Source organism: Oryctolagus cuniculus, chromosome 12, assembly GCF_964237555.1.
Source record: "Oryctolagus cuniculus chromosome 12, mOryCun1.1, whole genome shotgun sequence".
Taxonomy (NCBI): Eukaryota; Metazoa; Chordata; class Mammalia; order Lagomorpha; family Leporidae; genus Oryctolagus; species Oryctolagus cuniculus.
The window spans coordinates 117,537,391-117,681,569 of NC_091443.1; the positions used below are offsets into that span (position 1 = coordinate 117,537,391).

At 43.0% G+C, this 144,179-nt stretch overlaps 1 protein-coding gene and 1 pseudogene across 4 annotated transcripts; one reads left to right on the top strand and one right to left on the bottom strand.

Annotated features, from left to right (window-relative positions):
* Positions 1–1,596: 1,596 nt before the first annotated feature.
* LOC127486861 (zinc finger protein 568-like) lies at positions 1,597–58,696 on the bottom strand. Of its 4 annotated transcripts, none has more exons than XM_070054820.1 (4): positions 58,164–58,696; positions 14,847–14,973; positions 14,510–14,602; positions 1,597–11,084 (listed from the first exon to the last, which is right to left on the bottom strand). In XM_070054820.1, the coding sequence occupies exons 2-4, from the start codon at positions 14,968–14,970 to the stop codon at positions 9,076–9,078; spliced, it is 2,226 nt and encodes a 741-aa protein (XP_069910921.1). In that variant the 5' UTR covers positions 14,971–14,973; positions 58,164–58,696; the 3' UTR covers positions 1,597–9,075. The 4 variants fall into 4 exon arrangements, with proteins under 4 accessions (XP_069910921.1, XP_069910920.1, XP_069910922.1 ...); XM_070054819.1 differs by having other exon boundaries at positions 58,160–58,696; XM_070054821.1 differs by lacking the exon at positions 58,164–58,696 and adding an exon at positions 30,959–31,741.
* Positions 37,390–40,395, top strand: LOC127489478 (vacuolar protein sorting-associated protein VTA1 homolog; annotated as a pseudogene).
* Positions 58,697–144,179: the final 85,483 nt, after the last annotated feature.

Genomic DNA, 144,179 nt, shown 5'->3' on the forward strand with positions numbered 1-144,179 from the left:
CACCCTCTCAGGGAGGCCTGGAAAAGTGATGCTCACAGTCAAGCATGTAGATGTAATGGCTACAACACTCCACAGAAAAAGAAAACCTTGGATTTGATCCCAAGTCCAGCTCTAGACAACTCTTCAAACCACAAAAGAGAAAACGCATTTTGCATTTTTCCCCATCAGAGTAGCAGCAAAATATGCAGTCATGGGAGCAGGGAGGAAGGGGAGGACTGAGAAACAGTGTGCAAACCTAAATCGGTTTGTGATTTAATGGTGCTGTGACTTTGCACGTGTTCTCAAAACTGCCCATTTTAAAACAACTTTATCTTTGTATCTTCTTGTGGTGCATTGGCTTTGGGAAGTGGGTTGGCATGGGGACACAGGAAGTCACCTGGACCATTGGTCACCTTGTGGGCTGCCTTAGATGCTGGAACTGAAGGCACCAAGATCAGCAATGGGGTCCAGCTCTGAGATTAGACCCGAGGACTCTGGGGCTGGCCAAGGTATCTCAGCTTCCCAGCAGGTCCTGGAGGCTGGGGGTGCCTCATCTTGCCAGGCTCTGCCAGATTTCCCCAGGTGCCAAAGTCTATGCTGCAGGACAGGGTGCTGATGCCTCCCTGCCCCCACTCCTGGCCTGCTCCCACCACTTGCCTCATAGCAAGCAGTGCTGGTTCCTTGAATGGATTCGCTATTGTGTACATGGCAGCTTAATTTTCTGACTTTGTGTTGACTCTGAAACCAGATGCTATGGAATTATAGAGATTTACTGTATTTACCCAGAGTAACTGAAATGCTGTTTGTAAAAATTCACCTGAGTATTTATTTTAAATACATAATTCAAGGTTTAGATGGTTTCATTTTTAGATGCTTAATTTTGGTAGCAAGCACAATATTTTGACAAAAATATTTGTAGGAATTTCTTTCCACCATAAATTCATATAATATAAAATGTGTGTTGTGACTGATGTTATCATTTGTTTGCTGCTGATACTGTAAGTTCATGGAAACTGAGGAACTCAGTAGCAAAACCTGCCCAATTCAGTAAGAGGTGGAGCTCACTTGTGCTTTTCATTCCTTTTCAACAGATGTCTCCCAGATTAGTTTCCATTACAGGAAAGATTCCTTTTTTGCAACATTTTATGTTTTCAGGTAGGAATTGGGAATGCTGCTTTCATTTTATAACCACAATGCTCTTCACAAGTGCCAGTAATGGGAGGAATGAATAATAGCTGAGATCCCTTGCCATGCCAGCTCAGCAAAGTAGAATAAACAGGAAATCAGATGTCATTAAGGAATTTTTTTCCCAAATGTACAAGGTTATATATATATATATATGTAATATATTTTATCATATTTATACGATTTTATGTTATTAAATATTCATTATATTAATATGTAATATTTATTTTATTATATACATATATAATAAAAGAACAAGCACTTGCTAAAAACAAATACAGTGCCAATCTTAAATGATTTGGAGTGCTAGTTTGTTGTGTTTTGTATCTCAGCATATTGATTATATTCTTTTGTATGCATCAAATATTACATAAGAATGTAAAATGGTCTTTATAAAAGAAGTAAATATAAGAAAAGTAAATATTACTAATATGCAGCAGTACATATTTATTATTTGCAAATGGTTCAAAGCTTACAAGGCCCATTATTAATAGGATAACAACACATGTGAACTATGAGTTAGCAACATAGAGTGTAAAGGAAGTTACATATTTATATTAAAATACACAAGCAAATGCATACCAGTCTCTCTCAAGTGCTCAGCATACACTGCTTCAGAAGCAGGAGGCATGAAGCTGTAGCAGTTTGAATATACACAACATACTGAAATCTCTCAAGCATAAAAACTGTGCCTAATTTGCCATAATAGTTTCTTTCTTCAAGTTTTGGATCTGAACTCAAGCAAAGAAAATAATGAACACCAATGATTTTCATATTATGAAAATTTAACAGCCAGGGCCGTGGCTCACTAGGCTAATCCCTTACAATTGTTTTGAATAATTTAAGAATGGGGATCAGTTCTTCCTTCAAAGTTTGGTAAAATTCAGTTGCTTCTGGGCTGGCTCTGGGGCATAGAATGTCAAGCTTCCACCTGTAGTTTCTGCATCCCATATGGGTGCTGGTTCAAGCCTCAGCTGCTCCATTTCCAATCCACCTTTGTCCTAATGCACCTTGGGTCCCTGCACCCATGTGAGAGACCCAGAAGGAGTTCTGTGCTCTTGAATTTGACCTGGCCCAGCCCTGATCATTGCAGCAATTTGGGGAGAGAACCAGCAGACTGTAAAACTCTTTCTCTGTCTCTCTTCCTCTCCCCCCCTACCAGTATCTCTGTCTTGTAAATCAATCAATAAATAAATATTTTAGAAATGAATTCTGTCTCTTCTATAAATGATGTTTGGAAAGTTGGATTTCCACTGCTGTAGTTCAAAATCAAGCCTATATCTTACTCCCTATACAAGAATCAACTCACAATGGATCAAGGATCTAAACCTAATACCTGAAACCATCACATTACTGATGAACAACATAGGGGAAAGGCTATTGGCCTAAGGAATGAATTTTTGAATAAGATAGCAGAAGCAAGAGTAATAAAACAAATACCAATAGACTAATGTGGTTACATCAATCTAAGAAATTGTTTCACAAAAAAAGAAAATAATTAACAAAGTGAAGAGGTAATGAAAACAATGAGAGAAAATATTTGAAAACTATGCATCCAATAAAGGATTAATATCAAGAATATATAAGGAGTTCCAGAAACTCAATAACAACAAAATAATCCAGTTAAAAATGTGCAAGGGCAGGAACAAGCATTTTTCAAAGGATGAAATAAAAAGGGCCAACATGGGGCCAGCACTGTGGCATAGCAGGTAAAGCCACCGCCTGCAATTCCAGTATTCCATATGGGTGCTGGTTCAAGTCCCAGCTGCTCCACTTCTGATCTGGCTCTCTGCTATGGCCCAGGAAAGCAGTAGAAGATGGCCCAAGTCCTTGGGCCCCTGCACCCACGTGGGAGACCCAGAAGCTCCTGGCTCCTGGCTCCGGACTGGCTCAGCTCTGGCCATTGCAGCCATTTGGGGAGTGAACCATTGGGTAGAAGCCCCCCCCCCTCTGTGTGTAACTCTGACTTTGAAATAAATAAATAAATCTTAAAAAAAAAAGGCCAACAGACAGATGAAAAAACTCCAGGATGACTGCCATCAGGGAAATGCAAATACAAATTACAGTGTGGTGTCACCTTACCCCAGCTAGAATGCTATCATTCAAAAATCAAAAATGGAAAATGCTGGTCATATCACTCATAAATATTCTGAAATAAGCATTAAAACTATCACTCACCTAGTTTTCCTATTGCTTTTCTAGTGTATCCATAATAGCCTGTTTCTTTTGATTTTTTCTCATCTCCTTTAAAACAGAAGTGCTGTAGAGCTCAATCTTTGATATTCTTTCTAATGACTTTTACATCCTTGTTTGCACTAATGGTTTCCAAATTTGTATTTCCAGCCCAGGAACCCCTCCTTAATTTCAGATTGGTATATCACACTGCCTACTTGAGATTTCTCTTTGATTATCCATTGTGTATTTAAATCCCAAAAGGTCCAAAATATTACTAATGTTATTCTTTCTCATACCTGTCCTTTAGGTAGCCTTCCCTACTTGAGTTAATGGCAGCTTCTGCAGTTGCTGTGCTGAGATCCACAGTGCAATTATTTACTTATTTATTTTTTTGCCAGGCAGAGTAGACAGTGAGAGAGACAGTTATTGACAGTGAGAGAGAGAGAGACAAAGATAAAGGTCTTCCTTCCATTAGTTCACCCCCCCAAATGGCCTATGGCTGGTGCGCTGCACTGATCTGAAGCCAGGAGCCAGGTGCTTCCTCCTGGTCTCCCATGCAGATGCAGGGCCCAAGCACTTGGGCCATCCTCCACTGCACTCCCTGGCCATAGCAGAGAGCTGGACTGGAAGAGGAGCAACCAGGACAGAATCCAGTACCCCAACTGGGACTAGAATCTGGGGTGCCAGTGCTGCAGGTGGAGGATTAGCCTAGTGAGCCACAGCACTGGCCCACAGTGCAATTCTTGATTAATCTCTTTCACAACTCCTCTCTTGTCTGTAAACAAATCCTATCAAGCGTACCTCAAAAATGTGTCCAGAGGCGCAAAATATCTACCTTTAGTTCACCAACAGATGCAGTCTATATTAGTAGGCTAATTGCTTTTCTCCATTGTTTTTAAATGAAATACTCAGTTAATTGATTTTAATGCAGGGGTCTGCTACAAATGAATGATGAAAATTGTTTATGTGATCAGGATAAAAAAAAGTAAACTAAATCCTTCATTTTCTTTTGCAAAAATGTTAGCAGTGATAACTTTTTCTGGAAATAAAAACAGGATTGTATCTTCCCTGGGTCATAGCAAGAAAATATTTCACTATATCAATGACCTTGAATGATTTACAGGTGGCTGATAATTGAATTTGTTAAGGAACCATTTCAATAGATGGTTGCTATAGAATTTTGAGTGATATGGATAAGTTCAGAGAACTTAAAACATTTTTACTAAGAAAAGCAATAGAAAAGTTGGTGATAATTGAGGAATGTGGAATTCTAAGAAGTTTTCTTTTAAAAATTAATCAATTACAATATGTTTTTACAGTGCTTTAAGTGATCTGGTAGAGAAGGCTGTGTTTATTCTATATACCTTTGTTTGCATGTGGAGGCAGTATAAATCTTGAAACATATTTTATAAATTTACTGTGACAAAATATACGTATGTTAGCAAAATTGATACTTTAAAATGTGAATATGGTGGGAGGTGGCAAGATGGCGGAATAGGAAGGGAGCACACTGATAGTCTGGGGAGAGACAGTTTAATAAAAGTGGAGATACTGCAGGTTCAAGGAAGAGTAGGGGAAGAAACAGCAGAAGAAACTTTTCCGGAATGCATGATTCACAGTGGACCTGTGTGGAGAGCATGGGAGCCCACAGTTCGGGACACCAGCAGCAGACTCAACACACCAGTGCTGAAACGTGAGGTGAGCCGAACCTCAATAGCCTGAGACACCGGCAGGCAAGCGGAAAAAGGAGACTAGAGGGAATGACCCCCCAGGGGGAAAAGTTCACCAGGCTAACTAGAAGAGAGAGAGAGAGAAAAGAAGTGACTGGTACGGACACGGGTTTCTCTCTCTCCGCTCACCTCTCAAAGGTGAGCAAGACAAAGAGCAGGCGCCATCTTGGACATACGTCATAAGCAGAGTGACCTCAGATCTGCACCGGCCCTGAGCCTAGCAGAAAAACCTGACTCTGGGCGGGGGGAATTAACAGGAGATTAGGACCTAGTAAATTTGTGGTACTACTGAACTGAGACTGTGAAAAAAGAGATGGTGGGGGAGAGAACTCAAAGAATTCATGTGAGTACTCTCCAGAGACGCTACAGTTCCGTAACTTTGGCAACCCAATGGGAGACTGAAGGAGACTTTGAGCCCACTCTGAGGGCAGAACAGATTCCCTGTGTGGTCCTTGGGAAAGAGCTTCCAATCTCTGGCTCCTGTGGGTATATCATTTGCCTGCTAACTACCTCTGTAATTAATACACAGTATTAAGTGTTGAAATTTAACTGAAATGTGATCACTGTTAAATATAAGAGTGGGAATAAGAGAGGGAAGAGATGTATAATTTGGGACAGGCTCAAGCTGACTTGCCCCAAATGGTAGAGTTAAAAACATACCAGGGGATTCCAATTCAATCCCATCAAGGTGGCATGTACCAATGCCATCTCACTAGTCCAAGTGATCAATTTCAGTTCACAATTGATCATAATGAAAGGACAAAGAGTCAAAGGGAGCACATAAATAAGTCTAGTACCTGCTAACACTAACCGATGGAATAAATAAAGGAGAGAGTGATCCAACATGGGAAGTGAGATACTCAGCAGACTCATAGAATGGCAGATGTCCTAAATAGCACTCTGGCCTCAGAATCAGCCCTAAAGGCATTCCGATCTGGCTGAAAAGCCCATGAGAGTATTTCAGGCATGGAAAGCCAAGACACTCTGGCAAAAGATCTCTGCGAGTGAGATCCCAGTGGAAAGAACAGGTCTTCAAAGAAGGAGGTACCTTTCTCTGAAGGGAGGAGAGAACCTCCACTTTGACTATGACCTTGTCTAAACAAGATAAGAATCAGAGAACTCAGAGGGCTTCCATAGCCTTGGAAACTCATGGCCGGAGCATAGGGAGACTACTGATGCCATAGACAGGAGTGTCAATTGGTAAAGTCAACAACAGGAGTCACTGTGCACTTACTCCTCATGTAGGATCTCTGTCCTTGATGTGCTGTGTATTGAGATTTAATGCTATAACGAGTACTCAAACAATATATTTCACTTTGTGTTTCTATGGGGGTGCAAACTGTTGAAATCTTTACTTAATGCATACTAAACTGATCCTCTGGGAAAAAAAAAAAAGAAAGAAAGAAATTATCAACTCCCAATTTGACTCTCACTGGGATTAAACATGACAATAGGTCTGATCTGATTTCATCATCATTTAAAAAAAATCATCTATTATTTCTCACTTTATGTTTCTGTGTGAGATCAAACTGTTGAAATCCTTACTTAATGTATACTAAGCTGATCTTCTGTATATTAAGATAATCGAAAATGAATCTTGATGTGAATGGAAGGGGAGAGGGAGTGGGAAAGGGGAGGGTAGTGGGTGGGAGGGACGGTATGTGGGGGAAGCCACTGTAATCCATAAATCGTACTTTGGAAATTTATATTCATCAAATAAAAGTAAAAAAAAATAAAAAAATAAAAAAAAGAATTCACACTTTTTTGTGTGCTGTCAGTGATCACCCAAGGCTCTTGACATGAGCTGTCTAGGCTATGGAAGCCTTCTGAATCCACAAGCTCCATCAATATTTAGAGAAGGCTGTAAGCAAAGTGAAAGTTCTCCCTTTGAAGAGAGTACATCCTTCTTTGATGACCACTTCTTTCCACAGGACTCTCACCCAGGGACACTCTCCATGTAGGCACACCTTTTTGCATAAGTGTCCTAACTTTCCATGCCTGAAATGCTCTTGTGGGCTTTTTAGCCAGACCAGAATGCCTTTAGGGAGGACTCTGAGGTCATTGAGTGTTACTTAGAGCAATTGCCATTCTATGAGTCTGCTGTATGGACTGCTTCCCATGTTGAAGCATTTACTTCTCTTTAATTCTGTTAATTCTATCGATATGATCACTTTAACAATTGGTGCCTTCTATATGACCAACTTAAAACTTAATGCAATCAAATACAGTCACTTTTAACCTTAATCATATATATATATATATATATATATATATATATATATATATATATATATATATGTTAAAACTTAAGATGTCACTTTCACCATCTAGCCCAAGGGGATGAGAGACATTTCTGGAGAATCTGAACTTATACTGAGGACTACACAGATCCTTTGTGTGGTTCTTTGGACAGAGCAGACAAATATTATACCCACTGGGGCTAGTACTCAGGCACTGGTCTCCATTGAGGAGAAGAGCCCAACTGAGCAGAAGATGCTTCCCTTCTGATCAAAAAAAAAGAGAAATAAGACATGCCAAAATTGGGTGTGTCACCTGAGGCACACCCTTAACCCTGGAGACTGAACAGAGCTCTCTGGCCACATCCACTACTAGCCTCCAGAGATTCAGAGAAAGCAGAAAGTCCACTTATCTACAGTCATAGTACAAAGATAAAATCTGCCACAGTGGAAAAAAAATAAAAAAGAAGAAATCTTGCTGGTCTGGACAAGTGGTGGCAAATTCTTTCAATTTCTGTTTGTTATGAAAGGTCTTTATTTCACCTTCATTCACAAATGAGAGCTTTGCAGCGTATAATAATCTGGGATGACAGCTTTATTCTCTTCAGACTTGGACTAGATTTTGCCATTTTCTCTTAGTCTGCAGGGTTTCTGATGAGAAGTCTGCTGTGAGTCTAATTGGAGATCCTCTGAGAGTAATCTGATGTTTCTCTCTTAAGCGTTTTAGAATCTTGTCTTTTTGTTTCACTGTGGCAGTTTGATTACAATGTGTCATGGCAAGGATGTTTTCTGACCATGTCTATTCAAAGTTCTGTGTGCTTCCTGTACTTGGATGTCTCTTTCTTTTTCCAAACCCAGGAAGTTTTCTGCTAGTATTTCACTAAAAATGCCTTCTAATCCTTTCTCTCTCACCATGCCTGCAGGAACTCCTAGAACCAGAATGTTGGTCTTATTTTTTTTTTTATAGTATCCTGTAGATTCCCAACAGTCTTTTTTAGATTTCTAATCTCCTGGTCTTGTGTTTGGTTTGACTGTATACTTTCCTGTATAACATATGATTCCCATATAACATATGATTTATAAAGGCTTTTCCACACTCATTAGATTCATAAGGTTTCTGCCCTGTGTGAATTGTTTTGATATGAGGTATAACTTATAGAAAAAGGCTTTTCCACAGTCATTACATTTATAAGGTTATTTCCCTGTGTGAATCCTCTGATGCATTTGGAGTTGGAACTTAAAATCAAGTTTTTCCGCAGTCATTACACTCATGAAGTTTCAACACTGTGTGTATCCTCTGGTGCATTATGAGGTTTGACTTTTGTCCAAAGGCTTTTCCAGTCATTACATTCATAAGGTTTCTGCCCTGTGTGAATTCTCTGATGCATGATGAAGGTTGACTTATGGCTAAATGCTTTTCACAGTTATTACGATCATGAGTTTTCTACCCTGTGTGAATTCTCTGCTGTGATATGAGGTTTGTCTTTTGTCCAAAGGCTTTTCCAAAATCATTGCATTCATGAGGCTTCTTCCCTGTGGGAATTCTCTGATGTTTCCAAAGGATTGACTTTTATCCAGAGGCTTTCCCTTGGTCATTACATTCATGGGGTTTCTCCCCTGTGTGAATTCTCCAGTGTGATATGAGGTGTGATTTCCATACAAAGGCTTTTCCGCAGTCATTACATTCATGAGGCTTCTGCCCTATGTGATTTCGCTGATGTATCATGAGGCCTACCTTATGGCCAAAGGCTTTTCCACAATCATTACATTTATGAGGTTTCTCCCCTGTGTGAATTCTCTGGTGTACGATGAGCTGTGACTTTCGTCCAAAGGCTTTTCCAGTTATTACATTCATGAGGTTTCTCCCCTGTGTGAATTCGCTGGTGTACGATGAGGTTTGACTTTCGTCCAAAGGCTTTTCCACAGTCATTACATTTATGAGGTTTCTGCCCTGTGTGAATTTGCTGATGTTTCCTGAGGTCTGACTTTCGTCCAAAGGCTTTTCCACAGTCATTACATTTATGAGGTTTCTGCCCTGTGTGAATTTGCTGATGTTTCCTGAGGTCTGACTTTCGTCCAAAGGCTTTTCCACAGTCATTACATTTATGAGGTTTCTCCCCTGTGTGAATTCTCTGGTGCACTATGAGGCTTGACTTTTGTCCAAAGGCTTTTCCACAGTCATTACATTCATGAGGTTTCTCCCCTGTGTGAATTCGCTGGTGTATTTTGAGCTCTGACTTTTGTCCAAAGGCTTTTCCACAGTCATTACATTTATGAGGTTTCTCCCCTGTGTGAATCCGTTGGTGCACAATGAGGTGTGACTTTTGTCCAAAGGCTTTTCCACAGTCATTACATTCATGAGGTTTCTGCCCTGTGTGAATTCGCTGGTGTATTTTGAGGCATAACTTTCGTCCAAAGGCTTTTCCACAGTCATTACATTTATGAGGTTTCTCCCCTGTGTGATTTTGCTGGTGCACGATGAGGTCTGACTTTTGTCCAAAGGCTTTTCCACAGTCATTACATTTATAAGGTTTCTCCCCTGTGTGAATTCGCTGGTGTAGGATGAGGACTGACTTTTGTCCAAAGGCTTTTCCACAGTCATTACATTTATAAGGTTTCTCCCCTGTGTGAATTCGCTGGTGTATGATGAGGTCTGCCTTTCGTCCAAAGGCTTTTCCACAGTCATTACATTCATGAGGTTTCTCCCCTGTGTGAATTCGCTGGTGTATTTTGAGGCATGACTTTCGTCCAAAGGCTTTTCCACAGTCATTACATTTATGAGGTTTCTCCCCTGTGTGAATCTGTTGGTGCACAATGAGGTGTGACTTTCGTCCAAAGGCTTTTCCACAGTCATTACATTCATGAGGTTTCTCCCCTGTGTGCATTCTCTGGTGTTTGATGAGGTCTGACTTCCATAGAAAGCCTTTTCCACAATGAAGGCATTTATAAAGTTTCTCTCCTGTGTGAATTCGCTGATGGTTTATGAGGCTTGACTTTCGTCCAAAGGCTTTTCCACAATCACTACATTCATGAGGTTTCTCCCCTGTGTGAATTTGTTGGCGTTTCCTGAGGACTGACTTTTGTCCAAAGGCTTTTTCACAGTCATTACATTCAGAAGGTGAATTAAAACTGAGTGATTTTCCACAAGGTTTACATGTGTAAAGTTTTTCCCTTGTATTTAGTCTCTGGTTTATTGTAAGATGTGACTGGTGAATGACAGGTTCAACATACATGATGTACTTATAAAATTTCTTTCTTGTGTGAGTTTGTTGATGCATATTGAGGCTAGAATTTCCATAGATAGCCTTTTCTATTTGAGTTGCTTTTCCAAAAGTGACAGTTGATTTATTACAGTTTTCTGCCATATGAACCCTCTCAGATTTACAGAACATCTTTCTTGTGAAGACTTTTGCTTGTCCAGTGGGTCCAAATGGCTGCTTCATGATGTGAATCTTGTCATGCTGACCAAGAGGCTCACAGAACTGGAGAGGTTTTCCAGGTATCTTAGTGTTATCAAATTTCTCTCCAGCCTGTGGTTGATCAGGCCCACTGGGGGGATACACAGTGTGACATTTATTGCATTCCTCAGGCTTCAATCCTGAATAGCTTCCCTTTTGAATAATCAGTGTTGGAATATGGCTTGAATTTAAACTAAGTGTTTTTCTTAATTCAACTCTCTTGAGAGCTGATGTCTTCTTATTTTTCATAAAATCCTGATTCAGATTGTTGTCCTGACTTTCCTGGTTGATCCTAATCAGGTCATCCCTTTTCATGCCCACTGAAATGAGAAAAAAGCAATCATGTCACTGAATCACATGTAACTGTTTCTCCTGGCATACTCATGTAAAGGCAATGAAGTTACTTGTTATCCAAGTGGCATAAGATGTTCACAAAATCAGTATGAGGTACTTATCTGTGACCATTATATGGTGTTTCTCCTTAATACATTAATATACCATGAGGTTTCCCAATGTTCAAACATGATCCTTTTTACTATGGGAATTTGTCAAGGATGGTAGAATGACATTTGTGCTATGATGTGTGGGATGCCTGCATCTCAAAACAGTGTCAGTTTGAGCCCTGGCTACTCTGCTTTCAGTACAGCTCTCTGCCTATGTAAACTGGAAGGAAGCAGATAATGGTTCATGTGCCTGGGAACCTGTGAGAAACCAGGGAAGACTAGAGGGATTCTAGAGTTTTGGCTTCAGACTTGTTAGACCTAAGTGTTGCAGGCATCTGGGAAGTGAGCTAATAGAGGACCTCTTTCTCTCTCTTCTCTCACTATCACTCTGCCTTTCACAAAGATGAAATATCTATAAAATATTTTAAAGAATGGAAAAGTATTTAATAAAAATATTCACCCACTACCTAGCAACCATTTTTTTCCCTGTCCTTTTTCTCCAGTTTATTTTTATAAAAATTGTGTGCTTTTTGCTTCTCTGATATCTCCACCATAAACATGAAAAAGTTTTACTGATCATTTACTTGCAGGTGGAGAAGAGTGAAATGTGCCTGTACTTTAAGCAGGACAACATTTAAGGAGTAGGATTTGAATCTATGAGTGTCTCATGCTCAGTCTTCCTAGGTAAACATCATTTGTGGGATTTTTCAAATGAAAAACTACTTTGTCTCTACTCTATGACAGCTTCCCTAAATTCCTAAGGACACCCAACACCTTCAGCTTCTCAGAAGTACAACAGGTACAGAAAATTCCCAATATACCACTTTAGCTAAACACTCCCAATCAGTTTGAAGAATTTGTTTCTGCAAACTGGGATGTGCTCATCTTCTTTGAAAAGTGTTTTCTAGCTCATTCTGAAATCATCAGTGCTGGTTACCTCCTCTCAATTCTTTCTAGAAGCATTCCTGTGTGATAATTTGAATTTCTGGAGGCTTTTGATCAGTTGCCTCCTATTTTCACTGAAAGCTCCATTTCCTATGCTTTTCTTATCTTTTTATTTGCTTATTTTTCAATGATACTGAAAAATAAGAGAGAAATCATACTTCAAACTCCACCCTTAAAGAAATCTGAGCCACCCAACATAAACCCACAAGGCTACTTGACCTTGGGTCTCAAAATCTCATTACTTTCTTGGTGAGTCTAGGATCACTTCTTTTCATGTTTTTTATAAGTTCATGCTTAGTTTAGGATTTCTTTTTTTCAAAGAATTATTTTATTTATTTGAAAGCTAAAATTATATAGAGAGATAGAAACAGAGAGAAGTCTTCCATCTGCTGGTTCACTCCCCATATGGGCACAACCAGTGCTGGGCCAAGATGAAGTTAGGAGCCAGGAGTGTCTTTCTTGTCTCCCACATGGGTACAGGGGGCCAAAGACTTGGGCCAACCTCTGCTCTTTTCTCAGGTGCATTAGCAGAGAGCTGGATTAGAAGAGGACTAGCTGGGACTTGAACTGGCACCCATATGCAATGCTAGTGTTGCAGGCTGGAGCTTTAACACACTGCATCATAGTATCATTCCTAGCTTCATAATTTCTGATGTCACAGCACAGAGGCTTACTCATGACCATCTTTTATTTTTAAAGATTTATTTGAAATTCAGAGTTACACAGAGAGGAGAGGCAAAGAGAGAGTAAGGTCTTGATCCAATGGTTCACTCCCCAATTGGCCACAACGGCCAGAACTGTGCTGATCTGAAGCCAGGAGCCAAGAACTTCTTCTGGGTCTCCCTCGGGTGCAGGGGTCCAAGGACTTGGAACATCTTCTACTGCTTTCCCAGGCCATAGCTGAGAGCTGGATCAGAAGTGGAACAACTGGTGCCCATATGGGATGCTGGTGCTTCAGGCTAGGGTGTTAATTCACTATGCCACAGCACCAGAAACATGATCATCTTTTAGCATTTACTTATTTACTTACTTGAGAGTCAGAGAGACAGAATGAGAGATAAAGACAGACTGAAACAGAGGTTTGCCAACTGTAGGCTCACTTCTCAAATGTTTCCAACAGACTATAATTTTCTTATTAATTTGAGAGGCACAGAGGAAAAAAAAGAAAAAGACTAAGAGAGAGCTCACATTTATTGATGCAGTCCTGAGCAAGTTCTATGCCTGGGCAAAATCATGAGTGGGAACTCAATCTGAGCAATGAATTAGAAATAAGTTTCCAGGGGCTGGCATTGTGGTATAGCAGGTAAAGCCACCACCTGCAGTGCCAACACCACTTATGGGCACCAGTTTAAGTCCTAGCTGCTCCACTTCTGATCCAGCACTCTGCTATGGCCTGAGAAAGCAGTAGAAGATGGCCCAAGTCCTTGGACCCCTGTATCCATGTGGGAGACCTGGAAGAAGCTCCTGGCTCCTAGCTTCAGATCAGTACAGCTCCAGCCATGGCAGCCAATTGGGAAGTGAACCAGTGGATGGAAGATGGGAAGACCTCTCTCTCTTTCTCTCTCTGCCTCTCCTCCTTCTCGTGCTCTGACTTTCAAATAAATAAATCTTAAAAAAAAAACAAAAAAAAAAACAGAAACAGGCCAGCGTGGCAGCTCAATAGGCTAATCCTCTGTCTGTGGCACCAGCACACCAGGTTCTAGTCCTGGTCGTGGTGCCGGATTTTGTCCAGGTTGCCCCTCTTCCAGGCCAGCTCTCTGCTGTGGCCAGGGAGTGCAGTGGAGGATGGCCCAGGTCCTTGGGCCCTGCACCTGCATGGCAGACCAGGAGAAGCACCTGGCTCCTGGCTTTGGATCAGCGCAGTGTGCCAGCCACAGCACACTGGCCATGGTGGCCATTGGAGGGTGAACCAATGGCAAAAGGAAGACGTTTCTCTCTGTCTCTCTCTCTCACTGTCCACTCTGCCTGTCAAAAAAAAAAAAAAAACCAGAAAAATTAATCTTAAAAAAATAAGTTTCTTTATGTTGCCTAATTAACAAGCATAGAAGGAACTAATAAGTGCATGAAGGAAAAGGTATGAAAGTATAGAGAAGGACAAGTTAGAATTTGGGGAATGTATCAAACCTAAATAAAAGCCTTAGTAACATCAGAAAATGACTGGATTTTTTTTTTAATCAAAGAACATCTTCACTAAGAACAAAAGTTAGAAAGATATTGGTATCTCTAAATGCCTGTGTCTGATGCACAAAACCAGCTGTCATCAGGAGTAAGGCTTGAGAAAAATTCATGGAAAGAACACCAGTCAACACCTGCACACTTTCTGCCTTGGCCTCCCTGTATCTTATGTGCAGACTGACCTGGAAGGCTCTCATTCAAGCATTCGTCCACCATCCATGGCTCTGCTCCTTGCTCCAACTTGAAGATTAAGTCAGGTTTGGTAATGCAGTGCCCTATTAATGGAAACAAAGTAAGACTTTGTGAAATCACTATCTTGGGTTATTTAAAGGACTACAGTTTGGTTCAGGAGCTATGCAACAAATGTTCCAATTTGAATCTTTTGTTAGATGGTAGATGTTCAGATTATTCATGGACTCAAATTCTAATCCTGCCCAATATTAAACATTATAAACTGTTCCCTTATTTATCAAATAGCAAGAAAATGTTATCACTGGGCATGTGAAGGGTGTCACTCACCCAAGGAGAACAGGCTGCTGTAGGTCTCCAGCATCACATCTCTGTACAGAATTTTCTGAGCATTGTTCATTTTCTGCCATTCCTCCCACGTAAAGTACACAGCCACATCTTCAAATGCTGTCATCACCTATAATATTACACTTCCAGTCAACATATTAACTCTGTCACAAAATAAACACTGACAGTTGTGTATGGTTATGAAGGAAAAAAGGAAGGATATGGTGTCACATTAGACTTATTGAGTGTTTAGAAAGCCACACAGAGCATTCAACAGAGTCAAACCCATTATCTACTGGCTGTGAGAAATGCCCAAGCTAGAGGGAAACAGGAGGTTCAAATCACAAAGGCCACATCTGTCAAGGGGAATTGCACAGCAGGCTAGAAGAGGGGCAATACTGACTCTTGAATGGGCAATGTTAAGGAGAAGTATGTAGAAGCATCGAGAAAAAAAGGCAAGAAACCATCAGTGAAATTACGATGGGAATGAACAGAAAACAATTTCCAGGAAAACACCATGCATATCATTTCCAATATGTCAGAGAAAAAATATATTAAAAGACAGGGCAGACATTTAGCTTAGTGTTGTTTATGATGCCACCTCAGAGTGTCTATGATTTCCAATGCCAGCTCTAGTTTCTAGCTCCCAGATAATGCAAACCTGGGGAAGCAATGGTGATGCCACCAATGAAGGAGGCCTAGATTCCATTCCTCAATCCTGGCTTCAGTCCTACCCCACCTATTTGGTATGGTTATCTAGGAAGTGAATTAATGTGTCAAAGCTCTCTCTCAGTCCATCAACTTTTTTCTCTATCAAGCTAATAAATAATTTTAAGAAAATACAGGTAAGACAAAGAATACAAATTAGCTTTTGCCCTTGTCTATGATTATTCTACTGATAAACAATTGAAATAACATTATACCGGCCGGCGCCACAGCTCAATAGGCTAATCCTCCACCTAGTGGTGCGGCACACCGGGTTCTAGTCCCGGTTGGAGCACCAGATTCTGTCCTGGTTGCCCCTCTTCCAGTCCAGCTCTCTGCTATGGCCCGGGAGTGCAGTGGAGGATGGCCCAAGTGCTTGGGCCCTGCACCCCCTGGGAGACCAAGAGAAGCACCTGGCTCCTGGCTTCAGATCAGCACGGTGCACCAGTTGCAGCGCGCCAGCCATGGCGGCCATTGGAGGGTGAACCAATGGCAAAAAAAAAAAAAAAAAAAAAAAAAGGAAAACCTTTCTCTCTGTCTCTCTCACTGTCCACTCTGCCTGTAAAAAAAAAAAAGAAAGAAATAAAGAAATAACATTATATCTAATTAAAGTGAAAGCAATGGAAATACTTGTCCAAAATATTCAAATGATAAACATTTGAAATAACATTATACATAATTAAAGTGAAAGCAATAGAATTATTTGCCCAAAAAGAGAACCTGGGAATGTCTGCAGTACAATCTGCATTTGTGACTCACTGAGAAAAATGCTTAGAGATTTATTTCAGAACCTGCAATAGTCACCAGAATGGTGATCCAGCAGGCTAAGCCTCCACCATCAATGCTGGCATCCCATGTAAACAGAGGACTTGAGTCCTTGCTGCTCCACTTCCAATCTAGTTCCCTGCTAATCTGATTGAAAGAGCAGTGAAAATGGCTTGAGTATTTGGATCCTTCCACCAGTGTGGGAGACCCATGGAGTCCCAGGCTCCTGGCTTTGGCCTGGCCCAGACCCAGCCATTGTGGGCATTTGGGGAATGAAACAGTAGATAGAAGATATCTCCTTTTGTCTCCCTGTCTCTCCCAATCTCTGCAAGTCCACCTTTCAAATAAATAAATAAAGATTTATTTATTTATTTGAAAGTCAGAGTTACACAGAGAGAGGAGAGGCAGAGAGAGAGAGGTCTTCCATCTGCTGGTTCAGTCCCCAATTGGCTGCAATGGCTGGAACTGCACCAATCTGAAGCCAGGAACCAGGAGCTTCTTCTGGGTCTCCCACATGGGTTCAGGGGCCCAAGGACCTGGGCCATCTTCCACTGCTTTCCCAGGCCATAGTAGAGAGCTGGAGCAGAAGTGGAGCAGCTGGGCCTCAAACTGGTGCCCATATGGAATGTCAATGCTTTAGACCACGGCATTAACCCACTGAGCCACAGAGCTGACCCCATATTTTCCATTTTAATTAACTAGTATACTGGGACTGGCACTGTGGCATAGCAGGTAAAGCCACTGCCTTCAGTGCTGGCATGCCATATTGGTGCCAGTTCAAGTCCCAGTGGCTTCACTTCCAATCCAGCTCTCTGCTATGGCCTGGGAATTCAGTAGAAGATGGCCTAAGTCCTTGGGCCCCTGAACCCATGTGGGAGACCCAGAAGAAGCTCTTCACTTCTAGCTTTGGATTAGTGTAACTCCGGCCATTGTGGCCAACTGGGGAGTGAACCAGCAGATGGAAGACTCTCTCTCTCCCTCTGCCTCTCTGAAACTCTTTCAAATAAATAAAAAAAATCTAAAAAAATAAATAAATAAACTAGCATTAAACACCTAAAATGAGTACTGACAAGCTGGGGAATAATTAAAAAAAAAAAAAACACTTACAGATGATATATTAATTTTCTTTCCTCTTAGAAACATGTGGAGGACCCAGAATCATACCTGGGAGAGAAGGTGAATGGCAGGAGTTCAAAGAAAACTCTGGAGGCCAACGCTGTGGCATAATGGGTAAAGCTGCTGCCTGCAGTGCCAACATTCCATATGGGTTCTGGTTCGAGTCCTGCCTGCTCAACTTACAATCTAGCTTTCTGCTATGTCCTGAGAAAGCAGTGAAACATGGTCCAAGTCCTTGGGCCACTGCACCTGCATGGGAGACCCAGAAGCTCTTGGGTCTTGGCTTTGGATCGGCTGAGCTCCAGCCTTTGCAATAATTTGGAGGGTGAGCCAGCAGATAGAAGACTTTCTCTCTCTGCAACTCTTTCAATAAATAAATGAAATCTTAAAAAAAAAAAAAAAACACCCTCTGGTTTCCTTCTGCACTGAACAGTGCGAAAAAAAGGATACAATAGAATGAATAAAGAATAATAAATACATTAACCAAGAAAACATCAGCTTCACTGTGGAGGAATAAACCTGTAAAAATAGAAATACATAGGAAAATGCACCCACCTATATTAAGTGGCAGAGATTAAACAGAAGTTATCATTGGTTTAACGAAAGCATTATCTACAAATTTTGTAAAATAATAATGTAAAAGTAAAAAGAAATGTTGAGTGTTCAAATGAATGATGCTATCAGAGGTAAACATTATGTTGTTATTAAAGTTCATACTAAAGAAAGTTAACAAATGCACATAATGTATATTTAATGCAGTGCACTTTACCAGTAATGATTCCAAGTAGCACCTTTCCCTGTATTCATCCCTTCACAAAACCCTGGATTGGGGCTGGCACTGTGGCCTAGCGGGTAAAACTGCCACCTGCAGACTGGCATCCCATATAGGCACTGGTTTGATTCCCAGCTGCTCCACTCTGATCCAACTGTCTGCTATGGCCTGGGAAAGCAGTAGAAGATGGCCTAAGTCCTCGGGCCCCTGTACCCATGTGGGAAACCCAGAAGAAGCTCCTGGATCCTGGCTTTGGATTGGCACAGCTCTGGCCATTGCAGCCAACTGGGGAGTGAACCAGCAGATGGAAGAGCTCTCTCTCTCTCTCTGCCTCTCCCTCTCTCTGTGTGTGTAACTCTTTCAAATAAATAAATAAATCTTTTAAAAAAAAAGACCCTGAATTTCACCATTTCACTTGATTTACCCAATGAGATACCAGTAAATGTGATAGAAAGAGACAATTTGTTAAAATATTTATTTGTATGAAAGAGTTACATAGAGAAGGAGAGGCAGAGAAGAGAGAGAGGGGGATGGAGAGAGGGAGGGAGGGAGGGAGGGAGGGAGGGAGGAAGGGAGAGAAGGAGGAGAAAGAGAGGTCTTTGAACTGCAGGTTCACTCTCCAGATGGCTGCAATGGCTGGAGCTGTGTAGATCCAAAGATATGAACCAGGAGCTTCTTTCAGGTCTCCCACAAGGGAGCAGGGGCCAAAGGACTTGGGCCATCTTCTACTGTTTTCCCAGGCTGTAGCAAAGAGCTGGATCAGAAGTGGAGCAGCCGAGTCACAAACTGACACCCATATGGGATGCTGGCACAACAGGTGGTGTCACAGAACCAGCCCCAGAAATAGACAATTTGTAAAGTATTTGCCTTCTCAGATTTCTTTTTCTGACAGTTATCTTCTGAAAAACCCTGGGGCCTGCCTGTTGAAGAGATAGTATGTAGGCTGGCGCTGTGGCTCACTAGGCTAATCCTCTGCCCACGGCACTGGTACTCCAGGTGCTAGTCCCAGTTTGGGTGCCGGTTCTGACCCAGTTGCTCCTATTCCAGTCTATCTCTCGGCTGTGGCCTGGGAAGGCAGTGGAGGATTGCCCAAGTTCTGGGGCCCTGCACCCACATGGGAGATCAGGAGGAAGTGCCTGTCTCCTAGCTTTGGATCAGCACAACATGCTGGCCATAGTGGCCATTTGGGGGGTGAACCAATGGAAGGAAAACATTTGTCTCTGTCTCTCTCTCTCACTAACTCTGCCTGTCAAAAAAAGAAAAAAAGAGATAATATGTAGCCAAGATTCACCACAAACCCCAGACACTTAAGTGAAGCCTCAATCAGTTCCCCAAATGCCTAAACTCTCATTTCTGCTCCTGGACTGATCATAGGAACTGCCCAGCTGACTACAGCCCATAACACAGAGTCAGAACTGCAAATCAAATGGCTATTTGTTAAGCCATTGTGTTTTCTGATTTGTCCTACATCAAATGCTGATATATATCAGTAAGTATGGAAGAAAGTTGAATTACATGCAAACTACAATGCATACAACTTCAAAATTTCATTTAGCAGTTCCTATAAAGCAGGGCCAGCATTGTAAACAAGTAAACCTGCCGTCTGCAATACAAGCATCCCATATGAGCACTGGTTCATGTTCTGGCTGTTCTGCTTTTGACCCAGCTTCCTGCTGATGGCCTGAGAAAAGCAATGGAAGATGATCCAAATACTTGGGCAAATGCTACCAATGTGGGAGACCCAGATGAAGATCTTGGTTCCTGGCCTCATTCTTTCCTGGCCCTGCTCAAGGCAGCCATCTGTGATGTGAACAAGCAGAAGGAAGATCTCTCTGGGTCTCTCCTCTATATACAATATTTTCAAATAATTTTTTTAAAAAACTTAGAAAAAAGCTCCTATAAACAAAGTCTTTGCCTATCAATTAGACCTTAGAAAAGCTGCTGATACTAAAAAAAAAAAAAAAAAAAAAAAAAAAGAGTCCCGGGATTCATAAAAATAAATTATCTGGAGACCATAAGGTTGTTCTTCACATTTCGGCTTATATATACTCATTGTGTTCTTTTGGTTTATATTTTAAGAAGCTTATTATCATATGAAATCTAATTTAATATAATTTTACTATCTCAGAAGGCAGGATAAAGGTTCACAGTAATTTTCTGTAGCTGCATGTATATTGCATATTGTTCAAGAAGAAATTACTGAAATGGGAAAATTTTTATGATATGCTTTTTGTTTTTTTTTAAAGATGTATTTATTTATGTGAAAGTGAAATTTATGCAGAGAGAGAGAGAGAGAGAGAGAGAGATCGATCTTCCATCTGATGGCTCACTCTGCAAATGGCTGCAATGGCCGGAGCAGCACCAACCAAAGCCAGGACCCAGGAGCTTCTTCCTGATCTCCCACAGGGGTGCAGGGACCCAAGGACTTGAGCCATCTTCTACTGCTTTCCCAGGCCATAGCAGAGAGCTGGATCAGAAGTGGAGCAGCTGAGTCTTGAACCCATGCCAATATCAAATGTGGGCACTTCAGGCCAGGGCATTAACCCACTGTGCCACAGCACCAGCCTCATGATATGTTTTTTGAAGTCATACACTCAAAACATAGCATTAGTAGCAAAAGGGAAGACATGCTCATGAAAGTTTTCTAAAGCAGTACTATTTGAACTGGTGACAATTTCTGAAATGGATCTGAAAAATAAATGTTTTTTAATTAAGTGTGGCAAGATAGAGAACATTAGACAGAAGTTAAGGTGCTGGGTATTTACAAATCATGTGAAACTACACAAAGCACTTTTCTCCTGAAATACAATTTGTTTCATCTTTTTTACAGAGATCCTGGCAAAACTTCCTTGAGCTACCAGGAAGGACTATTAGAATACAGGGGGCAGGAGTCCTCCAAGATGGTGGAATAGGGACACTGATAGTCCAGGAAAAAATAGTTTAATAAAAGTGGAGATACTATAGTTTCAGGGAAGTTAGGGGAAAAAACTGCAGAAGAAACTCTTCCAGAACTAGTGGGACATGGTGGACCTACGTGGAGGGCATGGGTGCCCATGGCTCGGGACCCCAGCTGCCTAGTCTACACACCAGCACTGGAAAGGGAGGTGAGGCAAAACCTCAGTAGCCCAAGACATTTGCAGGGAAGTCACAGGAAGAGCCTAGAGGGAATGAGGCTTGAAACCCTGTGGGGGAAAGTCTACCAGGCTAACTAAAAGAGAGAAATAAAATAAATAAAATAAAATAGAATAAAATAAAAGGGACCAGTATGGACATGATTCTCTGTCTCCACTCACCTTACAAAGGTGAGCAAGACAAAGAGCAGGCACCATTTTGGACATACGTAAAAGCTGTGCTGACTCTGGTGGGGAGAAATAAAAGGAGGTTAGGACCTAGTGAATGTGTGGGAGCTTATGAACTGTGACTGTGAAAAAAAAAAAACTGAGGGTGTGTGAGAGAACTCATGGAGTTTCTGAGATGTGAGTACTCTTGGGAGACGCCGAAAACTTGGTAACCTTGGCAACCCGGGGGAAGACTGCAGGGGAATCTGAGCTTACACTGAGGACTGAACAGATCCTTTGTGTGGTCCTTGGGACAGAGCACATGAATATTATACCCACAGGGGCCAGAGCTCAGACATTGACTGCCTTCAATTCCACTCAGCCGTGTGGAATTACTTCCCTTCTTAATAAAAAAAAAAAAGAGAGAGAGAGAGAGAATGAGAGAGAAAGAGAAAAAATTTAATATGCCTCACCTGGGTATGTCACCCTTAACCCTGAAGAATCAGAGCTCTCTGGCCACACCCATCACAAGCCTCTAAGGATCCATCAAAAGCACACAGTCCACTTAATCAAGTCATAGTATAACAAGAAAAACCACAACAGCAAAAAAAAAAAAAAAAAAAAGAAGCAACCAAAGAATATCTCCATAATGCCAAGCAACAAATGCAGAAACTGAGGAAACCAGAACAAGGAAGACATTATGATGCCCCAAAATGAACAAGACACCCCAAGTCAAGATTGTAAAGGTGATGAGATAGAAGAAATGCAATAGACGGATTTCCAAAAATATATGATAAGAACACTTAGAAGTTCTCAAAAACAAATTCTTGAACTACAGAAATCCTTACTGGACAGGGTAGAAAATCTCTCTCATGAAAATGAAATCTTAAGGAAAAATCAAAATGAAATGAAGCAATTAGTAGAACATGAAATTGAGATAGTGAAGAGAAATCAAACTGAAATGAAGAATTCAATAGATCAAATGAAAAATGCATTAGAGAGCCTTAAAAACAGAATCTGTGAAGCAGAAGAGAGAATATCGGACTTAGAATACAGAGAACAGGAAAGCATACAGTGAAACCAAAGAAAAGAAGAGGAAATTAGAAATCTAAAAAATATTGTGGGGAATCCTCAGAATACTATTAAAAAACACATCATTCAGGTTCTAGGAGTTCCTGAAGGCATGGAGATAGAGAAAGGCCTTTTTAGTGAGATACTAGCAGAAAACTTCCTGGGTTTGGAGAAGGACAGAAACATCCTAGTACAGGAAGCTCATAGAACCCCTAATAAACATGACCAAAAGAGATTCTCGACTTGACACGTTGTAATCAAACTCACTACAGTGAAACATAAACAAAAGATTCTAAAGTGTGCAAGAGAGAAATGTCAGATTACTCTCAGAGGATCTCCAATTAGACTCACAGCAGCCTTCTCATCAGAAACCCTACAGGATAGGAGGGAATGGCGAGATATAGCCCAGGTACTAAGAAAAAATGCCAGCCCAGAATATTATCTCCTGCAAAGCTCTCATTTGTGAATGAAGGTGAAATAAAGACCTTTCATAGCAAACAGACATTGGAAGAATTTGTCACCACTCACCCAGCCCTGCAAAAGATGCTTCAAGATGTGTTACACACAGAAACACAGCCATAAATATGAAAAAAGGTAAAGGAAGAAAATCTCCCAGTAAAAGATCACAGGAAGTTCAAAGCATATATTAGAAATATCTTTGGGAAAATGGCAGGGCAAAGTTACTACTTATCAATAGTCACATTGAATGTTAATGGACTCAACTGTCCAGTTAAAAGACACAGACTGGCCGAATGGATTAAGGAAAAAGACCCATCTATTTGCTGCCTACAAGAAACACATCTTTCCAACAAAGATGCATGCTGACTGAAAGTGAAAGGTTGGAAGAAGATATTCCATGCCAACAGAAACCAAAAAAATAGCAGGTGTAGCCATGTTAATATCAGACAAAATAAACTTTAACACAAAAACTATTAAGAGAGACAAAGAGGGGCACTATATAATGATTAAGGGAACAATTCAACAGGAAGACATAACAATTATAAATCTATATGCACATAATTACAGGACACTAGTTTATTTAGAAGATATGTTAAGGGACTTAAAAGGGAGACATAGACTCCAATACATTAGTACTTGGGGACTTCAATATTCCACTCTCAGAAATAGACCAACCCAACAGAAGATCAACAAGGAAACAGCAGATTCAATTGACACTATAGCCCAAATGGATCTAACAGATATATACAGAACTTTCAATCCTACAGCTAAAGATTTTACATTCTTCTCAGCAGTGCATGGAACCTACTCTAGGACTGACCACATACTAGGCCATAAAGCAAGTCTCTGCAAATTTAAAAGAATTAGAATCATACGCTGCAGCTTCTCAGACTATAGAGGAATGCAGTTGGAAATTAGCAACTCAGGAATCCCTAGAGAGTATGCAAAAACATGGAGACTGAACAACATGCTCCTGAATGAACACTGGGTCATTCAAGAAATCAAAAGAGAAATCAAAAACTTTCTGGAAGTAAATGAGGATAACAACACAACATATCAAAATTTATGGGATACAGCAAAAGCAGTGTTATGAGGAAAGGTTATAGCAATAGGTGCCTACACCAAAAAATTGGAAAAACACCAAATAAATGAGCTTTCAATTCATCTCAAGGAATAGAAAAACTACAGCAAATAAGACCCAAATCTAGTAGGAGAAGAAAAATATTTAAAATCAGAGAAGAAATCAACAGGATTGAATAAAAAAAAATTACAAAAGATCAGCTAACCAGCTGTTTTTTTAAAAAAAAATAAACAAAATTGACACCCCATTGGCCCAACTAACTAAAAAAAGAAAAGACCCAAATCAATAAAATCAGAGATGAAAAAGGAAACATAACAACAGACACCAAAGAAATAAAAAGAGTCATCAGAAATTACTACAAGGACTTGTATGCCAGCAAACAGGGAAAACTGTCAGAAATGGATAGATTCCTGGACACATGCAATCTACCTAAATTGAACCATGAAGACATAGAAAACCTACACAGACCCATAACTGAGATAGAAATAAAGGCCCTCCCAAGAAAGAAAAGACCAGGACCAAATGGATTCACTGCTGAATTCTACCAGACATTTAAAGAACTAACTATAATTCTTCTCAGACTATTCAGAACAATTGAAAAAGATGGAATCCTCCCAAATTCTTTCTATGAAGCCAGCATCAACTTAATTCCTAAGCCGGAAAAAGATGCAGCACTGAAAGAAAATTACAGACCAATATCCCTGATGAACATAGATACAAAAAACCTCAACAAAATTCTGGCTAATAGAATACAACAACACATCAGAAAGAACATCCACCCAGACCAAGTGGGATTTATCCCTGGTATGCAGGGACGGTTCAAAGTTCGCAAATCAATCAATGTGATACACCACATTAACAAACTGCAGAAGAAAAACCATATGATTATCTCAATAGATGCAGAGAAAGTATTTGATAAAATACAACACCCTTTCATGATGAAAACTCTAAGCAAATTGGGTATAGAAGGAACATTCCTCAATACAATCAAAGCAATTTATGAAAAACCCAGGGGCAGCATCCTATTGAATGGGGAAAAGTTGGAATCATTTCCACTGAGATCTGGTACCAGACAGGGATGCTCACTTTCACCACTGCTAGTCAACATAGTTCTGGAAGTTTAGCCAGAGCCATCAGGCAAGAAAAAAAATTAAAGGGATACAAATTGGGAAGGAAGAACTCAAACTATCCCTCTTTGCAGATGATACAATTCTTTATCTACGGGATCCAAAGAACTCCACTAACAGACTATTGGAACTCATAGAAGAGTTTGGCAAAGTGGCAGGATCTAAAATCAATGCACAAAAATCAACAGCCTTTGTATACACAGACAATGCCATGGCTGAGAAAGAACTGCTAAGATCAATCCCATTCACAACAGCTACAAAAACAATCAAATACCTTGGGATAAACTTAACCAAGGACGTTAAAGATCTCTACAATGAGATTTACAAAATCTTAAAGAAATAGAAGAGGATACCAAAAAATGGAAAAATCTTCCGGGCTCATGGATTGGAAGAATCAACATCATCAAAATGTCCATTCTCCCAAAAGCAATTTATAGATTCAATGTAATACTAATCAAAATACCAAAGACATTCTTCTCAGATCTAGAAAAAAATGATGCTGAAATTCATATGGAGACACAGGAGACCTTGAATAGCTAAAGCAATTTTGTGCAACAAAAACAGAGCTGGAGGCATCACAATACCAGATTTCAGGACATACTACAGGGCAGTTGTAATCAAAACAGCATGGTACTGGTACAGAAACAGATGGATAGACCAATGGAACAGAATTGAAACACCAGAAATCAACCCAAACATCTACAGCCAACTTATATTTGATCAAGGATCCAAAACCAATTCCTGGAGCAAGGACAGTCTATTCAATAAATGGTGCTGGGAAAATTGGATTTCCAAATGCAAAAGCATGCAGGAAGGCCCCTACTTTACACCTTACACAAAAATCCACTCAACATGGATTAAAGACTTAAATCTACGACCTGACACCATCAAATTATTAGAGAACATTGGAAAAACCCTGCAAGATATAAGCACAGGCAAGGACTTCTTGGAACATACCCCGGAGGCACAGACAGTCAAAGCCAAAATTAACAATTGGGATTGCATCAAATTGAGAAGTTTCTGTACTGCAAAAGAAACAGTCAGGAAAGTGAAGAGGCAACCGACAGAATGGGAAAAAATATTTGCAAACTATGCAACAGATAAAGGGTTAATAACCAGAATCTACAAAGAAATCAAGAAACTCCACAACATCAAAACAAATATCCCACTTAAGAGATGGGCCAAGGACCTCAATAGACATTTTTCCAAAGAGGAAATCCAAATGGCCAACAGGCACATGAAAAAATGTTCAAGATCACTAGCAATCAGGGAAATGCAAATCAAAACCACAATGAGGTTTCACCTCACCTTGGTTAGAATGGCTCACATTCAGAAATCTACCAACAACAGATGCTGGCCAGGATGTGGGGAAAAAGTGACACTAACCCACTGTTGGTGGGAATGCAAATGGGTAAAGCCACTATGGAAGTCAGTCTGGAGATTCCTCAGAAACCTGAATATAACCCTACCATTCAACCCAGCCATCCCACTCCTTGGAATTTACCCAAAGGAAAGTAAATTGGCAAATAATAAAGATGTCCACACCATAATGTTTATTGCAGCTCAATTCACAATAGCTAAGACCTGGAACCAACACAAATGCCCATCAACAGTAGACTGGATAAAGAAATTATGGGACATGTACTCTATAGAATACTATACAACAGTTAATACCAATGAAATCTGGTCATTTGCAACAAAATGGAGGAATCTGGAACACATCATGCTGAGTGAAATAAGCCAGTCCCAAAGGGACAAATACCATAGGTTCTCCCTGATCGGTGACAACTAACCAAGCACCTAAAAGGAAGTCTGTTGAAGTGAAATGGACACTTTGAGAAACAGTGACTTGATCACCCGTTTTCCTGACTATTGATGTACAACTTAGTACTTTATCCCTTTTAGTTTTTTTTTTTTTTTTGGTTGTTCTACTTAATACTTTGGTTGAATTCTGTAATTAACACACAGTTATTCTTAAGTGTTGAACTTTAACTGAAAAGTGGTCCTTGTTAAATATGAGTGGGAATAAGAGAGGGAGGAAATGTACAATTTGGAACATGCTCAATTGGACTTGCCCCAAATGGTAGAGTTAGAAATGTGCCAGGGGATTCCAATTCAATCCCATCAAGGTGGCATGTACCAATGCCATCTCACTAGTCAAACTAATCAGCTTCAGTTCAGAATTGATCATAGTGATAGGATTAAGAGTCAAAGGGATCACATAAGCAAGACTAGTATCTGCTAACATTAACTGATAGAATTAAAAAGGAGAGAATGATCCAACATGGGAAGCTGGATACACAGCAGACTCACAGAATGGCAGATGCCCTAAACAGCACTCTGGCCTCATAATCAGCCCTTAAGGCATTTGGATCTGGCTGAAGAATCCATGAGAGTATTTTAGGCATGGAAAGCTAAGACACACTGGATAAAAAAATAAAAAAATTAAAAAAATAAAAACCTAAATGAAAGGTCCCTGCGAGTGATATCTCAATGGATAGAACAGGCCTTCAAAGAAGGAGCTACCTTTCTCTGAAGGCAGGAGAGAACTTCTACTTTGACTATGACCTTGTCTAAATAAGATCAGAGTCAGTGAACTCAAAAGGCTTCCACAGCCTTGGCAACACATGACAAGAGCCTAGGGTGATTACTGACACCATAAACAAGACTGTCAATAGTTAAATCAACAACAGGAGTCACTGTGCACTTACTCCCCATGTAGGATTTCTGTACTTAATATGTTGTTCAATGTGAATTAATGCTATAACTAGTACTCAAACAGTACTTTACACTTTGTGTTTCTGTGTGGGTGCAAACTGTTTAAATCTTTACTTAATATATGCTAAACTGATCTTCTGTATATAAAGAGAATTGAAAATGAATCTTGATGTGAATGGAATGGGAGAGGGAGCCGGAGGTGGGAGGGTTGCAGGTGGGAGGGAAAAAGCCATTGTAATCCAGAAGCTGTACTTTGGAAATTTATATTTATTAAATAAAAGTTAAAGAGAAAAAGAATACAGGGGGCAGAAGCATAGCCCAGGTACCAAGTATATAACAGACTAGATTTTACAGACCTCCATTTCTAGAGATGCTGATAGTGGAATGATGTAATGGGCATGTGGTAGGAAGCAATGCAAATAGTGACTCTCAGATTGGAGAGGTCATCCCTCCACCCCAGGCTGCACCCTTAAGACCACTGTCTTTCTAATCCACTCACAACTCTCTTTTGAATGCTGGTCTAGAACTTCTGTTACCACCAAGTTTTGAAAACTAATGGATGAGGTAAGGTAATATCAAGTATATCTTGTTCACTCTGGTCAGTATGATCCATAACTGCTTGGACCATGCAACTAGGTTCTTTACTTTTTAATGACTCTTGTCTCTGCTCTGAGCCTGAAGGTGTTATCTCAGAGAGCATTAAGTTGTATTCTGTTAGAAAAGATTCCTATTTATTGAGCTCCCTTCTTCAAATGCCATAAAAACTTCTCACTTCCAAAGGATATGGGACTGTCCCCCAGTACCCAAACTTCCATGTTCCCAGAAACTATGTATTCTATAAGTTCTGTAACCTTGAATGAGTAGCACTGGGCAGGCTATACAGTGCAGGAATTGAGAAACTTCATTTAAAGAAGATACACCAGAAATCCCATAAATGCAATTGCAATACAGTGTAAGTCAGCATGCACACATCTCACAGTAAAGACATTTCACTAGTATTGTTGCTATACTCATCTTAAAGATGAGTAAACAGTGACAGAGGTGCAACCTACATTCAGCTCATATACAATTCGGCTCCAGTGGTCTGAATACCCATCTCCATCCCATGGCCATCTTGTATGAGACTAGTTGTCTACAGAAATTTTAGAACCCCTTTCTGTATTGCTGGAGACCCACTGGTCTTCTGTCAGACACATCATCTTCTTTTAAAAAAAAAAAAAGATTTATTTTTATTTATTTGACAGGCAGAGTTACAGAAAGGGGTAGAGACAGAGAGAGAGGTCTTCCATTTGCTGGTTCACTCCCCAGATGGCCACAACTGAGCTGTGCCAATCCGAAGCCAGGAGCCAGGAGCCAGGAGCTTTTTCTGGGTCTCCCACATGGGTGCAGGGGTCCAAGGACTTGGGCTATCTTCTACTGCTTTCCCAGGCCACAACAGAGAGCTGGATCAGAAGAGGAGCAGCCAGGATTAGAACCAGCACCCATATGGGATGCTGGCACTTCAGCCCAGGGCGCTAACCCACTGAGCCACAGCGCTAGCCCCTCATCTTCTGACCAAAAAAAAAAAAAAAATCCTTGAAAATCCAACATTATTTATTCCTTCCATGGCTTTGGAACTAAGGATCTACCACTGGTATCCCTTCCTGAACCAGCCAAGGTCTATAGGGTGTACCTAAAAGAGATTATAATGCCTCCAATCTACAACTGCACCTATGCCATCAAGAGACAGGAACCTGCCCTGCTCTCCAAAGTTCCTTTTACCCCCACACTAACATTCACAGACATAGAAACCAATCACACAGTCCTTGAGCAATATGAGGACAGCTTCAGGACCAGAAATTCTCTAAAGATGGTGGGAGTGGTCGCAATGGCATATGCTGAGAAGGAAAACAAAGGAGACTTTCCATGATCTTTCCCTGTTGACATCACGGGCTGATGAAGCTACTTTCCCTGTAAAACAGTGCACACCTCCGTTAGGAAGAAATTTGCTGGAAAATCAACCTCTTAGGATACAGCGAGGATACATAAAACTTGTCTAACCACATGAAGTGCTCACATAATATTCCAATTCCTCATTAATTCCTGGCTTGGCAAATACATTTGAAAGAAAAATACTATAAGTTGGCTGGCACCACGGCTCACACAGCTAATCCCCCACCTGCGGCACCAGCACCCTGGGTTCTAGTCCCAGTCGGGGTGCAGGTGTCCCAGTTGCTCCTTTTCCAGGCCAGCTCCCTGCTGTGGCCCAGGAGTGCAGTGGAGGATGGCCCAGGTCCTTGGGCCCTGCACCCGCATGGGAAACCAGGAGAAGCACCTGGCTCCTGGCTTCAGATCAGTGCGATGCACTGCCCGCAGTGGCCATTGGGGGGTGAACCAACAGCAAAAGAAAGACCTTTCTCTCTGTCTCTCTCACTCTCCACTCTGCCTGTCCAAAAAAAAAAAAAAAAGTGGCAAATGTGTTTTTGCTGAAAGCTTTTCCAACAGCTCCTCAGTCTAGTTTGCCTTCACTTTGAAAAGACTCTTTTTCTAGGATATACATGAGCATTCATTGACTTGGCCATCAAACATAATTTTTGCAAAGAATTTAACTGTACCCAGCTTTTATCAGGAGCACAAGAATATATCACATTGATGACTTCTTCCCTTTATGAGACTATTTGACACACTTGTGAAGAACATACAATGCTAATACCTTTTAGTCCTTCCTGGGTTTTGGTGCAATGCATGCCTCATTTAAAAAATTAATTGTCATGGATGCTACAAATCAGCCCAGCTTATATGGCCCCCCCTTCCAATGAAAAGTCAAATTGAATTCTGTAGGCACTATCCTTAGTGCTCTCAGTGACTTCTTCACTTGTGGAGCTCATATGCCTTCTAAATTCTCTGGATCATTTGTGATATCCATTACTTCTCAAGGGCTGTGATGCAAGGAATAACCTCTCTTGGAACCTTGCTATGTGCCAGTAAAATTAAATTAGATTTCTATTAATTGTGCTATATTGGAAAAATAGTCACCTACATACCTTGAGCCTGTGATTCTCCAAACCTTGTTATCTAGTAGGACTTTGGCCATGGATATAGAACAGTAAAACATGAGAATGGCTACTAAGACCTCCTTAATAGATGATGGACCCAAACTTGGCATACTCCATTTGGCAAAGGGGATGGCTTCCAATGTCTGCTGTCTATGTCCAGATGCCAGGGTACAGCAGGAGGTCACTATTCTAATGATAAAAAAGAAAAACCATTTAAGTTCAGCTGGACACCATTTTGCTGACTGTTGATCTCATTACTGTTAATCCGGATGCCTTCACTGATGACAATCCAGAGACCCAAAGTAGTCACAGCCATTATCTGCTAACAAAAGCTTAAACCAAGAGTGAAGAATTAGTATCCATTATATCACAATTCCTCAGAACCCATCTAGTCCAAACCTTGAGAGTTGGAAGCTGTTATACTTGGCCCACCCATAAATAGGACGTTAATTGTCCCAGATTGTGGGGAGCAACCCGGACTGGACTGAGTTACTGGAATTAAGACTTATTCTATGCATCTGCTCTCCCACAATATGATGCTGAGAAGGGAGAAGCAGCTTCTACACAGCTGCCTCCAGTTCAACCAATAAGCAGCAGGACCTGCTCCTGATTGGAGGAGAGCAGCGTACTCGGCGTGTGGGTAGCAGAGTTGGGATTGGCGGAAGAGGACTATAAAGGAGGAGAGAGACGGCATGCACCAGGAACATCTAAGAGGAACATCTATCTGAAGGAACACCTGTGCAGCCCCCGAGAGAGCCGACCGGCGGTGTGCCGCTCCCCCGCGGAAGTGGGGAATGTGGCAGGGGGAGCCGCCCTTCCACGGAGGTGGAAGGGACGGTAGCCAACCCGGGAAGAACCAGCAGCAAACCCAGGGAGGGCCGAGCAGACAAAAGAACAGCGCAGGGTCCTGTGTCAGTCCTCCACGAAGAGGGGGAGCGACATAATGGTGCCGTGACTCGGATATGAAGCCTAGGCAGGGTTTAGTGTCGTTCCTCCACGAAGAGGGGGAGCGACATAATGGTGCCGTGACTCGGATATGAAGCCTAGGCAGGGTTTAGTGTCGTTCCTCCACGAAGAGGGGGAGCGACATAATGGTGCCGTGACTCGGATAGGAAACTTAGGAGGGAAGAAACGGGAAGAAGTGGAAATTACCGGAGAGAGAGACTAGCAAAGAGCCTAGGGAAAAGCCGGACAGAAAAGGTGCCGGAAGAAGCTATCGAAAGCCTAGGCATAGACTCGGATATGGACTGTGGGAAAGAAGTTAGGATTTAAAGTGAAAGCAAGAAGAAACTTAGACTCAGATACGGACTGCAGGTTGAAAGTAAAAGTGAAACCTAGAAGGAACACCACGGACTGTGGGGAGAGGCCAGGAGAAATGAGGGAGGAATATTGTTGGAAGAAAACTTAGGGAAACATACTGGGTAGAGAAAAATGTTAGGGAGGATGAAGCCGCGAGTGCAGGCCGAGACGGAGACGTAAGCCAGCTTGGAATTCAAGTCAGCCCGGGGAGCAAGAGGCGAAGATCTGGAACCAGAGGCAGAGACGTGGGCCTCCAGGTTGGAATTCGCCAGGTTAGTCCAGGGAACTTGGACTGAATGCCGGGGGTGGCAGAAACGTGAGCTGGGGCTGTGTGACTCGCGGAAGCCTCCGCGTGCAGAGAGAGCACGGGGTGTGAATGGATAGGGAACGCGGGGCTGGCGCGAGGCCGTGGTGCGGACGCGAAGGGCGTGGAGACCGCGGAGCACGCGAAGCCAAGCCGCGCAAAGCTGGGAAGCCGCGCAGATGGGAGAAGCGCGGGCTGAAGTGGCTCAGAGCCGGGAAGCCGCCGAGAAGCCGCCGAGAAGCAGCCTCGGGGCAGGCGCCGGGAAGCTGCAGGGATAAGAGAAACAGAAGTTTTAGAAGTAAAATGAGAGAAATAGGAATGCTGGTAGATAGAAGTAAAATAGGAGAAATAGGAATGCCCGGAGATAGAGAAATAGAGAAAAATAAGGCCTCCCCACAACACGGCAATGAGAGAGCTTGGATTCGGTCTGCCTGATTAGGACGATAAGCACCTGCGGGCGGCTAGCAGCTTATGCACCGCAGGTCACCGAAGACAGGCACGAATTAACACCAATAAGTCTCCCCACAATACGGCAATGAGAAGGCTTGGGTTCGGTTTGCCTGATAGGACTTGTAAGCACCTGCAGGCAGTTCTAGCAGAATAGAGCATGCGCTGCAGGGCACCGAACACAGGCACGCATCAGCGCCTAAAAACCCCCTCACAACATGGCGAAGAGAGGACCCAGATTCGGTTTGCCTGATTGATAGGACTTGTAAGCACCTGTGGGCAACTCTAGGAAGCAGAGCAGAGTGTGTGCCGCGGGGCACCGAAGACAGGCGCGTATCAACGCCAAAAATAAAAAGAAAGGGGGATCTGTGGGGAGCAACCCGGACTGGACTGAGTTACTGGAATTAAGACTTATTCTATGCATCTGCTCTCCCACAATATGACGCTGAGAAGGGAGAAGCAGCTTCTACACAGCTGCCTCCAGTTCAACCAATAAGCAGCAGGACCTGCTCCTGATTGGAGGAGAGCAGCGTACTCAGTGTGTGGGTAGCAGAGTTGGGATTGGCGGAAGAGGACTATAAAGGAGGAGAGAGACGGCATGCACCAGGAACATTTAAGAGGAACATCTATCTGAAGGAACACCTGTGCAGCCCCCGAGAGAGCCGGCCGGTGGTGTGCCGCTCCCCCGCGGAAGTGGGGAATGTGGCAGGGGGAACCGCCCTTCCACGGAGGTGGAAGGGACGGTAGCCAACCCGGGAAGAACCAGCAGCAAACCCGGGGAGGGCCGAGCAGACAAAAGAACAGCGCAGGGTCCTGTGTCGTTCCTCCACGAAGACGGGGAGCGACACCAGATGGGCTCTATATCCTTGTACTGCAAGGAGGATGTCACAGATATTGATGCTCCAAACTTATCCAGCTCCCTGCTAATGTGTCTGGGAAAGCAGCAAAGGCTTGCCCAAATGCTTGGGCCCCTGAACCCATGTGATATCTGGAAGAAGCTCCTATCTTACGAGATCAGCCTGGTCTAGCCCCAGTCATTGCAGCCATTTTGGAGAAGAACAAACCAGAAGGAAGATCAGTCTCTCCCTTTCTCACTCTAACACTGCCTTTCAAATATATAAATAAATCTTTTAAAATGTAATCATTTCAATAGATTCCTCAGTGCTCAATCATGATGACTTTTGCCTCCTTAAGAACATTTTCATTTATTTTTTAAAGATCTGTTTATTTGAAAGGTAGAGAGGGGGCTGGTGTTGTGCTGCAGTATGCCAAGCTGCCATCTGTTATACTGGCATCCCATATAGTCACCAGTTCAAGTCCCACTTGTTCCACTTCTGATTTAGCTTCATGCTAATGGTCTGATAAAGAGTGGAAGATGGCCCAAGCACTTGGGCTCCTGCCACCCCCATGGGTGACTCAGAAGAAGCTCCTGGTTTCAACAAGGCCTAACACTGGCCATTGGAGCCACCAGGGGAGTGAACGAGATGATGGAAGATCTCTCTATGTCTCTCTCTCTCTCTCTCTCTCTCTCTCTCTCTGTGTGACTTTCAAATAAAGAATTAAATAACTTAAAATTATTTTAAAAAAGACAGAGAAACACACACAAAGTGGTTGAGGAGAGAGAGGCAGAGAGGTCTTCCATATGTTAGTTCACTTTCTAAATGTCTGCAAAAGCTGTGGCTGAACCAGGCTCTCAAGTCCCCTAATAAGTAGATCTTGCACTTAGGTGAAAGGAACTGAAGAATTTGAACCACTACCCCATGATTCCAAGAGATATTAAGCAGGAAACTGGTTTGGAAGTGGAACACTGAAAACTTAGATTAGCACTGCAATATAGAATGTGGGCATCACATGCAATGGGCAACAAATTAGAAAACCTAGAAGAAATCAAAACACATGCTACATAACAAAATTGAGTCGTGAAGACATATGGAAAACCTAAACAAACAAAAACCAAGACAGATACTGAATCAGTAACAAAAACTCTCCAAAGAAAAGCCCAAGACCAGATAGCTTCAGTGCTAAATTCTACCAGCCTTTCAAAACAGAACCAATTCCAATTCTTCTTAAGCTATTCAAAACAATTGAAAGAGAAGAGTATTCCCAAACTCCTTCTATTTGGCCAGTGTCACCTTATTTTCTAAACCAGAAAATGATACAATAGAGAAAGAGAATTAAAGAACAATATCTCTGAAGCACAGATGCAAAAAATTCTTAGCAAAATACTAGCTAATAAAAATCCAACAACAGATCATAAAGATAATTTACCTGGACCAAGTGGAATGTACCCCTGGTATGCAGGGATCATTCAACATATGCAAATCAATAAATGTGATATGTGACACTAGAAAACTAAAGAATAAAAACCACATGATGATCTCAATAGATGAAGAGAAAGTATTAGTAAAAAACAAGCTTTCACTATAAAAACCTTAAGCAAGTTGGGTATAGAAGGAACATTCCTTAACACATTCAAGGCAATATATGACAAATCTTCAACAACATCATATTGAATGGGAAATCTTGGAAGCATTTCCATTAAGATCTGAAACCACAGTTGCTCTCCATCACTACTAACAGTTTTAGTCATGGCAATAATTCAAGTAAAAGAAATTAAAAAAAAAATTAGAAAGGAGAAAGTCCAGTAATCTGTTTGCAGATGACATGATCCTATATATTGGGAAACCAAAAGACTCCACCAAGTGATTATTGAAACTCGTAAGAGAGTTTGGTAAAGTTGTAAGATATAAAATCAACACACAAAAATCAATAACCATTACATACACAAATATGCCATTGCTGAAAAATAACTTATCAGATCAGTGCCATTCACAATAACCATAAACATTTTTTATTACCTTGTAATAAATTTAGTCAAGGGTGTGAAAGATCTTTACAAGAAAAATCACAAAACGTTAAAGAAATACATGTTCATAAATTGGAAGAACTAATATCAAAATTCCCATACTACCAAAATAAATTGTTTTTAATTTTATTTTTACAATCATTTATTTATTTGAGTGGCAGTTATAGACAAAGAGAGGGAGAGACAGAAAGCGATGTCTTCTAACTGCTGGTTAATTCTCCAAATGGCTGTAATGGCTGTAATGGCTGGTGCTGGGCTGATCTGAACCCAGGAGCTAGAAGCTTCCTCCTCATCTTCTATGTGGATACAGGAGCCCAAGCACTTGGGCCATCTTCCTCTGCCTTGAGCAGAGAGCTGGATCAGAGGAGCAGCTGGGACCCAAACTGGCATCCATGAGATGCCAATGCCACAGAGGCTCAACTTACTATTCCACAGTGCCAGTCCCCCAAAAGCAATTTACAGATTCAATGTGATCTCAATCAAAATATCAACAACATTCTTCTCAGAGTTAGGAAAAAAATGATGTTAAAATTGGGATGAAATACCAAGGCAATCTTAATAAAAGCAAAGAGGGAGGCATCACACTTCCAGAATTCAAGATCTACTACAGGGCAGTTATAATAAAAATAGCTTGTTATTGGCATGCCAAAAGACATGTAGACCTATGAAACAGAATAGAACCTCTGAAAATTAATCTGCACATCTAAAACCAGTTAGTTTGTGACAAACAAATTTAAAGCAATCTCTGGAGAAAGGACGATCTTCAAAAATAGTGCTGGGAAAATTTGTTCTTCACACTGTAGTAGGAAACAAGATCCCCACATTGCAACTTGTACAAAAATTAACTGTAATTGGATCAATCATCTAAATCTAGGGGAAAATATCAGGGAAACTCTGCAAGACATTGTCATAATCAAAGACTTTTGGAAAAAGGCCCCATGAAGCAGACAATAAAAGGAAAAATAGCCAAAGGAGATTATATCAAGCTAAGAAGCTTCTGAACTGCAACTAAGGAAGCAACTGACAGAATGCAAGAAAATCTTCACAAACTATTAGTAAAAATCTCCAAAATCTCTATGAGCTCAACAACAAAACAAAGAATCCAATTCAAGAAATGAGCAACAGGCATTTTTCCTGTTATATTAACAGGCAGTTTTAACAAGCATTTTTCCAAGGAAGAAATTCAAATGGCCAACAGACACATGAAAAATGTTCAGGATCACTAGCCATCAGGGAAATGCTAATAGAAACCACAGTGAGATTTCTCCTCACCCCAGTTAGTATGGCTATCATACAGAAACCAAAAATTGTTTTGGGACAGGCACTGTGGCTTAGTGGGTTAAGCCACTGCCTGCAGTACTGGCATCCCACATGAGTGCTGGTTTGAGTCCTGGCTGCTCCACTTTTGATCCAGTTTTCTGCTAATGAGCCTGAGAAAGCAGTGGATGGTGGCTCATGTGCTTGGATCCCTGTACCCATGTGGCAGACCTGGATGAAGTTCCTGGCTCCTGGCTTCAATCTAGCCCTGCCTTGGCCATTGTAGTCATTTGGGGAGTGAACCAGCAGAGATCTCTCTCTCTCTTTCTCTGTAAATCTGCAATTCAAATAAATAAATAAATCATTTTTTAAAAATCACCAAGTATTTTACTGAACAATTTTAAATGTTGTATGAGCAGACATCTACAACCATTGAATTATTTTTACAATAGTCAGTCTGGTTTAAACTGCTTTTCTGTGAATGTAAGAATATGTACTTGAAAAAAGTATAGGCTTGAGGAAGTGGTGATATGCTCGAGTGCTAGAGTGGAGATGGCCGAGCTTGCTCCACTGCCCCCACTCTCCCCACACATTAAGAACATTCAGCACCACCTGATGTTCAGGAGCATGACAAACAGGACTCTGTGGTGGCCAGTTACTGAATAGTTGCTCAAGAACTGATCTGAGAGGTTGTTGGCAGCCATTGTTCGATCATTATGTATCTCACCAAGGGGGTCATTTTATATGCCATGCAAACTAGAATGAAGATTCATAATAAAACTGAGTGTTGTAAATTTTTATCAAAATTAATGGGTCAGTTAGAAGCTCTTAAGAAACAATTGGGGGGCTGGTACTGTGGTGCAGCACATTAAAGCCCTGGCCTGCAGTGCTGGCATCTCATATGTGCTCCAGTTCAAGTCCCAGCTGCTCCACTTCTGACCCAGCTCTCTGCTCTGCCCTAGAAAAGCAGTAGAAAGATGGCCCAGCTGGTGCTGCAGCTCACTAGGCTAATCCTTTGCTTGCAGTGCCAGCACACAGCGTTCTAGTCCCAGTTGGGGCACTGGATTCTGTCTTGGTTGCTCTTCTTCCAGTCCAGCTCTCTGCTGTGGCCCAGGAGTGCAGTGGGGGACAACCCAAGTGCTTGGGCCCTGCACCCACAAGGGAGACCAGGAGAAGCACCTGGCTTTGGATCAGCGCAGAGTGCCGGCTGTAGTGTGCCGGCCACAGTGGCCATTGCGGGGTGAACCAATGGAAAAGGAAGACCTTTCTCTCTCTCTCTCTCACTGTCTACTCTGCCTGTCAAAAAAAAAAAATAATAATGAAGATGGCCCAAGTCCTTGGGCCCCTGCACCCATGTGGGAGACCTGGAAGAATCTCCTGGCTCCTGGCTTCAGATCAGCACAGTTCCAGCCATTGCAGCCATTTGAGGAGTGAACTAGCAGATGGCAGAGGCTGACTCTCTCTCTGTCTTTCTGCCTTTCTGTGACTCTGCCTTTCAAGTAAATAAATAAATCTCAACAACTGTTAGACTGGACTCGGATGGGACTCAATTATCCCAATGAGAGACTTCAATAATACAAAAGCAAAGAGGTTTATTGTTCTAGCTCGAGCTAGGGTCCACTCCTCCAATCATCACAGCAGTCTTCTGATGAGAATCCATCCCATTTCTTTTGTGGGGTTTATATAGGGTTTTCAGAGACATTCTATACATTATAGCACCATTCAGCAAATCATCTCATTCTGTGGGAAATTTAAAGAACATCTCTTAAAATTGCTTAGTAAATCCAGTGGTGGGAATAGACTAGTAAAGGTGGTTGGATGGCTCTGGGTTGATGCTTTCTAAAATGATTGGCTAAAGTATAGGGTATGAGCCGCTAGGGTGTATGTTCCAAACTGCAGGGTTTGGGGATGCTATCAATCACCCTAACCGCCTGAAAAGATACCTGGAACTTTAGATATTTCCCTGCTATCTGCTGATTGGCTGTTGCTAGGAGAGTTTATCACAAGGGGAGTTTATTTTTCTTCCTCCAGAGCTTTTGGCTTAGGGTTCAGGGCCCGGTCATGCCCAAGTTACAAGATGGAGGCCTGCTGCTCCTCCACACGTGGAGGAGCCGCACCGGACCGGACGCTTGATGTTCCCCTTTTTTACAAGTCCTTTCTATAGTAAAGTAAGAATAAGTAAACAGTGAACTCCCAAAGCAAGAATGAGTAGAGAGAAATGAGAAAGAACGAAGCAACGAACTTCCCCGCGAACTCTCCAACGCACTCTCCAACCAACCCACACCACCATGCCGTCTCTCTCCTCCTATATAGTCCTCTCCACCAATCTGTGCTCTGCTACCCACACACTGAGGGCGCTGCTCTCCTCCAATCAGGAGCAGCTCCTGCAGCTTGTCAAGTTGGTGAGAGGCAGCTGGGTAGAAGCTGTTTGCTCCTCTCCCAGTGCCATATTGTGGGAGAGCAGATGTATAGAATAAGTCTTAATTCCAGTAACAGTATAGTCCGAGTTGCTCCCCACAGAGGCCTAGTCTAAAATAGCTGCACATTGATCCAGGCTCAGGTTCTTCACAACAACAAAAAGAAACAGTTGAGTGATAATGAAGCTATTACCCAAGGAGCAGTTGGTTCTGCCCATTTGGGGATTTATTCTTGGAAAATGTTTATATATGCAGACAAGGAACATGTACTGCAAGTCTTTTAATAGATGTCATAACCGTGTTTGACATAACACTGATGAAAATGTGAAACATAGAAAGTATGCAAGGTGGAAGGCAACATATATCCATAATTGCTTAAAGAATGAGGAGACTCCTCAAGCAGGCCCTATTGCAATTGAGGAAGATACTGATGGTGAAGAAAATGAAGATGCTGTAGTAGCATCTCTGCCCATTCCACACACCTCAGCCATCATCATCTTCAGCAGTTGACCCAGGCAGCATGCCATCAGACAGCTATAGTTGAATACAGATTCCTCTGGGTGCACATGCCCCAGCCAACACACCAGCAAAAGTGCCTCATAGCATGGGTGTAACAAGGAATACCATCCAACCTACTCTATAGACTATGCCAGCCATTGATCCTGCACTTTCCAGTACGGTTTCCCAAGGCGATACCCACCTCACCCCTGAGGAGTTTGTGAGAGCTCAGAGATGCTGCAAATATGCTGGCAGTGCTTTGCAATATGAAGATGTAAGCACTGCCATTCAGAATCTACAGAAAGACCTCAAGTTACTGATGACTGACAGAGAATGAAGACTTTGTACAACAGATCCACGAATCTTTGGCATAAAGAACTTACTCCATTACCCTATCTTCAGCCTATCAAGAGGACAGTTTTAAGAAAGACTTCAGTTGAATTGAATATGATGATAAAATCTGTGAATATCAGATTCCTTTTGAAGCATTCATCAGTAGCCTCAACCAGTTTTTATTGTCCATTTAATGGCTCCAATAATTTATGGGCACATAGGGCTGATGTTGGCAAGATCCTAAAAACACCCTTTGAACCCTGTTTCAGCAAGTGAAAACACAGAAAATATATATTGGAAATAAGCTTTATTAATTTAAATACATGAAGAGAATTTTTTAAAAGCCATAATATTTGGACAAACAGACCATATTACTTTGCAGTAAAATTGTAAATCTAATAAAAGATTCCAGAATTGTCTAGATTAGAGATTACCTTTTTGTTTTCCTTAAGATTTATAAAACAAATACAAATGTCCTAAAGTGTTAGATTAACCTGAAAAAATTATGTTCAAAACACAATTTTTATTCATTAGAGTTTATAGTTGGCAGAAGGAAAAGTCATTCAGTAAAGAGGTAGAAGTGCTTTCAGACTTAATATTAAGAATGTTGGTTTCCCAAATGCTTTCTCTTATCCGTCAAGCTTAAGGTGAATTGGTATTTGCTGCATCAGCAGTCTGACTGCATGTCTTAGAGAATGAAAAATAGAGGTCTGTAGAGATGCCTGAAGAGTTGGTGCTTTTAAGTTAAGATTCTTCTCAGCTGCTGAGGAGTATGTTCCATCGAGTGCATAACTATGAATGATTCAGAAGATTTATAAGACTTAAGATACTCAGTTGTTAAATTTATGAATTTTGTGGGAAATTATGGACTTACGGTGTCACCTGAATTTGCTGTGTTAAAAAAATAAATACAAAGATTCTTTTTAAATAAAACTTAAAAAAAGTATAGGCTTGTATGGAACAAGATGTTTCTAAACTTCATAACATGCTGTTATTTTAATACAAAACATACATAAGCAAATGTTTTAAACATAAATAATTGATTATAAAAGCTTGTGTTTCTAATCAAATACACTTGTGAAAAGAAATTACAATTTACCCCCAAAATAATCTAGAATTTCCTAACAGTATCTAACTTAATAATGAAGTAAAAACATCCTAAAACATCTTTTGTTTGTGTGAATTTAAGTACAGTACTTTAAATTAGCATTTTCCATCCCAAAGGTTATTAAAAGTTTTGAAAGGGAGATAAACTCCATGAGGTTGGTAGATTTTCTGTTCTAAATTCTTCATGTAGGTGGGGCTGGTGCTGCTGGGCAGCAGGTAAATCCTCTGCCTGTGGTGCCAGCATCCAGTATGAGTACCAGTTCTAGTCCCGGATGCCCCTCTTCCAGTCCAGCTCTCTGCTATGGCCTGGGAAAGCAGTGGAAGATGGCCCAAGTGCTTGGGCCCCTGCACCCGCATGGGAGACCAGGAAGAAGCAGCTGGCTCCTGGCTTTAGATCCGTGCAGCTCTGGCCATTGCAGCCATCTGGGGAGTTAATCAACAGAAGGAAGACCTTTCTCTCTGTCTGTAATTTTACCTCTCAACTAAATAAAATCTTAAAAAATATATTCTTTATATACTCATATTAATTACAACCTCCTATTTTAGAAAAATGAGGGTTAATGGTTTATGACTTCTGCTAGTCTGTGATTGTTACAAAGTAAAACTTCTAGTTTTATCTAGAAGATAATTCCTTATCTGCAATCACCGTATTGTAACAAAAATTGTGGTACTAAGTTAATAGTCTTTAAGTAAATTAGGAGAATATTTAGCAACTTAAAAACACCTGGCTAGAAAATTTCTTCACAAGATTCCTCGTGGGGTAAACACATGCTGAATTTCTGGTTTTTTATTTACGTGTCTCATTGTCACAGGCTGAACAGCAACAGAACACAGTATGAGAATGATGAGCACTCCTCTAATGCTAGAGACATATGTGCCCTGTCAGGACTTCATTGGCCTGACTCATCAAAAGACTCAGGAATAAATGTTTCTGTTTTCAAGAGAATTGTGGGGCTGGTGCCATGGTGCAGTAGGTTAATCCTCCACCTGCAGCACCGGCATCCCATATAGGCCCCAGTTCCAGTCCCAGCCACACCTCTTTCAATCCAGCTCTCTGCTATGGCCTGGAAAAGCAGTATAAGATGGCCCAAGTGCTTGGGCCCCTGCACCCATGGGAGACTGGAAAAAAGCACCTGGCTCCTGGCTTTGGATTGAGCAGCTCTGGCTGTTGCAGCCATTTGGGGAGTGAACCAATGGACGGAAAACCTTTCTCTCTGTCCTACCTCTCACTGTCTATAACTCTACCTCTCAAATCAATAAATAAAGTCTTTCAAAAAATCTTTTAAAGTGAATTGCAACCACTATTGCATGTTTTCTTTCACAACTTCAAGTGGACATAGCTCATAAAATAAAATGAATCATGGTTTCATAAACATTAAAGCTTATCATAGACAATTGGTACCAATGAATAGCTTCTTTTACAGTCTCTCTATATAAATAATTAATAAGCCAATTGTTTTCTTCCTACTCTGCAAAGCCAGTCAATGCAATTGATTTCAAATTTAGAATTTTCAAATCACCCAGAAATGCACAATGTAAATGCTTTTGGAGCTTTATAAGAGCACAAAATATCAATTTTTAATTCTTGTACTTTTTAACATTAGAGAGTTCTGAGACATTAAATAGTACTTTTTCTTTCTAATCCATGTAAGACTAACAATGTGCAGAAAAAAATATGAGGATTTTTGTTATGCAGATAAATAATTGTGCTTTGCCTAGAATCATGCTTCAACTTTGGTTATTTTTCCTCTTCACTGAATCCAGGAAGACAAGAATCCTGTGAAACTAATAAAATGCCCCTGGTGTTCTTAAATGATTACTTTTTGGACAGGAACTTCCAAGAAACAACACCACAGTCATAGTGAACATTTTCTGTGGTTGGAATCTTCTCTTTGCTTTCAGGAGACCAAGAGAAGCCACCTGGAGATCTCAGAGAAGGCCACGTGGGAATGGAGGGGCATGCACCTCCTCTGGAAGCAGTTGTGTCTGTGAAATTTTTTGCTCATTGCAAATTTGACAGGTCTCTATCCATTGATAATGAAGAGACTCATCATAAAAATTAGTAATACAGAAAAAAATCATTGAAATTTCATTTTTTTCTGCCACAGGCAAGTGGAACAATATCTCTGACAGTAAAACAAACAGACTGTAAAGAGTCTATCCAATGTCTCTGGCTCTCCTCACATTCTGAGGACAGATCTCAGAGAACTTCTAGCTGCCTCTTCCAGAAAGGTAAATCAGTAAATAAATTATTAATAAAAAGAAAAGGAGGTAACTTTTTTTCTGTATTTCTGGATAGGATTCCTGTCTTCGAATCAATATGTCATGATTTTTATTCATTTTTCCTTCTTTGGAATTGGGGTAGGAGTAGGCAAAAACATGCATGAAAGAAGGGGGAAAAAGCTTAAAGTACTAGATTGTAAAGTAGGAACAAATAGACAGGAAGGCTGGAGGTGAAGGGGTAAAGACTAGGTTAGGGAAAAAAGCCAGCTTATTAAATCCTTAAAAAGAGAAAGGAAGAAAGGAGGAGGAAATAGAGAAGTATGGTTATGTTCTTATGGAATTACATTCTTATGCAATCTGATCTCTTTGTATTAATAAAAATAGAAATTTTTAACAATTGAAAATTTATTCCTTTAGTGAATCACTACTGCCTCATTCCAACACTCTATAAAAACAGAATCCAAAGGCAGGCATAGGTTGCAGGGTGGGGCACAGTGCAAGTGGCAGTGACAGACTTATTTCTCTAATATCAAATTCTACACCACAACTTCTAATCCACCAAAGTTCTACACATCACCCAGAATCAATTGCATAAAATAAACCACTTAGGGCAAAAGCTCAGAGAAAATCAATGTCCCCATTATTCTTTGCCTGTGAAGCACTCATATAAATTAGCATGCTGCTAAAGAAAATGAGATTATGGCCAAGCTATGTATAAAGAACATAGGATGCAAAGTCAGGAGGCAGTTTGGTGTTTTATGAGCACCCAAAGTGAACTGCAGATGAAGAAGGGGATGCATTACAGAATGGGAGCTGAGTAGGCAGCACAGCCAGCAGTGATCACCAAGCCATTAACCTGAGATTGATGAGTATTTGTGAAGTGTACAAGTGAGTTCTACCTATAACAACAGTAATTACTTTTTCTTTAGGACACAAGGCAAAACACATTTTTTTCCCAATTTTTATCTGTTTTTCATTTTATTTGAAAGGCAGGGGGAGATGGAGAGCGAGAGACATTTCTTCCACTTTCTGGTACATCCCCAAATGCTCACAACAGCAGGCAATGTTCAGCCTGAAGCCAGGATCCTGGAACTCCATGCAGGCCTGGGAGAGTTCAGTTAATTCTGAGGATACACAGTCTTCAGTGACACCTGTCTTTATAAAGACACATCTCAATACAAAATAAAACTCTCTACTCAGGACTTTAGAGATCCAAGAGAAAACTTTCAAATATTTTGCAGGTGAATGCAAAACAGAAATCTGGAGACTTCTGTGAGCCAACAAGTTCCCTGCCTACCTGAGAATCAGCCTGGTCACCAGGGAGATCAAGGGAAGAGGACCAAGCAAAGCCATTTGGGACCTGTGCCCAGAGTCTTATCTCTTGAGTGAGCCTAAAGGCAGCCCAGTCATTGGGCACTGGCAGTTTTGGACCACCTTAATCCTGAAGTGGCTACACAAACTAGTCAACTCCAATTTGGGCTGAGTTATCAGACTGGAAGTCTGGTCAAAGACTGCCACCCATTAAGGAATCTGGACACAGGAATGGCCAAAAAAGTACCATTAGGAGGTGCTCACAATAGGAGTCAGAGAACTAAGCGGGTAATAAATGCACAGATCCTAGACCAAGGCAACAGGCAATGAAAACCTTCTCTTTTGTTGCAAAATTTTCTTATTTTATCTTAAAGGCCTTGAGAAACAGATCTGTAGACATCTCATATGTAAGACAAACATGGATCATTCATAATTGGCCTATAAATATTAGCATTCTTGCCCTGAACAATCAGCCTCAGGAGCTAGCTCAGGGAGGGGCAAGTAAAGGGAATTACTTCAATCTCATTTCTAGGGAAATATACATGCTCCATGAACTGCTTCTTACAAAACATTTCTCCAATTTTCCAGGAGAAATACATCAACTCTGAAGAGGCTACTTTTTTTTTTTTTCCATAGAGCCCAACACCTGTCTTGGGAATCACCTGTGATCCAGGTAGATGGATAAGAAAGACAACTGGAATCATCTACTATGAGACAAGATACTTTACCCAAATCACTATATTTCACTCTACAGAAAAATGCAAACTGAATCACAAAGAACTCCAGTGGATTGATCCACTGGTTTCAGCAAAGGGCATATTTGCATTACTCCAGATATGCAGGCCTCTCTTTCTGTGTACCTTCATGTGGACTATCTGCAGATACAGAGTGAAGGGGAGGCTGCAGCAGTAAAAATGGTCAATGTTTCAACTATGAAACTTATTTTTAATTATCTCAAATACAGTCATAAAAATTCTGCTCTAAGCAAGACACACATAAAGCAAAGCTCATCCCTTTCTCAACAAAAATTTAATGCGATGAGAATTACAAAATCTTAAAGAAAGAAATAGAAGACGATACCAAGAAATGGAAAAATCTTCCATGCTCATGGATTGGAAGAATCAACATCATCAAAATGTCCATTCTCCCAAAAGCAATTTATAGATTCAATGCAATACCAATCAAAATACCAAAGACATTCTTCTCAGATCTAGAAAAAAATGATGCTGAAATTCATATGGAGACACAGGAGACCTCGAATAGCTAAAGCAATCTTGTACAACAAAAAACAAAGCCATAGGCATCACAATATCAGATTTCAGGACATACTACAGGGCAGTTGTAATCAAAACAGCATGGTACTGGTACAGAAACAGATGGATAGACCATTGGAACAGAATTGAAACACCTGAAATCAACCCAAACATCTACAGCGAACTTATATTTGGTCAAGGATCTAAAACCAATTCCTGGAGCAAGGACAGTCTATTCAATAAATCGTGCTGGGAAAACTGGATTTCCACCTGCAGAAGCATGAGGCAAGATCCCTACCTTATACCTTACACAAAAATCCATTCAACATGGATTAAAGACTTAAATCTATGACCTGACACCATCAAATTATTAGAGAACATTGGAGAAACCCTGCAAGATATTGCCACTGGCAAAGACTTCTTGGAAAAGACCCTGGAGACACAGGCAGTCAAAGCCAAAATTAACAATTGGGATTACATCAAATTGAGAAGTTTCTGTACTGCAAAATTAACAGTCAGGAAAGTGAAGAGGCAACCGACAGAATGGGAAAAGATATTTGTAAATTATGCAACAGATAAAGGGTTAATAACCAGAATCTACAAAGAAATCAAGAAACTCCACAACAACAAAACAAACAACACACTTAGGAGATGGGCCAAGGACCCCAATAGACATTTTTCAAAAGAGGAAATCCAAATGGCCAACAGGCACATGAAAAAATGTTCAAGATCACTAGCAATCAGGGAAATGCACTTCAAAACCACAATGAGGTTTCACCTCACCCCACTTAGAATGGCTCACATTCAGAAATCTACCAACAACAGATGCTGGCCAGGATGTGGGGAAAAACGGACACTAACCCACTGTTGGTGGGAATGCAAACTGGTCAAGCCACTATGGAAGTCAGTCTGGAGATTCCTCAGAAACCTGAATATATCCCTACCATTCAACCCAGCCATCCCACTCCTGGGAATTTACCCAAAGGAAATTAAATTGGCAAACAAAAAAGCGGTCTGTACCCTAATATTTATCGCAGCACAATTCACAATAGCCAAGACCTGGAGTCAACCTAAATGCCCATCAACAGTAGACTAGATAAAGAAATTATGGGATATGTGCTCTATAGAATACTATACCGCAGTCAAAAACAATGAAATCTGATTATTTGCAACAAAATGGAGGAATCTGGAACACATCATGCTGAGTGATATAAGCCAGTCCCAAAGGGACAAATACCATAGGTTCTCCCTGATCGGTGACAACTAACCGAGCACCAAAAAGGAAACCTGTTGAAGTGAAATGGACACTATGAGAAATGGTGACTTGATCAGCCTTTGCCCTGACTGTTGATGTACAATTTAATACTTTATCCCTTTTAGTATTTTTGTCTGTTCTACTTAATACTTTGGTTGAATTCTGTAATTAACACACAGTTATTCTTAAGTGTTGAAAATTAACTGAAATATGACCCCTGTTAAACATAAGAGTGGGAATAAGAGAGGGAAGAGATGTACAATTTGGGACATGCTCAATTGGACTTGCCCCAAATGGTAGAGTTAGAAACATACCAGGGGATTCCAATTCAATCCCATCAAGGTGGCCTATACCAATGCCATATCACTAGTCCAAGTGATCAATTGCTGTTCAAAATTGATCACACTGATAGGACTACGAGTCAAAGGGATAACATAAACAAGACTAGTGTCTGAAAATACTAACCAATAGAATAAAAAAAAAAAAAGAGAAAGAATGATTCAACATGAGAAGCAGGATACACAGCTGACTCATAGAATGGCAGATGTCCTAAACAGCACTCTGGCCTCAGAATCAGCCCTTAAGGCATTTGGATCTGGCTAAAAAGCCCATGAGAGTATTTCAGGCATGGAAAGCCAAGACACTCTGGCAAAAAAAATAAATAAATAAAAAAGAGGACCTAAACAAAAGATCTCTGAGAGTGAGATCCCAATGGAAAGAACAGGTCATCAAAGAAGTAGCTACCTTTCTCTGAAAGGAGGAGAGAACTTCCACTTTGACTACTATCTTGTCTAAATATGATCAGAGTTGGCGAACTCAAAATGCTTCCATAGCCTTGACAACTCATGAATAGATCCTAGGGTGATTACTGATGCCATAAACAAGAATGTCAATTTGTTAAGGCAATAACAGGAGTCACTGTGCACTTACTCCTCATGTAGGATCTCTGTCTTTAATGTGCTGTACCTTGTGATTTAATGCTATAACTAGTACTCAGTATTTTTCACTTTGTGTTTCTGTGTGGGTGCAAACTGTTGAAATCTTTACTTCATATATACTAAATTGATCTCCTGTATATAAAGAGAATCAAAAATGAATCTTGATGTGAATGGAAGGGGAGAGGGAGCGGGAGAGGGGAGGGTTGCAGTTGGGAGGGAAGTTATGGGGGAGAAGCCATGCAATCCAGAAGCTGTACTTTGGAAATTTATATTCATTAAATAAATGTTAAAAGAAAATTAATGTTAACTGCATAGTTAGGAGTGTACTATTGCATTTAATTACAGTGCTTCTCTATATTTTATTTTTTAAGATTTTATCTATTTATTTGAGAGGTCAAATTATAGACAGTGAGAGGAAGAGACCAGAGATAAAGGTCTTCTATCTGCTGGTTCACTCTGCAAATGGCTATAACAGATGGAGCTGCACTGATCTGAAGCCAAGAGCTTCTTTTCTGTCCCCCCTTGGGTACAAGGGCCTAAGCACTTGAGCCATCTTCTACTGTTTTCCCAGGCCATAGCTGAGAGCCAGATCAGAAGAGGAGCAGCTGAGGCTAGAACTGCGGCCCATATAGGTACCAGCCCCTCTACATCTTATAAGCACATCTTATCTGTAAGAAAAAAACTGAAAAGTTAGTCAAGTATATCACAAACTATGTTAGAAATTATCTCTAATTTAAATAAAAAAGGAAAACCTTAAAATAGAAGTGGTTAATTTTGGCAATCTGCACAAATGACCTGTGTCCTATTATTTTATCCTTTGGAATACTTTTCAAGATTTCTTCTGACCTTCCCATCTTCCTTTGTTCCTCATACCCTTTCAATATCACTGCCTCTCTGTCCCTGCAGCTCTCTCCCTTTGGAAACAGTCTTGCAGGCTGTCAATCATTATTTCAAAATGTTTTGTAGGGAGTGCCTGAATGGCCTTCTAATATCCCATAAATATATATTTCCATAAAACAGACAATAGAGGGGCTGGTACTGTGCCCTAGCAGGAAAAGCTGCTGCCTGCATTGCTGACATCCCTTATGGGTGCTGCTTTGAGTCTCGGCTGCTCCATTTCTGATCCAGCTCTCTTCTACTGGGGAAGCAGTAGAAGATGACCCAAGTCCTTGGGCCCGTGCACACATGTGGGATAACTGGAAGAGGCTCCCAGCTCTTGGCTTCAGTTCAGGGTAGCTCCAGCCATTGCAGCCATCTGGGGAGTAAACCAGAAGATGGAAGACCTTTCTTCCTCTCTCTCTGCTTCTGCATCTCTCTAACTCAAATAAAATAAAATAAATAAAAATTTAAAAAAAGGTGGTATAGCATAGTGGGAAAGCTGTTTCCTGTGATGCTGGTATTCTATATTGTGCATGAGTTCATGTCCCACCTGCTCTACTTCTTCTTTTTATTTATTTATTTTTTTTCACAGGCAGAGTAGACAGTGAGAGAGAGACAGAGAGAAAGGTCTTCCTTTTCAGTTGGTTCACCCCCTAATAGTCACTGCAGCCAGTGCACCATGCTGATCTGAAGCCAGGAGCCAAGTGCTTCTCCTGGTCTCCCATGCGGGTGTAGGGCCTAAGGACTTGGGCCATCCTCCACTGTATTCCCGGGCCACAGCAGCTCTACTTCTGATCCAGCTCCTTCATCTGCCTAGGAAAGCTGCAAAGAATGGTGCTTGTGCTCCTACTCCCACATGGGAAATGTGGAAGAAGATACTGGCTCCTGGGTGCGAGGGACGTTATGGGGGGGAAGCCATTGTAATCCATAAGCTGTACTTTGGAAATTTATATTCATTAAATAAAAGTTAAAAAAAAAAAAAAAGAAGATGATGCTGGCTCCTGACTTTAATCCAGTTCCAACCCCAGCTGCTGTGGCCATTAGGGGTGTGAAACAGTGGATAAATGATTTATATCTCTCTCTCTCTTTGTAACTCTGCCTTTCAAATAAATATTGGCTGGCGCCGTGGCTCAACAGGCTAATCCTCTGCCTGCGGTGCTGGCACCCCAGGTTCTAGCCCTGGTCGGGGCACCAGATTCTGTCCCGGTTGCTCCTCTTCCAGTCCAGCTCTCTGCTGTGGCCCAGGAGTGCAGTGGAGGATGACCCAAGTGCTTGGGCCCTGCACTCGCATGGGAGACCAGGAGAAGCACCTGGCTCCTGGCTTTGGATTAGCACGGTGCTCTGGCTACAGGAGCCATTGTGGTGTGAACCAATGGAAAAAGAAAGACCTTTCTCTCTGTCTCTCTTTCTCACTGTCCACTCTGCCTGTCAAAAAATAAATAAATATATATATTTTTTAATTTAACAAATGGCCCTAAATATTCTGACTCATCTTGACATGTAACAGGAGACAAAAAAGTTGCTGCTGACTTTATGTAGTGCCTCCTCAATCTTTTCTATAAGCAAAATACATTTATTTCTTTTGCTGTCCAAGCACTCAAATCTAAAAGAAATAATACTACCCAGTGCAACTCTGTTCAAGGCTGCTCCTGCACTGAAGAAAAGTAAAGGAGCAAGGGGCCCAAACCCTGTGTGGCCGGCTGGCAGTCCCCTCCTCACTCTGCATCTGAGTTTCTGATTAGAGAGGGAGACAAAGGCAACTCCAGATACTGCAGCAGTACACAAACAGCCTCACAGACACACCTTATGTGTGTGCAACAGAAGGAGAGCACAGAGCACTATGTAAGGGAGGAATACATTGAACAAAAAGGAAAGGATGTGAATGGACATAGCTAAGAATTTCCCCACTCTGCTGATCATGATCTCAAGGATGTCCAGGCCAGAATTCCATTTCACTTTGGAAAACCCACTCCATAAAGTTTTCTCCACCTAGGTGTATTCTTATGTGAGGAATCTGTCTTCCTGTGAGAGAGGGCACCACCACAGACTGAAAACCAGTCAAAAAGCAGAGTGATGGCTTTAATTCTCAGAGGTGAATGGACAACCACATCTATGAATTCTGCCTTGAAAAATAAGCTTCCTTCTGCTCTAGGAATCTGGTATAGTTTAGGGCTAAAATGAGAAACACAGAGACCAGCTGGGTCTGTTACATGAGAAGAAAGGAAGCTTGATGGCAGCACTGTAGGTGGCAGCCTCACCTGCCATGCCACAATGCCAGTCCTCAAAATCAGCCTATTTTAAAAAGCATTTTAAATGAGGGATGGGAGAGAGGGACACTGGATTTCATTTTCCACTTCTATTTGAAGAAATGGAATAGTAGAATCCATGCCAGCCTAACACATGGCAGCTTTAGCCACTGATGACATCACAGCTTGCTACCCAAAAGTGGCAGCCAAAATAAACTCAACAAATGAGAACCAAAATAAAACAGAAGAGTTTAACCTAATACCAACAGTTGTTCAGCAGATATCACCAAGATCTTGACACACAGTCATCAGAAGGATAAAGGGTGGGGCTGGCTTTGTGGCACAGTGGATTAAGCCACCACAAAATAAAATGCTGGGATCCAATATGTGTGTCCACCCTTTAAAAAAGATTGATTTATTTGAAAGTCAGAGTTTTGGGGACCAGTGCTGTGGCACAGCTGATTGAGGCCCTGGGCTGCATTCCATATGGTCCCTGGTTCAGGTCTTGGCTGCTCCACTTCCAATCCAGTTGCCTGCTAATGTGCTTGGGAAAGTGGCACAGTATGGCCCAAGTCCTTGGCCATATATCCACATGGAGATCTGGAAGGAGCTACTGGCTCCTGGCTTCAGATCAGCTCAGATCTGGCCACTGCGGCCATTTGGGGAGTGATCCAGCAGACTGAAGACCTCTCTATCTGTCTCTATCTCTATCAGTAACTCTGTCAAATAAATAAAATAAATCTTAAAAAAAGTCAGAGTTATAGAGAGGAGGGAGAGTCAGATGGGATGGCATTGTGGATTAGCAGGTAAAGCTGCTGCCTACAGTACTGGCATCTGGTATAGGCACCAGTTCATGTCCTGGTTGCTCCACTTCTGATCCAGCTCTCTTCCAATGGCCCTGGAAAAGTAGAAGATGGCCCAATACCTGGGTCCTTGCCACCCAAGTGGGAGACCTGAATGAAGCTCTTGGTGCCTGGCTTGGGCCTGGCCCAGTTCTGGTCATTGTAGCCATCTAGGGAGTAGACGAGCAGATGGAAAATCTCTTTCTCATTCTCTCCCTTTCTCTATCTCTGCCTTGCAAATAAATAAATGCTAAAAAAGAGAGAGATCTGCCATCTGACATGGCTGCAATGGCCAGGGCTGAACCACACAGAAACCAGGAGCCAGGCACTTCATCTGGGTCTCACACATGGGTTACAATGGCCCAAACACTTGAGTCATCCTCTGCTGCTTTTCTCAGGCCATCAGCAGGGAGCTAGTTTAGAAGTGGAGCAACTGAGACATGAACTACTGCTCATCTGGGAAGCTGGCATTGCAGGTGGTGGCTTTCCCCATTGTGCCACAATGCCAGCCCCATGAGTGCCAGTTTGAGTCACAGCTGTTCCACTTCTGATCCAGCTCCCTGCTAACACAACTGGGGAAGCAGAAAAAGATGGCACAAGTACTTGGGTCCTTGCACCAACATGGGACACTGGGTTGGACCTCCAGCCTGGGCCAGCATTATTCATTGCAGTCTCTTGAGTGAACCAGCAGATGCAAGATCCCCATCTTTCTGTCTCTGCCTCTTTCTCTGTAACTCTGCCTTTAAAATAAAAATTTTAAATCTTAATAAAATAAAGAGAAAGGGTGAGAGAGTGTCCACAGTAAAGTAACAGAGCAAAGCTACAGTTGTGCTGTCCCTCAGCAGCCTTCTGCCTTAAGTGGGAAATCTCTGGCTTACAGACACTGACATAAAAGACACATTCAAAACACATTTCAAAACAAGAGATGAGAGGTTTACAAGGCATATTGACTTTATGATGACTTTCATTCATTAGGTACACTGGGTTTAGGTATATGCCTTTTGTGCAGCCAAGTTAACCCAGGGTCTAACTCAAAGAGATGTACTGAGGGAGATGTGCTGCCAGGGGAGAGAGCTACAATGTCCCATTGCTCTTGTAGCATCATAAAGGGAAGGAAAAGGTCTACTCATGTCCATGGTTACAAAGAGGACAGAAGCACAAACATTTCAGAAGGCAGGAGCAAATTTCAAATACAGTTATTTTAAGAAAATAAAAGGAAGCAAATTTCAGAATATAACATGGGGTAGAAACACACCATCAGTTCATCAATTCTCACAGGGATCCAGGAAAACTGCCCTGCCTACCCATAAACCAAATGTTTCAAAACATATTTTCTGATTAAATTCAGAAGATTACAGGACTCGGCACTCTGGATGTTCAAATGCTAAATTAAGTTTTAGTTTCCACTATGGGCATATGTAGCCCAATCACTCAGAACATGAGAAAAACTTTTCCATAAGAAGGAACATGAAATATTCAGTCACACAGAATAACTGTGCTTAGTGCTCAAAGTGAACCAACCTCAGGATAAGCACCCAGAAAACCTGTTAGGTCTTAGGGCCAGCTCCATGGTGAAGCATGTAAAAATTTATTTATTTATTTAAAAGGCAGAGTTACAGAGAGTCAGGGCACAGAGAAAAGTCTTCCATGCACTGATTCACTCTGAAAATGGCTGCAATGGCCAGAGCTGGATTTACTTGAAGCCAGGAGCCAGAAGCTTCTGTCAGGTCTCCCATGCGGGTGCAGAACCCAAGAACTTGGGCCATCTTTCACTGCTTTCCCAGGCCACGGCAGAAAGCTGGATCTCAAACAAGCACCCATATGAGATGGCAGCACTGTAGGTGGCAGCCTCACCTGCCATGCCACAATGCCAGCCCTCAAAATAAACCTATTTTAAAAAGCATTTTAACTGAGGGATGGGAGAGAGCTTGTTTATCCAAAGCAAGGATAACATAACATAACTACTACACAGAAGAAGCTCCTGGCTCCTGGCTTTGGATCGGCACAGCTCCGACCACTGAAGCCAACTGGGGAGTGAACCAGCAGATGAAGACTTCTCTCTCCCTGCCTCTCCTCTCTGTAACTCTGACTTTCAAGTAAAATAAATAAATCTTTTTAAAAAAATAACTACTAGTACTCATTAACTTCAAAAATATAGAAATTTAAGGAAACTCAAAATATAACCAAAATCATCATCTACTACACATTATAATCTTCATTTTGAGAGTGATATTAGAAAAATAATTAACCCCTCCCCCATTGAAAAAATGCACATGGGACTGGTATAGTAAGTTAAGCAGACCCTGGCAGTGCCAGCACCCCACATGGGCACTGGTTCAAGACGTGGCTGCTCCATTTCCAATATAGCTCCCTACTAATTCACCTGGGAAAGCAGAGGATGATGGCCCAAGTGTTTGGGCCCCTGAAATCAAGTGTGAGAACCAGAAGAAGCTCCAAGCTCCTGGGTTCACCTGGCCCAGCCCAAGTCATTGTGGCCATTTGAGGAGTGAACCAACAGATGGAAGACCTCTCTCTCAATCTCTCTGTAAATCTGCCTTTCAAGTAAATAAAATTGATCTAAAAGAAAATACCCTGTATACAATGTAGTATTTTGGTTATTTCCTCATACAAAGAAAGCTCAGATAAACTGTAGATGAATCCTCCTGGCTTGATGCAATTCAGAAGGATGATTGCCTTCTGCCACCCTGTGGTAGACATCAATGAAAGTTATTAATGGGGAGATGAATGGGCTGCAGCCATGGCTCACTAGGCTAATCCTCTGCCTGTGGTGCCGGTACTCCAGGTTCTAGTCCCAGTTGGGGTGCCAGTCCTGTCCCAGTTGCTCCTCTTCCAGTCCAGCTTTCTGCTGTGGCCCAGGAAGGCAGTGGAGGATGCCCAAGTGCTTGGGCCCTGCACTCGCATGGGAAACCAGGAGAAGCACCTGGCTCCTGGCTTTGGATCAGTGCAGCGTGCCAGCCGTAGCAACCATTTGGGGGGTGAACCAATGGAAGGAAGACCTTTCTGTTTGTCTCTCTCTCTCACTGTCTAACTCTGCCTGTCAGAAAAAAAAAATGGGAAAATGAATGGACACCATCAGACTGCTTCCTCATATGCCACCTTTCCTTAAAGACATCACTGCTACATTACCAGATTATGTCTCTTGTGTGAAACATATCTCTCCTAACTTGCCAGAAACTTATAGCAGAGCAGGGAATGATGTGCCAAGGACAGTGAGTTAGCCTGAGTAGTCCAGGAATCCTGTTCTTGGCTGTTTTCAAGTTCATATTTTTTTTTTTTTGACAGGCAGAATGGACAGTGAGAGAGAGAGACAGAGAGAAAGGTCTTCCTTTTGCCATTGGTTCACCCTCCAATGGCTGCTGTGGCCGGCGCACTGTGGCCAACGCACCGCGCTGATCCGATGGCAGGAGCCAGGAGCCAGGTGCTTTTCCTGGTCTCCCATGGGGTACAGGGCCCAAGCACTTGGGCCATCCTCCACTGCACTCCCTGGCCACAGCACAGGGCTGGCCTGGAAGAGGGGCAACTGGGACAGAATCCGGCACCCCGACCGGGACTAGAACCCGGTGTGCCAGCACCGCTAGGTGGAAGATTAGCCTAGTGAGCCGCGGCGCCGGCCCTTTCAAGTTCATATTAATGTACACACAACATAGTTGCTGAGAAAGTGTCTTACAGTTGTTTCCTGGGTGTGAAGCAGCTCTTTTCAGCAGAAACACGTAACTGCCTGTCCACTCGCAAGCACTGTGATAGGGAGTACATGGGAGAAAAGTTCAAAAACACACTGGGTTTCAGAGGAAGATGTTGTTACCCTAACAACCTCTATCCAGGATTCACTTTCTATTTTTACTTCCTAGGCAACCTTACTATGCTAAATGAGTTTCACAGATTAATAATCTGGTGACAACAGGACTCTAACAGAATCTATGAACCACTCAGTTAATCAAGTGATAACTTCATTATGCTGAAAATTAGTCTATAGCAATAGTTTTTAGGGCCACATGTCTCTTTTTTTTTAAAGATGTTTTATTTATTTATTTGAGAGGTAGAAATACAAATATTGAGACAGACAGAAAGGTCTTCCTTCTGCTGGTTCACTCCCCAGTTGGCCAAAATGGCCAGAAGAACTGCATTAATCTAAAGCCAGGAGCCAGGAGCTTCTTCTGGGTCTCCCACATGGAGACCCCCCACATGCCTTCCCAGGACATAGCAGAGAGATGGATCAGAGGAGGAGCAGCTGGGACTCAAACGGGTGCCCATATGGGATGCTGGCACCACAGGCAGAGGATTAACATACTGAGTCACAGTGCCAGCCCAAAGCCACATCTTTTACTATACTGTGTATAGTAAAAGTATAGTATACTATCTCTGTGGGGGGAGGGGAGCATATTTTCTCTTTTCTTCCTTACCCCTCCTCACATTAACACCTTGTATAAAGGCTTCCATAGACCACAGTCATTATGAAAATCTGTCATTAATATCCTCCCATGTTGAAAATGGCATGGGGTTAAACACAGAACTCAGAATAAGAAAAGTAATTTGAAGCTGGTGTGTGGCTGAGCAGGTAAAACCATAAGGGTGCTGGTTCGAGACCTGGCTGCTCCACTCTCTGCTATGGCCTGGGAAAACAGTGGAAGATGGCCCAAATGCTTGGTCCCCTGCATCTGTGTGGGAGACTTGGAAGAATTTCCTGGCTCCTGACTTCCATGCAGTTCTGGCCATTGTGACCATCTGGGGAGTGAACCAGCAGATGGGAGACCTCTCTATCTCTCTGTGCCTTTGCCTCTCTGTAACTCTGCCTTTCAAATAAATAAATAAATAAATTAAAAAGTAACTGACCCTCTTAATTAAAACCATATGGACTGTAAGATAATCAGCTTGGTGGAGCATTGAGTCACTTTAAAGAACTAGAAGAGAAAAATTGCTACTTTTCTGTATTTATGTCTTCATAGCTCTCCATTTTATGAAAATCCATATTAAAGTAGCTCATTATTAACTCACACGGTAGACTTGCATTAATTTCAGTTCACTTCTCACTTTGCAAAGGGATTAGCAGCAGGTAATAATAGTTGACATCCCTAATAACATAAGAAAAAAGGGTTGAAGACAGAAATCGAAAAGCAGGAAAATAAATCAGCTACATTTCCATGGCCTCAAGCTCCAGATTGAAAAAGAGTCTGTTAATTAAACACGGAGGAGACATCAATCTACTAAGCTACTGCACAAGCTTCACATTGCCGCTGGGAAATACAGCCAAACTCATAGCGCCCTGGCTGTCAGATGTGTCCACAGGGTCCAGCCTGGGGGCCACTGGGCCCCACCCAGCTGGAACAACCATGGGGTATTGCTGGAAGCCCAGCCAGAAGGCATTCTCTGACCCACCCTAAATGAGAACTGGGCTAATTTAAATCTAGGGAATGGGACTCCTTCCTTTGCCATGCTCTCAACTGCCCTGCTTGTGCCGTTCCTCGTCCAGTGTACTGTAAGGAGAATTTGAGCGAGGCAGCCCGTGGGACTGGCCGTGCATCGGGAGACTGGGAAGCGGCGGTGGGAGACACAACACCTGGGTTCCAGCCTTGACTCTGCCAGAGGCGCTCCCAGGATCACTGAGAACCAAGTGATCAATGTCTGGGAGCCGCTACCCGCCATCGCACCCACCCCTCTCCCACACACGCATAGATGCCCCTTCCTGTTCTCCATACTTGCTGTGGAAACTCTCGGGAGCACGTCCCCTTTCTTCAGGACACCTGGAGAGCAAAGCGGAAAGTGTGGGACAGGAGAAGTCGCTGGAACTTGGGGCCCACGGTGGCAGATGCAGAGGCACAGAAGCAGCGGGCGGCAGGTCTGGGGTGTGTGCTCCCGAACCGCCTGCAATTGCACTTGCAGAGCAAGACTCCCCAGGGAATGTGGGAGAAGGAGCGGTGTGGCCTCTCAGGGCACACTCTGATCAGTAAATGAACTTCCTCTGTTCTCAACCCCCGGGCCACAGGGAAAGGCACGCGCATGCGTACGTTCTCCCACATGCACACGCACAGGCGCTCAGAGCACGGAAAACGTTAGAGCACCAGGTGACTCTGGGAAATGGAGTCCAGGCCAGGGCATTCCTAGATAGACTTACTGGCCCTCTCCTAGGACTTCAGTACGGGGTGGGTGGAGACAGGCTGGGAACCAGAGGGCGTTTGCTTTTGTTTCCATCCCTCCTTCCCTTCCTTCCCACCCCAGATCTCGAGGGTCAGCTGCTGTTCTTCCTTTCTTGAACAAAATCTTAAGAAGTGACAGCCACTGCTGCTGAGCCCCAAATCCCGGTTCCCTCACACACGCTGTTTCTCAGGAAAATCCCCTGCTGCTTTATTCCTGCACAGCTTCTCGCAAGTAACCCATGACAAGGATTTCAATGTAACTCTCAGCACAGGTGTACACGGCACAGTTTAACATCTAGATTTGAGAATACAATTTTTACTTGTGTCTTTTATTTGTGGTTCTTTTCAAAGTATTTTACACCACCCTCTAATTCACCAAGTACAAAAAAAAAAAAAAAAAAAAAAAAAAAAGAGAACTGGATACAGGACTAACATTGCCAAGTATCTTCTAGGGGCCAGATTAACAGAGTAAATGCCTTACTTTGTATCAATTATACCTCAGGTTAATTCTGGAGACCGTATTCTCAATTTACAAAGAGAAAGCTGAGGTGGAAAGAGATTCGAATTAAATTTGCCCATGGAAGTATGGTAAAAAAAAGTCTAGGTTAAAGGCCAAAGTGAAATATTGGTTTAAGAAATCTTTCAGGACCAGCACTGTGGCATAGTGGGCTAAGCCTCTGCCTTCAGCACCGACATTCTTTATAGGGGCTGGTTCAAGTCCCTGCTGCTCCACTTCCAATCCAGCTTTCTGCTCTAGCCTGGGAAAGCAGTAGAAGATGGCCTGAATGCCTGGGACCCTGCATCCACATCAGAGACCCAGAATTTCCTGGCTCCTGGCTTTGGATCAGCTTAACTATGGCTATTGCAGCCATTTGGGGAGTGAACAAGTGGATGGAAGACTTCTCTCTCTCTCTGCCTCTGCCTCTCTGTAACTCAGCCTTTCAAATAAATAAATCTTCTTTAAAAAAAGAAATATTTCTTTTGTCTTGGGGCTCAGTTTCTAAAACCCAAGATTTCTCATCTCTAAAATAAAAAGTGAGGGAGAGGAGGAGTATCTACAATCCTAATCTTCACTGTAGAGAAACACATAGGATTATAACTTATCTAAAAAAGAAAGGAGGTTCAAAGTTGCTATTGCTGTATGGTTATTTTTCTCAAGTTTAATATCAAGATAGTGTAAATATTATGCATTCTTAGGTATATGTGTGGTGTTTGATTTTTAAGATTTTAAGTAGAAATGTAAATGGAAGCAGGATGACATGGAGTTCTATTTTTGATTACTTCTGTCAATTATAATTCATGGGATTAGAATTGCTGGATTAGGAATGCTTAAATGGATCCATTCATTTCACTCTAATGTTTATTATGTCAGGCAATATTCTTTGTGTAGACTGCTTTTTCTTGCCAGATTGAAAATTCAGGAGGGCAAGAAACATGTTTGCTTTGACATTAAAACTCAGCATCTTGATAGTCATTCTGTTAGCTGAATGAATAAATGAGGCTATAAAAATTAAACAAATACAATTTTTGATCCCCAATAATACCTAGTTGAAGAGACAGTGAAATAGATATCTATTTGATAACAGACACAATTAGATGAATGTATAATTTGTTGCTCAGAGACAACTTTGATAATAAAAGAGATATATTAATAATGACACAGGGCTGAAATGTATAAGCAGAAACCATCCAGGGCCAAGCAGGTTAAATGTTCACCCTAGCTTTGTAAGGCATTCCATTCACTATTTAGTAAGCATTTACTGAGCATTCTTTTGTGTGGTGTGTTGAAAGAACTACCAGCAACATGATTTTCCTAGATATTGGAGCAAGAGAACCTGAGCAATCAGAAAAAGTTGGGATGAACTAAGAGGTTTTTGACACAAAGGTAAGAAAAACAAAAAGCAGAGAGGTCAATTAAAAAGTATATCAATGGTAATTTAGTAGGACCTGAACCAAGGTATGGTGGTAGTGGGAATGAAGAAGAGGCAACCGATTACAGAGAGATCCAAATGGCAGAAACAACAGGATTTCAGTGGTAGATGAAGGCAGGAGGGAACTCATGTGTAAATCTTCATTTGGATTTTATTATTTAATGGACAAGGAGTTCTCAGTACATTCATGTTCATCAGTAATAAAAGGCTACCTACAACTGACTTATAAACTTCCCCTAAATCCAAGACACAATCTCATGGGTAGCTACTATCTATAAGCCTTATGTTGATCATCAAGCCAAATATTTTTAACTGCTACAATCTACAATGGTCCTCATTATGATGCAGTTACTTAGAGACTAGAAGACATAATCCATGTGTATAAGAAAGGTCTAAATAAAAAAGTAAAATTCAGGGGCTTGCGCTGTGGCGCAGCAAGTTTGGCGCAGCAAGTTAACATCCCATATGGGCCCCTATTCGAAACCCGGCTGCTCCACTTTCAATCCAGCTCTCTGCTGTGGCCTGGGAAAGCAGTAGAGGATACTTGCTCCCCTGCACCCACATGGGAGACCTGGAGGAGGCTCCTGGCTGCTGGTTTCGAATCAGAACACCTCTGGCCATTGTGGCCAATTGGAGAGTGAACCATCAGATAGAAGAGCTCTCTCTCTCTCTCTCTCTCTGCCTCCCCTCTCTCTGTGTAACTCTGATTTTCAAATAAATAAATAAATAAATGAATAAATATTTTTTAAAAAGAGTAGTAATGGTCAATATTTATAAAAAAGTTGTTAAAAAACCCACAAAATCATATAATTCAAAGCTAAATTTGGAATACCTCGCTAATTCACAATTTATATATTCACCAACCTTAGGTAACTAAAGCACAATTAAGCAGGAAAGAAGTAAAAAAATTTCCCTAGAGAGGGGCCGGCACTATGGCATAGTGGGTAAAGCTACCACCTGCAGTGTGGCATCCCATATGGGCATCGGTTCAAGTCCTGGCTGCTCCACTTCTGATCCAGCTCTCTGCTATGGCCTGGGAAAGCAGTAGAAGATGGCCCAAGGCCTTGGGCTCCCGCACCCATGTGGGAGACCTGGAAGTGGCTCCTGACTCCTGGCTTCAGATTGACACAGCTCTGGCCATTGCAGCCAATTGGGAATGAACCAACGGATGGAGGACCTTTCCCTCTCTTTCTTCCTCTCCTTCTCTCTCTGTGTAACTATTTCAAATCAATAAATAAATCTTTTCAAAAACAATTTCCTGGAATAGCCAAAATGCACATTATAAAGTCCAAGTAAGGTGTCTAGCCACTGGCTCACCATCCTGACTCATAAAAACTCACTCTGTCCTGGCTACTCTGATATGAGTGGATGGACACAAAGCAGAAAAGAAAACAATAGGTTTGAGCAGTGGATAAATGGAAAGGGCTCCAACAACAATGCTGCAGAGAGCTCTGTGGCTCCTAACTGAATGTGATATGCAGGCAGGCATCTCCTTAATTTCTGCCATACTCTCAGTTGTTCTAGGACCATAGAACTGAGCACAAGAATCAGAGCTTTCAAGTCCAACATCCACAATTCACTTAGTGATAGGGGAGCACTGTAGCTTTGCTTCATGAGTACAACTAATCCTCCACACTTGATATGTCATCCTGTTTGGATCCACTGGAACTGGAGAGCGTATGGGGTCAGAGGGAGTATAGGAGCAAGGTGTGTGAGGGACTCATGGTGGTGGTAGCTGTGCAGAGGAAAGGGTGGAGGAGGAGGAGAAGAGCAAGAGCCCCTAGCACTGTGGGAATGAGGAGCCGAGGATGAATGGAGACAGGGGTGACTTGTCTGCATTATGCCTGGTACTCTCCTGGGGTATAATTGATGCAACATGAATAATGTGAATATCATGATTACCCTAAAGGCAATTTCAGTCCTGGTAGATGGATGACAAGGACATAGATAATTAAAAACAATGTGACAAAAGTTGTAGGTGCACAATACAATCACCTACATCATTTGTGGATGCCATGCCCATAAGGCAGGAACCACCAGGTTAAGGTCAGATCTCAGGGCTGGCATTGTGGTGTAGAGGGTAAAGCCACCCCCAGCAGTGCCAGCATCCCATATGGGCACTGGTTCAATTCCCAGCTGCTCCACTTCTGATCCAGCTCTCTGCTGTGGACTGGGAAAGCAGATGGCACAAGCCCTTGGGCCCCTGCACCCTCATGGGAAGACCTGGAGGGATCTCCTGGCTCCTGGGTTCTAAGCGGTGCAGCTCTGCCTATTGCAGCCACCAACTGTGAAGTGAACCAGTGTATGGAAGACCTCTTCTCTCTCTGCCTCTCCTTCTATCTCTGTGTAACTCTGACTTTCAAATAAATAAATAAATCTTTTTTTTAAAAAAAGAGTCAGATCTCAGAGGTAGCAGAGCCCAGAAATGACAACATTGTATGAAATGAAAATAGGCAGATGGTAGGTAGAAGCTTGGTAACTAAAGCTGGGATCAGCACATGGATCTTGACTGGCAGGCTGTCAATTAACCTGGACTAGGCTGGGATCTCCCAACTTCTATCCTAGTGCCCATGTCTTTGCAGAGAGGCATAACCAAGGAAGAGAAAATCATCTCTGGCTTCGGCTGAGGGGACTGTGGGAGCTCCCCACATTTGAAGCCAGAATATTTTTAACCCTGAGATTCCCTCTTTCATAGGAAGGCTCTTTTCTGGCCTTGTCTTCTTAGCATAAACCTCTCAAGCCACCAGACCTCCCATAGCCCCACATCACAGGGCACATGTGAATGTGAATGGCTGAATGAACAGAATCTTGAGGTATCATGTAAATGGAAGACTCATGAATCTGTTCTCGCGTCATGGGTGTACTTGAAGGTGAGAAAACTGAGGCAGGGACTTTGGTCATGCTCAACCATAGAGTCCTCCTTACAAAGCAGAAAAAAAGAGAAAAAAAAGAAAAAAAAATCCTGTTCACACTTCAGAAGTGCCCAGCCACCCACCTCTTGAGTGCATGCTCTAACAATGACAAATCCTCTAAGACCAGAGTTGGGCAGGCACTGTCTTGACAGTGTAGAAAACATTTGGGGAGGGAAAGCCCAGCCCCTCTAGAGCCCATTGGTTAAAGGATCCATCAGAAGACTCGGAGGCTTGCCGCATCACACAGCTGCCCACAGAGAAGGATGGTCACAGATGTGCTGTGAGCTGTGGCCTCGTGGTACTGGCTGCAGCTGTTGACACATCAGAGATGACTGGTGGCAGTGGTTTGAGCTAATCCTGCCTCTGCCTGGCCAGCATTGCAGTGTGCATAGAGCGCGTCTGCTCCTGGAGTGCCTGATGAGGCCAAGGGATGTGTATAGACCTACAGTCAGAGGAAGTATGAAGCACTGGCCTCAAGGTTGGAAAGTTGCCATAGCAACAATATTTTCAGAAGGTGATGTGGCAGGGGTAGTCCTGCAAGGCAGGGTGGCCTCCTGACTACATGTCCTTCCTGTTATGCTCCTCTGAACATAGATGAGCCCGAGTTGAGTGCAACAGCCTGGGTGGGTGATGCTGAGAGACCACCAGATGAGATTCTGGCTAATGTATGCAGGTTGTGGGTCATAATGACAACCATATGTGCAATGTTGGGTGCTGTCCCATGTGTTCACTCACATGTCTGATATGAACGAGGGTCTGACAGAGGGAGAGTGGGCCATGGGATTTTCAAGAATGACCTATGAGCAAGTGAAGCAGGCTGATTTCTTACCTGGGGCTACTAGAGAAGAAGAAAGGTTTGCAGGCTAGAAAATGAGCAAAGAGACAGGAAACACAGCATCTCCTTTGCCCCTTCCCCAAGATGCACACCCAAGGTTAGCAATTGACCTCTTCTTAAATCTGAATTGGTGGTAGTAATGATGTTGGAACCTGTGAATAAAGGGCCTAATGTGGCTAATATTCTCCTTGTCTTTCCTACAAATGGCCAACAAATGATATTTGCTTAAAACAAATATAGGCATGCACATAGCTTGAGACTTGACTGAGAGTTCTTGCAAAATGTAAGTACTCCTTGCTGGCGTGAAAGATGCTAAATGTGTGGCCCCACATTGGGGATTGGGAGTTCTGTCATTAGAGCTGGATTTTGCCTTTGGTGGTGCACATCATTTTCTCTACTAGGTCTCTGACAACTCCTATGGCATTTGACTTATAGGTCACGTAGCACACATAGGCCCCTGGGCTCCTTTGTGCAACCAGCCCTCGTCTGGGAGTTGCTTATCAGCTCTCTGTTTATGAACCACAAAAGCACAGCCACAAGGCTTCCAACATGAAGAGGGGATGGAGGAAATGGGCCTGGAGCTCCTGCCACCTGCCAGCAGCCAGGCTGTGGGGTCCCTCCTGGGAGGCATAGCGCACCATGCCCTCTCAACCTCCTGCATGGGCAGAGCAGGCAGTCCCATGGGATCACCCACAGAAATCTATCCAAACTGCTTTTAAAAGATTGTGATTGGCTAAATTTTATTATAGAATTTATATCAGAAATTTCCCACCAAAGTCTGCTTTCTTCTGACTTTGTCATACACAGTGATGGAGAAAGGACAAAAATCCTTATGTCCATGTTGACCTCTCACCTACACAACAAGCAGTCCCCTGTTTCTCTGTCTTGCTAATGCAGCCTCTCCCCCCCTCCACCTTGACCAGCCTTGCCCTGCCTCAACTTTTGGACACAAGACCATGTGAAAACTCTGCTATCAGCCTGAGATCTCCCCCACTCCTCCCAAGCTGTCTCCCGCTATCTCAGCGCTCAGCCTCAGAGTTCAGCCTCAGCCCAAACCCCTCCCAGCTCACACTGTGACCTCAAAGAACCTTTAAGTCTAGCCCAAGCTCTTCTCTATCTCAGCAGCCCTGCTTTAGCTCAGACCTCCAAGCTCCTTCCCACCACTTTGTGCTATATAAAGCACGAGTCTGTAAGACAGGGGGTTCTCTCTTTGCTGTGTTTGCTGGGAACTCTCTGCCATGCATTCACCTTGGAGTGAATCAACCTTCTGAATAAACCTGGCCCGCCTGTGGCTCCATGCTCTGTCTCCTCTTTCTTGGCACACAGCTTGTCTTGTTTTGTGGACTTGTGCATGGAGAGTTAAGATTACTACCCCAATCCCCGACCATTTAAAAGCTAATTTATAAACATGGACTTGGAATGTGGCTCCATTAATGTGTGTCTGTGATCTTAGAAGTTCTTTTGGCTGCTTTTATTGGGAGGTGACTGTCAGGGAATAAACTGCTAGGAAGAGATTGATGAAATTTCCTTTGAATTCTGTGGTGCTTCACTGAAACTTGGAACACTTTGGTGCTCTAAGATTAAAAGCTCATTAACGGCCAGTGCTGCGGCTCACTAGGCTAATCCTCCACCTAGTGGCGCCGGCACACTGGGTTCTAGTCCTGGCCGGGGTGCAGGATTCTTTCCCAGTTGCCCCTCTTCCAGGCCAGCTCTCTGCTGTGGCCTGGGACGGCAGTGGAGGATGGCCCAAGTGCTTGGGCCCTGCACCCCATGGGAGACCAGGAGAAGCACCTGGCTCCTGCCTTTGGATCAGTGCGGTGCATCAGCCGTAGTGCGCCAGCCGTGGTGGCCATTGGAGTGTGAACCAATGGCAAAAGGAAGACCTTTCTCTCTGTCTCTCTCTCACTATCCACTCTGCCTGTCAAAAAAAAAAAAAAAAAAAAAAAAAAAACAACCTCATTAACAATTCTTGCTTAAAGATGCTAAAAATAATCAGCTATCTAGATCATGGACCTTGGATAAATGTTCTTTCCAATTTGAAATTTCTTTTCTTTTTTTTATTTGACAGGTAGAGTTATAGATAGTGAGAGAGAGATAGACAGAGAGAAAGGTCTTCCTTCTGTTGGTTCACTCCACAAATGGCCCCAATGGCCGGAGCCGCAGCAATCTGAAGCCAGGAGCCAGGTGCTTCTTCCTAGCCTCCCATGCGGGTTCAGGGGCCCAAGCACTTGGGCCATCCTCCACTGCCCTCCTGGGCCACAGCAGAACTGGACTGGAACCTGGTGCCCATAGGGGATGCCAGCACTGCAGACAGAGGATTAACCAAGTGAGCCACAGCGCTGGCCCATCCAACTTGAAATTTCTAAAGAAGACTTCACTTAAATGTTTTTAGCATTGATGTTTTCAGAAAGGAAATACAAAAAGCTACCCTTTTTCTTTGACTTTGCTGAACTTAGTAGTGGGAAGGAAGGGGAATGTGGAACCCAGTGACTGGTGATGTCTGGAGACCTAAGCTCCTAATGGCTACTCCCGTGATTTCCTACAGCTTTTAAATCTGAGTGAAATCAGGTGAGAAACTCTAGTGTGCAAGCAAAGCACTCTGCCAATCAATATGCTATCCACAGTAGAGACTAGGGTACCTGAGGAGTCAATATAGTCATTTTTCAGCATGGTGATTGCCTTAGAGCCATGAGCTTCAGCCCCCTGGGTGTAAGAAATTCCCAATTTTTGGTCCCCCAAATCCAGAGAGGATTCCATACAGTTCATGACAAGAGAAGTTTTGACCAAACATTTGAAAGCCCTTTTTGCATTCTTGATAGGATTTCTCAGGATCAAGGTTCTGAGCATTTTGACCTTGAGATTTCTAGCTGGACCCTTGGATATGTCAAAGGATATGCATCTCATCTTATAGAGGTAATAGCTACTTAGTCTCTTTGGAGTTTATATAAAGTTCTGTTATACAAAATCATGCTAAATGTTGTTATATTAACATGGATATGTTATTGATTTAAATGTCATAGAAATTATGTAAAAGTGGGCTGGCAATGTGGCATAGCAGGTGAAGCCACTGCCTGCAGTGCCAGCATCCCATATGGGCACAGGTTTGAGTCCCAGCTGCTCCACTTCTGATCCAGCTCTCTGCTATTGCCTGGGAAAGCAGTAGAAGATGCTCCACTCATCTTGCCATGAGACCTCTCTGGGACACATATATGTGAATTATCATGACATTCAACAAGTGTGTACTAGCAGGCTAGATCTAACAAATGTCCCTTTAGCAGGAGTAGGGAACATCCATAGCATAGGCCATAAAAAGCCCATGAAATTACTTGGTCTGACAGTGCTAAGGCAACTGCAAATGGGATTTGAAATTCAATAAACCTATAGCAGGCTAAATTTTTTTAAAGATTTATTTATTTATTTGAAAGGCAGAGGGAGGGAGAGAAAGCAAGAGAGAGAAAGAGATAGAGAGAGAGAGAGAGAGAGAGAGAGAGAGGTCTTCCATCCACTGTTTTACTCCCCACATGGCCACAATGGTAGGAGCTGGGCCAATCCAATGTCAGAAGCCAGGAGCTTCTTTTGGGTCTCCTGAGCAGGTGTAGAGGCCCAGGGATTTGGATCATCTTTTAACTGCTTTCCCAGACCATAGCAGAGAGCTGAGTCAGAAGTGGAGCAGCCAAGACTTGAACCAGTGACCATATGGGATGTTAGCACTTCAGGCAGTGGCTTTACCCACTACACCACAGTGTTGGCCCCCAGGCTAAATCTTACATTGATAATTTGGTATGGCCTGTGAATAATGGTATAGATATACAGATGGCCCTTGGAAGAAACGTCCTTTGCTTTAGAAACTACAGACCAGAAACAATCATGGGTGGAAACAGTTTCACAGACAAGAATCACATGCTGAATATGCAGCAGTAACTCCCCAGGAAACTTTGGAAGGAGTAGCATTGCTACAGTGTATCTTAGCACAGAATGCTAAACTCAAAGCCCTCACCCATGCCTATGTCTAAGAGAAAGTTAAGAGTCACAATTCACACTGACTTGAGTTAGGAAAGAGGGATGTTGATCGTCTGAATATTGATTAAAGACATATTTTGGGCCTTCCCTGGGTTCAAGAAAGGTGAAAAAGGTATACAGAAATCTGTGTTACCCAAACTTTCTTTGCAGCTAGTCCATATCTCTGTTCCATTCATATGAAAACTAGCTATTCATCTTTGTTCTATAGATAAGAATGGAGAGTGTGATTTTGCACATTAAACACTGGCCAAGTGTTTTCAACATGTCTTAAAATGCTATGTCTAGACCAACTCTAAGGTTTTTTTTTTAATATAAAGATTTATTCATTTACATGCAAAACTGAGTTACAGAGAGAGAGAGAGAGAGAGAGGCAAAAATATCTTCCACCTGCTGGTTTATTCCCCAAATGACTGCAACAGCCAGAGCTGGGCTGACCTGAAGTCAGGAGCCTGGAGTTTCTTCCGAGTCTCCCAAGTGGGTGCAGGGGCCCAAGCACTTAGGCCAACCTCTGCTGTTTTCCCAGGTATCTCAGCATGGAGATGGATCAGATGTGGAGCAGCTGAAACTTGAACCTGTGCCCATCTAGGACACAGGCTGGTGAAGCAGGTGGTGGCTTTACCCTCCACACGATAGTGCCAGCCCCATCCACACTAAGCCTGAATTCATAACTCCACTCCTGGTTTGGACTGGAAGTTTTCTGGCAGAAAGATTATTAATGTCTCTGGCTTTCATTATAGGTATAGAAATAGTAGTGTGTTCTTGGTTTCATTGATATAGAATGGTGATGCAACTGCAAGATAAAGCTGTGCAGAGGGGCTGGCACTGTGGCATAGTGGGTAAAGCTGCCACCTGCAGTGCCAGCATCCCATATGGGCACTGGTTTGAGTCTCAGCTGCTCCACTTCCAATCCAGGTCTCTGCTATGGCCTGGGAGAGCAGAGGAAGATGGCCCATGTACATGGGCCCCTGCACCTGTATGGGAGACCTGGAAGAAGCTCCAAGGCTCTTGGCTTTGAATCAGCTCAGCTTTGGCCATTGTAGCCATCTGGGGTGTGAACCAGCAGATGGAAGACCTCTCACTGCTTCTGCCTCTCTATAACTCTGCCTTTCACATAAATAAATAAATCTTTAAAAAAAATCTGTGCAGAAACTGGCAGTGCAACACTTTGGGGTGCTCTGCTATGAGCTGCTGGTGGGAAATCCACCCTTCGAGAGCGTCTCTCACACTGAGACATACAGACGCATCCTTAAGCTGGATGTGAAGTTTCCTGTAACAATGTCTTTGGGAGCCCGAGACTTCATATCCAGGCTTCTGAGATACCAGCCGTCAGAGTGGCTGCCCCTGGCCCAGATCCTGAGGCACCCCTGGGCCCAGGCCCACTCCTGGAGGGTGCTGCTTCCTTGTGCTCATCCAGCTTCCTGAATCCTGTCTGCCTCTGTCTGCATTTGTGCAGGGAGCTCTCCTGGCTCTGTTAACTCATCTATTTTTTGTTTGTTTCCTTTTTAAGATGCAAGATATAAATTAATAAAAGCTGAATTGTTTAGTACCAGCTGAAAAAAAAAATGCAGAGGATCTCAACAGCTAAACCCAAGACTAGGAACTTTATCTAAAGAAATGCCTACAGGGATGGTGTTGTGGTGTACGAGGTACAACTGCCATCTGTGACTCAGCATCCCCTATGGTGCTGATTTGAGTCACAACTGTTCCACTTCTGATCCAGCTCCCTGCTAATGGCCTTGGAAAGCAATGGAAGATGGCCCAAGTTTTTAGGCCTCTGCATCCAAGTGGGAGGAAGCTTTTGGCTCCTAGATTCAGATCAGCACAGCTCTGGTCATTGTGGCCAACTGGGGAGTGAACCAGCAGGTGGAAGACTTCTCTCTGCCTTTTCTTCTCTCTCTGTGTAACTCTTTCAAATAAATATATCTTTAAAAAAAGAGTTGTATGTATACTTATTTCAGAATATCTGACTGATCACCTAATGAAGATGTATCAAATTTATAAAATAAAAATCATCAGATTTACAATTTATACAAATTTATAAAATCCTCAGATAGAATAAATCTGGTTTATAACTGGTTGGATCACTCTAAGTGGATGGATGTTATTTCAAAATTAATAGGGAGTTTATTTTGACCAAATATTTTAAGCCCCTTTGGCATCCTTAACAGATTTCTCAGAATCAAGGTTCTAAATTTTTTCACTTTGAGATTTCCAACAGGAACCCTTGATGTGCAAAGGATATATCCTATCTTGTAGAGGTAATAGCTGATTATGCAATTTAGATTGTATGTAAAGTACTGTCATGAAATTATGCTCAATTTTAAATTATATCAATATAGATATACCATTGATATATAAATTTCCTAAAAGTTATAAAGTCTTAAAATCTGATAGTTCTGTTTTGTTGTTATCAGTCATGATGGTTATCTTGATAAAAAGGAGACCCAGAGGACTAAGGGAGACAACAGGTTTGTAAAATCACTCCATTTCTTTCTTTCCTTTTAAAAAGATTTATCTATTTATTTGAGATGCAGAATTCCAGAGAAGGAAAGACAGAGGGAGAGAGATCTTCTGTTGGTTCACACCCCAAAGGGACACAATAGCCAAGGATGGGCCAGGCTTCGGTGATCATGTCTGCTTTATTAACAACCATGTATACTTTTGAAAGGGCAGGCAGCAGGAGCATAACTAATTCAGGGCAATACTAATTCTATAGGATGAAGCTGACATTGGCACTGCTATGCTTCTCCATTCAGCTTGAAGAGTAGATTTCCAGGTGGGCCTGGGCCACACCCAGGAGCAGTTTAGCTGATTGGTGGTGGTTGGGGGAAATGCACCCAGAGATCCCATTGCCTGCCAGGAAGGAGGCCGTGGGGTCCCTCCCGGTAGGCCTGGTGCACCATGCCCTTTCAACCTCCTGCATGGGCAAGGCAGGCAGTCTGACAGGATCACCCATATCTCCCAAAAGGGTGTAGGAGCCCAAACACTTGGCCATCCTCTGCTGCTTTCCCAGGTGCATTAGCAGGGAGCTGGATCAGAGTGGAGCAACCAGGACTCGAAGTATAACCCACATGGGATGCCAGCATCATAGGTGGCAGCTTAACATGCTATGCCACAATGCTGACCCCCTCTTTAGTTGCTTTGTAACATGCTCTATGGGATGAATGTAAATGGCTCATGTCAATTAATCAATTTCATTTTAACCATGTATATTTAAAGACTTGTGCCATCCATAATTTTGTATTTTCTAAAAACACTTGAAATCAGTTTAACAGAAAATATTCTTAAATACAGATCTTAGGCTACTTTAGACACTAATTTCCAGAATGCTGAGGGAAAGAAAAAAACTAAAAATCCATTAAACTGCTAGTAGGGGGCCAGTGCTGTGGCACAGTGGGTTAAAGCCCTGGCTTGATGCTCCAGCATTTCATATGGGCACCAGTTTGAGTCCTGGGAGCTCCACTGTTGATCCAGCTCCCCATTAATGTTCCTGAGAAAGCAACAGAGGATGGCTCAGGTCCTTGGGCCTCTACATCCACATGGGAGACCCAGAAGAAGCTCCTGGATCCTAGCTTCAGATCAGCTCAGCTCCAACTGTTTCAGCCACTTGGGGAGTGAACCAGCAAATGGAAGTGCTCTCTCTCTCTGTGTGTGTCTCTGTCTCTCTCTGTAACTGTCTTTCAAATACATAGAATTAGTTACATGAGATTGAATTAATCATATTTATGGATTTCTATGCTTTTATTTAAATATTTTGGTTCTGCATTTCAGTGTTTCATCTAGATTCAGGAAGATCTCTACAATTTCTATCGGTTACTATATTTTAGTATAGTTTTGTAAATAGATGGAAATGTTTACCTTTCCACCTACTTAATTCCTCTAAAATGAAAAACTTTTTTGATTTCTTGTGGCAACGTTATTGTATGAGCTCAGTAAGAATCCGTTATCAGGGCCGGCACTGTGGCATAGCAAGCAAAGTCACTACCTGCAGTGCTGGCATCCCATATGGGCAATGATTCAGGTCCCGACTGCTCCACTTCTGATCTGGCTCTCTGCTATGGCCTGGGAAAGCAATGGAAGATGGCTCAAAAGCCCTTGGGCCCCTGCACCAGTGTGGGAGGACCAGAAGAAGCTCCTGGCTTCAGATCAGCCCAGCTCTGACCTTTGCGGCCATTTGGAAGAGAGAACAAGCAGATGGAAGACATCTTTATCTCTCTCTTACCTCTGCCTCTTTGTAATTCTGGCTTTCAAGCAAAAATGAATAAATTTAAAAAAAGAAGAATCTATTATCATCATACCACAATATCCTTGAAAACATTAGCATACAAAAAATTATGCACAGAATATCTGGCATCATGAACTCCTAGCCTTGCAATTAGTGAATAGAGTTGTCACTTCTTAGTGAACCCCAAAACTTGAAAATACCAGATATTGCAGTTAAAAAAGAAAACATAAGCCTGTCTTGTATTCAGTTTTTAACTTTCAGAATTTTTTGATCAGATATTATACATATTTAATGTAAGCAGTTAGCACACTGTAATACTCCTTCTTTCAGATCACAACTCTGTTCATTGTTTTTGTTTTATTTCAAAGATTTAGTTTTTCATTTATTTGAAAGGCAGAATTACAGACAAAGAGGGAGAGACAGAGAAAGAGAGGTCTTCCATCCATGGTATACTGCACAAATGGCTGCAATATATGGAATGGGGCAAGGCTGAAGCCAGGAATCAGGAACTTCATCTGAGTCTTCCCCATGGGTGACAGGGGTCCAAGCACTTATGTCATCTTCTACTGCTTTCCCAGGTCCATTAGCATGGAGTCAAATCAGAAGTGACTCAAATTGGCACTCATATGGGATGTAGGCATCAAAGATGGCAGCTGAACCACTGGGCCACAATACCAGCCCATGTTCATGGGCCTGAAAACTTTGACTGAGGTTAATAAGCATTTCCTGTGTACTTATATGATGTTAATTATGGTATTCTGCTATTCGCTTGTAACCTTGTTCGTTGTTTTAACATATAACTTCTGCATAGCTTATATGCATAGATGTAACTCAATTTGCTATCATCTTGTTGGTTTTGTTAAACACTTTTATTTTGAACTTTGGGCCTATTGAATGGCATACTTTTACAGAAGTACAATTCCCAGCAAAATAATCCTGGCTAGGTACTTCGGGGCGACGACCTCTGTATACAGAACAGATATATCTAAGTTTAGCAATGGACTACAGATAAAGTTAGTCTGAAGACCACTCCTAAATCTTCATTGTTAATCAAATGTGACTAAAAACATATTTACACTGACATCTTCTCATCAAATGTTTCTATCTTGACATAGGTCTGCATGAAAAACCAGGTCAAATACAACTTTGCAACAAGAGACAGATGGAACATGATTGATCAGCTGTGATTTCAGAAATAGATCTTGATCACATGGAAGAAACAAAAGTCAAGATGTAGTGAGTCACTGGTGTGAACTCTAAAGCAAATTAGATAAAGCAAAGAAGTTATAAAGATTTTTAATGAATGATGGATAGTAACTGGCACAAAAAGACTCTGCTAGAACTACAATCTTTAGAGTGCCCTCCCATTTTGAAAAAGAGATGAGAACTAGGTATGATACTTTATATTCTCACACCTAATGCTACATCTATATGCTATTTAAAATGATTGTCATTCTATGAGTCTGCTGTGTGGACTGCTTCCGAACTCAACATGTCTTAAAATGCAATGTCTGGCCTCATTCTAAGTCTTGTTTATTTTTGCTAAATATTTATTTATTTATTTATTTGAAAGATAGCCTTACAAAGAGAGAGAGGGAGAGACAGAGAGATCTTCCATCTGCTGGTTCACTCCCCAAATTGCTGCAACAGCCAGAGATGGGCCCACCAAAGTCAAGAGCCAAGAGCTTCTTCCAGGTCTCCCAAGTGGTTGCAGGAGCCCTGGACTTGGGCCATCCTCTGCTCATTTCCCAGGTGCATTATCAAAGATGGATCAGAAGTGGAGCATCTGGGACTCAAACCCATGTCCATATGATGCTGCCAAGGCAGGCGGTGGCTTTATCCTCTGCACTAAAGTGGAAGCCCCATGCACACAAAGTCTTAATCAGTGACTCTTCCTGGTTTTAAACTGAAAGTTTTCAGGCAGAAAAATCACTAATTTCTCTGGTTTCATTTGAGGTACAGAAATACTAGCATGTTGCTTTTATTACTGCTGTAGAATGGTGATGCACCTGCAAGATAAAGCTATGCAGAAACTGGCTGTGTAAACCTTCTATTTATGCAGAAGATCACTACAGCTAAACCCAGAACTAGGGAGTTTTTTCTTAAAGAAACACCTACAGCAGCTGCTGTTGTGGTGTAACAGGTGAAATTGCCAACTATGACTCCAGCATCCCATATGAGTACTGGTTTTAGTCTTGGCTGCTGCACTTCCAATCCAACACTTTGCTAATGGCCTTGCAAAAGCAGTGGAAGATGACCCAAGTACTTGTGCCCCAGCCACCCAGGCAGGAGACCATGAAGAAGCTCCTGGCTCCTGGATTTGGCATGATCAAGCCCTGGCTGATGCCACCATCTGGGGAAGTGAAACAGCAGGTGGAAGATCTCTCCCTCTCTCTCTCTCTGTTAATTAATAAGTAAGCAAATAAATAAATTAAAGAAATGCCTACAACCTCCTCTCCTTTCATCTTTAAAATACCCTCACATTACCCCATAAATTTCATGAAGCACTCTAGGCTCTCGGTGTTATCTGGATAATTTCTCTTCAAATGCAAAAAGAATTGGTTGACTTTTCCAAGCACCTTGTATTGAAGAGACTACTCATTTTTCTTTTTTTTTTTTTATTTAGAGAACACTTTATTAGTTCTGTAATCAAACCCACGTAGATAAGACCTTACATATTTAATACAGTGCATTACCCCTGTACAAATGGAAAAAAATTAAGTTTAATGTTTCTAGACCAATAGACACCTTAAAAATCAGTTGACTATGGATTAATGACTTGTTCTCTATTCTGCCCCATTGCTTAATGTATCTGCTTTAATGCCAGTGATATGCTATTTTGATTACTATAGCTTTGTAAAATATATTAAGTATTCTTCTTTTACTTCAATATTGACTTGACTATTCATTATCCTTCACAGTTCTGTACAATTCTGGGGACTTTAAAATATTTTGTTAAAGAGGGGCTGGTTGGCACTGTGGTTTAGTGGGTAAAACCATCACCTGCAGTACCATACCAGCATCCCATAAGCATGCAAGTTCAAGTACCGACTACTCCACTTATGATTCAGTCCTCTGCTATGGTCTAGGACAGCAGTGGAAGATGGCCCAAGTCCTTGGAGACCTGGAAGGAATCCTGTTTCTTGGCTTTGGATCAGCACCCTGCCACAGCCTTTGTGGCCCTCTGTGGAGTGAACCAATGGATGGAACACTTCATTCTCTGTCTCTGTCTGCAACTCTTTTCTTTTCTTTTCTTTTCTTTTCTTTTCTTTTCGGACAGGCAGAGTGGACAGTGAGAGAGAGAGAGACAGAGAGACAGAGAGAAAGATCTTCCTTTTGCCGTTGGTTCACCCTCCAATGGCCGCCGTGGCCAGTGCGCTGCGGCCGGCACACCACGCTGATCCGATGGCAGGAGCCAGGTGCATATCCTGGTCTCCCATGGGGTGCAGGGCCCAAGCACTTGGACCATCCTCCACTGCACTCCCTGGCCACAGCAGAGAGCTGGCCTGGAAGAGGGGCAACTGGGACAGAATCCAGTGCCCCAACCGGGACTAGAACCTGGTGTGCCAGTGCCACAAGGCGGAGGATTAGCCTAGTGAGCTGCAGCGCTGGCCTCTGCAATTCTTTCAAATAAATAAATCTTTAAAAAAGTTTTGTTAAAGAATAATACTGAAACTTTGCAATTGCGTTGAGTCTGTATATTGCTTTAGATAGTAAGAATATCCTAATACTATTCTAATTATGAACTTGAATAATGTTTCAATTATTTCTGTTGTATTCAATTTCTTTTATCAATATTATAAAATTTTCAGCATTCAGGTAATTATCTTCCTAGATTAAATTCACTCCTATATATTTATTTTTTTCTGCTAGAATTTGTTTTTCAAACAATTGGTTCTTAGGTTATATAAATTCTCTTAATTTTGTATTCTATAACAGTTGCAAAGAAAAAAGCATCTGGCAAAACCAACCCAGATTCATTATTTAAAAAATTCAAGAGACAGGGCCAGGGGCTGATGCTGTGGTGCAGCAGATTAATGCCCTGGCCTGAGGTGCCAGCATCCCATATGGGTGCTGGTTCTAGACTCAGCTGCTCCACTTCTGATCCAGCTCTCTGCTATGGCCTGGGAAAGCAGTAGGAGATGGCCCAAGTCCTTGGGCCCCTGCACCCAAGTGAGGACCTGGAAGAAGCTCCAACTGTTGCGGCCATCTGGGGAGTGAACCATTGGATGGAAGACCTCATTCTCTCTTTCTCTCTCTTTCTCTCTCTCTCTCTCTCTCTCTCTCTCTGCCTCTCTTCTCTCTGTGTAACTCTGACTATCAAATAAATAAATCTTTAAAAAAGAGAGAGAGACAGGGTCAGTGTTGCAGTACAGATGGTTAGGCAACTGTCTACAGCATCAGCATCCCATATGGTCACTGATTCGAGTCCCAGCTGCTCCACTTCTGATCCAGATCTCTGCTACTGTGCCAGGAAAAGCAGCAGTGGATGGCCCAACTGCTTGCACCTATGTTGGAGACTTGGATGAAGCTCCCAGCTCCTGGCTTTGACCTGGCCCAGCCCTGCCATCAGGTGGGCATTCATTTGGGGAGTTGAACTAGTGAATGGAAGATCTCTGTCTCTCCCTCTCTCTGTAATTCTGCCTTATAAATGAAGTATAGAAACTTAAAAATAAAAAAAAAACTATAAAAACTGCAAGAGGGGTCAGTGTTGTACAAGGCAGTTAAAACTGCTGCCTGTGATGCCAGAATCCCACATGGTGCTGATTCACATCCCAACTGCAACACTTGAGCTACCACCTTCATGGGACACAACAAAGAACCTCCTGGCTTCAGCCTTTAGCCTGGCCTAGCGCCAACCATTGTGGCCACTGGGGAGTGAACCAGTGGATGGAAGGTTTCTTTTTTTCTCTGTCTCTCTCTGCTTCTCTCTCTGTAACCTTGCCTTTTAAATAATTAAATAAATCATTAAGAAAGGAAAGAAATTAGGGATAGAAAAAAATATACCTTATTATAATAGAAGCCAGAAATGACAAGGCTAAAGATGACACTGTACTTGGTGAAAAGTATCCCTCAAAGTTCAAGAACAAGATAAAGATATGCACTCTCACATCTGCTGAATCTAACACTTAGATTCACATCAAAGCAACTGTATAAGAAAGTAAAACTTGCAAATAAAAGGGCTAATTTTCTGCTTACTGATAATATGATCTTAAACATATGAAAAATAAAAGGATCACTTACCACAACTTTTATTCATAAAACACAAGCACATTTCAAGATATACAGATCAATAAGTGTGACATGAGGCCGGTGCTGTGGCACAGCAGGTTACAGCCCTGGCCTGAAGTGTCGGCATCCTATATGGGCATGGGTCCTAGTCCCAGCTGCTCCTCTTCTGATCCAGCTCTCTGCTATGGCCTGAGATAGCAGTGGAAGGTGGCCCAAGTCTGGGGAATCCCACAGGAGTCTCAAAACAAGTCACAGATCACCACTTACCTGGAAAGGAAGTGAACTGTGGAAACTCCACAGTAAAAAGTAAGTTACCACTAGCCTCAAAATAAAAGTAAAGTGCAGTTATTCATAATAAGTCAGGAGCTGATGCAATACCTAATGGCTGTTAGGGAGACGCTCCTAATCATACCAAGCAGACATCTCTGGTCAGTCAGATAACAGTGCGCTATAGGCAATACCCTCCTACCCACGCAGACTGAACTGTTCAAACATAAGCAAGGAGGAAACAGCATTGATTGGACAACAAGTCAGAGGATGGCAAGCTGGAGGACTGCCAGAAAATGGGGATAAAAAGGGGAGCCCTTGCACCACTCTCCATCCTTTCAAGGACCATGGCCTGGTGCGTGTAAACCACCGGGAGTAGAAGAAAGAAGATGCTGTCCCTGTTTTATTAACATGATGTGGATATTGTCATCTTACAATTTGGTCATTTTAAGAGTAGTTAATTTTGAAATTATTTCAAACTTACAGAAATACCATGAGTGAGCCCCATTTGTTGAGAACGCCCAATTAGTATCCTTTTAGCACTGTTGCCCCAATCCAAGATGTTTCTGCTAGCTATAGGGTGATCCCCTGATAAATAGGAGATGAACCCCAATTTAGGAAACCAACATTAATCCAACACCACAACCCAATCCACAGAACTATCACATCTTTTTCCAACCGCGTTAAAATATCTTTTCTCCCACTGTGAGTCAATGTTCTTTCTTTTTCTGGAATTCTCCTTGACACTTTTCTCTTTTTTTAATTTTTTTTATTTATTTTTATTTTTTTTTGACAGGCAGAGTGGACAGTGAGAGAGAGAGACAAAGAGAAAGGTCTTCCTTTGCCGTTGGTTCACCCTCCAATGGCCGCCGCGGCCGGCGCACTGCGGCCAGCGCACCACGCTGATCCGATGGCAGGAGCGAGGAGCCAGGTGCTTTTCCTGGTCTCCCATGGGGTGCAGGGCCCAAGCACCTGGGCCATCCTCCACTGCACTCCCTGGCCACAGCAGAGAGCTGGCCTGGAAGAGGGGCAACCGGGACAGAATAAGGTGCCCCAACCGGGACTAGAACCCGGTGTGCCAGCGCCGCTAGGTGGAGGATTAGCCTAGTGAGCCACGGCGCCGGCCCTTCTCCTTGACACTTTTCTAATATGAAAACCCTCAATAGGTATCAAGAGCAGAGATGACTCAAGCTGGGTCCCTCCGGTGTTCCTTTCTGAGAAAATGTGGGCCCTGTATTCTCATCAGAAGCTCCCTGGTCCAATGCTGGCTCTGCTCAGTCTCCCATCTGTGCTATGATGGATGCTATCAACTTGGTATTTAGTGAATTTCTGCCAGATTGGTTCAATACAACCTCCTAAGGATTTATTTACCTGTTTTGAATGCAGAATGACAATGAGTGATCTATATCTATGTCTACATCTATATTTTTTAAAAGGCTTTATGTATTTATTTGAAAGTCAGAGTTACACGAAGAGAGAAAGAGGCAGAGTGAGAGAGAGGGAAGGTCTTCCATCTGCTGGTTAACTCCTCAATTGGCCACAATAGCCAGAGCTGCATCAATCCAAAGTCAGAAGCCAAGAGCTTCTTCTGGGTCTCCCATTCGGGTGCAGAGGTCCAAGCACTTGGGCCATCTTCTACTGCTTTCCCAAGCCATAGCAGAGAGCTGGATCTCTCTCTCTCTCTCTGTCTCTGTCTCTGTCTCTGTCTCTGCTGGTTCATTTCCAAAAGAGTTGCAAGAGTAAGTTCTTCATCAAGCTGAAGCTAGGATGAACGACTGTTTCCCAGTCTTCCACATGGTGGCAGGGCCCAAGGACTTGGGCCATGTTCTGAAGCCTTCCCAGGTGCATTCACAATATGCTTGATCAAAAGCAGAGAAGCTGGGATATGAAGCAGCACCACAGCACTCTGATGTGGAATGCTGGTGTGGCAGGCAGTGGCAAAACTTGCTGCACCACAGCATTCATATATGCTGTGCTATATACACATTTTTATTCCTTTTTGGAATGTGTGGATTTTTATTAAAAATTATTCTAATATTATGCCAGTATCGTATTTCCTATCAAATTTTCATCCAGTACCTTTGATATTCATTATTTTTAATTATCAATACTATATGAAATGCTGGTGTTTTAATTCCCAATATTGTTTCTTCATTTATTTATTTATTTATTTGACAGGCAGAGTGGACAGTGAGAGAGAGAGACAGAGAGAAAGGTCTTCCTTTGCCGTTGGTTCACCCTCCAATGGCCGCCACGGCCAGCGCGCTGCAGCCGGCGCACCATGCTGATCCGATGGCAGGAGCCAGGAGCCAGGTGCATTTCCTGGTCTCCCATGGGGTGCAGGGCCCAAGCACCTGGGCCATCCTCCACTGCACTCCCTGGCCACAGCAGAGAGCTGGCCTGGAAGAGGGGCAACCGGGACAGAATCCGGCGCCCCGACCGGGACTAGAACCCGGTGTGCCGGTGCCGCTAGGCGGAGGATTAGCCTAGTGAGCTGCGGCGCTGGCCTCTTCATTTATATTTTGATCTAGCATCAAAGCTAAGGGCTCACTCTTCTGTCCTAGTTAGTGTGTCATTATGTACTATATCACTAGGAGTTCATAGATTCTTATCTTGTTAAATGTATTACAGTCTGAAATTATGTGTTCTGATGCTCAAGTTATTCCAGATCCTAGCGGAATCCTCTTCAACACACCAAATTAGGGCCCCAATATCTACAGTTGGTGTAAGTACCATCCTAGGAGAAAAGATTCACTAGTTCTTATCTCCCTTCCCTGAATTACATTTCCCTTAAAGGCACCATTTCTTTCATCAAATCTTGTTACTATTAATGAAGATTTACCATTCAGCTGTACTCCTCTATGTTTTCTCTGGAGATGTTCTTTAGTACTAAGGCCATTTTACAAACAAAATTCTCATCAAGTCACACTCCTCTTTCAACCGTGTGGATGGTTTCCCATGACCTTTGAACAGGGACCATAGGACTTACTGTGGTCTTCAGAAAGACAATGCTATTAGGTCTTGTCTACCAGCTGTCTGCTCGCTATTCTTTTCTTACATGCTAGGATGCAGAAGGCTCCCAGTTGTATCACAAACTTTACAAATTTCCTCACAACCCATCAAAATTACTAAAAGTTCCAAATGTGAGACTAAACTGTTTTTTATAAAAATAATTATTATTTTATTTGAGAGGTAGAGTTACAGACAAAGGGAGAGACAGAGAGAAAAATCTTCTATCCACTGGTTTACTTCCCAGTAGACACAACAGACTGAGTTGGGTTGATCTGAAGCCAGGGGCCAGAAGCCTGGAGCTTCACTCTTCTCTCCCATATGGGTGCAGGAGCCCAAGCATTTGGGCCATCTTCTACTGCTTTTCTGGGCCAAAGCAGAGAGCTGGATAGGAAGAAGAACAGATGGAACTCAAACTGGCACCACAGGCAGAGGCTAAGCCCCCTATGCCACAGTGCTGGACCCTAAGTTCTTTTAAAATAAGATTTACAGTATTTGAAAGGCAGAGATACAGAGAGAGAAGGTTGCAGTGGAGATAGAGATCTTCCATCTGCTGGTTCATTCCCCAAATAGATGCAGTAACAGGGAGATGGATCATAATGGAGCAGCTGGGACTCAAACCAGTGCTCACATGAGATGCTGGCATTACAGGCAGTGGCTCCATGTGTCAGCTACTTCATTTCTTCTTTCAAAGGAGTTCTCATCCATAAGTGATTCAGAAAGATGTACCAAAGGACCTTTGAGGTGGTTATGATAAATTATCTCTTTTAAACTTTAAATTCCACAGAACACACAGTATAAGTAAATTATTTACCAACACAACCTCATTCCTTGATACTTGCCTAACTCAGAGGAGATGTGTAATGAACACTGATCTCTGGGTAAAAAGTGATGATCATGTCCCTAAAGAAGATTGCAGTATAGCTCAGCTGAACAGGCAAAGGATAACATGATACTGTGAGTTAGTCAATAGCAACACAAAAATGCAATAAATGATTATTTAAAATGCATGATATTAAAATAATGCACTCAGAGAATTTCATCATGACAGTCCCCATTTTGGACTACACCTTCAGCACTCTAAGTTTCTATAGCACCAGCGAAAGTGTGGGCAATGAAAGTTTCTTGCTGCGAGAGATAAGAGGAATATTTTAGCATCAGTGACTCACACATTAGCAAGACAGATTTTCTGCAAATAATGGAAATCCATAATCAGCAGCTTTGTTCAAAACTTCATTTTCTGTAACTGTGAAAGTGAAATTAAAGGACGATATTTGTGACAGAATTCTTAAAGATACATGAAGAAGGTTATTGAGAGGTACATAACTTGGCAAACCCGCAGCAGCAGGTTTTGTATTAAGAACAGTTCACCCATAAACAGCTCACTCACACCACCAGAATGCCCAATCTTGGCTTCCTTCTCTTCAGCTTCATCTTCATTATCAGTAATTTCATTCATGTTTTAGAATTTAGTTCAAATTGAAGGTATAACCAGAGGATAACAGTACTCCTAATCTAGGTAATACTAGTGAGCACAAATACAGTGTCTTCAATGGCAAAGGCTCCCTCCTTTCAGTATTATGCCAAACTTATTAAAGAACATGATACTGGCATTTTTACAATGATAGAATAATAAAAATCATTAGGGCAATTTACCAGGTTTATAATGCACATCAAGAGAAAGTGTGTAAATGTAGAGAACAGTGTGTAAATTGTTGAGTATTATCAGGCAGAAGTGAGAAAATTAAGACAAACCATGCTGGGTAAAAATACATAGGAACATGGAGATTTCAGCAGGCAATGTTAAACAGGGAAGCACCACATAGAAGTATGGAATCACTGTTTATTCAATGGATGCCCTAGTCTGGGTTCACAGCTGGGAGGTAGAAATACACTTGGAGATGCAGAGGTCCCTTATCCTCTTCATGATGAGTTTTACCCAACCAAGACAGTTTTCTCAGTCATTCTCACATGGAAGCAAGTGTCTTTTTGCCTTTATCTCAGCTGTGGGCTCTTTCAATTATGCTTCCTCCACTGCTGGACTTAAGTATCCTGTAAGTGGAGCAGATTTTCTTCCCCAGAAGAGCAGCTGGGGACAACAGTGGGGAATCAGGTGTCAATGATTGTAAAAATTTAATCAACCCTACAGAGCCCTCTAGTGGTGAATAGTCACATTCAAATGATTCATGACCCATTATTATAGCCCAATGAGGACCCCAGCAACACTCAGACCTCCCAGAGTTAATTCAACCAAAGAGGCTCTCCAGTTAGCACACCTTCTCTTGCTTGTTATTGAGAGAGGCACTTGAGGACTTAATCTAGGAGAGCTTCCTTGTCAGATGCTTTGACCCTCAAGAGGAGAGTTCTTGCACACAGTAATCATAAGCCTCTCGCCCTGGTCCATGTCATTGGATGCAATGTGCAAGCTTCATGACACAGAAAAATTAACAGAAAGAAAGAAGAAAAAGAAAGAGAGAAAGAGAGAAAGAGAGAGAGAAAGAAGGAAGGAAGGAAGGAAGGAAGGAAGGAAGGAAGGAAGGAAGGAAGGAAGGAAAAGAAAATAGCATTGTGGTGCAACTCATGGGTTTACCATAAATTTAGATAAACTGGGGGCTGGTGCTGTGCCATAGTCATTAAGCCTCTGCCTGTGGCACTGGTATCTCATACAGGTGCCGGTTCATACCTTGGCTGCTCCACTTCCAATCCAGCTCTGTGCTAATGACCTGGGAAAGCAGTGGAAGATGGTGCAAGTGCTGGGACCCCTGCACCCATGTGTGAAGAAGCTCCTGGCTTTGAGTTGGTCCAGCTCTGGCCATTGTGTCCATTTGGGGAGTGAACTAGCAAATGGAATACCTCTCTCTCAGTCTTTCTCCTTGTCTATCTGTGACTGCTTATGAAATAAATAACTATTTTAAAAAATTAGACAAAGTGACATTTATTTGTGTAATTTCTGTTCTATAAAGTAAATCATAAAATAGAGACTAATCATAATTGGTTTTCAAATTTCCTATAAATCAAAAATTTACCTCTTGCAGTATCGTGCAGTAAAATTTACTTTTTCAAAGAGGAACAAGTTTAACAAGAGCCTTCAAAGAACTTTCTATGATGATCAAATTAACTGTTGCCAGAAAAAATTTGTAAATTTTAGGAAGGCTGATTAGAAAAAATCAGATATGTCTTCTCCTAGCCACATGACTTTGTGAGATTAAGAGAGTGCTTTGTTTCAACTTTTTCCTATTGATGAGTATTGTCACTTGAAATTTTTTCTTTAAAACTAAATACTAATTACCAGTAATCAATCATCCAAATAAGTACAGGATAATATACATTAATTATTTTTTATTCAGCACATCATAGTGACAAATGTGCAATAGTAGCACATTTAAAGTCTGTTCTGGACTCTATTAAAATATTTAGTTTTTTCTTGAATCTATTTTACTTTCTTGGTTTCTTTTTTTTAAAGGATTTATTTATTTAGTTATCTGAAAGTCAGACTTATAGAGGAGGGAGAGGGTGAGATAGGGAAAGAGAGAGAGAGAGAAAGAGAGATAGAGGGAGAGAGAGATCGTCCACCTGCTGGTTCACTCCCCAAATAACTACCATTGCTGGGGCTGGGCCAGGCAAAAACCAGGAGCATGGAACTCCAACTGGTTCTTCCATATAGGTGGGAGGTGCCCAAGTACTTCAGCAATGTTCTGCTGCTTTCCTAGGCACATTAGTAGTGAACTGGATCAGAACTGGCACTTGAACCTGAGTTCATATGGGATGCCAGCATTGTGAGCAGCTGCTTAATCTGTACCAAATGCTGGCCCCTGTTCTTGATTCTTAAAGGAAGGACACAGTAATGTCTAGCTGAAGAGAGATATGTACCAGACTTGAGTTTTACTATGGACAGGTTACAGACACTGTAGGTTTAGCTGAGTTTATTCCCAAGGGGTAGGACTCATTTAAGTTTCTTTTTTAAAGATGTATTTTATTTGCTTGAAAGACAGAGTTACAGAGAGAGGTAGAGCCAGAGCCAGAGCGAGAGCAAGAAGATGTCTTCCATTCCACTTGTTCTCTCCCCAATGACCGCAACAGCCAGAGCTGAACTGATCCAATCCAGGAGCCAGGAGCCAGGAGCTTCTTCTAGGTGTCCCATGTGGGTTAGGGGCCCAAGGACCTGGGACATCTTCCACTGCTTTCCCAGGCCATAGCAGAAAGCTGTATCAGAAGAGGAGCAGCCAAGACTCGAACTGGTGCCCATAACGGATGCCAGTGCTGCAGGCTAGGGCTTTAGCCTGTTGCATCATGGCACTGCCCCCATTTGGGTCTTCGAACAAATGCTGGTGTTAGCTTGACTTGTAAATAGAGACAGTTAATAAATTGAACACTAACCTTGGTAAATAATAGAGATATCTTTTGTTTATTTAGAAGGAGACTTTTAAAATAATTTTATAAAGAATATAAGGAGGGGCTAGCATTTAAGCCACCATTTGTGAGAATGAAGTCCTATATGGGTGCCAGTTCAAGTTCTGGCTGCTACACTTCTGATCCAGCTCCTTGATGATGGCCTGGGGAAACATCAGAGAATTGGCCAAGTGCTTGGGCTCCTTCATCCGCATGGGAGGCCTGGAAGAAGCTCCCAGCTTTGACCTAACCCAAGCCCTGCCTTTGTAGCCATTTAGGGAGTGAACCAGATGATGGAAGATCTCTCTATCTTTCCCTCTTCTTTGTAACTTTGACTTTCAAATAAAAAAATAAGTCTTTTATAAAAAGAATATAAATAAAAATAAACTCTTTAGAAATAGGTGATTTTAGGAGCTCATCAATGTGGCTGAAGAGGTTATGTCCTATCTGCAATGCTGGCATCTCATATGGGTACCTGTTCAGGTCCTGATGCTTCACTTCCTATCCAGCTCCCAGCCAATGGCCTGGGAAAGCAGCTGAAATGACCCATATGATTGGGTCCCTGCCATTCACATGGAAGACCAGGATGAAGCTTCTTTCTCCTGGCTTTGGTTTTACCCAGCTCTGGCCATTGCAGCCACCTGGGGACTGAAGCAGCAGATGGAAAGTCTCTGACTCTGTTTCTCCATCCTTACAAATCTGCCTTTCAAATGAGTGCAATATATCCTTAAAAAGAGAAAAAATAGGTGATTTTATCCAAAGTTAAAATGAATTCTTTAGGCCAGCGCTATTGCTCAATAGGCTAATCCTCCACCTGTGGCACCGGCACACCAGGTTCTAGCCCCGGTCGGGGCACCAGATTCTGTCCCAGTTGCCCCTCTTCCAGGCCAGCTCTCTGCTGTGGCCAGGGAAGGCAGTGGAGGATGGCCCAAGTGCTTGGGCCCTGCACCCACATGGGAGACCAGGAGAAGCACCTGGCTCCTGGCTTCGGATCAGCACAGTGCACCGGCCACAGTGCACCAGCCATGGTGGCCATTGGAGGGTGAACCAACGGCAAAGGAACACCTTTCTCTCTGTCTCTCTCTCTTTCACTATCCACTCTGCCTGTCAAAAAAAAATGAATTCTTTCCTGTTTCTTCAAAGGTCCTTTATTCTTCTGTATTGTAGGAAATAGCTGAAAATATTTAAACCCATTTTGATGGAGATTTTTTAAATGTATTTGAAAGAATTATAGAGATAGCTATAGAGTATAGAGAAATATAGAGAAAGAGAGAGAGAGAGATTGGTTCCATTTGTTGGTTCACATTCCAAATGGCCACAATGGCCAGGGCTGGGCTAATCCATATCCAGAAGCCAGGTGCTCCTTCTGGGTTGCCCACAGAGGTGCAGGACCCCAAATACTTGGACCATCTGGGATTTGAACTGGTGGCCACATGGGATGCCAGCACCATAGTTGCTGGCTTTACCCACTATTTTCACAGTGCTGGGCCTAATTTTATTTTAAAAATAATTAAAAAAACCAAGTTGCATATTTTACTTACAATCAAACAGATTAAAAATAGGCATATCTGTTTTGGGAACTTCTAAAATTTTCAATCATTATACCAATTTAAAAGTCTTAGTACATCAGCTTGAACAGATATGGAGGTCGAGGTTGGGTAGATTTTTCTGTCAAATTAAAAATAATCTTGGAAGGAAGGAAGGAAGGAAGGAAGGAAGGAAGGAAGGAAGGAAGGAAGGAAGGAAACAGAAGAATCTGGGGGTGGAACCAAGATGGCGGAATAGTGAGGGCGCACACCAATAGTCTGGGAAAATTTAATTTAATAAAAGCGGAGTTACGGTAGCCTCAGAAAAAGGATCAGGAAAAAATTGCAGAGGAAACTCTTCCGGAGCTATTCGCTGTGACTCAGAGGACCTACTGGGAGAGCAGGGTTGCCCACCACGCGGAAGTTGAACCGCGGGAGCCGCAGAGTCTGAGCGCCAGTGTGGGAAGGGGAGTCGATGTGACACAGACACCAGCAGGGAGAGGAGGGATGCCCAGGGCTCCGAGTCCACACATCGGCGCTGATAGCGGAGGTGAACTCAGTAACTGGAGACATTGGCAGGGAAACGGCGGACAGAATTTTAGAGGGAAGCAGGCTTTGAAGTGGGAAAGTTCAACAGACTGACTACAGGAGAGAAGAAAAAATAAATAAATAAATAAATAAAAAGGTGGGGGCATACTGCTACAGACAAGTTCCACTCTCCGCCAACCTTGCAAAGGCAAGCAAGAGACAAAGAGCTGGGATATACATAATAAAAGGGGAGAGTTAGGGCTACAATTCAGTAGCCTAGGCAACCCAGTGGGAGTCCGCAGGAGAAACCCAGCCTGCACAGACTCTTTGGGTAGAAGCCAGAGATTGGAAGCTAAATACCATCCATTCTGCTCAGCCTTGCAGTATTACTTACATCCTGAATAAAAAATAAAATAAAATAAAATAAAAGAATGAATAAATAAATAAAGAGAGATTTACCACGCATAACCTGAGGGTGTCACCTTTGCACACCTGTAACCCTGAAGAACCAAGCAGAGCTCTCAGGCCACACCCTTCTCAAGCCTCCAAGGCTCCTCCAACAGCAGGCAGTCCACTTAACACGGACATAGTAAAAAAAAAAAAAAAAAAAAAACTCACAGTGAGAGAAACAGAATTAACCATGCAATAAACACAGAAACCGAGGGAACAAGATCAAGATCAACGATGACACTATGACACCTCCAAATAAACAAAACACCCCAAGCCAAGATTATGAAGATGATGAGATAGAAGAAATGCAAGAAGCAGATTTCAAAAAATTTATGATAAGAACATTTAGAAGTTTTCAAAAGCAAATCCTTGAACTACAGAAATCCTTATTGGACAGGATTGAAAATCTCTCTCGTGAAAATGAAATTTTAAGGAAGAATCAAAATGAAACTCAGAAACTAGTAGAACAGGAAAGTGTGATAGTAAAGAGAAAGCAAAATGAAATGAAGAGCTCAATAGATCAAATGACAAACACATTAGAGAGCCTTAAAAACAGAATGGGTGAAGCAGAAGAGAGAATATCGTACTTAGAAGACAGAGAACAGGAAAGGATACAGTCAAACCAAAGAAAGGAAGAGGAAATTAGAAATCTAAAAAATATTGTTGGGAATCTACAGGATACTATTAAAAAAATCAACATTCGGGTTCTAGGAGTTCCTGAAGGCATGGAGAGAGAGAAAGGATTAGAAGGCCTTTTCAGTGAGATACTAGCAGAGAACTTTCCGGGTTTGGAGAAGGACAGAGACATCCTAGTACAGGAAGCTCACAGAACCCCCAGTAAACATGACCAAAAGAGATCCTCACCACGACACGTGGTAATTAAACTCACCACAGTGAAACATAAAGAAAAGATCCTAAAATGTGCAAGAGAGAAACATCAGATTACTCTCAGAGGATCTCCAATCAGACTCACAGCAGACTTCTCATCAGAAACACTACAGGCTAGGAGGGAATGGCGAGACATAGCCCAGGTACTAAGAGAGAAAAATTGCCAGCCCAGAATATTATATCCTGCCAAGCTCTCATTTGTGAATGAAGGTGAAATAAAGACCTTTCATAGCAAACAGAAATTGAAAGACTTTGTGGCCACTCGTCCGGCCCTGCAAAAGATACTTAAAGATGTGCTACACTCAGAAACACAGAAACACGGCCATCAATGTGAAAGAAGGGAAAGGAAGAACACCTACCAGTAAAAGAGCATGGGAAGCTCAAAGCATATACTAGAAAATATCTCCGGGAAAATGGCAGGGCAAAGTCACTACGTATCAATAGTCACATTAAACGTGAATGGCCTGAATGGTCCAGATAAAGACACAGACTGGATGACTGGCTTAAGGAACAACACCCAACTATTTGTTGCCTACAAGAAACACATCTCTCTAACAAAGAGGCATGCAGACTGAAAGTGAAAGGTTGGAAAAAGATATTCCATGCCAACAGAAACAAAAAAAGCAGGTGTAGCCATATTAATAACAGACAAAATAAACTTTAATACAAAAACTGTTAAGAGAGACAAAGAGGGACACTATATAATGATTAAGGGTTCAATTCAACAGGAAGATGTAACTATTATAAATGTATATGCACCTAATTACAGGGCACCGGTCTATTTAAAAAATATGTTAAGGGACTTAAAGGGAGACTTAGATTCCAATACAATTGTACTGGGGGACTTCAATACTCCACTCTCAGAAATAGACAGATCATCCGGACAGAAGATCAACAAGGAAACAGCAGATTTAAACGACACTATTGCCCAAATGGATCTAACAGATATCTACAGAACTTTCAATCCTACATCTAAAGATTTTACATTCTTCTCAGCAGTGCATGGAACCTTCTCTAGGATTGACCACATACTAGGCCATAAAGCAAGTCTCAGCAAATTCCAAAGAATTAGAATCATACCATGCAGCTTCTCAGACCACAGCGGGATGAAGCTGGAAATTAGCAACTCAGGAAACCCCAGAAGGTATGCAAACACATGGAGACTGAACAACATGCTCCTGAATGAACACTGGGTCATTCAAGAAATCAAAAGAGAAATCAGAAACTTTCTGGAAGTAAATGAGGATAACAACACAACATATCAAAACTTATGGGATACGGCAAAAGCAGTATTGAGAGGCAAGTTTATAGCAATAGGAGCCTACATCAAGAAATTAGAAAGGCACCAAATAAATGAGCTTTCAGCGCATCTCAAGGACCTAGAATAGTTGCAGCAAACCAGACCCAAATCTAGTAGGAGAAGAGAAATAATTAAAATCAGAGAAGAAATCAACAGGATTGAATCCAAAAAAACCTTACAAAAAATCAGCCAAGCGAAGAGCTGGTTTTTTGAAAAAATAAACAAAATCGACACCCCATTGGCCCAACTAACTAAAAAAAGAAGAGAAAAGACCCAAATCAATAAAATCAGAGATGAAAAAGGAAACGTAATAACAGACACCACAGAAATAAAAAGAATCATCAGAAATTACTACAAGGACTTGTATGCCAGCAAACAGGGAAACATATCAGAAATGGATAGATTCCTGGACACATGCAATCTAACTAAATTGAACCATGAAGACATCGAAAACCTAAATAGACCCAAAACTGAAACAGAAATTCAAACCGTAATAAAGGCCCTCCCAACAAAGAAAAGCCCAGGACCAGATGGATTCACTGCTGAATTCTACCAGACATTTAAAGAAGAACTGATTCCATTTCTTCTCAAACTATTCAGAATAATCGAAAAAGAGGGAATCCTCCAAAATTCTTTCTATGAAGCCAGCATCACCTTAATCCCTAAGACAGAGAAAGATGCAGCACTGAAAGAAAATTATAGACCAATACCACTGAAGAACATAGACGCAAAAATCCTCAATAAAATTCTTGCTAATAGAATACAACAACACATCAGGAAAATCATCCACCCAGACCACGTGGGATTTATCCCTGGTATGCAGGGATGGTTCAACATTCGCAAATCAATTAATGTGATTCACCACATTAACAAACTGAAGAAAAACCATATGATTATCTCAATAGATGCAGAGAAAGCATTCGATAAGATTCAACACCCTTTCATGATGAAAACTCTAAGCAAATTGGGTATAGAAGGAACATTCCTCAATATAATCAAAGCAATTTATGAAAAGCCCACAGCCAGCATCCTATTGAATGGGGAAAAGTTGGAAGCATTTCCACTGAGATCTGGCACCAGACAGGGATGCCCACTCTCACCATTGCTATTTAACATAGTACTGGAAGTTTTAGCCAGAGCCATCAGACAAGAAAAAGAAATTAAAGGAATACAAATTGAGAAGGAAGAAGTCAAACTATCCCTCTTTGCAGACGATATGATTCTTTACTTAGGGGATCCAAAGAACTCTACTAAGAGACTATTGGAACTCATAGAGGAGTTTGGCAAAGTAGCAGGATATAAAATCAATGCACAAAAATCAACAGCCTTTATATACACAAGCAATGCCATGGCTGAGAAAGAACTGCTAAGATCAATCCCATTCACAATAGCTACAAAAACAATCAAATACCTTGGAATAAACTTAACCAAGGATGTTAAAGATCTCTACGATGAGAATTACAAAATCTTAAAGAAAGAAATAGAAGAGGATACCAAAGAATGGAAAAAACTCCATGCTCATGGATTGGAAGAATCAACATCATCAAAATGTCCATTCTCCCAAAAGCAATTTATAGATTCAATGCAATTCCAGTCAGGATACCAAAGACATTCTTCTCAGATCTAGAAAAAATGATGCTGAAATTCATATGGAGGCACAAGAGACCTCAAATAGCTAAAGCAATCTTGTACAACAAAAACAAAGCCATAGGCATCACAATACCAGATTTCAGGACATACTACAGGGCAGTTGTAATCAAAACAGCATGGTACTGGTACAGAAACAGATGGATAGACCAATGGAACAGAATTGAAACACCAGAAATCAACCCAAACATCTACAGTCAACTTATATTTTATCAAGGATCTAAAACCAATTCCTGGAGCAAGGACAGTCTATTCAATAAATGGTGCTGGGAAAACTGGATTTCCACGTGCAGAAGCATGAAGCAAGACCCCTACCTTACACCTTACACAAAAATCCACTCAACGTGCATTAAAGAACTAAATCTATGACCTGATACCATCAAGTTATTAGAGAACATTGGAGAAACCCGTGAAGATATTGGCACAGGCAAAGAGTTTCTGGAAAAGACCCGGGAGGCACAGGCAGTCAAAGCCAAAATCAACTATTGGGATTGCATCAAATTGAGAAGTTTCTGTACTGCAAAAGAAACAGGAGAGTGAACAGACAACCGACAGAATGGGAAAAAATATTAGCAAACTATGCAACAGATAAAGGGTTAATAACCAGAATCTACAAAGAGATCAAGAAACTCCACAACAACAAAACCAACAACCCACTTAAGAGATGGGCCAAGGACCTCAATAGACATTTTTCAAAAGAGGAAATCCAAATGGCCAACAGGCACATGAAAAAATGTTCAAGGTCACTAGCAATCAGGGAAATGCACATCAAAACCACAATGAGGTTCCACCTCACCCCGGTTAGAATGGCTCACATTCAGAAATCTACCAACAACAGATGCTGGCGAGGATGTGGGGAAAAACGGACACTAACCCACTGTTGGTGGGAATGTAAACTGGTCAAGCCACTATGGAAGTCAGTCTGGAGATTCCTCAGAAACCTGAATATAACCCTACAGTTCGACCCAGCCATCCCACTCCTTGGGATTTACCCAAAGGAATTTAAATTGGCAAACAAAAAAGCGGTCTGCACCCTAATGTTTATTGCAGCACAATTCACAATAGCCAAGACCTGGACCCAACCTAAATGCCCATCAACGGTAGACTGGATAAAGAAATTATGGGATATGTACTCTTTAGAATACTATACCGCAGTAAGAAACAATGAAATGCAGTCATTTGCAACAAAATGGAGGAATCTGGAACACATCATGCTGAGTGAAATAAGCCAGTCCCAAAGGGACAAATACCATATGTTCTCCCTGATCGGTGACAACTGACTGAACAGCAAAAGGGACCCTCCTGAAGTGAAATGGACACTATGAGAAACAGTGATTTGATCAGCATAGCCCTGACTGTTAATGAACAACTTAATATGTTATCCCTCTTAGTAGTTTTTTTTTTGTCTGCTCTACTTAATATGACTGGTTTAATTCTGTAATTAATACACAGTTATTATTAATTATTGAGATTTAACTGAAATGTGATCCCTGTTAAACAGAAGAGTGGGAATAAGAGAGGGAAGAGATGTACAATGTGGGACATGCTCAGGCTGACTTGCCCCAAATGGTAGAGTTAGAAACATACCAGGGGACTCCAATTCAATCCCATCAAGGTGACATGTACCAATGCCATCTCACTAGTCCAAGTGATCAATTTCAGTTCACAATTGATCATAATGAAAGAACTGAGAGTCAAAGTGAGCACATAAACAAGTCTAGTACCTGCTGATACTAACAGATAGAATAAATAAAGGGGAGAGTGATCCAGCGTGAGAAGCGAGATGCTCAGCAGACTCATAAAATGGTGGATGTCCTAAACAGCACTCTGGCCTCAGAATCAGCCCTAAAGGCATTCGGATCTGGCTGAAAAGTCCATGAGAGTATTTCAGGCATGGAAAGCCAAGACACTCTGCCAAAAAAAAAAAAAAAAAAAAAAGACAAAACCTAAATGAAAGATCTCTGTGAGTGAGATCCCAGTGGAAAGAACAGGTCTTCAAAGAAGGAGGTACCTTTCTCTGAAGGGAGGAGAGAACCTCCACTTTGACTATGACCTTGTCTAAACAAGATAAGAGTCGGAGAACTCAAGGGGCTTCCATAACCTTGGAAACTCATGACTGGAGCATGGGGAGATTACTGAGGCCACAAACAAGAGTGTCAATTTGTAAAGTCAACAACAGGAGTCACGGTGCACTTACTCCTCATGTAGGATCTCTGTCCTTAATGTGCTGTACATTGAGACTTAATGCTATAACGAGTACTCAAACAGTATATTTCACTTTGTGTTTCTATGGGGGTGCAAACTGTTGAAAGCTTCACTTAATGTATACTAAACTGATCTTCTGTTAAAAAAAAAAGAAATTATCAATTCCCAACTTGACTCTCACTGGGATTAAACATGACAATAGGTCTGATCTGATTTCATCATCATTTAAAAAATCATCTATTATTTTTCACTTTATGTTTCTGTGTGGGAGCAAACTGTTGAAATCTTTACTTAATGTATGCTAAACTGATCTTCTGTATATAAAGAGAATCAAAAATGAATCTTGATGTGAATGGAAGGGGAGAGGGAGTGGGAGAGAGGAGGGTTGTGGGTGGGAGGGACGTTATGGGGGGGAAGCCATTGTAATCCTTAAGCCGTACTTTGGAAATTTATATTCATTAAATAAAAGTTTAAAAAAAAAGAAGAATCTGAAATGAATGAAAGGAAGGAAGGAAACAAGGAAGGAAGAAGGAAGGGAGGAAGGAAGGAAGGATGGAAGGAAGGAAGGAAGAAAAGAAGGAAACTGAAGGGGTAACAAGACCCTGAATGACTGAGGCTTATGTCCTTGTTCCATCAGTCCTGTCTCTGAGTATAGATAAGGACATGGGGTGCCAGTTTCGGGCTACTTCTTGCTGATATGAACCATTGACATGGGGTGGGTATCTATACTCTGGATTGGATTGATTGAAGAGCAGTCTTGAGTTTTTCCTGCATAATTGCTGGGGATATAGTAGTCATGTGCTCCTGTAAAGACTTTTGAAATATGTTAATTATACATGGTAATAATGGAAGCATTATGGTTATGAGGATAAAAGGAGAAAATAGAAACATTGCCCATGGTGGGAAAGATGGCCAAAATGAGGAGAACAAAGAGTCCTGCCCATTTAATGTGAAGATAGATGTACGCCTAAGTGCTACTGTTTTGTTTAGTGTGTATGTGCAGTCAAGGAGCTGTGGGGTAGTTAGTCTGGCCTGCTTCTAGTCCTGGGGCCCCTCATTTCCTCCCTCTGTGTATGGAACCCTGGCTGCTGTCAGGGGTTAAGGCGAAGACTGTTCTGCTTTCTTCCAGCTGAATAAGGGTGAAGTAGGGACCGTGATCAAGACAGCGTTCCAGCAGAAGCTGGCCTCTCAAGGGGGTTGCAGTGCCAGCTCACAGAAACTGTCTCCATTCAAGGTTTCATGTGCATGACCATCTAGAATTTCTCTGCCTAAGTCTGGAGAAAATGAATCTAACAAGCAAATTAGATACACAGAGACCAAGACAGTCAGTATTAGAGTATCTAAGAAAGGTGCTGTCCAAACCAAGAGGGAGTTTTCCCATTGAGAGATAAAAGGAAACTGACAAGAAAGGCTTGATAATTATCAGGTTGATGTTAAGGCCTGGCCAGGTATAAGTGAGGCCCAGACCTATCTAACTCTTCACATGGTGTACTGGAAGTGACGTCATAAATGAGGTGGGAACCTCCTTGGGGAAGACACCCTGTTGACTTCCATTACCTAGCTGGCCTGGGAGGAGAGCTGGCCTGAATAGATTGGTTTTAATAGGTGACATCTCTAAAAGAAATTTAGAGCTCTACCTGCAATGTTACTGATCCTAGGTCATCCCTTCAACCATGCTGGTTACTTTGGAAGTTGGGAAGAGTGAAGGGCTTTTTCAGTTTAGGGAGGGCCAACAGGGTCTGCAGCTCTGACCTGGAGTCCATCAACCTCCAGGGCAGTTCCATTTCCACTAGTGTCGCTCTTGGTAGAGTTGTCAGGCCCCTTCACGAGCCATCTTCTAGCATGACCGCTGCTTGCCCAATGCCCAGATTGCTCATATTGCCAATCAGTGCCATTTGAGGTAGACCAGCTTTGCTGGGTCTCCTTGGTGGAAGACTCCTATGTAAGGCAGCCATTAATTGGCCTGCCATCTATCCTTACATTGGTCCTGCTGCCTAAATAATTCTTCTTCCTCCTAGTCCCTGTTAAAGTGGACTACAGAGGCAGCCTTTGGGAAGGTCAACCAAGGGGGTGCTCAATCCCATCCCTAATCCTTGGTGGCCAGAGCTAGAAATCTGTGGTTACAGGCATGTTATCACAGTGTTTTCCAGGGCTGGTACTGTGGCACAGCAGGTTAAAGCCCCAGCATGCAGTGCTGGCTCACCATATGGATGCCAGTTCAAGTCCCAGATGCTTCACTTTTGATCCAGCTCCCTGCTAATGCACCTGGGAAAGCAGCAGAGGATGGCACAATTCTTTGGGACCCTGGATCCATGTGGGAGAACTAGGAAGAAGCTCTGCTCCTGGCTTTGGAATAGTTCTGCTCATGTGGCCATTTGCAGAGTGAACCAGCATATGGGGGACTTCTCTTTCTCTTTGTAATTCTTTCAGATAAATAAAATAAAAATAAACCTTTAGAATAAATAAAAATAAAAAAGAAAGATAAGATTATGCTCATAAGGAAAGGTATGTCCCTCTAGGTAAGATCAAACATCAAGACCATCTTATCTAAACTGTCATGCATTATGAAGTAATTATTAAGACCCTCTCTTTCTTGTGGGAGACCTGGAAGAAGCTCCTGGCTCTTGGCTTTGGATCAGTGCAGCTCTAGCAGTTGCAGCCATCTGGGGAATGAACCATTGGATGGAAGACCTCTCTGTCTCTACTTCTCTCTTTCAAATAAATAAATAATTCTTTCAAATAAATAAAAATTTTTAAAAGGCAAAAAAGATAAATAAATAATCCCTTTCGCAGCTCAGAAGTGCCCAGCTGCCAACCTCCTGAGTATAAGCTCCCAGAAAATGAAAAATCCCCTAAGACTAGAGGTGGGCAAGCACTATGTTGACACTTTCAAAACCATGTGAAGAGAAAAAGCCCCACCCCACTAGAACCCATTCATCCAAGGATACAGCAGAAGCCTCAGAGGCTGGCCTCATTGCACATTTGCCAACAGGGTAGGCAGGGCACAGAAGGCGGGAAGATATTTGTGGCCTCATGGTGCTGGCTCCAGCTGTTGACACACAAAGAATGGGTGATAGGCAGGAGTTTGAGCTAGCCCTGCCTCTGCCTGGCCAGCACTTCAGTACTCATGGACCAAATCTGCATCTGGAGTGCCTGCTGAGGCCAGGGGATACATGGGGACCTACAGTCAGAGGAAGTCTGAAGCACTAGCTTCCAGGTTGGAGAGTTGCCATAGCAACAACACTTTCAGGGGTTGATGTGACAGGGACAGCCCTGGGAAGGTGAGCTGGTCTCCTGACCCCATGTCTTTCCCTTTATGCTCCTCTGACCTACAATGTGAATGAGGCTCTGACAGAGGGAGAGTGGGGCATGGGATTTGCAAGGCAGACAGGTGAGCAAGTGAAGCAATCTGACTTCTTACCTGGGAATACGAGAAAAGAAGAGAGATTAAAAAAAAATTATCTTATTTGAAAGGCAGAGTTAGAAAGAGAGAGAGAGATTCAATCCACTGGTTTACTCTTCAAATGGCTGCAACGGCCGGAGCTGGGCTGATACAAAGCCAGGAGTTTCTTCTGGGTCTCCCACTTGGTTGCAGGGTCTCAAGCACTTAGACCATTCTTCACAGCCTTCCCAGGCATATCAGTAGGGAGCTGGACCACAAGTGAAGCAGCTGAGACTCAAACCAAAGCCCATAGGGATGCCAAGCTGCTTGCAATGGCTTTACCTGCTATGCTACAGTGCTGGGCCAAGATTAAGACTTTCAAAAGTCCTTATATATGACCTAAGTTACAGAGAGGCAGAGGCAGTGAGTGAGGTCTTCCATCTGCTGGTTCACTCCAGATGAATGGCCAGAGCTATACCAACCTGAAACCAGGAGCTTCTTTTGAGTCTGCCACACAAGTGCATGGGCCCAAGGATTTGGGCCATCTTCTACTGCTTTCCCAGGCCACAGCAGAGAGCTGGGTCTGAAGCAGAGCAGCTGGGACTCGAACCAGCACCCAATATGGGATGCTGGCATGGCAGGCAGTAGCTTTACCTGCTAAGCCACAGTGCCAGACCCAAATGTTCTTAATTACAGGTTTTTGACTAATTTTGATAAAAATTTCCAGAACTCTGAGGGAAAGAAAAAAACTTTTTTAAAAAAACAGCACTAAGGGGCTGGCGCTGTGGCACAGTGGGTTAATGCCATGGCCTGAAGTGCCGGCACCCCATATGGGTGCTGGTTCTAGTCCCAGCTGCTCCACTTCCAATCCAGCTCTCTGCTGTGGCCTGGGAAAGCAGTAGAAGATGGCCCAAGTCCTTGGGACCCTGCACCCACAGGGGAGAACTGGAAGAAGCTCCAAGGCTTCTGCCTTTGTATTGGCCCATCTCTGGCTGTTACAATTATTTGGGGAGTGAACAGTGGATGGAAGACTTTCTCTCTGCTTTTGCCTCTATGTAACTCTGCTTTTCAAATAAATAAATAAATCTTTTTTCAAAAAATGTGTTATGGGGCTTATTAATGTATGATTAATCAACATTTCTAGTTTCTTATATAATGTCAATTATAGCATAATATTCTGCTATTACCTTGTAACTCTGTTTATTGTTTAGGATGACAACTCAGCACCAGTCATGATTATATTAATTTCAACACCTCTGCTTTTGAAGACATGTAGAAATATTTTGAAGTTGTAAATTAGTGATTTGGCTTGTGCTGTGGTGTACCAGCCTGCAGCATCTGCATCCCATATGGGAGCCTGGCTGCTCCCTTCCAATCCAGCTCCCTGGCAAGGCACCTTGGAAAGTAGCAGGTGATGGCCAAGTCCTTGGGTCCCTGCACTGATGTAGGATACCCAGGAGAAGACCCTGGTGTTGGATTAGCTCAACTCTGGCAATTGTCATTTCGTGAGTGAGCCAGTGCATAGAAGACACATCTATCTTTCTAGCTATTGATCTCCCTACCTCTTTCTGTACCTCTTTCCAACAAAATAAATCTAAAAAAATAGTGTGGCTTCGGGGGGCAACTACTCAATACTCCCTCCCCTCTTGTAGAGGCTTTTAAATGTTCCCACCATAAAATATGAGGTGAAGAATGTGAATAATTCTCATTTGAAAATCCCAGAATTAACATTCATCAAATGATCACATCGTACCCTACAAATATGTACAACTATTTCTCAGTAGAATATTTTAAAAAGGCAAAGATTATCAGGTTACACTAAAAAACCAAACACTATAATGTGTATAGGATTAAAAACTTTTTTGTATTAATACAAAGAGAAATGTTCCATGCAATCCATAGCAGGATAAAACTTGACAGGCCAGCATGGCAGCATAGTGGGTAAAGCCACTGCCTGCAGTGTTGGCATCCCATATGAGTGCTGAGTGCTGGGTTGAGTCCCAGCTGCCCACTTCTGATCCAGCCCTCTGACATGGCCTGGGAAAGCAATGGAAGTTGGCCCAAGTGTGTGGAAGCCTGCATATGTGTGGCTGACCTGGAAGAAGCTCCTGACTCCTGGCTTCAGACTGACTCAGCTCCAGCCTTTGCAGCCATTTGGGGAGTAAACTACTGGATGGAAGACCTTTTCCCCTACCTTTTCTTTCTCTGTGACTCTGCCTTTCAAATAAATAAATCATCCCATATGAGCTCTGCTTTGAGTCCTGGCTGATCCACTTCTGATCCAGCTCTCTGCTATGGCCTGGAAAAGCAGTGGAAGATGGCACCTGGCTCCTGGCTTTGGCTCAATGCAGCTCCAGCCACTGCAGGCATCTGGGGATTGAACCAGTGGATGGAAGACCTTTCTCTCTCACTCCCTCTCTCTCTCTCTGTCTCTCAGCTAAGCCACTCAAATAAATAAATAAACAGATAAATCTTTAAAAAAAAAAGTTGTCTTGCCTACCTGAGGTTGTCCTGAACATTGAACTCTTTCAGAAGAAACCATAAGTTTAGTGTTGGCACTGGTGGGCATCTTACTAATCTATTACAGGCTGTGCTTTCTAATGCCATTGCACTCTCTCTCTCTCTGCTTCTCTGCAACTCTGCCTTTCAAATGAATTATTCTTTCAAAAAACAGAATGATGATAAGAGAACTGGCTATACTATATGGACAATCCAATACTGGACAGAATGGACTTGAAAACAAAAGATATTAATGGAGACAAATAAGACATATTTTCTCTAGCAAGAGCATCAGTGAATCTGGTCAAAATGACAATTATACGAACACATGTTTCTAAGGAAACATGTTGAACAGTTCATGAAAAATGAGTAAAAATAAAGAGTAGACTGGTCAAGAGCAGTACCTGAACATGACAATATACTACTTGGAATAAGAGACAGGACAACTAAAACACACTGAAAAACCATGGACCATTTTGATTTAATTGATTACACACATACACATCCCACCTCGCTTCATTCAGCAAGAGAATACATAGTCTCTGCAAGTATGTATGCAATATTTTCCAGAGAAATGATATACTGGGTCATCAAATAGCCTCAATAGTTGTTGTAGAATTGAACTATGATATGATATTTTCTGCCCACAATGTATCTCACAGGAAAATCAGGGATGCAGTTGGTCTAGTGCTTATGATGCCTCTGTGAATGCCCACATCCTATATTTGAGTGCCTGATTCTGAATCCTGCCTCAGCACTACATTCCAGTTTCCCAGAAATGTGCTCTTAGGAGAGATCCAGGAATGGGCCAAGTATCTGGAATCCTGCCATCCATGGGACAAACCTGGCTTGAGTTGTAGGCACTAGGCTGTAGAGCAGTTGTGAAGAAAACCAGTTGATGGGTGATCTCCATGCTTCTTTCTCTCTCAGCCATTGTGGCAATTTGTGGCAACCAGCATATGGGAGATCTATCTCATTCTCTCTCTGTAACTCTCTTTCAAATAAATAAATAAATAAGTAGTAAATAAAAATTTTTTGTGTCATCAGGGTACACTTCACAAAAAAAGATATAGATGGTTATCTCTTCATCAATGTATTCTCATGAATACAAAATTGCAAAACACACTGGCAAAAGACAAAGAAAAAACTAGGCTAAGGGATGGGAACCACAAATGCATCATATCTAGGTGAATGGTCCTGGACTGTGAGGAGAAAAAAACAGTAAACATGTTCAAAGAAGTGTTAACTGAATGAATCACTGTTTTTGAAAATTATTTATAAACAAAAGTATATATATAATCTTTTTCATATTTCCTTCCAAAAATCAATGTAATTGCTATTGCTTACATAAAAGATATTGCCTATGTCCTCAAACAGGGCACAGAAACATGGAAAATAATCTTAGAAGATTAGCATTTTTTAAAAGATTTTATTGGGGCTGGCACTGTGGTACAGTGGGTTAAAGCCCCAGTCTGCAGTGCCAGCATCCCATATGGGCACCGGTTTGAGTCCCAGCTGCTCTACTTCCAACCCAGCTCTCTTCTATGGCCTAGGAAAACAGTGGAAGATGGCCCAAGTACACGGGCCCCTATACCCATGTGGGAGACCCAAAAGAAACTCTTGGCTCCTGGCTTTGGATCAGCTCAACCCTGGCTGTTGCAGACATTTGGGGAGTGAACCAGTGGAAGGAAGACCTCTCTCTCTCTGGCTCTACCTCTATCTGTAACTCTATCTTTCAAATAAATAAAAATAAATATTTAAAAATAACAGATCAAAGGGACAAGATTTAAAAAAAGATTTTATTGATTTATTTGAGAGGTACAATTACAGACACAGAGAGGGAGGGATAGAAAATATTTCATCCATCTGCTGGTTCACTCCCCAAATGGCCTCAATGACCAGAGTTGAGTCACTCAGAAGCCAGGAGCCAGGAGCTCCTTCAAAGTCTCCCATGTGGGTGCCAGAGCCCAAGCACTTGGGCCATCTTACACTATGTTCCCAGGCCACAAGCAGAGAGCTGGATCAGAAAATGAGCAGTCGGGACACAAACAGGTACCCATATTGGATGCTGGTGCAACATCACCAGCCCCCAGAAAATTTGAATTTGAGAGTCAACGTCTGGAAGGAGAATGAAGAAATAGAGAGGAAGAATTGGAGATGACATGATCACTAACCATTAGACATAGAGTAGTCAGAATAGTGAAGAAAAAGACAGAAAGCGTGAACACAATTCAGTACTAATTGATTATGCAGAGGGTTGAAAGTGGAGTTCAGTTCCATGATGTGTGCATGAAAGACTGCGTGGACACTGGCACAGGAAGTGAAATTGGGAAAAAATCAACAAGAATATGATGCAAAGAAGGGAGACTGGTACCCATACGGGATGCTGGCACTACAGGCCATAGCTTAACTTTTAAGTCTTGAAAAAAAAGATTGTTTGCACACAATTTATACCTGCAAGACTCAAAGAATCTCCTGAAAACACCTATTTGGTTGGTTCAATATAAAAAGAATACTGGAGCCAACATTGTGATGTAGCAGGTTAATCCACTGCTGGCAACACTGGAATCCCATATAGGTGCCAGTACAAAACTTCTCTGTACCACTTCCCACCCAGCTCCCTGCTTAAGGTATCACAAAGCAGAAGATAACCCAAGGGTGTGGTCTCTTCCACCCACATAGGAGATATGGAAGAAGCTCCAGGATCCTGGCTTCAGACTGTCATAGCAGCAGTCAATGCAGCCATTTGTGTAATGAATCAGCAGACAGAACCTCTCTCGCTCTCTCCTCTTTCTGTAACTCTTCCTTTCACATTAATAAATAAATCATTTTGAAAAAAAAAAAGATGAAACATGACCACTGCTGGACAATAGTGGGAATCAGAAAGTATTCTTATTTTATATATTATTGTTTAACGTTGCCTCCTCCAGTTCTTCTAAAAAGTACAAGCAATCCTTTGGGAAATGATAGCAATCTGTCATCTCCAAAGTAACTGATACCTGAAGGTTATGGCCAGGCAAACACTGTTAAATTTGTGAACAGTTAAATAGACCTCAGATGCTTTCAAATACTCAAAATTGGCCAACAGAAAGGACAATGAAGCATACATAAAACATGGTTAAAAAATCATAAAATGAAAGATTAAAACATCATCTCAAACAACTATCTAAGTCCACTTTTCATTGTCAGAAGCAATCCAACTGACAAAAAGTACTGAGTGTTTAAGCCATAGAGGCCAAGGGTGATAGATAGGAAATGCAACACCTAAGCAATCTAGCCCCGAGAGTCTTTGCCAAAGGCTGCAATGTGGATTGCAGAGGAAGGATACTGCAGAGAGCAGAGACATGTGCAATGAGGTGCATAATCAAGGCCTCAGTAGAGTGTGTGCCATGTGAACTTAGGTCACTCCCTATTTCTGCCTCCATGATAGACAAATTGCTATGATGATCCCCTGCCCTTTCAGACTCCTACTTTTTTCAGATCATAAAGCAATCTGAAAATCTGAAAAACTGAAAAGTTATTCTTGTTATCTTGCTCATGCTCTCAACCTCTACATGGGGTACACAGAAAGCACATAACTTGTTTCCTCTGTTAACAGGTCTATGGATCAAGGGTAGCTACATCTGGAGACAACTTGGTTGTCTGGCATTATTCTAGATTCTGGATTTGAGTGTAAAATGATGGAAACATGGGACATTGTGGTCTCTGGTTATGAGAAAAAGTCAAGATACCTGTGGGATGGCCAGTGCCGTGGCTCACTTGGTTAATCCTCTGCCTGCAGTGCCAGCATCCCATATGGGCACCGGGTTCTAGTCCTGGTTGCTCCTCTTCCAGTCCAGCTCTCTGCTGTGGCCCGGGAAGGCAGTGGAGGATGGCACAAGTGCTTGGGCCCCTGCACCCGCATGGGAGACCAGGAAGAAGCACCTGGCTCCTGGCTTCAGTTTGGCATAGCGCCTGCTCTGGTGGCCATTTGCGGAGTGAACCAACAGAAGGAAGACCTTTCTCCCTGTCTCTCCCTCTCATTGTCTATAACTCTGTCAAATAAATTAAAAAAAAAAAAGTTACCTGTGGGAGAAGCGACATTCCAGCATGTGATGACCAGGGACCACTCATCCTCAGTGTTGTTTCCTGTGAGAGGATCTTACACCCCTATTCCCATACTGAAAAATGCAGACAAGGCCACATGACTCTTTCCAGATACAGTGGAAGAAAATTTTGTCACATTTGATAAAATCACAGAAAATCACTGTTCTTTCTCATCCAGCCACAGTGACCATCAGTAGACACCATTCTATCAGCCTGAGGTCAAAATGACAGCTGATGCACAGCTTAAATGTGGAAGCCTTGAAGAAGCTGGGTCATTGGTTACCTGAGAAAGCCATTAAAAGACCATTAGCTGCAGTAGATGGCGCTCACAGATAGATGGCACTGCAAGTCCATGGGTTATAGCTATGGAATTTTTAATAAATAGTGCTTAACACAAATACAGAGAAAAGGGGCCAGTGTGTGGCACAGCAGGTTAATGCCTTGGCCTGAAGCGCTGGCATCCCATATGGGTGCAGGTTCTAGTTCCAGCTTCTCCTCTTCTGATCCAGATCTCTGCTATAGCCTGGGAAAGCAGTAGAGGATGGCCCAAGTCCCTGGGCCCCTGCAGCCACGTGGGAGACCCAGAAGAAGCTCCTGGCTCCCAGCTTTGGAATGGTGCAGCTCTGGCCATTGCAGCCATCTGGGCAGTGAACCATCGGATGGAAGACTTCTCTCTCTGCCTCTCTTCTCTCTGTAACTCTGTCTTTCAAATAAGTAAAATAAACCTTTTAAAAAAAGAAATTAAAAAAAAGTTTGGATCAATACACATAAATAAATAAATCTTAAAAAATACAGAAACAAGCTAAGATGGAATCCAAAGATCACATGAAATGTATAAAAACTTGACAACTACATGAGGTATATGATTTATAATTTTGAGTGAGAAAATTCCATAGCATTGTACTAAACACCAGGTGCCTAAAATAACAGAAATTTAGTTTCTCATAATTTGACACTATGCTGCCTGAAGTTTTGATTTCTTCTGAGGACATTCTCTTGTTTCAAGATCATCAAATTTCCAACATAACCTTTGGGATCTAGTCTGTTTGTCCTCCCATCTCTAGGGACTCTCTTTCAAAATCAGACTGGAAGGGCCAGCGCTGTGGCACAGTAGGTTAATCCTCCATGCCTGCGGTGCTGGCATCCCATATGGATGCTGGTTTGAGTCCCAGGTGCTCCTCTTCCAATCTAGCTCTCTGTTATGGCCTGGGAAAGCAGTAGAAGGTGGCCCAAATGCTTGGGCCCCTGCACCCATGTGGGAGGCTGGGAAAAAGCTCCTGGTTCCTGGCTTCGGATCGGCAAAGCTTCAGCTATTGTGGCCATTTGGGGAGTGAACCAATGGAAGGAAGACCTTTCTCTGTCTTTCCCTGTCACTGTCTATAACTCTACCTCTCAAATAAATAAATAAATAAATAATCTTTTATATATCAGATTGGATTAGGTCAGGCTATAAGATAACACTCAGACATCAATAGCCTCTGTATATAGATAATACCACAGCTGACATAGAACTTCTAACATCAATCCCATTCACAATAGCTACAAAAACAATCAACTACCTTGGAATAAATTTAAGCAATGTCAAAGATCTCTGTGAAGAGACATACAAAATATTAAAGACAGAAATGAGACAAAAAATGAAAAATTGTTCATGTTCATGGATTGTTGGAATCAATATCAAACTCCAAACTACTGAAAACAATTTAAAGATTCAATATACCAAGGACAATCTTCTCAGATATAGAAAAGAATGCTGAAATTCATATGGAAACACAGGAGTCCCTGAATAGCTAAAGCAATCTTATACAACAAAAACAAAGCTGGAGGCTTATTTAAGAGGTAGAGTTGCAGACAGTGAGAGGGAGGGAGAGAGGTCTTCCATCCACTGGTTCACTACCCAATTGTTCATAATGGCCTGATCTGGGCCAATCCAAAGTCAGGAGCCTGGAGGTTCTTCTAAGTCTCCTATGCGAACACAGGTGCTCAAGCACTTGGGCCATCCTCTACTTCCCTCCCAGTCCATAGCAGAGAGCTGCATTGGAAGAGGAGCAGCCAGGACTTCAACTGGTGCCTATATGGGATTCCAGCACTGTAGGTGGAGGATCAACTCACTGTATCACAGCACCGCCCCCAGGTTTCAAGATATACTATAGTGCAGTAATCAAAAGAGCCTAGTACTTGTTCAAAAACAGATGGATAGACCAATGGAACAGAATATAAATGCAGAAATCAATCCTAGAGAAGGATAGTCTCTTAAACACATAGTGCTGGGAAAACTGGATCTCCTCATGCAGAAGTGAAGAGTTAAAATTGTATGTGTGCAGGTGTAAAAAGTTAAGCTTAAGCTTATAGGTTTAAACCTTCCTGGTGCAGTTGTGAAAATAAGACAGAGTGAAGTAGCACCTTGACAGTAGGGACTCCATTTTGGAGCACTTGAGACTGCATTCTGGGAAAGCAACCCCCCCCCCCACCGTGAGACTCTGGTCTGAAACTATGATCTCAAATAGTCGGACAATAGCAGTGCACTACATCACCCTTGGCAACACACAAAAACCCTCTAGCATGATTGCTCAAGCTTAAAAATAAAAAGGTTACACCTGGGTTACCTGAGCTAATAATGAAAATGTGATTTGTCTATGTCTTAAGATCATAATTGCTGATTGTAAGATATTAGCAACCGCTTAGCAACCGTGTGTTCTCTCCCCCCTCCCAATTTTGTGGTTTTTGCCTTTATAAACCCTAACCTTTGGTTATACGGGGCTGCTCTGCTTTTGTATGATCAGGCAGCCCCAGCATGCTGGATAATCAATAAAGCTTCCCCGTGCTGTTTGCATAAGAGACGTGTCTCTTGATGACGTTTTTTTCGGGCGGTGGACTCTAACATTTGGAGGCCCCAGCAAGATCGCGGCTGCCCGTGGACGCCTCCAGCGGACGTCTCTTGGGGTAAGTAAAAAGGCACCTAAGGTAGGGACTCAGTATATGCGTGCTTCAGGTTTCAGTTTTTCGGGTTACAGGCCTGTTTCGGTTTTGGTTTTTGGGTTGGCACGGTACGCACTGTGGCTGGCAGATGTGCCTGGAAGCCCCAGGCTACCACCTTGGGGGACAGGACGCTTAGCGAAACTCCCATCAGAAATTCCCCTAGGCGGGAGTTTTGTGCCAACAGCAGTTACATTTTAGGTTTCAGTTTTTTGGGAATTGCTTTTCTGTCTGTAACATGGGTCAAACTGTGTCCACGCCGCTATCTCTTACTTTGGCTCACTGGCCTGATGTAGGGGCTAGGGGATCTAATCTCTCTCTCCTGATTAAGAAGGTAAAGCAGCAGTCTTTCTGTGCCTCTGAATGGCCTGCTCTGAGTGGATTGGCCCCCCAGAGGGCTCATTCCATTTACCACTCATTTGCTGAGTGAAAGAGGCCATTCTCCTGCCTGGCCGTCAAGGGCACCCGGACCGGGATTTTGAGAAGACATCGGAGGTCAGTATTCCTTCCCTCAAGCGGGACTGGATCTGTGGAAGTGACCATTGAGTGTCCGGCACCCCACAGCTCTCCGAGAACGCGGAGTCCCCCGGCCACAGCTTAGCTACGGCCGAAACTCCAGAGGGATTGTAAGGAAGGGAGGGAAATTAGGAAGGGCAGTTGGCTGAGAGCCTGGAGACCCCCTGAGCTCGCTTCGGCTTCTTGGTGGCCGGACTGCAACCCGAGGATCAGGTCTCTCTCTCGGAGGGACGCCTGTCATGCTGCCTATTGCTACGCGAGCAGGGCTTAGCTTCAGTCGAGGCTAATATTGGCCCTTCAGGTAAACTCAAACAACTAGGTAGTGGGTAACCTTGAGCGATAGGAGATTTCAAACCCCACTCAGCCCCCAGACTGAGGAGCTTCATTGCTTTCTGCCTTCCTCCTCCTCCCGGGGGCTCCCTCCCCCACTCTTTTGCTCTCCTCATCTCCATTCCTATACCACTGGCCAGGAGAAAGGGAGAGGGAAATTCCACAGGTCTCTCCACCCAGGGAAAAGCTGTTACCTGTTACCTGTTAACCCTTTCCAACCTGGTAGAAAGTTTTCTGTCTTTGCAGCTTATGGTAGCTCTGGTGCGTCTTAAAGTTTTTTTGTGAACTATTACTGTTGCTAAGCTTTGATTACCTGAGGACTAAATCTGGAAAAGAGCTAGTTAACTGTTGCAATTGACTGAGTGTCAGCAGTAGTCCTAATTAATCTGGCTTTGGTTAAATTATAGGAGGTTCCCAACACTCTTGGTGAAACGGCGCACCTACCCAACCCCAAGGCTAGTCCTGCCAGGCCCCTAAGTGCGCAGTCTTCCCTGTAAATGGGGGACCACAGCCTTTCTCTGCACTCTATTCTAGTCCATGTGGCCTGGTGCACCCAGGCAGGCATAGCCAAATATCTCTAGGCAGAGCCCCCACCCCAGTGTTGCTTCTTTTTCCTCTCCTGGAGGAATTTCCAATTCAATACTACTGCTGGCCTTACCTAAGGGAGCCAGAACCTTAAGCCATTAACCCTTTCCAACCTGATGGGTTTTTCTCTTTGCAGCTAATGAAAACCTAAACAATGGGTTCATATGCTGATAATCAACTCTTTTCTGTGCTGCTGTCCCTGACTCATTTGAGAGTGTTCACCTGTCTTGAAGGTTTCGCGTTTTTCTATTGCCATTAGAGTCTTGATTGGAAAAACTACAATGTGAAGTTTATTTACATTGTTTATCTGTTTTTAATGTCTGAGTGATTACCCAACTGATCAGAAATGTACTAATTTTGGCTAAATGGTTTGACTCTCTGACAGCTTAAATTCTAAACCGAGTCTTCCAACTTTGGGTTTCCAGTCGGATCCCTGGAACTCTCAAAGGATGAGACTCTAAATTTGTTATAGTAACAGCTGCTTGGGTCAATTCAGATTATATAAAATGTATTAAAATGTTATAAATGGTGTCAGACCTATACTGTATTTATGTTTTTGCTTTCCAGCTAAAGTGGTCTTATAAAAATAAGAGTAAATTCTGTGTATACAAGCCTTTATGATGTTAACTAAAGTAAGCCAATGCAGATTGGTTCAGAAAATTAAGGTAATACAAATGCCCTTGGTTTGCTCAGTGGCTTGCTTGCTCAGTTTTGCATGTCTTTGATATGCTTTAAACTTTAATGGTGTGGTATTCATTAATAACTCAGTGTCTTAAGTCATCTAGGCATCAGTGCTAAGTAAAACTTGGGAAAAATATATTATATATACTTTTAACATCTCAAATAAAAAAAAAAAAACTGAGTTTGTTAACATGTATTCTCATAGGTTGTCCATACATGACAATTCAAGGCTATGTAAAAGTAACTACGGGTATAAAGTTTCAAAAGGTGTAAACAAGTCATAAAAAGTTTTAAAATGTTTACGATTTTAAAATATTGTTTACAGAGTTGAGTGCTAATGTTAGAGTTGAATTAGAGTTGAATTGCTCTTGCCACCCCAAAAACGCTCCAAGAGACCTTCTCTCATGTAATTAACAGAGGGTAAAGTTTATTGATGATCCGACATGTCGGGGCCCCCGTCCCAGTACAGGTGAGCGGCCCCAAATAGTCTTGGGTTGGGGTTTTTATACACGTTTAAACAAAGAAAATCAATCATTGCATAGATCAGACAGAGGTATAGAGTAAACAATTGATACAAGTTAAGTGATTTTACAACCAGTTGATTTATGAATACAGGGAGTACCTAGGAATGCAGCCATGCAGCCGAATGGCGATAAGGGACACATGGTGGGGTCAGGGGTCCAGGAGGCAAAGAGATATATGGTGACTTCTTCTATCTCACTTAGGTGAAACTAAGGTTACGCTCACATTGGGGTAATTTACTGACCAATTAACTTTATAGAGAATGGCTATGCAGAGCAAGTCTAACGAGGTCAGGAAAGTTCACCAGAGGAGGTTGGGGGGGGGGAGCGGCTTTTAACTTTTTAACCCTTCACTAATGCCAAAATTACACTGACCTAAAATTGAAGTCTGATCTTCTGTTATAACAATGGGTTTAAATCTTGGAATCTGTTTCTGCAAAAACTGTAACATCTATTTTAACAGTGTCTGCTTAATCGATTACTACTGACCTTTTCTGTAATAATGCCTGGCCACAGTATAGGGCCCCAAACAACAAAACAAAAACAAAAACAAAAAAAAAAGAGGTTAAACTAACAGCTACATCAAATTTTCGGTGTACGTGGTAAATGGGCAGAACTCCGCTTTTAAACCAAACTAAAAAAATAAAAAGTTACACTGACGACCTCAAAGTATACAAACAGGTCACCACAGTTGATCTTACCTAAAAGGTCATAGTTCTCTTCATGGGCACGGTCTTAAGTGTCAGAATTTGCCCATGACCATAGTTTTTCTAGCTCACCCTGATATTAAAAAAAAAAAAATCTCCAAAAATCAGGGTTGGGTTGAGCACCCGCTTGACTGAAAGCATAGAGGCTGGCTCCTTGGTCTACTTTATTAGAGACCAGAAGAACGAGGAGCAAGCTAGCAGCAAAGGATAGGCAACAGGCCAATCAATGGCTGCTTTACACGGTGATCTGCTGTCAAGGAGACCCAGCAAGGCCAATGCACCCCAAATGGCACCTGTTACTGATATAAGGAGCCAGGGCATTGGGCAAGCAGCTGTCATGACAGCAAATGCCTTCTGTCAGCTCTGCCAAGAGCACGGTCACCGGACATGGAACTGCCCTGGGTGTCGAAGGACTCCTGGTTCAGAACTGCAGACCCTGTGGCCCGGAGCTAAAAAGCCTTTGGTTCTGCCCAGCCTCTGCCCAGCTTCCAGCTCCAGCCACTGCTATTGAGGGGATGGCCTAGGGTCAGTGAAATGTAAGTTGCCTATTTCTATCAGCCTCCTATTCAGCTCTCCTCCTAGTCCAGCCAGGTAATGCAAGTCAACAGGGTGCCTCCCTTAAGGGAGATTTGCATCTCTTTCAATTCTCTTCCAGCATCCCATGGATAGCTCTGGGCCTCACACACCCAGCCAGGCCTTAAAAGTCTATCCAATAACATTAGAAAGTCCTCCCTGCCAGTTCCTAAAAACAGGGCTTTCAGTAACAGCTAACTCAGATAGCCCTACACCTATTTGGACAGGTCCTCACTGAGGACTTAAAGGGCCTATCTCTTGAGGGGTGTGCACAATAATCCATAATATAAATGGTTAAATGTAAATAATTCATTAGTCTGTCTTCTTTCCCAGCCTGAGACTCTCGTCTTGTACATTGGCTTAACTTCCTAGCAAAACTGGCTACTAGATATCCGAATATATATATATATATATATATATAGTCTCTGGGTCAATCAGACTAGACAGACACAAACCCAAATTTGTACTTTTTCTGGAAAAAGCCAAACAGCTCCAGGACCAGGCCAAGCAGGTCTGGGATTTCTGGCCTAACATCTGATCATAAAAATCCTGGCTATTTCCTCTCCTTGGCCCACTAACTTCTGCAATCTTGATGCTTCTCTTTGGGCCGTGTGTGTTTTGTTTTTTTTTTATTATTATTTTTTTTATTTTTTGACAGGCAGAGTGGACAGTGAGAGAGAGAGACAGAGAGAAAGGTCTTCCTTTGCCGTTGGTTCACCCTCCAATGGCCGCCGCGGCCGGCGCGCTGCGGCCGGCACACTGCGCTGATCCGATGGCAGGAGCCAGGAGCCAGGTGCTTTTCCTGGTCTCCCATGGGGTGCAGGGCCCAAGCACCTGGGCCATCCTCCACTGCACTCCCTGGCCACAGCAGAGGGCTGGCCTTGAAGAGGGGCAACTGGGACAGAATCCGGCACCCCGACCGGGACTAGAACCTGGTGTGCCGGCGCCGCTAGGCGGAGGATTAGCCTAGTGAGCCGCGGCGCCGGCCTGGGCCGTGTGTTTTTAATGCCCTTGTTCGTTTTGTCTCTAACATACTAAAAGCTGTTGAACTCCAAATGGTCATCAGGCAAGACTTCCAGCCCATTCCACTGGACGACTTGAGCAGCCCTCTGGACCGAGCAACACAGTCTTTCCAAGGCCACTGTTGCACACCATAAGACAGGTAGCAAGAGGAAATACCCAAATCCCCTTCAACGCCCACATGCCAGCTTCGAAGAAGTTACAGAAAATGGAACTCCATCCATAATCCCAAAGAAGAATTTGGGGTATTACCTCTTGAGGGAAAAATATTAGGCAGAAAGTCAGTTATGAGCTTATGTGTGTGTGACATAAAGGCCTAATGTGTCCAGCATATGCATCTGCATCTCAGTCATCCTGACAATGTTTCACGGGCAGCCTGACCTTTGCATCCTGCCCTGCCCCCTTCTACCTGATAACCTGCCAGGTGGAGATGCCCGCCCCTTCTGCCTGACAAATCTTCCACAATCTCCCAGATGCGGCCCAGTATCTGCATTTCAGTATTACAGAACAGGCAGGGGTTAAATCCCATTTTCATGGTTGGGGGGTGGTTATGCGCGGCCCTAAAGGAAAAATGTTGTTTTTATGCTGACTGAACCGGGGTGATTAGAAACTCCATGGCCAAACTCAAAAAAAAAAAAAAAAAAATGACTGGAACAATGGCAACGGGAGAGGGAAACTTAACAGGGATGGTTTGAGTCATGGTTTGGCTGGTCCCCATGGCTTACTACCCTACTGTCAGCCCTAGCAGGACCCTTAATTATTCTACTCCTAATTGTAACCGTAGGACCTTGTGTGTTAAATAGACTCATCACCTTCATACGGAAACAAGTTAAAAATGTTAAACTCATGGTCATAAGACAACAATATGTCACATTAAAAGAGACAAAAACGAATAATCTCTAAGATTAGAGATCCTCACAACAAGGAGTGGGGAATGAAGAGTTAAAATTGTATGTGTGCAGGTGTAAAAAGTTAAGCTTAAGCTTACAGGTTTAAACCTTCCTGGTGCAGCTGTGAAGATAAGACAGAGTGAAGTAGCACCTTGACAGTAGGGACTCCATTTTGGAGCACTTGAGACTGCATTCTGGGAAAGCAACCCCCCCCCCCCACCGTGAGACTCTGGTCTGAAACTATGATCTCAAATAGTCGGACAATAGCAGTGCACTACATCACCCTTGGCAACACACAAAAACCCCCTAGCATGATTGCTCAAGCTTAAAAATAAAAAGGTTACACCTGGGTTACCTGAGCTAATAATGAAAATGTGATTTGTCTATGTCTTAAGATCATAATTGCCGATTGTAAGATATTAGCAACCACTTAACAACCGTGTGTTCTCTCCCCCCTCCCAATTTTGTGGTTTTTGCCTTTATAAACCCTAACCTTTGGTTATACAGGGCTGCTCTGCTTTTGTATGATCAGGCAGCCCCAGCATGCTGGATAATCAATAAAGCTTCCCCGTGCTGTCTGCATAAGAGACGTGTCTCTTGGTGACATTTTTTGGGCGGTCGACTCTAACAGAAGTATGAAGCAAACTCCTACTTTACACGTTACAAAAATACACTCAAAATGGATTAAAATTGACTAAAGATTTAAATAACAACCTGATACCAAATTATTAGAGAAAGTTGGGGTAACCCTGCAAGACATTGGCATAGAAAAAGACTACTTGGAAAAGACCAAAGAGGCACAAGCAATCAAAGCCAAAACTGACAAATGGGATTACATCAAATTGAGAAGCTTCTGTACTGCAAATGAAACACTCAGCAAAGTGAAGAGCCAACAGACAAAATAGGAGAAATTATTTGCAAACTATGTAACTGATAAAGGATTAGTAATCAGAATATATAGAGGCTCAAGAAATTCCACAACAAAACAAACAACCCAGTGCAGAAATGGGCAAAGGACTTAAACAGGTATTTTTAAAAAGAAATCCAAATAGCCAACAGATACATGAGAAAATGCTCAGGATCACCATTCAACAGAGAAATGTAAATCAAAACCACAAGGAAGTTTTACCTCACCCCCGTTAGAATGGCATTCACATAGAAATCAAACAAATGCTGCCAAAGATGTGTGGAAAACACATCTGATCCACTGTTTGTGGGAATGTAAACTGGTAAAGACACCATGGAAGACAGTATGGAGATACCTCAAAACATCGTACTTAGTGAATAAGCCAGTCTAAAAAGGACAAAAACATATATTCTCCCTGACCTGTGATAACTAATAGCACACCTAAAGATAACCTACAGAAATGCAATTGACACTTTGAGAAGCAATGACTTTGAACAGCCCTTGTCTTGACTATTGAGGAACATTTTTTTTCACATTATCTGTTGAACTCTTCACTTAGTATAGAGTTACTCATATGTGTATAAAGTTAATTGAAAATAGATCTTAGTAAAAAATAGGAATGAGAATAGGAGAGGAAGAAGATGAAGAGTGTGGGTGGGAGGGTGGCTGTGGTGGGAAGAGTCACTATGTTCTTAAAGTTGTAATTATGAAATGCATGAAGTTTGTCTTCCTTAAATAAAAGGTTTCTAAGGAAAAAAGATATGAAAGGAACATTCCAGGAAAATTTTCTTTTTGATGATTTGGGTCAAGGCTACTTGGTAGCAATATTTAAAAGCAAAGAATGAATGATGCATTTTTCATCTTATGTATTTTTAATTATTTAATTTTTTGTTTTGAAAAACAAAATTTTGTAGAGAGCAGAAGGCAGTGGAAGATCTTCTAGCTGTTGTTCCACTCCCCAAGTGGCTGTAACAGCAAGAGCTGGGCCAGACTGAAACCAGGAGCCAGAAGCTTCATCTGGGTCTCACACATGGGTGGCAGGTGCCCAAGCACTTGGACCATCTTCTGCTTTCACAGGTGCCCTAAGCAGGGAGCTAGATTGGAAGTGGAGCAGCCAGGAAAAAAACCAGAACCCATAAGGGATGCTTGAATCCCAGGCAGCTGTTTAACCCAATATACTGCAATGTCACAATTTTTGTAAATTTAGACACTAGAAGTGAGTGTTGACAACTCAAGAAATTAAGCTTCTGCAACTTAAGTGAGAGGCTAGGACTATATTCCTGGCTCTCAGTTATGACCCTGTCCCAGCCCTGGTTGTTGTGGGTGTGAATCAATGTGGGTGTTGTGGGTGTTGTGGGTATGAATCAATGGATTGAAGGTGTCTGTCTCTATCTCTCTCTCCCTTTCTCTCTGTCATTCCATAACACAGAGCAGGCTAAGCCTCCACCCACAGTGCCAGCATCCCATATGGGCACCAGTTTGTGTTCCAGATGCTCTTCTTCTTTTTTAAATATTTATTTGAAAGTAGAGTTGCAGAGAGAGAGCTGGAGAGACAGAGAGAAAGGTCTTCCATCTGCTGGTTCACTCCCAAAATGGCTGCAATAGTTGGAGCTGGGCGGATACAAAGCCAGAAGCCAGGAGCATCCTCCAGGTCTCCCACTTGGGTGCAGGGGCCCCAAGAGTTGGGCCATCCTCGACTACTTTCCCAGGCCATAGCAAAGGGCTGGATTGGAAGTGCACCAACTGGGACTCAAATCAGTGCCTATATGGGATGCCGGCACCACAGGCAGAGGCTTAACTTACCATGCCACAGCAAGGGCCCCAGATGCTCTTCTTTGCATCCAGCTCTCTGTTTTTGTCCTGGCAAAGCAGTGGAAGATAGTCCAAGTCCTTGGGCCCCTAAACCCACCTGGGAGACCCAGAGGAAGCTCCTGGCTCCTAGCTTTGGATCAGCCCATCTCCAGCTGCTTTGGCCATTTGGAGACTGAACCAGTGGATAAAAAATTTATATGTCTCTCCTCTCCCTGTAACTATGCCCATCAAATAAATAAATAAAATCCTTTTTAAAAAAGATCTCTATATATTTCCATCTGCTTCTCATTCTCTCTCAAGTATATAAATACTTTAAGAGGCAAAAGATTCAAGTCAAAGACTAGAGAATTGTCTTGGGCTCTGACTATAGTTTATGCCATTGATAAATGGAATAATTTGCTTGAAACATAACTTTGTGGACTCTGAAGTAGTCCTGCATTTGTAGAATCACCGTGATAAAACTATGGAGAGTTATTTAAGGGCCTGCAATAGATTTGATCCTATACACATTTTCTGATCTAATCCATGAAGCAAGTTCAGCCTCCAAAAGCTTTTAAAGAAACTCTACTTTAATAATTCAAAATATTACCTTTTTAATTAATTGTTTCTGATGTAGCAAATTCTTGCTGAAGTTTGAATTCAAACCATGTCTTGTAGCTATGGCAATAAAAAAAATTGAGACCAATGTGCATTCAGCTCAGGTGGCTTTAAATCTTGAAACCATGCTTACTTTATCTTATATGAATCCTGATTCTGAATTATATTTCTTTATGCTTTTCCAATTTATTTTAAAAATCTCATAAAGCTCTTAATATACAATGTGAAAGAAGCTGAGGAATAAATAAACAACCTACCAGCAATATATTTATTTTTGTTGGTCTTGGCCACATGTAGATGTCTCTAGAATCTTATCTGCAAGAGAAATTGCTGAGAAGGAGGGGTCAGACAAAAAGTCTAGATTCTTTCTAGAGTCTACTGTGCTAATCAAGATCATGAAGGAAATGTATATAGAAAAATGGGCATATTGGCTCAGTGACAAAAATGAGGTAGCCTCCCTGTGGGGGAATATAATCTTTACACATGGGAAAAACAGAAAAGATGCCAAAAGAGCACACACTAGTCTACCAATCACTATGATTAAGCATAAACTATTATTAGACTAACTAAAATATTAATTTATTACCAATTCTGTAAAAAAAAATCCTTGTCAGGGCTGTCACTATGGAGTAGTGGGTAAAGCCATCTCCTACAGTATGGGCATTCATATGGGCACCAATATGAGTCCCAGCTACTCTACTTCTGATCTAGCTCTCTGCTATGGACTGGGAAAGCAGTGGATGAGCACCTAAGTCCTTGGGCCCCATGCACTCACATGGGAGACCTATAAGAAGCTCCAGGCTACTGGCTTCAGATCAGCCCAGCCCCAGCCATTGAGGACATGTGGGAGTGAACCAGCAGATGGAAGGCCTCTCTCTCTCTCTCCCTGCCTCTGTCTCTTTGTAACTCAGCCTTTCAAATAAATAAATAAACCATATAGAAATAATTTATAATGTTCATCACAATTGTTCAAATAAGCAGTGAAGAGTTAAAATTATATATGTGCGGGTGTAAAAAGTTAAGCTTAAGCTTACAGGTTTAAACCTTCCTGGTGCAGCTGTGAAAATAAGACAGAGTAAAGTAGCACCTTGACAGTAGGGACTCCATTTTGGAGCACTTGAGACTGCATTCTGGGAAAGCAACCCCCCCACCGTGAGACTCTGGTCTGAAACTATGATCTCAAATAGTCGGACAATAGCAGTGCACTACACCACCCTTGGCAACGCACAAAAACCCCCTAGCATGATTGCTCAAGCTTAAAAGTAGAAAGGTTGCACCTGGGTTACCTGGGCTGCTAATGAAGATGTGATTTGTCTATGTCTTAAAATCATAATTGCTGATTGTAAGATTTTAGCAACCGCTTAGCAACCGTGTATTCTCTCCCCCCTCCCGATTTTGTGGTTTTTGCCTTTATAAACCCTATGCTGTAGTTCCTCACTGCTCCTCTGTCCTTGTCAGAGGGCCCCAACATGTTGGATCAATAAATTTAACCCTTTGCTGGTTGCATGAGAGAAAAAGTCTCTTGGAGTCGTTCCTTGGGCGGTGGGCTTTTTTTTAGACCCTAACATTTGGAGGTCCCACCGAGACCTGACTGCTGCCTGTGGACGCCTCCAACGGATATCTCTCGGGGTGAGTAAGGCACCTATTGTTTTGATTGAACGTGTACACTTTGATTTGTTGTTTGGTGAGGTTTGTTATTTGTTTGTAATCGGCAGCGTGGTTGTCGGGCTCGAGCGAGAGCTCCACCCGACTGTGGCGGGCAGACGTGCTCCAGAGCCACAGACCACATCCCGGGGGACGCCCCGGGAGAAAGGGAGAACTGGGGACGCCCAGTGTTTCCTGTTTGGTGGGTTGCCTGCAGTAGGGAAATAGACTGCAGAGACTCACATTTTGTTTGTACTGCCGAAACTTTGGTATTTGATCGAGCTCGTTAGTCTTTTGTATTTGTTAAGCATTTTTGGGACGCCGTGATGGCTCCCGTTTGGTAGACATTTGTGTGGTCGTTGTATGCTGCTTCTCTACGCTGTTTGTCTGTTTGTGTACATTGTGTTGTCTGCTAACATGGGCCAGACTGTGTCTACACCTTTGTCTCTAACTTTGAATCATTGGTCAGAGGTAAGCCACTAGGCACATAACCTTTCTTTGTCAGTCAAAAAGGTAAAGTGGCAGTCTTTCTGTGTCTCTAAATGACCTGCTCTCAGAGTGGATTGGCCCCCGGAGGGCTCATTCCATTTACCACTCATTAGCTGAGTGAAAGAGGCCGTTCTCCAGCCTGGCCGTCATGGGCACCCAGACGGGGATTTTAAGAAGACATTGAAGGTCAGTATTCCTTCCCTCAAGCGGGACCAGATCTGTGGAAGTGACCGTTGAGTGTCCGGCACCCCACAGCTCTCCGAGAACGCGGAGTCCCCCCGGCCACGGCTTAGCTACGGCCGAAACTCCAGAGGGATTGTAAGGAACGGGAGGGAAATTAGGAAGGGCAGTTGGCTGAGAGCCTGGAGACCCCCTGAGCTCACTTTGGCTTCCCGGCGGCCGGACTGCAACCCGAGGATCAGGTCTCTCTCTCGGAGGGACGCCTGGTCACGCTGCCTACTGCTACGCGAGCAGGGCTTAGCTTCGGTCGAGGCTAATATTGGCCCTTCAGGTAAACTCAGACAACTAGGTAGTGGGTAACCTTGAGCGATAGGAGATTTCAAACCCCACTCAGCCCCCAGACTGAGGAGCTTTATTGCTTTCTGCCTTCCTCCTCCCAGGGGCTCCCTCCTCCACTCTTTTGCTCTCCTCATCTCCATTCCTGTACCACTGGCCAGGAGAAAGGGAGAGGAAAATTCCACAGGTCTCTCCACCTAGGGAAAAGCTGTTACCTGCTACCTGTTAACCCTTTCCAACCTGGTAGAAAGTCTTTGCAGCTTATGGTAGCTCTGGTGCGTCTTAAAGTTTTTTGTGAAGTATTACTGTTGCTAAGCTTTGATTACCTAAGGACTAAATCTGGAAAAAAGCTAAAGTTAACTATCTGTTGCAATTGACTGAGTGTCTGCAGTAGTCCTAATTGATCTGGCTTTGGTTAAATTATAGGAGGTTCCCAACACTCTTAGTAAAACGGCACACTTACCCAACCCCACGGTTAGTCCTGCCAGGCCACAGTGTGTGCAGTCTTCCCTGTAAATGGGGGACCACAGCCTTTCTCTGCACTGTATTCTAGTTCATGTGGCCTGCCGCACCCAGGCAGGCATAGCCAAATATCTCTAGGCAGAGCCCCCACCCCAGGGTTGCTTTTTCTCTCCTCTCCTGGAGGAATTTCCAATTCAATACTACTGCTGGTCTTACCTAAGGGCGCCAGAACCTTAAGCCATTAACCCTTACCAACCTGATGGGTTTTTCTCTTTGCAGCTAATAAAAACCTAAACAATGGGTTATTCATCTGAGAGCATTCACCTGTCTTGAAGGTTTCGTGTTTTTCTATTGCCATTAGAGTCTTAATTGGAAAAACTACAATGCAAAGTTGTTTACATTGTTTATCTGTTTTTAATGTCTGAGTGATTACCCAACTGATCAGAAATGTACTAATTTTGGCTAAATGGTTTGACTCTCTGACAGCTTAAATTCTAAACCGAGTCTTCCAACTTTGGGCTTCCAGCCGGATCCCTGGAACTCTCAAAGAATGAGACTCTAACTTTGTTAAAGTAACAGCTGCTTGGGTCAATTCAAATTATATAAAATATATTAAAATGTTATAAATGGTGTCAGACCTATACTGTATTTATGTTTTTGCTTTCCAGCTAAAGTGGTCTTATAAGAATAAGAGTAAATTCTGTGTATACAAGCCTTTATGTTGTTAACTAAAGTAAGCCAATGCAGATTGGTTCAGAAAATTGAGGTAATGCAAACACCCTTCGGTTTGCTCAGTGGCTTGCTTGCTCAGTTTTACATGTCTTTGATATGCTTTAAACTTGTTTCTCTTAATGAGGAAGATCTTTTCAAAGTTGTAAACATACACTAGTGTTTGCTGTCCAGGAGGTGTTATCCTCATGTTACTTAAAAACATAAAAATGTAATTTTAACTTCTATTTCAGATAATGGTGTGGTATTCATTAATAACTCAGTGTCTTAAGACATCTAGGCATCAGTGCTAAGTAAAACTTGGGAAAATATATTATATATACTTTTAACATCTCAAATTCGATAAAAAAAAAACTGTTTGAGTTTGTTAACGTGTATTCTCATAGGTTGTCCATACATGACAATTCAAGGCTATGTAAAAGTAACTACGGGTATAAAGTTTCAAAAGGTGTAAACAAGTCATAAAAAGTTTTAAAATGTTTACAATTTTAAAATATTGTTTACAGAGTTGAGTGCTAATGCCAAAATTACACTAACCTAAAGTTAAAGTCTGATCTTCTGTTATAACAATGGTTTTTTTTTTTTTATAAAAATGTGTACTAATGTTAGTAAATATCTAAAAATGGTCTAAATCATAAATCAAAATCTGTTTTTGCAAAAACTGTAATGTCTATTTTAACAGTGTCGGCTTATTCGGTTACTCTGCCATTTCTAGAGTTAGGTCCTGTAAGCTCTTTTTTTGACTCTGTTAAATAATCCTAAATTATGTAAACTCTTATATACAAGGGTTTTTTTATTTCTGGTTTATTCGACAACAAGAGACATAAAATTCATGTTAATCCATTGTGTACTCTACTGTCTCTGTTAAGTTATGGTTATGTGGCAGATGCTAGAAAACTGGGTTCCAGAAACACAAGAAAGCTCTAGTGTCCACAGGCTACACGGTAAATACCCAGAAGCCAAAGAATGGCAGAGACCTCTGCCACAATTTCTCCTCTAAGTTAGGCTACACAGTAAACACTGGTTAAACTGCCAGTTAAATCTAAAAGCCCAAAAAGTCAGGCTAGAGACCCAACTCACTGCCTCACTTCTCCTCTTTTCTCTTCCAGAAGGGAAGTTACTACTGTTCTGCAGGACTCTCCACTGTGATGTACGGTTTGATCCCCAGACCTTATGTAAGGGATGACTGACCTTTTCTGTAATAATGCCTGGCCACAGTATAGGGCCCCAAACAACAACAACAACAACAAAAAAGGTTGAACTATAAAATAATGTAATAACTAGATCAATTTTTCGGTGTAAAAAGTTACACTGATGACCTCAAAGTATGCAAGCAGGTCACCACAGTTAATCTTACCTAAAGAGTCATAGTTCTCCTCATGGGCACGGTCTTAACTCGCAGGAAAATACTAAGTGTCAGAATTTGCCCATGACCATAGTTTTTCTAGCTCACCCTGATATTTAAAAAAAATCTCCAAAAATCAGGATTGGGTTAAGCACCCCCTTGACTGACATCATAGAGGCTGCCTCCTTGGTCTACTTTATTAGAGACCAGAAAAATGAGGAGCAAGCTAGCAGCAGAGGATAGGCAACAGACCAATCAATGGCTGCTTTACACGGTGATTGCCATCAAGGAGACCCAGCAAGGCAGTGCACCCCAAATGGCACCTGTTGCTGATATAAGGAGCCAGGGCATTGGGCAAGCAGCTGTCATGACAGCAAATGCCTTCTGTCAGCCCTGCCAAGAGCACGGCCACTGGACACGGAACTGCCCTGGGTGTCGAAGGACTCCTGGTTCAGAACCGCTGACCCTGTGGCCCCAAGCTAAAAAGCCTTTGGTTCTGCCCAGCCTCTGCCCAGCTTCCAGCTCCAGCCACTGCTATTGAGGGGATGGCCTAGGGTCAGTGACATGCAAGTTGCCTATTTCCATCAGCCTCCTATTCAGCTCTCCTCCTAGTCCATCCATGTAATGCAAGTCAACAGGGTGCCTCCCTTAAAGGAGATTTGCATCTCTTTCAATTCTCTTCCAGCACCCCATGGATAGGTCTGGGCCTCACACACCCAGCCAGGCCTTAAAAGTCTATCCAATAACATTAAGCTTAGAAAGCCCTCCCTGCCAGTTCCTAAAAACAGGGCTTTTGGTAACATCTAACTCAGATAGCCCTACACCGATTTGAACAGGTCCTCACTGAGGACTTAAAGGGCCTATCTCTTAAGGGGTGTGCACAATAATCCATAATATAAATGGTTAAATGTAAATAATTCATTAGTCTGTCCTTTTCCCAGCCTGAGACTCCAGTCTTGTACATTGGCTTAACTTCCTAGCAAAACTGGCTACTAAATATCAAAAAAAAAAAAAAAAATTGTCTCTGGGTCAATCAGACTAGACAGGCACAAACCCAGATTTGTACTTTTCCTGGAAAAAGCCAAACAGCTCCAGGACCAGGCCAAGCAGAGCTGGGATTTCTGGCCTGACATCTGGTCATGGAAATCCTGGCTATTTCCTCTCCTTGGCCCGCTAACTTCTGCAATCTTGATGCTTCTCTTTGCACCGTGTGTTTTTAATGCCCTTGTTCGTTTTGTCTCTAACAGACTAAAAGCTGTTGAACTCCAAATGGTCAACAGGCAAGACTTCCAGCCCATTCCACTGGACGACTTGAGCAGCCCTCTGGACCGAGCAACACAGTCTTTCCAAGGCCACTGTTGCACACCATAAGACAGGTAGCAAGAGGAAATACCCAAATCCCCCTCGACGCCCACATGCCAGCTTCGAAGAAGTTACAGAAAACGGAACTCCATCCATAATCCCAAAGAAGAATTTTGGGTATTACCTCTTGAGGGAAAAATATTAGGCAGAAAGTCAGTTATGAGCTTATGTGTGTGTGACATAAAGGCCTAATGTGTCCAGCATATGCATCTGCATCTCAGTCATCCTGACAATGTTTCACGGGCAGCCTGACCTTTGCATCCTGCCCTGCCCCCTTCTACCTGATAACCTGCCAGGTGGAGATGCCCGCCCCTTCTGCCTGACAAATCTTCCACAATCTCCCAGATGCAGCCCAGTATCTGCATTTCAGTATTACAGAACAGGCGGGGGTTAAATCTCATTTTCATGGGGGTGGGTTATGCGCGGCCCTAAAAAAAAAAAAATATATTGTTTTTATGTCAACTAAACTGGGGTGGTTAGAAACTCCATGGCCAAACTCAAAAAACGACTGAAAAAATGGCAACGGGAAAGGGAAACTCAACAGGGATGGTTTGAGTCATAATTCGGCCGGTCCCTGTGCCTTACTACTCTACTGTCAGCCCTAACAGGACCCTTAATTATTCTACTCCTAATTGTAACCATAGGACCTTGTGTGTTAAATAGACTCATCACCTTCATGTGGGAACAAGTTAAAAATGTTAAACTCATGGTTATAAGACAACAATATGTCACATTAAAAGAGACAAAAACGAATAATCTCTAAGATTAGAGATCCTCACAACAAGGAGTGGGGAATGAAGAGTTAAAATTATATATGTGCGGGTGTAAAAAGTTAAGCTTAAGCTTACAGGTTTAAACCTTCCTGGTGCAGTTGTGAAAATAAGACAGAGTAAAGTAGCACCTTGACAGTAGGGACTCCATTTTGGAGCACTTGAGACTGCATTCTGGGAAAGCAACCCCCCCCCCCCCCACCGTGAGACTCTGGTCTGAAACTATGATCTCAAATAGTCGGACAATAGCAGTGCACTACACCACCCTTGGCAACGCACAAAAACCCCCTAGCATGATTGCTCAAGCTTAAAAGTAGAAAGGTTGCACCTGGGTTACCTGGGCTGCTAATGAAGATGTGATTTGTCTATGTCTTAAAATCATAATTGCTGATTGTAAGATTTTAGCAATCACTTAGCAACCGTGTGTTCTCTCCCCCCTCCCGATTTTGTGGTTTTTGCCTTTATAAACCCTATGCTGTAGTTCCTCACTGCTCCTCTGTCCTTGTCAGAGGGCCCCAACATGTTGGAGCAATAAATTTAACCCTTTGCTGGTTGCATGAGAGAAAAAGTCTCTTGGAGTCGTTCCTTGGGCGGTGGGCTTTTTTTTAGACCCTAACAGCAGCAGTACACCAAAAAAAAATATGATTTTGCTAGAATCTATATTACATAGAAAATTACTCAGGCAGTACTGTTTTCCTTAAAACATCTCTTGCTTTTTTTATGTATCTCAAATTCCTTAAAAGTATCCAGCTTCAAAATTAGTTTTTGGCCACAATTGTATATATAGGGAAACTTAACAGAATCTGTTAGCACAGCTTTCTGTAACTGTTCCATGTGACACTCCTCCCTGTATCCAAATCTTGACCTAATTCTCCACCACACAGAACCCTGACATTTTCCAGTTCACTTGATCTAGCCTATGATATGACCATAATATATCAACATAGTTTGTAAAGTATTTTACCTTTGGGAGTGTGCCTTCTTGTACAGTAATCATGTGGAGAATCCTGAGACTTACCTGATGGACACCTGGGGCCTAGGTCAAGGCTGTGCAAATCAGGCATTGGAAGGGTAGGCATTAAGATGCAGTAGGCTTACCTACTTCTCTGGACATACCACGTCACAGAGTGCCTGGTTTGTGTCCTGCCTATTCCACACTTCCAACTCAACTTCCTGCAAGTGTTGTTTTTAAGTTTTTTTTTAAATATTTACTTGAAAGGCAGAGCTACAGAGAGGCAGAGGCAGAGAGAGATAGGCCTTCCACCTGCTGGTTCACTTCCCAAATGGCCATAATGGCCAGAGCTAAACAGATCCAAAAACAGGAGCCAGGAGCTTCTTCCAGGTCTCCCATGAAGGTGCAGGGGCCCAAGGACTTGAGCTATCTTCTACTGCTTTCTCAGGCCTAGCAGAAAGCTGGATTGGAAGTGGGCAGCCAGGACTGGAACCAGTGCCCATGGGATGCTGGCATTGCAGGTCATGACTTTCTTGTTACAGCACAGCACCAGCCCAAAAGTGTTCTCTTGAGTCAACAGATCATGGCTCAGAAACTTAGTTTCCTGCCATCTGAATGTGAAACCCACATAGAGTTCCTACCTCCTGGCTTTCATAGATATAACACTTGCTATTGTGGGCTTTTGCAGAGTGATCCAGCAGATGGAGGACCTATTTCTCTGCCTTTCAAATAAACAAATCAGTAAAAAATCATCGGTATGTGATATGGAACAATGGGTCTCTACCACCACTGGTTAAAGCCAGAGTTGCTCCACTTCCAGTCCAGTTCCCTACTAATGCACCTGGGAAAATACCTGAAGACAGTCCAACTACTTGGACCATTTCTATCCACCTGGGAAACCTGGATAGAGTTCCTGTCTTCTGGCTTTGGCCTGGTCCAGTCCTAGCCATTGAAACCATTTGAAGAGTGAACCAGCAGAACATATTAGATAGTAAGATAGATCTGTCTCTCCCTGTCTCTCTATGAATCTGCCTTTCCAATGAACAAATAAATAAATTAAAAAAAAATATTGGTGTGAGTAAGCAATCTTGAAGGCAGCAGCCTCAATTAAAGCAGTAGACAACTAAAACAGGTGATTTGTGATTCCAGGTACCACCAGCATATGGATGGCCTAGCAGAGGCCACCCCAAAATGCTTACTAAGAATTACAAATGAAATGGTTGAATTTTATACCTGCACAACTTTTCTCCATTTTGAGTGCAAGAGCCCAAAAACTTGGACCATCTTCCTGTTTTTTTCCCAGAATATTAGCAGGGGCCTGGATCAAAATTGGGGCAGCCAGGACATTAACTGGTGCCATATAGGATGCCAGGGTCAGGCAGTGACTTCACCTGCTATGCCTCAACACAGGCTGCAAAACTTTTAATCTTATACATCTATTTGAGCACTGTACTATGATTTACTTGTATTTTACAAACCAACAAGCTGTAAAAGTGTGATTTATTCACATGTTAAATAATGGGAAATAGATTCACATTAAATTTTGTAGCATATAAGTAGCTGATATTAAGTGTGAAAAACTTGTATAATGCCCACTTTTGGATACACAATCCATAGAGATTATTAGGGAAAAAGTGTAACCATGGACAAGGAAAAGTCTTCCAAAACAGTGTTTGTTCCAAATCAACTGTGGTTTCTGAAATGGGTCTCAAAATATGACTTTTAAAATAAATGTGGTATATTAAATAACACTACTCAAAAATAAATAAATAAACCAGAGTTTGTGACATCTACAAATCATTTATTTGTCAATGCATTTCACCATAGCTCTAGATATCAAATATGACAAACTACATTTCACATTAATTGGAAAACAATAATTTTTTTAAAGAAATCATAGTAGACAAGACACACACCCTGGTATTTGATATGAGCCTCCCAATCAGCAGCTTAAACTGATGCAGCACAATCCCTGCCCCACAGCTCCTGGTTTTGATTTAGCCCAGACTCAGTTGTGAGCCTTGGAGGAATCAGCACATGAAAGCACTGTATCTGTTTGTGTCTCTGCCTAAAAGAAATAAAACGATAAATTAAAGAAATATACTACGCCCCTTATAAGCAGGATGCAGCTACAGAAGAGATGTTGACTCTACACCCCTCAATGTCCCTTAGGATTAAGAGAATGGGGTCTCTGAGGGGAGAATGTTGTAGGCAGGCATATAGAATAAAATTGATTAGGTGTGTGAGCTAAAAGACCACACTTTCACCATGCCCCTGTGTGACCTCATACCCCTACCTGGCCACACCTGTGTACCCACTGGCCAATCAGGTTAATTAACTGCTCCCCTTTGGAAATGGATTAAAAGTCTGGGACATGGTGTCCTTCTCTCTCCTTTCCTTGGCCTTTTGCCAGTATGGGGCTTGCTGTGGCCCTGCACCTCCAGGGCTCATGGACTTTGGGCCACCCACCCCGTGCTTCCTGGCCTAGATGTTCCTCCATGTGTCTGGTTCCTAGTACTCAGCATGAATTCAGATTTGCTTCTCTCCTGTAGATAGGGTTCTCACTCTCCTATGCATTTCTTTCACTAAATAAAAGCTTAAAACTGTAAAAAAAAATTTGGCTGCCTTCTGCTCTTTTCCCTATTTCTAAACTTTGCAACACAAGCGACCACAAATGTGCTCCATTAAAATAGATTTGCTTACTGTGGACATTGCAGGGAGGTTTGAGGGTAAGAAATGCCACTTGTGATAACGTCATTGCATACTGGAGTGCCTTGTTGGAGCCTGCTTATCCTACCTGATCCATCTTCCTGCTAATGTTCACCCTGAGATGATGATTCAAGTACTTGAGTCCCCCCCATAAACATGGTAGCTGCAAATGCAGTTTTTGGATGCTGGATTTAGCCTCTCCTAACCATAGCTGTTGCAGGGCCTTGGGCAGTGAGCCAGCAGATGAGAAGGTCTTTCTGCTTCTGCCTTTCAAATAAATGAAAATAAATAAGACATTAAAGACAAATGACAGCAAAAGAGAACAATTAAAATATGCTATTTTAATGAATTCTACTATATAAATTATTGTGTTCAATGTGAATTATCTAAATATACCAATTAAAAGAGATTGAAACAGCCAAAATAAAACCAAGACCTAACTATGTGTGATCTATAAGAAAACCATTTTAAATATAAAGACACAAAAAGATGATCTGATTCTGGGTTAATTAAAGAAAAAACTGGATGCCAGCATTATAGCGCTGTATCAAGATTAACTTCCTACTTCTGATGCTGGCATCCAACAGAGTATCAAATATCAGCTGCTCTATTTTCAATTGAGCTCCCTTCTAATGTCTAGGAAAGCAGTGATGATTGTCCTAGTACCTGGGCTCCTACCACCCATGTGGGAAACCCAAATGGAGCTCAGGTATCCTCCAGATGAAGAGTTAGGGTCCTGGCTTAGGCCCAGCCCAGCCCAATCCAGCCCATTGCAGCCATTTGCAGAGTGAACCCGAGGATGGACGATCTCTTTCTCTGTCACTCTCCCATTCAAATAAATAAATAAATATTTAAGAAAGAATAAATTTCACTTGCATATGAATTGTGAAAGATCTGTATTACAACATGGTGCCTCTACTATGAATAATAACTTAGATTAGGTTTTAAGTGTTCCACCATCATCAAAAAGAACTACACGATAGAATGCATATGATGGTGAGGTTTATTTCACTTCTACACACATATTTATCACCATTAATGTGTTAAATTATTCCATTTTTTTCAACTGAAAATATGTAAGTACATTAAGAGTAGGATAAACACAAAGATAGCTTCAGTTCTGATTAGGATTTAGGTCAGAAAAATTTTAAGTGTTACACAATGAAACTGAAGGTAGTTTTCCAAAAGGATAGTACACTGTTTCCTTAGCATCAATCTATGTAAAGTAAAATCCATACAACTGAATGGGCATTACAGATACATCAGTGGTAATCAGTACAAATAAATATAAAAGTGGAAATACCAAGTCACTGGAAATTGGTAGTTAGTAATGAATAATCAGAGATGCCAGTTACTACTAGATGGAATAAGGGAATAAGGTCATCCCAGTGTTGACAAATCACAAAATACACATCAATGAAAATTTAGATAATCCCTCCACTCTATGAATACTTCATATTAAATTTGAATTTATCCACAACCTGCAGTCTAACAGTATTTTTCTCAGTTATTTAAAATATTTGCCATGCATTAGCACTGGTGGGGAATTAAAAAAGTAACAGTCACAGACATCGAATAATAATCTAGAAGAAAGCAGCGTTCCATAACTACTGGAACCACTAATGTGAACTGCCTGAACTACAACCTAGAATAGAAACATCTGGGGGAAAAACACTCAAGGCAAAAAAGGAAAATATCTTTTTAGTGTAAAATATCAATAGTTAGTATCAGCATTCTGAAAAGTTGAAAAGCCAAGAGACAAACAAAATTCTTCTTTGGAAGAAGCAGATCATAAACTACAAAAAGAACCACAAAGAATTAGACCTGGTCACTTCTGAGGGCAGTGGGGGAAGACACCTGAACTGACAAATGCCATTCATTCACTTGGGTAATCATTCTGTGGGTGTTTATATTTTTATGTAAAGTCAGCAGAAAATAAGTGCTACTGAACAATAATGAGGCCCTTGCTTCTCGACAACTGGATTCACCAGAGAGGAAAGCATATATTTCAAGAAGCCGGCATCTTGGGGAAAAGAAAGAGATCTCTTCATCTAAAATGTGCTCTTTCCACCCAACAAGCCAGCAAGAGCTGTTTCTAAGAACATGGGTCGAGGGGCAGACACTGTGGTATATGGGATAAAGGCACAGCCAGCAGTACCACTGTCACATATGGGCACCAGCTGCTCTGCTTCTGATCCAACTCACTGTGATTGCAGCTGGGAAATCAGTGGAAGGTCACCCACGTGCTTGGGCCCCTGCCACCCCCTTGGGAGACCTGGGAGATGCTTCTGACTTGACTCCTGGATTTGGTCTGGCCCAGCTCAGGTGATTGCAGCCATGTGGGGAATGAACTAGCTGATGGAAAATCTCTCTCCATCTCTTCCTCTCTCTCTCTCTGTACCTCTTCCTTTTGAATAAAATAAATACATCTTTTTTTAAAAAAATGGGTAGCTTCAGATGGAGGTTAGAAATCAAAGTGATTCTATTTAGTTGACAATTTGGCAGCTGTTCAGGCTTTGCTCTAATAAGTGCTCATCTGGGGAAATCCAAGGCATCAACCAGGTGAAGATCTTTTGACGGGGCTGAGGCTCCTTTGCTAGCTGGGTCAAAGTCTGCTATTCTGGGCTGGTGCTGTGGCACAGCAGGGTAAAGACACGGCCTGTGACACCGGCATCCCATATGAGATGCTCCTTTCCTGATCCAGCTCTCTGCTGTGGCCTGGGAAAGCAGTAGAAGATGGCCCAAGTCCTTGGGCCCCTGCACCCATGTGGGAGACCCAGAAGAGGCCCCTGGCTCCTGATCGGCTCAGCTCTGGCCATTGCGGTCATTTGGGGAGTGAACCAGTGGATGGAAGACCACATAGGATCCCTGATCATTATGAGATAATAATCACTTACATAATATTAAGTCAAATTATTTATAAATATATTAAGTATATTGAATATTTAATTAATAGATATAGATATTTAAATATATTAAAAATCTCAACTCTTAACACTCAGCTTTCTAAACCCAAAGTCAGAGAATACATGAGATAATCTTGACAAAACACAAAATTTCTTTCCCTTCTGTAATAACCAAAAGGTAAAGAAAATTCTTTTGTGCTGTGTTTCTTCTAATGGGAAGCTCCTCCAGATTACTTAGAAGTTAAACCCAATGGAAAGGTACCCAACCTTAGACACTGGAGGCTGTGAGCATTCAACATTATAAAGGAATGAAAAAGCTTAGAAAAGATTACACCTGTTGCCGGCACTGTGGCTTAGCAAGCAAAGCCATTGCCTGCAGAGCTGTGATCCCATATGGGTGTCAGTTCATGTCCTGGCTGCTCCACTTCTGATCCAGCTCTCTGCTATGGCCTGAGAAAGCAGCAGAAGAAGGCCCAAGTCCTTAGGCCCCTGCATCCCTGTGGGAGACCCAAAAGAAGCTCCTGGCTGCAGCTCAGTGCAGCTTTGGCCATTGTGGTCATCTGGGGAGTGAACTATCAGATGGAAGACCTCTCTCTCTCTCTCTCTGCCTCTCTGTAACTCTGCATTTCAAATAAATAAATACATCAAAATAAAAGAGAATAATACACCTTAGAAACAAAAGCAGAAAAAAATCCCATAGAACAATTTAAATACATCTAGAAAAGTCAGGTGTAGGGGCCAGTGTTGTGGCGTGGTGTGTAAAAGCCACCACCTGTGACACAGGCATTCCACATGCACACTGATTCTAGTCCTGACTATTCCATTTCTGATACAGTCTCTGCTAATGTGCCTAGAAAACCAATGAAAAATGGCCAAGTCCTTGGGTCCCTGACAGCGAGGTGGGAGACCCAGAAAAAGCTCCTGATTCCTGGCCGTTTTGGCTCAAGTTCAGCCATTGTGGCCATTTGGGGTGTGAAGCAGTAGACCAAAGATCTCTGTCTCTCCCTCTCTCTGTAAACTCTGCCTTTCAAATAAAAAGAAAGCTTAAAAAAATTAGGTGTAGGGGTTGGTTCTGTGGTGCAGCAGGTCAAGCCACTGCCTGCACTGCCAGCATCTCATAAGGGCACTGGTTTGAGTCCCAGCTGCTTCACTTCCTATCCAGCTCTCTGCTATGGCCTGGGAAAGCAGGAGAGGATGGCCCAAGTCCTTAGGTTCCTGCACTCACTTGGGAGACCTGGAAGAAGCTCCTGGCTCCTGGCTTCACATCAGCACAGCTCTGGCTGTTGTGGCCATCTGTGGAGTGAACCAGCAGATGGAAGACTTGTCTCTCTCTCTCTCTCTCTCTCTTTCTCTCTCTCTGCCTCTCCTCTCTCTGTGTATCTCTGACTTTCAAATAAATAAAGCTTTTTAAAAAATTAGGTGTAAAGATCAAGTACTCTTAATATCCCTAGTCTCCTAAGATAAATATTTCTCTTTTTTAAGATTAATTTATTTCCAAGGTAGAGTTACAGAGAGAGAACAGAGAGAGCAATCTTCCATTGGCTAGTTCATTAGCCAAATGGCCAGTACAACCAGGACGGCCAGGCAGAAGCCACTGCCAGGAGACTCATCCAGGTCTCCCACATGGGTGCAGGGTCCCAAGGACTTGGGCCATCCTCTCCTGCTTTCCCAGGTGCATTAGCTAGGAGATGAATCAGAAGTGGGCCATGAGGAATCAAACCAGTGCCCATATGGGTTGCTGCCATCACAGGCAGCATCTTAACCTGCTATGCCACAATGTCAGCTGTAAAGACAAGCATTTCTCATGACAGGCCATAACTAAACAATAAAGGAGGAGAAAATAGCGTATAAGAGATGGCTAGTTGTTGGAAAAGAGTCAATCAAATGGAAATTGTAAGAAGCTGCAGTTGAGAAGACGGTTGAAAATGTTATTAGAGGGGCCAGGCACTGGAGCGTAGTAGGCTAATCCTAGGAAAGCAGTGCAAGATGTGCTTGAGAATGGGGGACCCACAAGAAGCTCCTGGCTCCTCTTGGATTGGCTCAGCTCCAGCCATTACGGCCATTTGGGGAGTGAACCCATGGATGGAAGACATTTCACTCTGCCTCTCCCTCTCTCTCTCTCTCTCTCTCTCAAAATTTTAGGCACTGTGGTGTAGAAGGTTAAGCCTCCTCCTCAGTGCCAGCATCTCATGTGGACTCAGTTGAGTCCCAGCTGCTCTACTTCTGATCCAGCTCTCTGCTAATGCACCTGGGAAAAGCAGAGGAAGGTGGCCTAATACTTGAGTCCCTGCACCTGTGTGGGAGACTCAGCAGGCGCTCCTAGCTCCTGCTTACTGGCTCCTGCCTGACCCAACCCCCACCCATTGAGGCCATTTGGGTAGTGAGTCATTGGATGGAAGATCTCTTTCTTTTCCTCTTTCTCACTTTGTATCTCTGCCTTTCAGATAAATAAATCTTTTTTAGAAAGTTATTATACTTTAAAATCAAATGTTAAAAACCCCTAGCAAAGATTTATCATTATTTATATTTTCTAAAAAAAACTTTAATGATTTAACATAGGGGACTAAATCCTAGTTTTATTTATTTGAAAGACAGAATTCCAGAAAATAAAGACAATGAGAAAGAGATTGTCTATCTGGTCACTCCCCATCCATCTACAACAGCCAGAGCTGGGACAGGTTGAAACCAGAAGCCAGGGAAGTCCATGTGGTTCTCCCACATGTGTGGCAGGGGTCCCAGCACTTGGGCCATCTTCTGCTATCCCAGGCACATTCACAGGGTGCTGGATTAGAAGTGGAGCAGTCTGGACTCAAAGAAGCACTCTTATGGGATGCAGGATGATAGACTGCATTTAACCGATGATTCTGCCCCCACTTTGAAAATTTTTGATGTCAGGGCCAGTGTTGTGATGTATGGGTAAGGCCACCACCTGTGATGCTGGCATCCCATAGGGCACTGGTTCATATCACAGCTGCTCTACCTCACATCAAGCTCCCTGCTAATGGCCCGGAAAAGCAGAGGGAAATGGCACAAGTATTTAGGCCCCTGCTACTGATGTAGGAGACCTGAATGGAGCTCCAGGCTCCTGCCTTCAGTCTGGCCCAGTGCTTGATTATTACAGACATCTGGGGTTGAACAAGTAGATGGAAGATGTCTGTCTCTGTCTCTCTCACTCAGCCTTTCAAATACATAAATAAATCTTTCAAAAATTCTAAACTTTGGGATATTGACTTAGAATTATTTCTTATTGGGGCTGGTGCTGTGGCATAGTAGGTTAAGCCTCCACCTGCAGTGTTGCAGCTGTGGCAACATAAGGACACTGCTTCAAGTCCTGGTTGCTTCACTCCAATCCAGCTCCCTGCTAACGACCTAGGAAAGCAGTGGAAGGTGGTCCAGAGTCCTTTAGCCCCTGCACCCATGTGGGAGAGTGGGAGGAGGCTCCTGGCTTCTGGCTTGAGATCTGCAAGGTCCAGCCATTGCAGCCCTCTGGGGAGTGAACCAGTGGATGGAAGACCTCTCTCTCTCTCTCTCTCTCTCTACTTCTTCCTCTCCCTCTCTCTGTTATTCTGCTTTGCAAATATTTAAATAAATAAATCTTAAAAAATTATTTCTTATCCTTGGTAACTTACTGTTTAGTGAAAACTTAGCAGGTAATTTTGAACAGTTATATGTTAGCAACTTATGAAAACATTTACCAAAAGGCCCAATGCCTTCTATATATTTTAAGAAGCCAAGAGTACATGTATTTAGAAAAATCTATCTTTTACATTTAGCAATTCAAAAAAAGTCATCCTACTGCAGAGTAGTGTCGCTCCCCCTCTTCGTGGAGGAACGACACAGGACCCTGTGTTGTTCTTTTGTCTGCTCGGCCCTCCCTGGGTTTGCTGCTGGTTCTTCCCGGGTTGGCTACCGACCCTTCCACCTCCGTGGAAGGGCGGTTCCCCCTGCCACGTTCCCCACTTCCGCGGGGGAGCGGCACACCGCCGGCTGGCTCTCTCAGGGGCTGCTCAGGTGTTCCTTCAGATAGATGTTCCTGGTGCATGTTGTCTCTCTCCTCCTTTATAGTCCTCTTCCACCAATCCCAACTCTGTTACCCACACGCTGAGTACACTGCTCTCCTCCAATCAGGAGCAGGATCAGCTCCTGCAGGTCATCACTCAAGTTGGCGAGAGGCAGCTGCGTAGAAGTTGTTACTCCCTTCTCAGCGCCATATTGTGGGAGAGCAGATGCATAGACTAAGTCTTAATTCCAGTAACAGTCTAGTCTGAGTTGCTCCCCACAGATCCCCCTTTCTTTTTATTTTTGGTGTTGATACATGCCTGTCTTCGGTGCCCCGCAGCACACACTCTGCTCTGCTTGCTGGAATTGCCCACAGGTGCTTACAAGCCCTACCAATCAGGTAAACCAAATCCGGGTCCTCTCTTTGCCATGTTGTGAGGAGGTTTTTAGGCGCTGATGCGTGCCTGTGTTCGGTGCCCTGCAGCGCATGCTCTGCTCTGCTATAACTGCCTGCAGGTGCTTACAAGCCCTACCAATCAGGCAAACTGAATCCAAGCCCTCTCATTGCCATCTTGTGGGGAGACTTATTGGTGTTGATAATGTGCCTGTCTTCGGTGACCTGCAGCCGCCCACAGGTGCTTATCGTCTTACTAATCAGGCAGACCGAATCCAAGCTCTCTCATTGCCGTGTTGTGGGGAGGCCTTATTTTTCTCTATGTCTCTACCTCCGGGCATTCCTATCTCTCCTATTTTACTTCTATCTGCCAGCATTCCTATTTCTCTCATTTTACTTCTAAACTTCTGTTTCTCTTATCCCCGTGGCTTCCCGGCGCCCGCCCTGAGGCTGCTTCTCGGTGCCTCGCCCGCGGTGGCTTCCTGGCTCTGCGCGGCTTCCCGGCTTCGCGCGCTCTGTGGTCTCCATGCCCTTTGCGCCCGCACCATGGCCTTCGCGCTAACCCCGTGTTTCCTACTCGTGCCCCGTGTGCTCTCCCCTTTTGTGCCCCGCGCGCTCTCTCTGCGCGCGGCGGCTTCCCCGAATCACACAGCCTAGCTTACGTTTCCGCTTCTCGGTTTTCAGTCTAAGTTCCCAGGGCTAACCTGACGAAATGCAACCTATAGCTTACGTCTCCTCTCCCAGTTTGGCTTCCTGTCTTTTGCTCCCTGGGCTAATCTGACGGATTCCAACCTGGCTTACGTCTCCGCCTCTGGTTTTAGCTTTTTGCCTTTTGCTCCCCGGGCTGACTTGAAGAATTCCAACCTGGCTTACGTCTCCGCATCAGCCTGCCCCCGCGGCTTCATCCTCCCTAACATTTTTCTCTACCCGGTATGTTTCCTAACTTTTCTTCCAACAATATTCCCGTCTCATTTCTCCTGGCTTCTCCCCACAGTCCGTATCCGAGTCTAAGTTTCTTCTAGGTTTCACTTTCACGTTCAATCATAGATTTCTCCTAACTTTTCTCCCACAGTCCGTATCCGAGTCTATGCCTAGGCTTTCGATAGCTTCTTCCGGCACCTTTTCCGTCCGGCTTTTCCCTAGGCTCTTTGCTAGTCTCTCTCTCCATTATTTTCCCACTTCTTCCCGCTTCTTCCCTCCTAGGTTTCCTATCCGAGTCACGGCACCATTATGTTGCTCCCCCTCTTCGTGGAGGAAAGACACTAAACCCTGCCTAGGCTTCCTATCCGAGTCACGGCACCATTATGTCGCTCCCCCTCTTCGTGGAGGAACGACACAGGACCCTGCGCTGTTCTTTTGTCTGCTCGGCCCTCCCTGGGTTTGCTGCTGGTTCTTCCCAGGTTGGCTACCGACCCTTCCACCTCCGTGGAAGGGCGGTTCCCCCTGCCACTTTCCCCACTTCCGTGGGGGAGCGGCACGCCGCCGGCTGGCTCTCTCGGGGGCTGCTCAGATGTTCCTCAGGTGTTCCTTCAGATAGATGTTCCTGGTGCATGTTGTCTCTCTCCTCCTTTATAGTCCTCTTCCACCAATCCCAACTCTGCTACCCACACGCCGAGTACGCTGCTCTCCTCCAATCAGGAGCAGGTCCTGCTGTTTATTGGTTGAACTGGAGGCAGCTGTGTAGAAGCTGTTTCCTCCTCTCCCAGCGCCATATTGTGGGAGAGCAGATGCATAGAATAAGTCTTAATTCCAGTAACAGTCTAGTCCGAGTTGCTCCCCACAGAGTAGCCCTTGTTCTCTCTAGCTACTACACTGCTTTATCTCTCTGCAGATACTGTAAATCAGAGATGCTCTTACCCCTGGGCAGGAAAACCTGAGGTCTATTACCTCATGTCAAATTGCATAGGGGCCCCGAATCAGTAATGCATACCATGATCACCTTGAGGAGAGGATCTGGGTTGCGCATGGCACAAGCATCATGAGCCATCAGGGGTGGGATTCCCTTTGTACCCAGTCATCCTCCTCACCTTGCACAGCTTGTACTGGGCATTCTCTTCAGTGTGTGTTCAGTTTGTATACCACCTCCTGCTCATGTCTGCCACCATGTGGCTTCTGCTGTGATGTAGTGAACAGCAAGATGGCCCCTTGGTGTCAAAGATCAGGCAGAAATGCTCACCTGTCAGCTTGATGCTGATGTTTGCTCCATCTCACACATATCCATGAATCCAGCAAGGCTTGCAGCATCAGCTTGAACCTTGCTGTGGATTCTGACCCAGCACTGCTACATTATCTTCTCTACCTCCTCTCCAGTCAGTGTACACTTGAGTCCATTTCTCAGGCAGATGAGGAGAGGGAGACATCCCTTAGGTTACAGGGACCTGATGATGCACAAGGTGCCACAGCAAAGACCACCAATTCATTTTTTGGCAATTATACTTACATTGCCTGAGAAACTAAAACATTAGATAAGTATGGCTAATCTCTTCAGTCATGATCGTGCCAAAAAACAACTTTAAATTGGACTTCATAGGAAGCAATGAACATTGCATCATTCTTCTCATCTATTGTTTGTACTTAGGTGAAAATTATGTTTGGATTTTAAATAACACAAATAACCACAACCAACTTTTACACATACAACAGTACACATATATAAGGCATAGATACATTATGACACAGAAAAATATAGAAATCTCTGCAACTCTTTTTAAATCTTTTAATCAGGCCCTATGGCTCACCATGTGGGTAGCCAATTGTACAGATATGAATGTTGATAAGAGGAAAGAGCTTATTTCTACAAGCTGGCATCTTGGGGAAAGAAATATCTCTCTTTTTTTAAGATTTTATTTATTCATTTGAGAGACAGAGCCACACAGAGTAGGAGAGCCAGAGAGAAAGGTCCTCCACCAGCAAGACCACCCCCAAAGTGGCCACAATGGCCAGGGCTGGTCTGATCCAAAGCCAGGAGCCAGGGCCTCCCCCATATCCCCCACACAGGTACTGGGTCCCAAGCCCCCCTGGGCATCTCCCACCACATTCCCAGGCCACAAAGCAGAGATCCAGAGCCAGAGAGGATCAACAGGGACATGAAATGGTACCCACATGGGATGGTGGTACTACAGGTGGAGGTCCAGCTCTATATGCCACAGTACAGCCCCAGAGAGAGAGAGCTCTTGATATAAAATGTAATATCTCTGTTACAGGTTAAATTTTTAAAAGATTTATTTATTTATTTGAAAGTCAGAGTTACACAGAGAGAGAAGGAGAGGTAAGGAGAAAGAGGTCTTCCATCCAAAGGTTCACTCCCCAATTGGCTGCGACAGCCAGAGCTGTGTCAATTTGAGGCCAGGAGCTGGAGATTATTCTGGGTCTTCCACTTGGGTGCAGGAGCCCAAGGACTTGGGCCATCTTCTACTGCTATCCCAGGCCATAACTGCTGAAGGGTTTCTTAAAGAACAAGGGTAGCTTCAGGGAGAGGTAAATAAAACAATGAGTCACCTTAATTGACAATATGTAAATGCTCAAGGTTTTTTCTGATGAGGCCTCTTTTTTTTTTAAGATTTATTTATTTATTGGAAAGTCAAGAGTTACACAGAGAGAGGAGAGGCAGAGAGAAAGAGAGAGAGAGATCTTCCATCCGATGGTTGACTCCCCAATTGGCCTCAACAGCCAGAGCTGTGCCAACCTGAAGCCAGGAGCCAGGAGCTTCTTCTGGGTCTCCCACATGGGTGCAGGAGCCCAAGAACTTGGGCCATCTTCTACTGCTTCCCCAGGCCATAGCAGAGAGCTGGATTGGAAGTGGAGCAGCCAGGTCTCGAAACAGTGCTCATATGGGATGCTGGTGCTTCAGGCCAGAGTGTAAACCTGCTGTGCCACAGCGTGGGTCCCATGATGGAAACTTCTTAACCAGGGCCTCAGCATCAGTTGGGTGAAGGTTTCTTTGTTAGCTGGGGCTGAAGTCCATTATTATACAAATGCTACTATTCACCAGAGTAATTCAGGTAGTTCAGAATATCAGTAATTGCTTTTCCTACATAAAATATGAAAAGGAAAAGGGAAGGAGGATGGCTTTAGTATGGTTACAACTCCTTTTTGAAAGTTCCAATCAACTGTATATAATTACTTCCTGCTGTTAGTAACCTCAGTTAACCCTATTTGTTCCTCAGTGGAAACCTGAAAAATTTACTTGAGCACTGAACTTGGAAAGCAACTCTAGTCCCAGTAATGGTACTGGAAACTAACATACATAAAGATAATTATATCTTCATTACAGATTCAGTAGAGAAACATCTTTTATTGCTTTATTACTCTTGTACTTCACAATTTTATCAGAGACATCTGTGGAAATTTACAATACATTTTTAAATTTATTTTTATGTATTTATTTGACAGAGTTAGACAGTGAGAGAGACAGAGAGAAAGGTCTTCCTTCCATTGTTTCACCCGCCAAATGGCCGCCATGGCTGGCGATGCACGGATCCGAAGCCAGGAGCCATGCGCTTCTTCCTGGTCTCCCATGTGGGTGCAGGGACCCAAGCACTTGGGCCATCCTCCACTGCCTTCCTGGGCCACAGAAGAGAGCTGGACTGGAAAAGGAGCAACTGGGACTAGAACCTGGCACCCATATGGGATGCTGGCACCACAGGCAGAGGATTAACCAAGGGAGCCATGATGCCGGTCCCTAACAATAGATTTTTTAAGAGATCAGGGAGTCCGAGGGTCTCTGCTCAATCATTGGGCTGAGGCAGAGCTGAAGATCCTGCTTTTTCTAAATTGACAAGGACTCCTAACCTGTCTCCTTGGACATCAACAGCCACAGACACATTTGTTGGAAGGTTCAAGGGATTTAAATGCTTACTTCAGCCCATTTACCAGATCTCTCACAAAACCTCTACTGTTAGAAATCTACTTAACAGGGGCCAACAATGTGACATATTGGGTAAAGCAGCCACCTGCAATGAGTGCCAGCATCCCATTAGGGCCAGTTCTGGGTGCTCCAATTGTGATCCAGGTCTCTGATGTAGCCCTGGGAGAGCAGTGGAGGATGGCTCAGGCCCTTGGGTCCCTGCACTGGATGGGGGGGAGGGCAGAGAAAGCTCCTGGCTCCTGGATTCAAGTGGGCCCAGCTCTGGCCATTGCAGCCATCTGAGAAGTAAACCAGTAGATGAAGGACCTGATGGAACAAGGAACAAGGACATAAGCCTCAGCCATTCTTCCTCATTGCTCCAAAGAGATAAACATTGGAATGTATTTTTTGCCCATGAAACTCAATTGGAGGGCCTCACTGCGGCATAGCAGGTAAAGCTGCTGCCTGCAGTGCAGGAATCTCATATGAGTGCCGGTTTGAGTCCTGGCTGCTCCATTTCTAATCCAGCTCTCTGCTATGGCCCAGGAAAGCAGTGGAAGACAGCCCAAGTCCTTGGGCCCTGCACCCATGTGGGAGACCCAGAAGAAGCTCCTGGCTTTGAATGGGTGTACCTCTGACTATTGTGGCCATCTGGGGAGTGAGCCAGAGGATGGAAGCCTTCTCTCTCTCTCTGCCTCTCCTTCTCTCTCTGTGTAACTCTGACTTTCAAGTAAATAAATAAATCTTAAAAAAAAAAAAACCTCAGTTGGGTCTCACTCTCTATTGTCTCCATACTCCACCCCTTACAGCCACCTGAAAGACCAGTAGCTCTGAACACCTGAAAGACTAGTTCCAGGAATTCCCCTCTGCCTGCTGTTCCCTACCCCACCCCCATCCCCAGCTTCCTGAAATATAAAAAGGCCCGGCTCCTGGGTGTCAGGGCCTTCTGTCAGGGGTTACCATCATGGGCACATGGACAGTTGCAGTTGGTCACCCATCTCTATGGATTTATTTTCTCTGAATAAATTCGGTCTGGCTATAAATTTGTACACTGCCTCCTCTCTATTCTGTGCCTCTTTTCCTAACAGGTCCCCCCATGTCTTTCTGTAACTCTGCTTTTCAAATAAAATAAACATTAAAAAATTCCACTTAACAACCACCTTCTCTTAAATTTAACACACATGCAGGCCATGCAATATTACAGTAGAACACCATTTTTTTCTTAGTCATAAGATCGTAACTATAAGCTGCCCAATCAGCCATGATGCAACTCAAGGTGATTTTGGATGGAAATTAAATCAAACCACTCGTATTTCACCAAAGAGGAAGAAATCCTCATACAAACAACCAAATGAGAACTCTTCCAAAAATATCCAAATTTCCTCACAGGGAGGCTGAGGTAAAAATCTTAGAATCTGTCTCCCACAAAGCAGTACCACAAAGAATGACTGAGGCCAGGTCCAAATGCCATGAACCCAAACAGCAGAGGCAGAAATTGCAGGTGTGCCCCTGGTTCCACTTACCCAGTCTCAGAGCTGTTGACTCTGGACACAAAGGGGAGCCATGGACTCCCCACAAGGTAGCTAATGTCCAGCAGGAAGAGAAAGGAAAGTCCCAGAGAGAAAGTGCTCTCAGAAGCTGCTGGATGTCCCCAGAGTCCCAGCCAAAATGTTAGCTCAAAAGTGGCTCTGGGGTGGAGGTACAAGTGACCATTGCCCTCTTTACTAACGTGAAAGGGTTAAGCCACTTGAAAAATACATTCCAGGGGCCAGTGCTGTGGCTCAGTGGGTTAAAGCCCTGGCCTGAAGTGCTGGCATCCCATATGGGCACCGGTTCTAGTCCCGGCTGCTCCTCTTCCCATCCAGCTCAGTGCAATGGCCTGGGAAAGCAGTAGAAGATGGCCCAAGTCCTTGGGCCCCTAACCTGTGTGGGAGACCCTCAAGAAGCTCCTGGCTCCTGGCTTCAGATGGGTGCAGCTCTGGCTATTATGGCCAATTGAGGAGTGAATCATTGGATGGAAGGCCTCTCTCTCTCTGCCTCTCCTCTCTGTGTAACTCTGACTTTCCAATAAATAAATAAAATCTTTAAACAACAACAACAATACATTGCAGACTTCTGGGCTAGCTCACCAGTGTTGTTTCCAGACACATAATCCGGTTCTTGATGCTCACCGCTTCAATTCGCCATAGCTGAGTGCTGGCCAGAGGAAAGGGTGTATTTCCAGAAGGCAGCTGCAGTCTTGGGGAAAGAAAGTCCTCCCAATCCAAAGAAGCCTTTTGCTACCAAACCATGCAGCACAGAGGATGTTTAAAGGGACAGGGGTAATTGGAGCACCAGGCTTGAAATAAAACAATGAGTCTATTCAATCGATAATTATTTCCAGAGCCATGGCTCAATAGGCTAATCCTCTACCTAGTGGTGCCAGCACACTGGGTTCTAGTCACAGTCGGGGCGCCAGATTCTGTCCCGGTTGCTCCTCTTCCAGGCCAGCTCTCTGCTATGGCCTGGGAGTGCAGTGGAGGATGGCCCAAGTGCTTGGGCCCTGCACCCCATGGGAGACCAGGAGAAGCACCTGGCTCCTGCCTTCGGATCAGCTCGATGTGCCGGATGCAGCGCGCTGGCCAGGGTGGCCATTGGAGGGTGAACCAAAGGCAAAGGAAGACCTTTCTCTCTGTCTCTCTCTCTCACTGTCCACTCTGCCTGTCAAAATAAATAAAATAAAAAATTGATAATTATGCAGATTTTCAGGCTTTGTTCTGAGCAAGGTCCCATCAGCCAGTCAGGGGAGTTCAGGGTGTCAGGTGGGAGGTGCTTTCTGCCTCAGTTGGCGTGAGGGTTCTCTGTCAGCTGGGTCAAAAGCCTGCCCTTCCAAATCATCTCCTTTTTTCAGTAGGCTTCTGAAACTCTTCTGCAAATATTACTCACAAGATGAGGGGAAGGTAGGATGCCTTCATTAGGACTACCATGCTGTTGGAGGAGGGTGATTGGGGTTTATAAAGAGGTTGTAATGCAGGGGTGCTGGTGTAAAGACTAATGGGGAGTCCTTGTAAGAGTGGACAAGATGCTTGCTCCTCCCCAGAACCTATTAGCAGTTTCTAGCTTTAGCATGAGAATAGCGAGGAAGCAATGATCCCACCCTTCTGAGCTTCTAGTTTTATCATGAGAATAGAAAGAATTTGCCTATCCTACTATTCAGCTGGATGTTTGTTTTAACAAGAGCAAGCTAGACAGGATTTTGTCCCCAGCCTCTGACTGATTGTTAGCTGTGATGATTCTGCTCATCCAAATTGCAGTTAAAAAACTCCACTCCATTTTTCAGGTCTCCTTCTCGTGGAGATTCCCTTATTGTAAGGTCGCCACAAAACACACCAAACACTGGAGTAAGGGAAAGGGTTTATTGGCTAAAACGCAGCAGGCCAGAGGGAAGGAGCAAGGAAGGAAAAGAGGGAGAAGGAGAATGTGAGAGACAGAGGCCAGGAGATGGAGAGAAAGAGAAAGAGGAGAGAGCGAGAGAGAGAAGATGAGAGGAGCTGAGAGGGGGAGAGGAGAGGAGAGAAGGGAGCAAGACAGAGCAGAGAACCACAAGTTCAGGAACAGCTCCTTTTAAAACTTAGCTGGAGGGCAGGCAGGGAAGCAGGAGCAGTGAATCCCATTAGGATGAGAGTGGAACTTGACACCAGTGGTTAGGCCATGAGGCCACCTGGCTTCTAGTAATGGCTGGGGGAGGAGCTAGGGCCTAGGGTGTTTTCAGCCTGTAGATTGCTCCATAGATAACACTGCATCATTTTCCTAACACTTCTGGCTGCTGTGGCAAGAGGTTTCTCATTTAAATAAATCTTGCTTTACTCACTGCAAGACCACAAGGAAATTCTTTGTGCGACACGCACCCCAGGCACTTCCTACATCACCATTTTCCCCCATTACTTTTGTTACCAGCGAAATGCAGGCTTCTGGTCTTGGCACAAGAAAGAATTCAGGGACGCACCCAGGCATGCTCCTGAGGCCGGCCGCTGTCTCATCTCGCGTGGACTGCCCCAGTGGTTTCAGGAGTGGGTGTGTCCCAGCAGCAGCCCCCAGGAAGGGCCCCGCCCTACAAGCCCTTAGGGCAGGGAATCCTGGATGGCTCAAGTGCGAACTGAGCCCAGCCCAGGAGCCGGGGAGCCAGAGTAGGACGCTGCCGGGGGCTCCAGCTTCCCTCAGAGAAATGTTTTTGTGGCCCAGGGACACCCGCAGGTGTGCTCCTGAGGCCGGCTGCTGCCTCTGGCTAGCACCTGGGGCCAGTTGGCAGCACCGGCTGGGCAGCCTCCTGGAGCCAGGGGTCCGGCAGGCTCCGCGGGTGAATGGCAGATGGAAGCCAAGGGGGGCCCCGCCTGCTCCTAAGTGCGCCCTGGAGGCCAGGAACACAGGGGCCAGAAGTGGGTCTGGGTTTGCAATGCCCGACCAGAGGGAGGGAGCCAGCCAGCTGAAGAGCAGCCAGGTCCATCCTCCCAGGAAGTGCCAGCGGAGGCTTTGGGGGTGTGCGGTGGCAACCTTGGCTTGGCCGGGGAAGCCCTCCCGTCTCTGTGCCTCCAGCCATCCAGGCAGGCTGCAGGGTCGGGTGCGGCCGTGGGCCTATGGAGCTTGCTGCCCTGCCCGTGGGCGGGGCCTCCACACGCAAGGTGGCACAGGTTTCCTGGGGCTGTGCCTCATCCTGGCCCAAGGGAGGTGTGGGGAACCTAGGAGGCACCCAGGAACGCAGGAGTGCCCAGATGTCGGTCCTGCAAGGCAACACAAGAGGGCCCACGCGTGTGCGCTTAGGCTCTGAAGGCCATCGTGCGACAGCCCATACATACCCCAGCTCTGAGCTCATCTCCCGTGGACCGCCCCAGTGGGTGTCAGGAGTGGGTGTGTCCCAGCAGCAGCCCCCGGGAACGGCCCCACCCTACAAGCCCTTAGTGCAGCATGGGGAGCAACTCAGACTAGACTAAGTTACTGGAATTAAGACTTATTCTATGCATCTGCTCTCCCACAATA

What these genes read in the sequence shown, in the direction of transcription:
- LOC127486861 (XM_070054818.1), bottom strand. Translation starts at nt 21,539, where the DNA reads ATGTCCAAAATGGTGCCTGCTCTTTGTCTTGCTCACCTTTGTAAG. An exon ending in CAGCAGCCTGTTCTCCTTGG is followed by an intron (nt 14,603 to 14,846) that starts GTGAGTGACACC and finishes TTCCATTAATAG; the next exon opens with GGCACTGCATTACCAAACCT. An exon ending in CTTGAATGAGAGCCTTCCAG is followed by an intron (nt 11,085 to 14,509) that starts GTCAGTCTGCAC and finishes TTCTCATTTCAG; the next exon opens with TGGGCATGAAAAGGGATGAC.